The 144,179-nt window shown below is 44.1% G+C and overlaps 1 protein-coding gene and 2 long non-coding RNA genes across 3 annotated transcripts; all 3 read right to left on the reverse strand.

The window, feature by feature from the left end:
• Positions 1 to 697: 697 nt before the first annotated feature.
• LOC142770077 (uncharacterized) lies at positions 698 to 51,557 on the reverse strand. Its single transcript, XR_012885838.1, has 2 exons — positions 51,001 to 51,557; positions 698 to 960 (listed from the first exon to the last, which is right to left on the reverse strand). It is a non-coding gene; the product is annotated as an uncharacterized LOC142770077 (long non-coding RNA).
• Positions 37,344 to 38,887, reverse strand: LOC142770088 (uncharacterized). The gene is made up of 2 exons (XR_012885839.1): positions 38,763 to 38,887; positions 37,344 to 37,728 (listed from the first exon to the last, which is right to left on the reverse strand). It is a non-coding gene; the product is annotated as an uncharacterized LOC142770088 (long non-coding RNA).
• A 5,713-nt stretch (positions 51,558 to 57,270) lies between the features above and the next one.
• Positions 57,271 to 69,580, reverse strand: LOC119165442 (gonadotropin-releasing hormone receptor). Its single transcript, XM_037417623.2, has 2 exons — positions 68,613 to 69,580; positions 57,271 to 57,822 (listed from the first exon to the last, which is right to left on the reverse strand). Exons 1-2 carry the CDS (start codon positions 69,372 to 69,374, stop codon positions 57,433 to 57,435), a joined length of 1,152 nt encoding a protein of 383 aa, XP_037273520.2. The 5' UTR covers positions 69,375 to 69,580; the 3' UTR covers positions 57,271 to 57,432.
• Positions 69,581 to 144,179: the final 74,599 nt, after the last annotated feature.

Raw genomic sequence — 144,179 nt, forward strand, 5'->3', positions numbered from 1 at the left:
AAAGGAACAATCAGGCGTCACACAGTGCGAATTGCGTAACGAGTTGGTCGTCGAATGCTCCAATCCATTACAGAGGCTTCGGGCATAATTCTTCGTTCTTTTCAGCCACAGGATAGAATAAGTGCGCGAAACGCCTTGCAAGTGGGTAGTGAGAACCACGCTTCTCCAAAGAAAGCCGAAGGGTGGCATACAGAAGGCCTCTCTACTGCACAAAAAGTATGATGATTATAGGCTATAGTTGGTACCCTGCAAGTGTGCTTGTGCCACTCATCCAAAGAGTGTTCAAAAAAATGACTCCAAAGGTCGCTGTTCCAGTTTTTGCTGTGACTGAGCTGCGCGTTTTTTTGTTCAAGAATCGCAACAGCATGTGACGTCTAGTTCGCTTTCGTACAGAATCTTTCTACAGTTGTCTAGCCAAACAGCTCGTTTTAGTACAGCTTCGTGTTCTTTTTTTTTATCTAGATTACATTACGTAGATCTGCTGGTTTGTAGTTACGTTCGTGACATTTGACTTTTCGTTTACGAAATGCACTGTTATTTTAGGTTGTGAATCTTATTTATTATCCAAGCTTGACTTCCATCCCTATTCTAGACAACCTAGGTCAATTTTTACTGCAGATAACACATGGAAGAACACAAGCAAAAATCTGGGTAACGAAATGCGTGTTTTGGTTAGTCGGTAAAAAAAGTTGGCTAGTCTCTTTACATAACGTGTTTATTAAGCTGGCTGCACCAATATTCGATGCCAAATTGACCCGTACAGTGGCGATGAACTCATCACTTCACCTTATTTTTATTAACAATTTCTTGCCTTCCGTAATGCGTGGTGTCCACCCTGCCTCAATCCATGACGTCATCGCTATCATCTCTGTCGTCATCGTCGTAGTCGTCGTGTCAATTTGATTTCTTTCTTCTTCACATGTGGCGGCTGCTTATTGTAGGAGGTCGACTCCAGGAATTCTGCAGTTTGCACAGAACAAATACTCATATTCTCTCTATCTAATGTACAATTTACTTTTTTGTTTACAAGCTTACTGAATGAAGCATGGTCCGATAAATCGATAACTTCAGCGTAATATAGCCACAATATCTTTTTTAAAGGTTACCATTTCCACAATCCAGCTTTTGAAAGTAGGTGGCCTTTATTCTTTGCTGTTTCTTTGACAAGTATTTACGCTTCATAATTTATTGCAGTAACGAAAACAAAAACAAGCAGATCCTGATCACGGTGCCAAATACAATTACTTTTCCAAATATTGACATTCATTCGTCGTAATACAATCGCCGTGGTGGTCTAGTGGCTAATATACTGTGCAGCTAACCCGCAGGTCACGGGGTCAAATCGCAGCTGCTGTGGCTGCATTTTCGATGAAAGCGAAAATGCTGCAGGCCCGTGTGCTCAGATTTGGGTGCATGTTGAAGAGCCCAGTGGTCGAAATTTAAGGAGCTCTTCCCTATGGCGTCTTTCGTAATCTTATGGTAGTTTTGGGACATTAAACCTCACATATAAATCAATCAATTAATCAATGTGACCAGTGACAGCCATAAGTGCAGTCTCACTTTGTGTCCCCCTGGATAACTAAGGCATTTGCAAAGGTGGTGTTTATGGTTTTCCCAGTGCTGAATTAAAAAAAAAAACATAAAGCTTAACTTTAAACAGCCGGCGTAGATAAAAAGAAAAGTTACAAGACAATTTTCTCCTCTGTTTCTCTTCTCTTTCCACTCTCTCTCATCTTCATACTCCCCTATCCCATTCCCCCCGCTTAGGGTTGCAAACCGGCCATGTGCCTGGTTAACTTTTCTGCCTTCTCTCTTGTTGTTGTTTCTGCGTTCCTACCAGAGACGTTAAACTGGTTTGTTTCAGGTTGTTGGCAGGCTTCTCTGGGCATTGGAGATAACTGCTATACGTGAAAACAAACACATACGTAAGAGAAGATCGGAGTGGGTGACATACAGATGAAAGACGGCGAGAAAGAGTTCAACCGAATGTACGTAATTCCGTGCATGTTTGCTATGTGAAATATCACAAGGTTATTCAGAGAACTGCAGACGTATCAACAATACCAGAGAAAAATATTGACAAAATAAAATTTCGATCGAAACAAACATTGTAGAAACTTCGAACGTTCTCATAAAGGACCATTAGAACACTGTTGTTGCCTAAAATTGCTTAACAAGAGGTCATGACAATTCCATACGATTTTTCCACGTGACCAAATTTCTTGAAGCCAGCTACAGTAGCTGCCAGAACAGCGACAGAAAGCGAGAGCAGCAAGATCACGTTACTCGACACTAGTTCTACGCGCATATAGTGTTCCTCAGCTAGGACCTCTAATAGTAACCAAGTGCAAACAACTCTGGGCCCCTGAAAAGGCATATAACACGCGAACACTAACTATATTTGCACCAACAAATTGTTTGTGCAACTAACGAAACCATGCCAACAATACCTTTAAGTGACCCTCGCAGCTTACATGGGCAGTGTCCGAGCCATCAGATATTCCTGCCTGTTTTTAATCCTATGACACACTATATACCGAATAGTGCAATCTATTTGTGTTCCCTATTTTTATCGATTAGCTATTTGATCTGGTAATGAAGCACAAGATACATCGAGGTTCGGACGCGTCACATCAACATCTGATGTCTGGCTCTCGATATTTCCACCAGCTGCACGGTTTCAAAACTCAGTTCCAGAGACTCACAAAATCGATTTGGCTCACCCACGCAGTTTCTTTTTTTAGAACGAAGAAGTGGGAAGCACATTTTTTGGCAGCCGTGGCATACAATACGAACAGCACGCTCGATGTAAACAGTGCCGTGTGTCTCGAGGGAACAGATGCTCTAACAAATGCAGTGCGATGGTATTGATTTTTGTTAAACTCTTCCGTGCAGGTGACTAACTATTGCCGGAAACAAGTGAAATGTGCTTGTAAGTGTATTATTTGCATTAGGATTTGAATTGTAAAAAACCATGCTGTTAGACAGAATTCGGGTATTTGAAAAAAAAGTTGTGGGAAAGTACATACCGATGACCAAGTTGGTCAAAAGAGTTGCGATGTCGAAACAGCGCTCTTGTTATTTTTGCTTCGCGGCATTTCACCTTCTTACATGTACATATTCATCTTATTTTCTAGACAAAAATATAAAAACTTCAGAATGCTGCACTAAAACAAACATCGAGACCATTTCGATTTGACCAGTACATTATTATATTTAATGTGAGTGACAGTGTAATTATTGTGCTGACTATAATGACAAGTTATTCGGTTGAAAAAATCACATGTTTTGCAATTTATGGCTGTGGTGTAATCTTTACTTTTACGTTGTTTCCAGTCGATTGGGCTGAAAAGTTTGTCCGCACCCTCTTATTCTTTAACTAGATGTCACTTATGTGAGAAATGAATTCAACTACAAGGACAACAGCCATTACAAATACAATGATGGCGCAATAAGAAGCAAGAACAGCTGAAATTTCAACTGTGCAGATAGCTTTTCACAATGCTTACACTTGCACATTGAAAACCATGAATATAGCACCACCATGGTAGAAAGGTGGCACCTCCCCACCACGGCCTCTGTAGTTGTGGTGGTACTGTTATTTCATTCGTAAATACTTTCTACTGATCTAGTGCTCACGCTTTCGTTTCCAGAAATTATGTTATTTAATGCCACCCACAGCGGTGGTTTAGTGGTCGGGGTACTCAAATGCTGACCTGCAGGCCACGGGAACGAATCTCGATGACAGCGGCAACATTTAAATGTAAGTATGATGCTGAGGCCCATGTACTTCAATTAGGTGCATGGAAAAAAGCCCCAGGTGGAAGAAATTTCTTGAGGCCTTGAATTGAACGTGTCCCATAGTCACATCGTGGCTATGGGACGTAAAGCTGCAAATATTACTGTTATACTATCTAATCACTTTTGCTATCACGAGCGTTCTAAAATATCCAATATACTTGGAATGTGGCATGCACGCAACACTGCTTCCAAGTGCTTCACGTGTCATGTTGCTTCTACAGCCAATAAACATTTTCTGAACCCTACTGCGCATCTAAAAAAAGAGCATCACGATGTGCGCACGGCTTTCTTTTTTGTAAGCCTTTCACACTATTGAACCATCTGGTCATTCATTTTGTTGTGGCCTCACTGTGCCGACATTGTAGTTTTGTAGAACCTTTATCTCACTTTTCGATGTTCTTCATTATGCTTATGAATAGTTACATGTGCTAGAAACTGGCATGTTGTTAGGCTTGACTTTAGCACATTGTGCCAGCAAAAACCGTTTCTCCGACTGAACAATGCCTTTAAAATTGCATAGCCTTTTATTCTTGCCGCATGCTGTCATGAAAATTAGGGAAAATCATTTGTGCCAAGAATTATGTAAACAAATGTGATTAGATTGATTACAGACTGCCCTTTGACCAAGGGTTACAAGAGCAGCCTGGACCTTCGCGAACGATTTGATTCATATTGAAAAAATTATACCTGTTTTCACGGACATATTTCTTAGCCGAACTAAAATATCGAAGAATTCATGGTCTCTTAATGCTGCATGGACAATGAAAGGGGAACTGAACACAAATTTTAAGAAATTTAACCTGTACACTTATTCATTTTAGCACACTGCTTAGGATCGGCGACAACATCATCATTATTCAAAACTTCATGCCAGCCTTAATATTATGCTCGAAAGGGCATGACTTACGGACTAATAAGCTTTGATCTTTAATTGACAATATATGCTCAGGCTAAACGTTTTTAGAAGCTAGGCATTATATTCTGTTCAATATTGTTATTAATTTCGTGTTTAGGTTTATATTAAACATGGTGTTGCTACTGCAACAAAAGTCAGATCACTAAGGCAAGATATAGGCGGAAAACTGGTAAAAGTTGTTGCATCTATCAATGATTGTCAAGGACAATGGACATAGCACTCACGCAAAGTGTTTATTAGAGTAGTTGTCGGCACCCGCATACGATGGAACGGTAAGGCAATGACACTTATTTGGCGGTGCGAACACACGACGGCTTGCACTCGCGAAATTTTCTAGGAAATTACCTTTACAGAGGAAAGCATGCTACGCGTGCAGCCACAGTTGTTTGCAGCAAGATATCTTAGATGGGTTTCAGTGCGTCTAATGGGAGGCGCTTCTTCTGGTTCGTCGTTATTACCTACAGGAGCCCAGAGTTGAAGTCCCACCACCAGAATTAACACTTTCTATTTATGTTTATCCGAGGTATATATGAGCTTCAGCGACGTTCCTACTGGTTAGAAATACGGCTAAATCAAATATAGTAGCTTGAAAATTTATATGCGCGATCAAAACTTTTCTGGCATGCTGCAGTCTTTAGTCGCTAAAACACTTCAGACGTGGAGCAACGCCCCTCCCCTTCTATAAACATATACGTTTATGCTGCCTGTAAAGCGTGCAGCTCCTCATAAAGCTTCATTCTGCGGAGAAGCACTAGTATATATATATATATATATATATATATATATATATATATATATATATATATATATATATATATATATACACATTTGACTAAGGTTTGTTGTCGGGCTTGTTGATTAGGATTCATAATTTTTGGTTCTGAAGCTTCTTAGGGTATGGGTCGTTTCCTCGTAGTAGTAGTGTGACGTAGCAGTAGCCACTTCTAGTTTGTTTTAAGAATTGCTCACTAAACGGCATTGTGTGTATGAGTCCTACGAAATATCCCTAGATGGCTGTAGTTGTTTTATCGTATAGAAACTCAAAGCATCTCCATGGAGCGAATGACGATGAGTGGAGCAAAACCTCGAACCGTCCATCCATCTGTCCGCCACAGACAGACAGACAGACAGACAGACAGACAGACAGACAGACAGACAGACAGACAGACAGACAGACAGACAGACAGACAGACAGACAGACAGACAGACAGACAGACAGACAGACAGGCAGACGCTTCACCTATACTCCCAATCATTCACTCCGTGAATGTTCTGTGAATTTTCGAAATAGTATAGTTCACATCAACATGACAGAGAAGAAGGACGTAGATGCTGTGCGCGTGTGTGTTCTCTGTCACGGTCGTGATGTGATACGCCATGTAAAAACTTCATTTCAAGGGGACAACACATGCGTAAAAAAGCACTCGCTGAATGTAATTAAAGAAATGAATTGTTACAACCACATGCGCAGCCAAGGGAGGCGGATGCAAAAATGTTATATATTTTTCGTACATTCACGTGGTCCTCCAAACGCATGCACGAACATACATAAAGCATGTTCATGCGTATGATTTCTCGAGTATCTGCACACTCTCACGGGATTGGCAGTATAGCGACAATATTATTAGTACTTAGTGAGCTTTTTTCTGTTCGTGCAAAAATACTTGTGATTTCGTAGCTGAGGATAAGTAAGGATAACTTTAGGGGCGAAGGTGGGTTTGTTCATCCTACATTTGTGTATGTAGCGAGCAGTGGCTAATACCCACTCTAGAGCGGGTATGTGTCACAGGAGATGCGAGATGTGAGATGGCGGTACTTGGAGGGTTCACTAGATGGACGCATGGACAGACGGGCAGACAGGGGATGCGAGATGGGAGATGGTGGTACTTGGAGTGTTCACTTGATGGACGCACGGATGGACGGGCAGACAGACTAGAATGCGGACGGACACCGGACGTACAGAAGGATAGACGTGCGAATGGACGGACAGATGGACGGACAGACTCACGGACAGACACACGGACAGACACACGGACACACACACGGACGCTCGGACACACGGACGGACGGACGGACGCACGGACACACGGACGGACGGACGGACGCACGGACGGACGGACGGACGCACGGACGGGCGGACGCACGGACGGACGCATAGACGGACGCACGGACGGACGCACGGACGGACGCACGGACGGACGCATGGACGGACGGATGGACGGATGTACGGACGGACGCACGGACGGACGCACGGACGGACGCAAGCAAGAACGACCGGACGGAGGGAAGCACGCGCAGGCTGGCGGACGCTTCACCCCACTCATCATCATTCACTCTGTGAATATGCAGTAATTTTTTCGAATGGTGATCGAAGCAACTTTTTTTATTGACTGCATGATGCCAGGAAAACTGAGAGAAACTTTAGCAGCAACAATGTCAGCTAGCACTAAGACTTAAGTCATCGAAGAGTGAACCAGAGGTGAAGTTACTTAGTATTTCTCGAGCTCGGTAAGATACTGGACTGTACAGTGACATTTTCAGCTCCTGTGGAACATATGACTATTGCACGCCGAAAATACGTTTAACACGATCTAAGAGAGCGTGGGAACGTTTTAGAATTCCAGGATAGCATGTACTCAGGTTTTTAACTAAGAGTGGGAGTGGCCTTTTAGGAGGGTGATCATTCATTGAAAAAATATTCACCATCAAAGTCCGGAACTATGCACTTCTTAGAGCATGAGCTATCTGTTATTTCCTCACCTACGAGCGGCTTTCACTTGCCGTCTAATATTTAGGCAAATGAACTTATGCTAAGTTCAACTATACAAACAATTCAGTTAAGATACTTTAGGTGACGATATGTCATTAGAGTTATTTCAAATTATAAAAACCATAGTTTAGCTTGAAAAGACAACCTTCGTGTGTCAAACTACACTTGTAATTTTCAAAACAAAAGCATGGTTGATTCCTCCGTCTTAGGAATACATAAAACACGAGAAAAACGTGCCGCTACAGAAATAGTTGAACGTTTACTGTACATTGTTCCAAGAAAGCTTGCGCATTGTGTATTGGTGTTTGAGAAATACATCCCCACTTTACGTGTATGCATACACTTTGAAGCTTAGTCGTACATCTCTATCTTGACGACTTATGTCCATCATCAATGACTAAACAAATCTTCGTAGTCGTAGATGCTTGTGGTATAGCTGTAGTATTAGCGGAACCAGAGGGAGCGATGTGGCAGCCAGAAAAGCGTGACTGACTGGACGCTGGACTTGGGCTAAGGTCGCCTACTTGCTGCATGTTTGAGTTACTAACAACCGTGCACGATCAGAGGGAACCGCAACGCACGTACGTCGTGCTTTTTGTTTTTGGCCGGCCGTGAATATTCGTGGGGTGAGAGTAAGCGCTCATTCTCACAGCCGTCAAATCCCTCATCCCGTCACCATGACATCACCAGTTCTTGTCATGAGAGAGGATTTCCAGCCCCTTTTTTTTCTTCAAAAACGTGGTGACGGTGACGTAGAGTGATGCTCCAAGTTTCCGTCACCGGCGCGGGGACGGAGTCCCACTTGTCATTGTACCAGGGCCGGTTCTCCCTCGGCGCACCTCACGAACAGAAGTACTCGCGGAGAGCCCAAAAGAACGTGGGGATCGGACAACTGGGTGTTTGCATGTTCATGGAGAAAGCAATTATTGTGTACAAAAATGTGCTGCCGTTGGCCTTGTAACCACCATCGTCTGTCCGTACACAGCTCAGTCACATAATCTCTGCTTTTTTTTTTTTTGACGTCACATAACTCGACGGGTCATTTGACGGCTGTAAGAACGAGGCCTAAGTGCGGAACGCGGAATCACCGAAGTCGATGGACGTCACAGAACTATTTTTTGTATAGATGAATGTTGGATTGATATGTGGATTTTAACATCCCAAAACCACCCTATGATTATGAGAGACACCGTAGTGAAGGGCTCCAGAAATTTCGACCACCTGGGGTTTTTTGACGTGCACCTTATCTGAGCTCATGGGCGTACGACATTTCCGCCTCCATCAGAAATGCAGCCGCCGCAGCCGGGATTCGTTCCCGCGACCAGCGGGTCAGCTGTGGAGTACCTTAGCCACTAGACCACAGCGGCGGGGCGGTATAGATGTATGTTATGAGTGACGCCAACGCTTGGGGTGAAGTCGCTAACTAGAGATGTGTTAAGCATTTGACCAAATAGGACATTTTGGAAACCGCTGAATGAGACAGGAGCTTGAAGACGACGCGTTGAAGGTGCTAATCGAATATGTCGTGGTCATGATGCATTTTATCACTTTTTGAAGAACGCTGTGAGAGAGATGGAGAGAGAGAAGAAGAAACTTTAATAAAGAATGCCTGCTGGGGTCAAAAGTGACGGGGGGTCGGGAGACGGGCCCCTCTATAACCACCTTCCTCAGGCGGCAGCCAAGCCTTGAATCCTGGCGGCGCCTTCGGCCAGCCGGACAGCCCAGAGCTGGTCCTCCGGGCAGGACAGTCGTATTTTAAATGCGAAGCATTTCTTAGCCAACTTCGGCGATTTTGAGCGTATCTATCTCTCTATCCATCTATCCATCCATCCGTCCGTCCGTCTCTCTATCCATCCATCTATCCATCCGTCCGTCCGTCCATCCGTCCGTCTGTTTGTCTGTCTGTCTGTTTAGCCGCCTACGAATTTAAGCTCTCCTGGCCGTTTCGATAATGGTATCAATACCAAACTTGGTATGGCATATTATGACTGTATGAAAAACATATTTGACTAGGCATAACATGAAAATCATGACATGAATGTCACGATTAACATTTCATGGTCCTGCAGCTCATGCGATGGTTTTGTTCGCATGGCCTCTTCTTCGAAAACTGGAATGATATGACGTGAAGTGAGTGAGTATGAACTTTATTGAGGTCCTGAGAAGAAAGAAAGCGGTGCCGAAAGCCCCGCCATCAATCCGGCGGCTCCACCCAGGTCGGGACCGGTAGACAGAGTCTTTCGGCGACGGCCCGGGCCCTCTGGACAGCCTTGAGCTGAGCGATGAGCTCTGTGCTTCGAAGGGCGGAGTCCCAGGAGGACTGGTCAGAAAATTCTGTACCCACGTTGGCAGGGCACAACCAGAGCATGTGGTCGAAATTGTTATACTCGTTTCCACAGTGTGGACATGCAGTGGAAAAGTCCGGATTAATCCTGCTTAGTGTCGTTGGTGTGATGTATGTACGTGTCTGCAATTGTCTGTAAGTGATTGCTTGTGCTCTGTTCAGATCTCTGTGAGGAGGAGGAAAAGTTCGACGTTCTAATCTATGATGTGAGGTGAGTTCGTGATATGATACAAGTGGGTCTTTGTAGTCGAGGTTCCTGCAGGCTGCATTTAAGCGAGGGGGCGAACCACTGACGCGGAAAGTGAGCTCTCGCGCCAGTGTGTGTGCCCGCTCGTTTGGGTTGCCAGCAAAGCCGGAAATGTTTCCCATGTGGGCTGGGAACCATGCGATGTGTGAAGACCGAAAGTTTTCCTCCTTCGTCTCGTGGTTGAAAAGCCTGTTAACGACCGCAGCTGCCTTCGAAGAGACTAGGGCCGCCGAAAAAGTTCTTATAGCTGTTCTAGAGTCCGAGTAAATGACAGAGGCTTCAGTGCAGCTTCGAAGGGCTAGCGCAATGGCCATTTCCTCTGCTTCGTGGGTGAAATTGGTAACTACCGTGGCTGCGTTGACGAGCGAGCCATGGGCGTCCACCACAGAGACTGCATAGGCACCTCGATGCCAATATTTTGCGGCATCAACGAAGAGGACCTGCGTATCGTTGCACATGATCTTGGCGAGTATTGCCTTGGCTCTCGCTTTTCGTCGTCCTTCATTGTGGGTTGGGTGTATGTTTCTGGGAATCGGGTCAACTGTTATCGCTTTCCTGGCTTGTGTGCAAAGTTGGGACTTTTCTGGCGGCATGAAGAAAGGCTGAAGACCGGCTTCAAACAATATCTCGTTGCCCGCCTTTGAGAGTGAGAGCCGACTAATCTGTGCATGCCGCTGTGCCTCAAAGAGTTCGGTAGCTGTATTATGCAGGCCCAATTGTAAGAGTCGTTCCGTACTAGTGTTGCGAGGGAGGCTCAGGACCCTTTTCAATCCTGTTCGAATTAATGTATCAATTTTGTTGAGCTCTGTCTTCTTCCAGTTGAGGAAGGGGGCGGCGTAAGTCACGTGGCTGATGAGAAAGGCGTGAAATGCTTTCATGAGGTTGTCCTCTTTCAGACCAGCCCTTCTACTGTTGACCCTTGATAATACCCTGGTGAAGTTGAAGACACTTTTCTCTATACGTTTGAGGGCCTCCGCGTTGTCACCGCTGTAAGCACCAACTACCATGCCCAGGACCTTGATTGTGTTACATATTGGGATACTACCTCCGTCCTTGGTGTGTAAGTGAACGGGGAGGGAGCTAAGGAGCTGTCCCTTTCTGGGGCCGTGTTTACACAGAAGGAGCTCTGATTTGCTCGTAGATAGCTTCAGCCCCGTATTTTGTAGGAAAGCTTGTGTGGTGTCTAGGGCATGTTGTAGGTTCTGCTCCAGGGAGCCTAGTGGGCCACTTGTGGACCAGATGGTAATGTCATCTGCGTAAATCACGTGTCCTACCCCACGAACTTTCGAGAGTCGGTTCGCCAGATCGTGCATTGCGATGTTGAAAAGAAGTGGCGAAAGCACTGACCCTTGGGGGGTGCCGACGTTTCCCAGCTTGTGCTTACGGCTTCTGATTTGTCCGATGTTTATGGTAGCCTTACGGTCCGCCAAAAACGATCTGACATAGTTGTGAAATTTTTCTCCGAGATGTAAACTGGAGATTTCGTTGAGGATATGTTCGTGCCTGACCGTATCGAAGGCCTTCGTTATGTCGAGCGCCAGGATGCCCTTTACGTCCCGTGATTTATTGTCTATCACAGCACTCCTGATAAGGAGCATGGCATCTTGTGTTGATAGTGATTTTCGGAATCCTATGAGATTGTGGCGAAAAAGGCTGTTTGCTTCGATGTGCTCTGCAATTCTATTGTGAATGACATGTTCGGCGACCTTTCCGAGGCACGAAGTAAGGGATATTGGTCTCAAGTTCTCGGCATGGAGCGGTTTTCCGGGTTTGGGGATGAGAATTATATTGGCAGTTCGCCATTCATCCGGTACGCGGCCCGCCGTCCATACTTCGTTTATTTTCTTTGTAATGATTTGTATGGCTTGGTTATCTAAGTTTCTGAGAAGTTTGTTAGTTAATCCGTCTGGACCAGGGGCCGATCGGCCGTTAAGGCCATGAAGGGCGTGCACAATCTCTGAGACCTCGAATGGACGATCCAGTGAGCGTTGAGGTGTCCCCTTGTACTCGCATGCCGGGTCGTCCCAGGGGACTGATTTGCTTTCTGTCGGCAGGTATATGTCTGCCAGGGTGTTAGCAAAATCCTGAGGACTAGTGCCTTCAATCGTGTGCAGGTGGACGAGTCTGTCGAGCATTATTCGAGCATTGCTCTTGGTCGGTTTGTTGCTGTCGGCGAATAGGTTTTTTAGAAGGCTCCACTTGCTTCCCCGTCTCATTTTACCATCCGCCTCATTACAAACCTCATCCCATTGTTGCGCACTCAGCTCTCTGGAATGTTCTTCGATTTTTTTGTTTATTTCCCTTAGTTTAGATCGCAGCCTCCTGTTTAGCTTCTGCTTTTCCCATCGTCCTCTTAGCGCATTCTTCGCCTCCAGGAGGTGTGCGAGTCTGGAGTCCATGACTGGAACCTCCAGGTCCAAGGTTATTTCTTTAGTGGCTTTTGCCACCGTACTTTTCAGATTTTCCAGAAGCTCTTCAAAGGTTTCCCCTTGGCTGTCCTCGCTACCCCTTATTCTTCGGAAAAGGTCCCAGTCGACGTATCTGTACGTCTTAGGTGGAGCGGGTGTGATACGGACGTTGATTTCTAAGATGAAATGGTCGCTGCCAAGGTCCTCTTGCAGATTGTCCCACGACCCTTCCGCGTTTCCGAGGAACGTCAGGTCGGGGGTGGTGTCTCGCTGAACAGAATTGCCTCTGCGTGTCGGAAACCTTGAGTCCGTGATTAACTTCAAGTTGAGGTTGTTTGCACACTCCGCAAGGTTAAGACCTTTCCTGTCATTGGTACTGTAGCCCCAAACGTTGTTGTGCGCATTGAAGTCGCCGGCAACGATCAACGGCCGGTCCTTGGCTTGCGACACCGCCGATGATAGGAGTTTGGTAAAGTTCCTGAGTCGGTCGGTTGGAGAACTGTATACGTTCAGTATGTAAAGGTGGGCTTTAAGAGTTCGACTCGGAATGATTTCTGTTATCATGGATTCCAGGCCTTTCTTGTATGTCGGGGTGTCCCTGTCCATAAAGCTGATGTCCTTACGGATGAGGGTGGCAATGCCCCTGGCTTGTTTGAAGTCGGGGTCCAGGGTTGGCCTGGAAACCCTGTACCCCGAAAAGGACATGTTTTGAATGTACTTTTCCGCCCCGCACTCCTGTAAAATGATGACATGTGGTTTTTCTTTACATGATCGTACTAATTGCGTTAGGTTAGCTTTCTTTTTGTTGAATGAATTACAGTTCCATTGCCAGATCTTGAAAAATTGTGGTGTGCTATCCATGGTGCTGACTTGGCATGACCCCCTGTGTGTTCGCTTCACCTATTGGACCTGGTGGCTGAGGGGATGTCGGCAGCGCAGGTTGGGGTCCCTGGGAAGACATGGACCCCGGGTCCGGCGTGGGAATTCTTCTCGTGGCTCTGGGTTGAGCAATTGGTCTTTCCAGACGATCGAGTCTACCGCAAATTTGTATGAGTGCCTCTTTAATGTCGGCAATTGCTGATTGGAATTTACTGAACTTATTCTTCGTCTTGCGGTGCTTTTTGGCTTTGTTGTCACTAGCTAAGGCGTTAGAAGGAGCTTCGCTGACGTCGGACATAAAGTCGTCTACGTCTGATGTGTCGTCATCTGTCTCGGTGTTTACGGCTCTGCGTTTATTTGGGCTACATGACGCGACCACAGATCCTGATGATTGAGGGATGGGTGGCGGTGTGTCTTTTAGGATACGTCCTTCTAGCCTGGCGAGAGTTGCCTTCAGTTCAGCTAGTTCCTGTTTGAGTGCTTTGTTTTCCCGTTCTAGTGTGTGTATTCGTGGATCTGCCACATGCTCTGGCTGTACCTTACCTTGCTTTGAAGTTGTCGATGTTGTCGGTGCAGAGCCGCTGTCGCGAACCATGTCGGCCCAGGTCATTTTCTTGCCAGGACATCTCGACCAGGATCGGCCCCTGGAGCAAGAGCGCCCGCTGGATTGAGAGTGCGCTGTGGAACGGGAGCGCCGTCTGGAACGGGTGCGCCGTCTGGATCGGGAGCGTCCTCTGGAACGGGAGCGTCCTCTGGAACGGGAACGCCCTCTGGAGCTGGAGCGCCGCTTGGGAGTGGAACCATCTGCCATCTCCGGTTGCATGTCCGCGAGGTCGTTAACCTCGTCAGCGTTGGCTTCTTTCTCGGAGCGGTGGCGTCTTTGTCTTCGGCGTCGTCGCACGACATATGGGATGTGGTATCTTTTGCTGCAGCAACGGTCACCTGTTGGGTGATCACCTTCACAGAGCTTGCATTTCGGAGTGCAACGGTGGGCTTCTGCAGCATCGTTTGAGAGTGCGTCTCCGCAGTTGTGGCATTTACTTTTCTCTGCCTTGCTCTGGTGGCATACGTCGGCCCGGTGCCCGACTCGGCCGCAGGCGTGACAAACATCGACTTGGCGTTTGTAAAGGGAACACGGCACTAAGGCCGTTCCGCACATGACGTTTTTGGGAACGCGAAGCCCATCAAAGAGTATCACAACAACGTGCGTGTTTTTGATTCTCTTGACTTCAATGGCGGTCGGGTTTCGTTGGTTGACAATCATGCCTCTGAGGGTGTGCTCTTCTATCGAGGGGTCAACATTCCTGATGACGCCTTTACAAGTGTTTTCCGGGGCGGCTAAGTAGGCAGAAACATCAAATGCGCCGACTTTCGTGTGAATTTTCTGAATTCCAGCGTATGCGACTGCGTTGGATCTGACCGGAGTCGAAATAACAAGAATATTCTGTACCTTGTTGGGGCAGACTGTATCTTCCGATGCTTCTTGGTCAGTGAGCCCAGCTGCCATAGTCAGAGCTCTCGACAGCAGTACCATGTCCGTCTTCGAAACGTCAAGCCCTCCGCGGGGCCGTACAATGACCTTTATCTGGTCTCTCGGCAGCCGAGGGAGTCGCGAAGCGGCTACAACCTTCTGCACTGTTGAGAGGGAGCGAGCGTTGAAACCATGCTTCTTTGCTGTGTTTGCCGTAGACTTTGCAGCGGTAGCAGACGCTGCGTTCCTTGCCGGATCTCGTTTCCGCCGGGCGCCAAGGGCGGTGGTCCACCCCGCTCCGTCGAATTCTTCCGGAGTGATATCCATGCCTTCAACTGTCACCATCTCGGGCATCCTCGCTGCCTAGTCAGGTGCGGCAGGGGCCTGACGAGGCCCGGCGCTGCCTCGAAATGAACCCTAGCTCCGTACTCGTAGCCGAGGGGTTAGTCCTAGAGACGCGTCCCTCGCTTCGCACACTTGAAGTTAAATAACTCGCCGAAAAGTTCACTCACCCCAACGAGAACGATGTCGTGAGATAGCTTGCACAAAACTGGTTTAGGAAAGTCCAATGGATCGGTGGAGAACACAAGAAAGATGTCCGAAAACATTTAAAGAAGCGGGAGCAGACGCGTCCACGTCTGCACTCCCGGACGCCACCTAACGGACCTCGATATGACGTGAATGCATGGCGAACACAAGTGACAGACCCTAACATGAAAATCATGACATGCGTGTCATGCAACAACATGACATGCCACGTTCATCATGCGCTCGCGGCCGTTTCACTATGGTCACATATACCAAATTTGGTGATACGGAATGTGAATGAATGACGAAGGTATGATACTGGTGCAAACATGATAAACATGACATGCGTGTCATGTAACAACATGACTACATGCTAAGCTCATGATGCGCTCGCTGCCGTTTCACTAGTTTCACATGTACCAAACTCGGTTTTACAAAACGCGAATGAGTGACTTAGGTAAATTACTCATACAAACATGATAATCACGACATGCGTGTTATGTAACAACATGACTACATGCCCCACTCATGATGTGCTCGTGGTAGTTTCGCTCGCTTCACATATGCCAATTTCGGTATTACGTGACTCCAATGGATGACGAAGGCATGTGACTGGTACAAACATAATAATCATGAGATGTGTGTCATGTGAGAACACGGCTACATGCCACAGTTAAGGCGCCAATACATTTCGACATGACGCGGTGCGTGTGCTCGCTGGCGTTCATTTCGTTGCGTCACGCCGGCGTTACCACGCCAGACACCAGTCCTGCCATATACTCGCAGGCGCGCGCTGCGCAGCGTTGCTTTAGCGCACGCGCGTTTTAGCACGTACGGCGTCCCTCTGTCACGAAAAGAGGGAGACGCAGTGTTGTCTGGGTAACGAATCGGAATAGAGTAGTGTCACTCTATGGCATCGGCGCGAAATGCAGCATGTCGCGTTTCGCACCGGTTGCCGTCAGGCCACGTCGATGGACGCTGGTCGCGCCTGGCGTAAGACTATAGAGTGCTCGCGTTTTGCTAACGTATACTATAGCGTCACTGTGCCCAGACTTCGCGCGCGTACGCTACATTGGAGTATATCGAGCTTTTTATGATTCGCTTGCGGCCGTTTTGATGGCTCCACATACATCAAATTTGGTGTTACGCAACGTCAATCGATCATGAAATATATGACTGGTGCGAACATGATAATCCTGACACGTCTGCCATGTAAGAACATGACAACATACCACGCCCATAGCGTGCTCGCGGCTGTTTCGCTAGCTCCACATATACGAAATTTGGTATCGCGTGACGTGGTATCAAGCTTCTTAAAGGGGCACCCATTCGTTCCTCGTCGTAGTGCGTAACCAGTCTTACATTTTGACCTGCAAGGTGGCGCCGGTGGGAGCTTTCTCCTGTGCATTGTTGAACAATGAAAAATTCGCAGCGTGCGCGTTAACTAAATGCCGAATTCTCCTGTCTCTCATTCCCCAGCAGCAGCCATTGGCATGTACATTGAGGACTATCTGACAAGAAAGCGTTGCTACGTTATACTCGCTGGTTGTAACCTCGTTAGTTTTAGAATGGTTTAGCGAGCGTTGGGCTGCAGTGCCATGAATACAGTGAACTAATATATACCATGAGCTCGAGGGGGTTAAAGGTGGGAAGTAGACACGAAGCGCAAGCCGTAAGAAAGTGTGCGTGTGCCACCTCTCGTTTTGTCCTTGGAATGTCCGCTGGATGGCGGTGCTCCTATATGCGGACTGTATGATAAAAAGATGCGAGATGGTGGTACTTGGAGTGTTGACCAGATGGACGAACGGACACCCAGACAGATGCATGGATGGACGCATGAACGGACGCAGGCGCGGATGCATGGACGAACACAGGGACGCACGCGCGGACGGGAGGATGGACACATGGACGGTCATATGGACGGACGCATGGACAGACGGAAGCAAGATCGAATGAACGGACGGATGCTTTGCCCCACTCTCTATCATTCACCCCTTGGATATGCAGCCATTATTTTTATTTTAAACTTCGTGCAGAAGATAGTCGCGAAGCCTTCATTGTCCGCTTATTTAAAATAAATTGAGTCAAATAACAAGGCGACACTTTAAAATTTTGCGTTGTTTCTGGGAAAACTGTGCTGTGGAAAACTAAGAAGATTAAAAGTACTGTTAATAAAACGGGTTAGAAATATTCATGAGCTATTCTATTCTGCCAAGGTGGATGGCCTGTGAAGCTGTACGTTCAGCACACGGATCACAACCTCAAAGACTTCCGTCATTTTCCATCGTCTGTATGGTACAGTGCTTCTGTTGATATTTCGTGAGCTGTTGAGCTTAAGTCTCTGAATACTACACTTGCGCACGACATGCACACAGCAATAGAGTTGATTAAGTCGTTCGATAAGGTGTTCGAGCGAACGCGAACTGTTCAGACTTATTTCGGTAAACTACCCAGCTCGGTATGCATACAACCAACCTCGTGTACTTGTTCTCAAGTAGTTTTCGTTTCTCGCATGACTGCTGATTATCAGCAGGGTCATTTAAATGAGTTTTCTAGGATAGTGAGCCAGTCAGTCTTGCGTATTAGGCTTAATATTTCACAAGTGGCTGCCGATCATCTTGTTCTCTGTCTCCCTTTTCGCTATGATTAGCTCGTCTGCCTCGCAATGCATTATACTTAATTACGCAGTGTCCGATCCCCATTTCGAGTTGATCAATAGTTGTGGAGCGATAAAGCGTTGTCGAACGGAAAACTTTCTTGTAGACTCCTTTAACATATTTGAATGGTTATTAATGACGCTTTTCAAATTTTTTTTCAGGCTCACCTAAAAGCAAGCTTTCAGGAAGGTGCCGACCATACGCCAAACTTATTAACCTGAACAAGCCACCATTTTCTTTTCGAAAATCCTAACAACTGCCGTTTTTTTTCTTCAACAGAACACTGAGTCACCTGAAATTTTGCTAACGGATTTTATAACATTGGAGGTACTACTGTTGCTTGAATGGCTGTTAGAACACATCACAAAGCCGCTCTATCTCACTTTAATTGATTCTAATTTTCTGTGACCTGTTAGCTTGTTTAGTTTCTTATTTGTTAGTGAAATACATGATTGTGGTGATGTAAGAGACTGAAGCCGGCAAAATTATTGACTGAAATGCAGAGATGACGCTCTCTGACTATGCGATTGCAACATAATGTTGAAATAACAGCATAAAGTATACGCTTTTGTTTTGTTGACTTTCACAATTCTTTCAAAGAACGAGACTCAAAAGAGATTACATCTTGAGAGGAAGCAGATACTCCCCTGTTAGCTTTAGTAATAAATCTGTCACTCAAGAAAGTGTTTCTTGTTTCGCTCTAAGACACCAGCCGTTCTAATTTGACAAATTCCTTGTTTTTTTCTTAGATGTGCAAACCGTCGTTTTTCTTGCTAGTGCTAGTCACTTAACTGCACAAGTCTGCAAGACGGTGTTACGCAACTTTTTTTTGTCTTGTTTAGGAAGGAAGGCGTAGTTTGCGAAGAGTCTAACGTACTCGCGTCAGCTCACGTATTTTCTCAACTTTATCAGCATTTTACTCATCGAGTGTCGATGTTTACTTGTGCACACCTTTTCGAAGAAATCTTAAGGACCATGCGGATACAATCTTTTACCACAGTGAGTGATGTTTGATCCCTTTACGAACATCTGTGTGCCTTCGTCAGGCCTTGGTCTAGCTCAACTACGCCTATCAGCTGACCTCAGGGGCGGCTCGTCACCTCTCATCTGTTAACGTGACGAAGTATCACGTTGAGGGAGAAATATTTTTCCGGAAGAAGCCAGGGATGGCAAACTGCGGGTGCCAAAAGAGCTGGTGCCGAATTCCGGGCAGCTCACTCTAACGCAGCGGCAACGCTTTCGGAGTCTTGTAGCCAAAAGCCTAAAAGTGCAATGCTGAAGTCCAAGATTATCAAGGCAAGCCGCATGCTACTTCTTTGCAAAGAAGACACCGAAATCATCATTAGGCCAAGATGTGGGCTTAATATTTTCAAAATTGAAGCTGCTACCGTGGCTGAAGCCATACTTGCAGCCGCAGGTGTAGGCGAGGACAAGCGGTCACAAAACACTTTGTGCCCAAACATACAGCAAAACGTCATGATGGCCAGCACTCCTAGACGGGAAAAGGCCGATTGGTGCAGTAGCATTAAGCAAATCTGTATCTCGGGAGAGATCCACCAACTCTGCACCCTTGAGACTGCCACGTACTCGACGTGCAAGAGGGTCATAGGTAAAATACCGCTGCATGTCGACCCCACGACGCTTGATTGCTAGATCGTCAACAAGAACAATCCTCTTGCGCTGGCAGCTAAAAGAATAGCGCAGACCGAGACTCTCACCATCGCTTTTGAGGGACACCAGGTACCGAATTTTGTCAGGTACGAAACGCTTCTGTTGAAAGTTTCCCTGCATAGAAAGCAAGTGGACGTATGCCGCGCATATATGGAAGCCTAGGGCATCGGGCCAATGTCTGTCCATCACCACGCGACATCGTTTGTTGAGAATGCGACCTTACTAAACCCGATTTTGTGGCCTTCCGAACCTCAGGTACGATTATGATACATCTCGAATACTTATTTTCTATGTATTATGATTATGTACATGTTGAATACATATTTCCTACGTATTCAAGATGTATCATAATTAGCTGGCATAGAGATAAGTGTGGTCGCGCAATCATCGAGGCAAAGACCATAATCATCGAAGGAGAGAAATGAGTCAAGTCCCTGTCAGTGTTATCAGAGAAAGAATTGCCTTTTTTTTAATTCGTCAATGCCCTGCAATTGTCACGTGTCCAAGGATGTAAAGATGACAGGGGGATTTTCAATATAAAAACTAGTTGCTAGACTGGCGCGCTCTCCTGTCTCCTTTTTCTTCGAGCTGCACCACAAATAATATATTAGGCAATGTAGGATTGTTTCAGACGATCCATGTTACGCGCACAACCATTTATTTCTTCACGGCATGATTGAGGCGTTCTACGAGAACTGAATCAACGCTAGCGATTCTGAAGGTAGTGTGCACAGGGCCTAACTACGACATCGCGTTCTATTTTAGAAGGTGATGCTGGTGTGCGTCCTCCAAGTTTTTATGTCAAAGGTGAACTCTGAATAACCTTTTTAAAAGTACACATTCATTGCTCCGCACATGCATTCACACGGATATCGAGAAAATTATGCTATAGAACTCGAACCACTCTGAAAGCGACACAAGTACGTTGACTGCATACGTATGTCGGACCTAACAAGCCGAAATTAGCGGTGAAAGGCGTCACTGACGATACTGCCCATTCCCTAAAGTTACGATCGACAAGGCACACAGGAAAGCTAAAATAGCAGGACAATTTTTCTGAGATGGGGTGGGCAAATAATTGAGTAAATACTGCTGCATCGGGAAGAATACAATGGTGTTGTTGTCCATGTTTGCTTCGACACGCCAAATGGCATGTTGACAACCTATTAGCTCGATAGAAGTGCCGATGCTTCAAGTTTGTAGGAAAAGGATATACTTAGCAAGATTGGGACGATCACGCTATGTGTCGCTTGTGCTGCGTGACAAGCCTACATTTATCAATAGCCACTGGAAACTGAAAGCTTCTAGTCTTATCAATTCAGTTCTGACCGCTATGTCATTGAATCTTTCTTCCTTCCACGAAACTTTGTCAAGCGACGTTTTTTTCGTCAACATCCACCCTTTTTTTCACTATCTTTCGGTTCAGCAACGCTTCATGTCGGCTAGTACACAACCTATACATAGCGTTATCATTGCCCAACGAGATATTGATACAGCATACACACCCATTTTCCACAATCACGGCTTGGAACTTTCATGTTATTCTGCATACACTCTAAAAAAGAGCGAGTAAAAAGGGTGTCTTTTTGTCCCACAACAATAATCGTCGTCTACATTGTGTTTCATCCTTGCGCTATCGCCCCGCGCCCGGTACATTCCGGTCACGATCGACATGCCAATTATCAGCGTTACATTGCATTCTCGATAGGAAAGTGGCCAGCACCGAGTTTGCAAAAAAGGAAGCGCACATAAGCCTGATGACGATTATTGTTGTGGGACAAAAAGACACCCCTTTTACTCGATATTTTTTTAGAGTACCAAAATATAGATATGTGATATACTCTCTGGTTATACTTTTACGGCTCTCGTATGAGTTGTTCTTACAACAAGCACATCACATCCCTTTAGATTTCGTGGTGCATACAGAAAGTAGCTACAGGTGGCAGGATCGGGAAGTGCGTCACCTGGTTGCTTCTCCCAGCTCTTTAAATAAACTTGCTAGCCTTACTTCCCATGCCTGATTAGCGCTAAGCATTCGAGTTTTTTGTTGCTTATCTTTAATAAGTTCGCGAGCTCAATCCATCAGCTTAGTTAAGCCCTTCATTTCTACTTGCTGTCTCGGAAAGCTTTCCATTCGTGAGATAAACGAGCATGCACTCTTCCCCTCAGGGTTTTCGGGATGAAAGCACGCTAGTATGTGCCTTTGTGCCAGTTCAGTGAGGCATTTTTGCTTACCATTAGCCTGATTGCAAATGCATGTCATTATTTCTTTTCTAACACAACGTATGTGTGCTTGCTGCAACTTCTCGTGATTTGTGTATCGAGTCTCCCCCGGGCGCATCAGCTCGTGTGGGTGACGTTTAGATAAATGTGCTAGCGTCATGCTACGTTATAATTCACGAAGCACGAAAGCCAAGCCACCGCTAATTTGATGGAGTGTTTGAGCATCGGCTCGCCTAATGAGTTTCCTTGTTCCGCAAGAAACATAACGATAATTAACAAGTGCTCGGGCATTTTCTTTTTCGTTGTCGTACTTTTTTTAATTTTGTACACGAGCATTAACAAGAGTTTTTGGGTCATTTGAGTGGTTTGCAAAGTTACAGCTCGTGCGTTCGTCAAACGCATCAACAAGGAGGCATAAGCGAAGTTAAAAGGATGAATGTGCTCAGTATTCCTTCAGCGCACACCGTCGACGAATGCATGCTCACCGCCACCTAGCGTTCCAGAGGCCGCTTCAGAACGCGCTGCGCAGCCTCACGCCAAATTCCTTCCGTGACGGCAAGCCTTGTCCACACTTGTTAACTGTCAAGTGCGCTCACGGTGGGTTTAATACTGCTTCAATGGTGGCCTACTTTACCACCGTCAATGGTTAATCCACTATGACACTGTCTCCGGCTTAGGCATGCGCAGCGTTTCTCTTCAAGGGGGGCGGGGAGGTTCATTACATCCCCCTCCCTATTAAGTCAATGTATGGGGCAGACTTTGAGCTCCCCCCCCCTTCTCGTGCACTCGCCTATGGTCTCCTGGGATTGGTGCATATCCACATTTCATTCGTGACACACAGAGGGACATACACACAGTCTGACCAAATTTTTAGGCTGAATAACTAAATATAAAAATACGTTATGATTCGCAATGATCGGGATGATATAAGATTGCAAAATTTTCTGTGAACATTTCAATCCGATACCTTATCACCTCTGCTTCGAAGAAATTGGGTGCGTCATCAGGGTGTCATAACAATGCAGAAAATTAATGCAAAGCATATTCGTTGTCGCAACTGGACGTTCTCAACTTCTCCGTTTGTAGAATTTCCGAGTCATGAACGAAGCCGGCAAGTTACCCAAGCGTGTTGTCCAGGCCGTTCTGACCTCTAGCCTTCTCCGAAGCGTCAACAATATAGTAGCGTCACCGATATCGAATATGCAAACATGGCCTTGACGCAAGAATCAAATCGGCGAAAAAAAAATCGGTTATACCTCAAAAGTCTGACTCCCTCCACTCTCCTATCTTAGCCGCCAACTGAGTGCTGTCTCCGCTTCCCGTTTTCTGAGCACCAGGATGACGACAGATGCTGGAGCCTTATCCACGCGCATACGTAATTTCAGGCGCAAAAAATACGTTTTGCGTTTCGTCGTTCCACCGGTGCAACAGCGCGTCAGGTTTCCCCAAGTGTCGCGATTCGCTGCCGTATTGTATCGTATGCACGCGCCGCAATTTCAAGGGCCATTTTTTTGTTTGCTTTGCAGCGTCCTCTTGTATTGCGCTTGTCATATAACCGTGACTTTGCTCGCTCCACCGTCCAGAAGCATCGACATTTTATCGTATTTTATATCTTCAATCTTTTCCCCCGAAATTCTTCTTTTTGGCACTCGCGCAGCTTCTCTCGCCAACTCAAAGAAGGCAGCAACAGGAACAAAACAGGCTGTGCGAGCACTTTTTGTTTGATCAACGCTTCAAGTAGATATGTTGGGCGCCAGCTGGTGGCATTTGTTACCGCGTTTGCTACGTACGCAAACTGAACGGTTTTTTTAATGTCCTGTTTTGTTTAGACGGGATAGTTGAAGGGGACAGACACAGTCCTTCTTTTGTCCCAGGCAGCTTTATTGCTTCATATCTTTCACTTCTTTTTTATTGGTGATGCGCGCACAAAGGAACTATTCCGAACATTCTAGCTCACCCCAGCCCTGTGTTCCACATAGCAGTCAGCTGAAAGTAACACGCCACTACCATGGCTTCTTCTTCTTCTTCTTCTATCGGTGTTGCTGCTGTAGAGAGAATGGGACATGTAGGGTTTCAAATGCGATGCGGAGAAATGCCATTCGCGCGTGACAGTAGGAGCACTCGCGTGTCACATACTCTCCGTGGTACAGAACAGGCTGCGTAGGCAACGAAGCCCTAGAAAGAGACGGAAGTGGAACCGAGTTACGAGAGACACACGCAGAAATGTTTGTCGAATTAACGAAGGACTATAGTACAGTTTCCCTATTACGCAATTTTTCATAACTAGAAGTTGAATGTCTCTGCTGATGCAGTCTACAGTTTCTTTTATCAAGAGGAGGGTGCAAAATTTGCTTTGACAAGTGTAATAAAGTAGAGATCTTAACGTGCCAAAACCACGATTATTGTAATGCACGCCGTAGTAGGGGATTGTGTATTTACTTCTGACTAAACCGACATCCCGGTGATCTAAATGCCCGTAAATATAACTACGGACAGCGCTGTCTCCACTGTTTTATTTGGTTACTTCTGTGTGGCTTGGCGCTATCTTCTATTTGGAACAAAAAACAGTAGGAAAAGCCGAAGACGAGCAAGCAAACGACAGAGAGACAAACACAGGAGCTTGTTGTTTCTCGTTTATTAGCTGGTGATTTTGGATGATATGTGGGCTTCTACGTACCAAAACTACGACATGGTAATAAAAGATGTCGCAGTGGAGGGCTCCGGAAATTTCGACCATCTAGCGTTCTTTAACGTCGACTGACAACGCACAGCGCACGGACCTCTAGTATTTCCCGTATACATCGAAATGTGACCGCCACGACCGGGATCAAACCACTGACCTTCGGATAAGCAGCACACCACCGTAGCCGCTCATCAACCTTGGCGGACGGCTTCTTTTTTGACTCTGGCTGTCTGCAAGCAGCGTAGCGATTCCAGCGAGTTGGTCGAGCTTTATCACCGAAAATTTGGGAACCCTTAAGCTTCGCCTTTAAAAGTCAAACGCAATAGCGATAATTTGTCCCTAGTGGTTGCTTCAAACACTTACTGTATAAAATCTTTTCGAACTTGTTATGCACCCACTACGTGGCTTGAAGGGTGCAGTAGCGTGTGCGCCTTTTATAGTGGGTGACTAGCTTTAAACTATAAAGTCAGATAATTCAATGTTCGCACGCCTAATGGCGATGTATGCTTGTACCGCGCATTATTACGTCGGTATTTTACGCTGTATTGTGAAATATGTATAGGGCATGCGTGTTTGTAGAAAATGAAAGTTACTTTGAGTGCATTTCGAAGCAGGGGAAATTATTTTCTCCGCTTTGACAAGAAGAGGCGTTGCTGTGTGCAAGAACACCCCCTTGCCCCGCAAACGATAAGGATTGAAACCACACCCAGACCCACAATTTTTTTAAATGTATTTTATTTGCATCTTCCTTCATTTTTCGGTCACGCAAAGATGGCCGATTTTTCGCTCACGACCACCGAAATTGACGCCGGAAATGCAGCGAAATGATCTCTTTAATGCTATCGCGTTAATATCACAGGGCCCCTAATGCACTCACCTAAGACAGCTGAAACGCGAAATGTCATCTTTTTTCTTTCCGAAAGCTTTCTGCAGCAAACGCGGTTTTCCACGGCCTCCAGGATTGGTGGTACCCCACCTGGTATTGCGCAGCCTTCCCGATTGGCCCCCTTTAACCAGGCTACAATGTCACATGATCAAGTCATCCTGTGACGTCACTGCGACATCACTGTGACGTCACTGTGACATCACTTTGACGTCCTAATATTGTTATTTATGTTGGAATTTAGGTACCTCACAGCACGTTATTATGATTATTTTTTTCATCGTTTATTCCTCTTAATATAACTATCAGTTAAAGCGCACGAAAAACAGACATGAAGAGAGGACAAGCGCTTGAAGAATCGTGCTCTCCGAGAGGAACATTGACGCATCTTCCCGACTGACCGATATACACTTTACCACAGCTAAAAGGAGTCATGTAAACAACGCCCATTGCGCACTCCACGAACTTTTTGCTGTGTTTCATGCGACATTGCGGAAACTCTTTGCGCATGCGTGAACAAAGAGACTGCAGTTTGCCTTTGGCTGAGAAAAGCACATCGACTTTATATCTATTAGCTAATTGCTTAAGTTCGTGTGAAGTCTTATGAAGGTAAGGAACTGATATAACTGATAGTTATAACTGATAGTTATACGATGCATATCCAACTAGCCCAACTTTCAATTCTGTTGCAATTTATTCCTCCTACTTATCACTTTTGTGGACACAGGTAAGTACTGTCGTTTGGTTAGGCATCAAAGGCTTTTATTTGCCTTAAAACGGTGGTCAATTACAAAGAAGGCATGATGGGGCTATACGAAAAGTAGCTCATGTTCTGATGCAGAAAATGGGGGTGACGTAGAATACCTCTACAGTGGGTTTCTGTTGTGTCGTGTGGTCAGCGAAAATTCAGATCAATGAGCGAAAGCTTTTGTGGGCAAAAAGACTAGGCCCATGGCCGTCTAGGATCAACCTAGACCAGGCATTGAAAGTGCTCCTACATTTTTTGTAGGGACGCGAATATTCGTGGTGAATATCGTGTGGATTATATTGAGGGTGCGCACCACGACTGTATTTGTGCTTTGTTGAAACGAGAGTTTCTGGACTTATCTAATGAATGACTCTATATATGTATATGTGTATTTTTTTAGTTTTTATGTCTAACAACTAACTGGAAAGGGCAGCCGTCACAAAGCAATGAGGGTAACTGTTTCAGTTATTTTTTCATTACAATAAAAAAAACATTAGTTTTGATTACTAGGTAATTTTTATCGACATATTGCTGCAACTGCTGCAATGATACTCATTGCTAAAAGCCCATAAAAAACAAATAACTAGGACAAGTTCACACTCATGCGATCTTCGTATAATGACGCTATCGCGAATAAAAGCATTTGTTCCTTCAGGAAAGTCATCGTAATTGCGTAGTTATACCAGCAATGCAAGCAATGCAGCTTTATTTATTTATTTATTTATTTATTTATTTGTTTGTTTGTTCGTTTGCGTAGCATTGATATTTCTTTCTTTAGTTGACCAGCATATTCGAAAGGTAATTCGAAATGAACAAAAGCCGCCGAATTCACAGTGATTTGCTTTGTGGAAAACAAGGCAAAAAGCTTCATGATGTTTTTGAGCGCCTTATTTGTATTAGTGAAGCAAGGGTTTAGAAATATTTTTTATGATGCTGCAGTACTTCCAAAAGTGCTAGGAATCCTCGACATAGGATTTCTCGTGATGATATCGGGTTTCGTGAGTGGCAAGATGGTAATATGACGCAGAGCGAGTTATACGAATGAGACTTGATCTGAACACGGCTTTCTTCGAGAAACAAGATTAAACGATCGTATAGTTTGCCAACTATCGAAAAGTTGATCCTATGCCTCCTCTTGGGAACTCTGGGGACTGTTGTCTTAGAATGATAACGACGGAATAATGCACAGTCGGGTAGACGTCAAGATTTCGTCTTCGAGGCTTTCCGCCGAGTAATGCAATTTCAGACCTTAGAATCAGCTTTGTATTAGGCGCTGGTGGTCTTATGAAGCTATGAATGAGATGCTGTGTCATATGGATTCACAGAAGTCTGAACATGTTGGAATTCAATTTATACATACCTAGCGCGCAACAAAGGCAAGGCGGGATTCACAACAACAAATTCTGGTGCTGTCTTCGTCGTGCTATCTCTTTGATAGCTCAGTATGTTAGCTGATTGTAACTCACTCTTTGCAGCGTGTGTGCTAGCTGCTGACGTGTATATCGCGGGTTATTAGTTACGTGGAATGATAGGACCAACGGTGTAACAATGAAAGGGATGTCATTTTGTCATAAGCACTGAAGGAAAAGATGATTACGCACAAATTGCACATGGACGAGTGCACACTTTCAACCAACTTTATTTTTTTCCTTGCAGTCAATCTATATGCACATATGAAGCGCACGGGAACAACGGCAATCTTATTGTAATGCTCTACAGAGTACCACATGCCCCGCAAGAACCTCATTTCACAATTCAATAATAGCATTGAAGTTTGACTAACACAGGCGAGACTAGCACCCTTTTGGCGATATATGAAAGGCTTCCATGAGTTCCCGGGGAATGCTATTATGGCTTTCACCGGATATCTTGACGCTTTGCAAATTCAGAGCACACCTGCAATGCCGGACGTGCGCAGGCCCAAGCGCATTCTCTTTATTTAGTGAAGCCTTTTATAGATCGTCGAAAGGGGACGCCTAGATACATTGATCAAACTTCAGTTTCGTTTTTGGAGTGGGAAATGAGGTTCTTGCGTGCCAGGTTGTAATCTGCAGTGTGTACAATTGTTATTTGTTTGCCAGTTTGTTTCTATACGCGCACCATGATTGTGGTGCTCCCTAACGTTCCGCGTACGAACAATACGCTTCCTTCGCCCCGGTTCATGACAGAGGTAAGCAGTCACAACATTTATCACTTTTAAGGCCGATAGCAAAACGTGTTCATCTTAAAGCCATCACCATTGTTTCGGCCCTGTCGAGACAGCACAATCAGGCAAATGTGGTTGTTCAATACGCGGAACGTTCGGGAGCACTAGAATCATCGTGCGCACTGGCGCAAGCGGGCTTGTCACGTGGTATTTTTTTTTTTGGATTACGAGGGCATTTGCAGTTAGTAGTAAAATACTAAAAGTTAACAAGTACAAAGCTCGAAACCGTTTAATTAGACGCTTTGCAAACTGATGAGCAACTTTCTCATTGGAATATCCAGCCCAATTTCGTTGCTTAAAGAGTTAGTCGATAAAAGTGGCCTAACTAGGCAATTAATCAGAACTCAAATAATAGTCTGAGTCACTCCAGGCACCAGCCAGCAACATGCATTCCATCGCGTCGTCATTACGTGTGTCGGTATATCTTAAACTCTGGCTAAGTATAGCTGGGGCACCCTGTAGATTGACTGCGACAAAAAATGAAGTTACTTGAAAGTACGCGCTCGTGCATGTCTTCGGCGTACATGTGTAGTTTGTGCGCAACCATTTTTTTATAAGTATGAACCAACTCGCCCAGCATCAAGTTTCATAAAATTAATGAATCCATCTAAATACCGATAACCGTGCGCTCGCTCTCAGGGGTCCCCACTGCGCAAGAAATATTTACGGGCCTTATAAGGAGTTGGTTTACATACAATACAATACTCGACATTTCCCGTACGAGCACGAAGCTCTGTTGAGGAAATGCTGATGTCTGGTACTCTTCATGTCTAAAAACTATGGCCGTGGTTATAGGTAAGTTAACAGTGCCACGTGTGAATAAAAAAATAAGAAGTTTGTGTAGTTTGTCAACCAATTCGCTATAAGAAAAAGCTTCAGTGTATGTTTTAAAATATTGCTCTGCTTTTATAACCAAGTATTCATAAAATACGTTTTTTGAGAAATATTTGATGAACAAAACAAAGTGCTTGCACCCTGCAAATGTGAGCGTACAGCGAAGTTGTATCAAACAGCACACTTGCTAAAAGGGCAGGAGTTGATTTCGTATTGCTCAAGAGTAATGTCAGTGATAATTGCTGTGTAGCCAATATATGCTTGCCACCCCCAGGCTATGCCACTGTCGGAAACAGGTGATTCCACGAGATATCGACTGTAATCCTAAAAAAACAGTGATGTTTCATATTTTGTGTACATAGCACCCTGTAGTCCGAAAGGAAACTAAGTTTTTTTTTTTACTGCAGAATTTTCGGGACAAAAAATGAATATATTTAAACGTAGGCAATAATGTAACCACCAGTTATTCTCGAAAGTTTCATAATGATGTAACAGACAAATATTATCGTTACAAAGAAGACATCTTCTGTACAAAATGTATTCACAACACACTGCGAGGAAACATTTTTTTCAAACTTCTATAGCAAAGAAACTTATTTAAAAAAATGACTGAATATGAAAATTTCATTATAGTTGCTACAAAATATCTGCTACAAAGTTGATAAGACGTATGAATTTGGTTTTTAAAACAAGCATTGTTTCTTTCCCTTCGCAACAGCAGGTACGTTTTCGTTATTGAACTCCGGAATCAGCAAAGCCGTTCTTGAAGACACTCGCATATTTTCGCGGTAATCGTAGAGGCTAAAGTAATCGAGCAAGTATTATGCACAAATATTTGTTATTTGACTCAGCCACAATGCCTTTCCTCAGCGCGCCGTCAAAATAGGTCTTTTCTGCGTACGTTGCCCACGCATGCCAGTTGGCGTCGATGAAGAACGCGCAATAATTTCGGTGACCCAAACGAGATGACAGGAGTGAACCAAGGGACATCTAGTATCACAAACACGCAAGTGCCGCCCCCCCCCCCCTCAAAAATAAACAAAACAAAAATAGAAGTGCCAATGCTGGCCTCCGCGATTGTATACTGGCGCACGACGGGCTATTTACGAGGCGAAAGACCACCAGTTTTAATTTCTACAATCTCCACTGGAGGGGCTGTTGGGACCCGGAAAAGCAGATTACTGTAAATTTCTTGAGAGTTCAGTGATGATTTCTTTGTGGCTAGCGTGGATGATTGAATTCGATATTGTGTATAATGTCGCATTCAACTAACTGGCGACAGAGTCACAAGGCGTAACTCTAACAAGCAGCTTTAAGCCACTAAAGCATTGCTAAGCCTCGATATATTTATACGAATAATACTTGTCAAATGAGGACAACGAATATAATCCTTTTTTGGCTTAAAAAATTTATGCGAAACATAGGTTTGAAATATAAATAGTTATTGTGAGCTCCTGTACCAAAGACACATTGATTGGAAATTATGATTGTGTGGTAATGGCAGAGGTAACGTTCATTACTTCTTATCGATAACCGTAACAGTAACGCATTACGTTTTTTGTAGGTAACGTAGGGTGCTAACGCGTTCCTTTTTCATGGTGGAGTAACGAGTAACGTATTTCTTCACACCTTTTTTGGTAGCGGATACAGCACTGATTATACCACAGATACCTGCACCTATATCTTTGTCGACCTCTTCGTCTTAGCAATTAACGTGAGGAGTATCAATGCCGTGGTATGCCCTTCAAGCCATTATATCCTTCGTTTTACCACTCAATGTTGATCTTCTTCTTCTCGATGCTTCGTCGTATAGCTTGTCAGCATCGGTAACAGCTGCCACGAGAGCTCTTATGTCACACTTCCTTATGAGACTGCTTGAAATATGAACGCGCAACGTAGACAAGGGCTACCTAAGACACGGACCTTGTCTACGTTACACGCTCGTATATCAAGTAATCATGAGTGAGCAACTCACCGAATCAGTCATTTTGATTGTTAAGATAGCCATTCCGGATATTAATTAGATATTCATGCTGAAAACAACCTAATCAGTATCGCTAAACTCTCTCGTCTGACGAACTGTGACATGTTATGCGGCCCCTTTCCCTCTTTTTTCTCTCACTTCTAACTTTCAAACTATGGCTTCCCTCTCTCCTGTGTACAGGGTAGCGTACCGGTTGTTCGAAACTTGTTACCATCATTGGCGCGTATCCCTATCTCCTACAGTTCTCCCTTCATTTACCGTGGCAGGTTTCTTTCATAAGAAACTGATCACTCACAGCCTACATCGGGCTCTCTACGCGCGTTCACTTTCTTCTAACTATTCTGTTTTCTTTTTCATTTCCATTCTCCTTCAGTCATGGTTGTTTGCTTGTGCCTTCTCGTCCAAACACAATGATCACCGGCTCGTTTTATCAGGGCTAGACTCCTGTTGTTTTCCTTTAATCTTTTTCGCCACCATTGTACTCGTTTTGTTTCTTTTCTTCATTATTCTTTATTAGAGCGTCGCGTCTTGCTGTGTCATGACTTCCTGTGGCCCCAAGAGTTTTTCGAAGGCTCATCGCCTGACCCCTTGCCTTATCGACGCCCACCCTATCAAACTATGCGAAACTTCTGGAGGATATACAGCTTTTTTTCTCGCTTCCTGCGGCACGAGATAATTTGCCTCCTAATGAAGTTTGCTCTTCTTGATTTAAAATACGCAAAGATAAGTGCACTTGTGAGAAGGACAGAATTTTTTCTCGGTTGTGGTCAAAATTTCTCTGCTATACAGCCGGACACTTCTCTGTGACTGGCCATCCTGCAAAGATCGGAACTCGGTGCCTTTCCACGTTTAGGTAACAGCTGTTGACCGTGTGGTAGTTTGACGTGGTGATACAGCGACACCGAAATATATTGTAAGAAAAAAAAACTCAGAGTAAACGAACTAACAGAGAGCAGGCGCTGCGGTTAAACGAGCGGTTTCAGCCACCTAGCATTGTAAGAAATGAGAACAGCAACGGCCAGTGTGACGTGAAAAGAAGCTCTTTCCCTGACGGTTGAAAGCCAACGAGAAGCAAAGTACGCTGAGTGAATGGGGAAGCGTTCATCAGGACCCGGATAACACATTGCGTTCCACTCTTAAGAGTGAAGCTTAATGAAACCCTGCAATACTTTTTCAACTTGGTCCCAAAACGCTGCTGATTCGTAGCTGAGGCTCCCGAGGTAAATCTATTGGGCCTAGTTGGTACACAGTATTTCAAGCGAAAACTTCAGGTCAAGCCAAGACGAACCACAAAGAACACAAGATACAATCACTGGCGCTGACTAACACTCATTTGACTAACAAATAACGATGACTAATACTCGCTCAATGATGCCTATTATTCCGTGAGGCACTTATCTTTATAAGGTCACACATAAACTCGAGAGAGTTGCCAGGAGGCACAATGTCCTCGTGGTGTTATGCGTCAAACAAGCTTGCTAAAGCAAGGTGTGCGAGCAGGCTACTTGATATTCCATGTTTTCTACAGTGGAAGCGCATAAAGGTTTACAACAGACTAAGGTGAGAACGAGGATAGTGCTTGTCTATGTTGTCCCCTTTGTTCTATACCTTTTTGCGCTTCGGCTGTAAAAAGCTTGCTAACTGGGTTTTCGCACACGCGTCAGTAGGAATCATGGCTACCAAGCCAATCTCGATGTATATTATGTTATTTGCAGCACCTCCGCAGTGTAAATATATGCCATGTGGCATGACCTATCACTCTGTGCTGTGGCAAGACCTATATCGGGCAAACTGGGTGCTGCATAAATCATCCACCTATAGGGAACGTGCACAAAAGTAAATAACAATGCTGATAAAGGAGCACATCTTGTTGCTCGCCTAAACTCCTGCTGCAGCTGTGTTCCGCGATTTCGCGAGACTTTGATTACCGGCAGAAGCATGAATGAACATAACCTCGGAAGCGTAGAAACATCAAGCAAAAGGGAGCTGAGTGTATCAGAAATACGTCTATATCTTTGTACGGCTCTGAATATGAATTCAAATGCATGCACATATTCGTTAGAAATCTTATTACATGTGCAATGTGCAGTTCAAAACTACCGCCCCATATCACTAACCTCCTCTTGTTGTAAACTTTTAGAACACATTATTGCTAACGAAATCACTAGGTTTCTTGATGATCGAGCTATTTTAACTCCTATGCAGCATGGATTTAGGAAGGGCCTCTCCACTGTAACCCAATTAACTACTATAATTCACAGTCTCGCTAGCGTTGTCGACAAATCAGGACAAACTGACATCATATTTCTGGATTTCAGGAAGGCGTTTGATCTCGTGTCACACGCGAAACTAATCGAAAAACTTGTTCATCTGGACGTTCCCTCATACCTAGTAAATTGGATTTCTGCTTACCTCACTAACCGTAGGCAATTTGTTGCAATTGATAATTGCTGTTCGAGTGACCTTGCTGTTACTTCTGGAGTTCCCCAAGGAAGTGTTCTTGGACCTTTATTATTTAATATATACATTAATGACATAGTTGACTCTATTACTGAACCTGTACAGATAAAATTATTCGCTGATGACTGCTTACTCTTTAATGAAATTACCTGCCAGCAAGACCAAATCACCCTAAACTCAAACCTTCAAAAAATTTTAACATGGTGCGAACGCTGGGACATGCAGCTTAATATTGATAAAACAGTATTTATGAAAATCACCAAAAAAATTAATAAACTTTCGTTTACGTATAATCTTGCATCCATGCCTCTTACAGAGGTTGATGAATATAAGTACCTGGGTGTCATCATAACTAATAATCTCAGTTGGAACTCCCACATCTCTCACCTTTGCGACTCAGCCTTCAAAAAACTCTGCTACCTCAGACACAAATTAAAACATGCTCCTCCCGAGACCCGTCTAACCGCTTATACCTCTCTTGTCCGTCCTAAGCTTGAATATGCAGCTATCGTATGGGATCCTTACACTAAAACTAACATCGATGCGCTAGAAAGGATCCAACGTAAAGCAGTAAGATTCATCTTCTCCAAATATCGCACCAGTGACTCTCCAAGTGACCTAATGGCCCAACACAACATTCAGTCCTTGCAACTAAGAAGAAAAATTCACAGGCTTAAATTTCTATTCTTACTGTATAATAATAAATTGTCTCTTTCTCCTGAACCTCACATAAAGCCTCTCACTGCTCGCCGAACAAGACATCGCCACTCTGCCACATTAACGCCTTACAATACCAGAACCAACATCTTTAAGTATTCCTTTTTTCCTCGAACAGTAGCCGACTGGAACAGCCTACCTCTTAGTACACTCAGCAACACCGACTCTATCGCATCCATTTCATCTTAGATCTAGCCCTTCCTCTTTCAATACAGTGATCCAGTATTTTTTTCCCCTGTTTATTTTTTTTTACTAACTCCTTTGTACATTGATTAGATAGTTCTGTATTGTTTATCTTCTCATATTGTATATTATTTTTCTTTGTATCACATTTCTTTTAGTGCTCATTTACTTGTTAGTAGATTCACTTTGTTGTTGCTTTGTATAGATTCTACTTGTATATATTCTTGATATTTGCAGACTTTGTACTTTTGTTCGTACTTTTCCCCTCCTGCCTGGGCCTATTAAGGCCTGCAGTATTCCTAAATAAATAAATAAAATAAATAAATAAATAGGTGTGCGCTCAAGCTTTACCTTTACAGACGCTCCGGAGAATGCGCGAGCCAAACATTTAAGCACAACACGTGGCCTGTGATTTAAAAATTGTTCCCTATTGTTTCTACAAATGATTGTATACGTCCACATTCACAGCCATTTGGTTACTTGAGTATCGTGAGCTGCATAGTTACCATGGTCGTCGCAAGGGAACACCATGTGCCCGTGTATGTAGAGTGTCGCGCGCACCCTCGCGATCACACTGAAAGCAAACCACGCGAGCAAAGAAAAAGAAAAGAAAGAAGAGCACTCGAGGCCAATAAGCGCACGTGACATATTTTCTATCGCCCGTGCCATCCGCCCTGCTTAGCTTACAGCACACTCATCGAGACGAGACTGGAGAGAAAAAAAAAGTACGGCATGTGACAAACGTACCTGCGCTCATACTTCCCAAATTCTGAACTTTCGGTGGTTGATACGCAAACCAATAAACTCCTCCAACGAAGGCAATAGATGGTTGGGTAGAAAAGTGTAGCAGGGCCCCTCAAGTGTCCGTTAAAGGGCCAGTCAACAGGCTCTGGACGCGCTGGAAAAGCTCGCGCATCTTTCGTACGCCTGACCAACCTTCTTTCATACGCAGTGACGTCAACTCCACGATCGGCGACGTTGACTAATTTACTCTTTAGTGAAGCCTAGTTTAGACCAATCGACGAGCTGCGTGCTACGTCACGTCGCCGATCGCCGAGTTGACGTCACTACACGTCGAAGGAGGTTGGTCACGCACAGGAAAAATGCGCGAGCTTATCGTGCACGTTTCGGAGCCTGTTGACTGGCCCTTTAAGCTTTTACAGTGAAAGCTGTTATGAGATCACAACTCGGGTCACGCGCAGTTGCATGTTGTCTGCCGCTGCCGCCACCGCTGCTGTCCGTAACCACATCACGCGAAATCAGAAAAATAAAACGTTGCAATAATGACACCATGGGGCTTGAACACGAGTTCGCTGGGTGCCAGCCCAATATTTTACCACCGAGTTACGCTGGTGCTTGTAACTTGTCAAACTTGCCTTAGGCAGGAATAACCTAGCACCAATAACACAGTGGGCCTTGAACCATGGTCCACTGGGTGCCAGCTCAGTATTCTACCACTGAGCTACTCCGGTGCTTGTGACTTGTCAAACTTGCCCTAGGCAGGCTTGATGTCGGGTAGGGTGGCTAAAATCCACCCTAATGTCGGGAAAGCAATCGCGTTATTACGACTTATAAAGCTTTTTACATCAGCGAAAAAACGAGCAGTCGTCGCACAATGGGATTATCGTAACCAGTGGACCATCCAATGCTCCAACCCTTTACAAAAGCATGCTTTTGTTTTCCTATGGCGCATATCCACTTCAGCCATAATTCCTCACCGTCGTCAGCCATGCACGGACAATTGGCACAAAATTCTTAAGTGTTTAGCGGATACTACGCTTGTCAGCAGAATGAAGAAAAATAGCATAGCGTATGCTGGCCTACTACCGAAAAGTTTATTATTATTGCCCTAGTGGTTATCAAGCAAGTGTGCTTGCAGTAGTTAAACAATGAATGTTTTGAAAAGGCTCTGAAAGGCCGCTCTTATAGCTTTCGCTGACTGTGCTGCGCCTACCGCGCAAGCCTGGCATTTTTTTTCTTCTCTAGTTCAATTTCACGTTTATGTAGTGATAATATATTACGTAAGCATATCAACACGATTGACCTACCTTTCTATTACGCAATTTATTTCTTTAAAAGGGTACTGACACAAAACTTGACTGCTGAGATACATAGCTTGGAAGTTATCCTACATGAATTTAGAAGTTTGCGGGCGCGATCAACTAGCTCCCCCGAAAACTGAACCATGGTGACCCCCCCTCATTCTAAACCAATGAACAACGAAAATGCTCATATCACTTCATATTCTCCTGCGACTGCTACTATGCGAATACAAGAGAGATAGAGAGAATGAAATGAGGAAAAGGCAGGGAGGTTAACGAGGGCATGTGAATACAAATGTCACAATGGCCCTATATAGCTAAGGCTACATTTTCTCGAAAAATCTGCGAGTTTGACATGAGTCAAATAGTTTTGAGCTCCGATATATCTGGCGTCAGGGATGATTAACAATGCGTCAATGAGAAAGAATGTAGAGTGTCGGGCAATAAACGAGTTGCAAAAACTACTAAACAGCTTGTCTAAACAACAAAAGCACATGCGCTACTGTTGTCGTGAGGGGCGAAGCGCCCGTGCAAGCGAAAGTGAATCAGGCAGCGTCTCCACACATAGTCTGTAATCTTAGTCCCGTCTCCGAAGTATACAGGAGTGTGGAAAGAGAAACAGAAGAAAGTACATGACCCATGAGCGGCTACCGCTTTCATTCAAATGACGTAACAGTGGTAGCATTCCTTTCCCCTTAATATTTGTAGCACTCGAATGGTTTCTTTCTACAAGCAGAACGCCGAAGCTGGGGTGAGACTTCCGCGTTTTCGGACCTTGTAGTGGACTCCGGCGCCCTCTCCTCTGTGGGCCTTGAGTCATCTTGTGGTTCAGCGGACGAGGTCTCGGGCATGTCACGGGCATGTCGGTGCAACGCTTGCGTACTTGGTCGATGTGCCTGCGAACAACATTGTCTTTCGTGTGAACCGCAACTTGCCGAGCACCCGTTGTAGACTTGGCTTTACTAGGTGTCCACTTGTCTCCGATTTCGTAGTTCCGGAAGTAGACTGTATCACCTGGGGCGAAACTCCAGGTAGTGTCATCAGTGGATTTCGACCGATGGGCTGTCCGGTTTCTGGGTGGAAAACACACATCTAGTCTTGTCCTCAACTTGTACCCCAAAAGCAATTCTGATAGAGACAACCTAGAAGCCCGTGGCGTGTTACTGTCTTTGCACAAAATTCTAGCCAGGGCAATCCCGAGATCCACTGCAGTCAATTTCTTTAAACTGTCTTCTATCGTTCTAACAGTGCGCTCTGCCAATTCATTGCTCTGGGGAAGATAGGGCGGCGTGCGTTTGTGAGTGATTCCGTTTCGTATCACAAAACGGCCATTATCTGAGACAACAGTATGGCGCAGTCCGAACCCGCTTAACAAGGTTCTTGGATCATCCACAGTGTTATTAGAAGTAGCTTGGCGCATCGGTATTGCCTCTATCCATTTGCTAGGAGAGGCCACAAAAATTAGGAGAATAACGTTATTAACAGGTCCTGCGAATTCTATATGCAGCCGAGATGATTTGATATGTGGGGTTTAACGTCCCAAAACCACTATATGATTATGAGAGACGCCGTAGTGGAGGGCTCCGGAAATTTAGACCACCTGGGGTTCTTTAACGTGCACCCAAATCTGAGCACACGGGCCTACAACATTTCCGCCTCCATCGGAAATGCAGCCGCCGCAGCCGGGATTCGAACCCGCGCCCTGCGGGTCAGCAGCCGAGTGCCTTAGCCACTAGACCACCGCGGTGGGGCTATATGCAGCCGAGACCATTTCTCATTCGTACTGGGCCAGCTAACAGGCTCTCGTGTCGGTGGCTTGGGTAACGCTTGTACACAGATGCGACATTCACTCCCGACACGCTGAATAGCTCGGTCAAGACCTGGCCACCAGAAACTAGACCTCGCGACGGTTATCATGGTTGAAACTGCTTAGTGTGCCTCGTGTAATAACTGTAACAATCTCTCACGAGGACATTTGGGGATTACTACTCGATGGCCCTAGAACAGTAAATCACCTTCCACGGACAATTCAAATTACCGTTTGTAGTATTCGGACAGTGTTAAGTTTCCTACAGGACGCCGCGACAGCCAACATTCAATAACATACCGGCAGACCCTTGGTATCATATCGTCCCCTGCTGTCAGTGCTTTCAACTCCTGGCGTGACGCAGCGGGATGATCCCATTGGTCAATACCATGTCCCCGGATTCTTTCAAATTGATTCCCACGCCTGCAAAACATTGTGGCAAATGGCTCATTGCATCGGAGTTCAGCATCAGTTTACTGGGTTTAAACAGGAGTTTATACTTTTAAGCTCCCAGCAACAGAGCCCATCTTTGAATTTGGCAGCAGCCATAGCAGGGGTCTGGCGATCTGCCCCTAAAAGGCATAGCAACAGGCGATGAACCATAACGAGCCTGAATTCGCGCCATAGGAGATTATCCTGGAACCGAGTAACGCCAGACACGAGTGCTAGGGCCTCACGTTTAATCTGAGAGTGCTTCTTTTCTGGTACACAATCGATGGGCGAGATCTAAATCCACTCTGCCTGTTCTCGCCATTTATGCGATAGAAAAGCACCGCTACAACGCCATGAGGGGAAGCGTCACATTGCAAGAGTAGCTCCCATTTTGGATCAATATGGGTTAAGACTGGTGCAGCGCACGGAACGTCCCTGGCCTCTTCGAAAGCTCGTTCTTCTTGCTTGCCCCAAACGCATTTCGCTCCTTTTTCTAGAAGCCGATACAACGGCGCGGTCAACGTGGACAGATTTGGCAAGAACCTGTAAAATGTGATAATACGAAGAATTGATCGCAATTTTGTGACGTTGCGTGGGGCCGGAGATAGCCTTATCGCATCAAAGTTTTTTTTTTTCCAGCGCATGTAATCCCTTTGCGTAAGTACGGTAACCAAGATAGGTTACTAATGACTGCAAAAATCTACATTTGTTGGCGCGAAGTTTGATGCCACGCTCTTTGAAACGATGAAGCACCGCCTCAACGTTAGCATTTCGGTCCCCCGCGGTGTCTGCTATGAGCACATTATCAAGATACGCTTGGGTACCTGGCAAACCCTTTAGGACCTCCTCGATTTTGCGTTGAAATATGGTGGTTGCCGAGGCTATGCCGAAGGGTAAGCGGTTGTAGCAAAATAGCCTCTTGTGTGAGTTTATGACAACTAGATTTTTCGAGTCTTCGTCCAGGGGGATTTGATTGTAAGCGTCTCGTAGGTCTAGAATGCTAAACTTCCCTCCCCCGCAGAGATTGCTGAATATGTCATCTACGATAGGAAATAGGTATTGTTCTACTTCGCACACCGAATTCAAGGCGACTTTAAAGTCCTCACAAATTCACTCTGTACCGTCTTTTTTCAACACGGGTATATGGGCGTAGCCTAATCAGAATGAGGCATGGCCGAAATTATGCCTTCTGCGACTAGTTTGTCTAGTTCTTGAGTCACTATGGTCGCGAAGTACAAATGAAACCTTCCTTGCCTTGTAAAACGTCGGGTTGGCTCCGTATTACACGTGTAGTCGGGCAAGTGGTCCTTCAGCTGTTCGGTTCCGCCAGTGAACAGCTCAGCGTAGCGCTCCGGTAGTGACGTGGACGGTGACGTCAGTGTTCTGTCTTCTTTCACATGTAACACTGGGACGCCTTCTTCCCACAATTTCTGCAAAAGATACCGCCCGCCAAGGCTGGGGCCATCACAATTCAGAACAGTTAGACTACAGTATACTGTAGAAGATCAGAACGAAACGTTCCTCTTGAGCACTCCAAGCACTGGCAGCTTGCCGAGATAACATGACAGTTTTATCTGGGCTTCCTGCAGCTGCGGCCGCTGTCGACGGTACATTTCATAAAATTCCCCCTGGAATTACGCAGACTGGCGATCCTGTGTCAATATTGATGATTGAATTGATCCCACCCCATTTGAAACATTTCCTGATTGGCGGGACCATGGCTTGAGTGGTAGTAAACGACCAAATTTGCGATGAACTGCTGTCACCGACTTCAGCGTCGCCCTTCGCATTCGCAGTTACTGCTAGCGCTCTGTCGGTAGTGGTTTTGGGAGAGCACATTTCGGCTAAGTGACCCTGCCGCCTACACTTGAAACACCGCAGTTTCTTTAGCCTGAACGCAGACGCTTTCTGCCCATAACTGTCACAACATGTGCACAGTGATTGCGACGGTAATGTTTTCTTTTTCTTTGAGCCTAGTTCACTTCGCTGCCATAGTTGTCACACATTTGTCTGCTATTTATCGGCTGTAATGCCATTAGAATTAAACTATGCGGTTTCCGCGGCAAAAGCGAGAGCCTCAGCGTCAGCGAAAAACAAGTCTTTCTTCGTCAGAAGTTGTTTCTGCAACCTCTTGAACCTTACGCCACACACTATCCGGTCCCGTATCATGTCGTCCAACATTGATGCAAATTGTCAGTTACTCGCCATTGGTAGTATGGCTACAACGATCGATTGATTCATTGATTTATATGTGGGGTTTAACGCCGCAGAACCACCATACGGTTATGAGAGACGCCGTAGTGGAGGGCTCCGGAAATTTTGACCACCCGAGGTTCTTTATCGTGCACCCAAATATGAGCACACGGGCCTACAGCATTTTCGCCTCCATCGAAAATGCAGCCGCTGCAGCTGGGATTCGAACCCGCGACCTGCGGGTCAGCAGCCGAGTACCTTATTTACTAGACCACCACGGCGGGGCGAGTATCTTAGCCACTAGACCACCACGGCGGGGCACCCACAATGAATGCGTGCATAGGCTCTCCCTCTTGCTGACAGTGATGGACAGAACTTGAACCACTCGGTAATTTTATTCGGCTGTGGGTTATAATATCTGTTTAAGGTAGACGCAGCATCGTTGTAGGTCAAACTTCAACTGTCGAACTTTCGAGCGCGGAAACAAGCAAGGCTCTTTTCTTTGAATTTCCAGTGATACTGTTAGCTTCAAAGTACGCTTCGATTTTTACAAGATACGGTTGCTGCTTATCTCTTGTATCATCGAAGTCTGGTAGCCGATGTGGACCATGAATGACGTAAGTTCCGAGTTGTCTGATCCGGCTGGATCTTTCTCTGGTTTCAATCGTACTCGTCGCCACTGTTGCCGTGAGGGGCGAAGCACCCGTGCAACTTAAAGTGGATCAGACAGCATCTCCAGACATAGTCCGTAGTTTTATTCCCGTCTCGGAAACATATAGGAACGTGGGAGGAAGAACAGATGAAATAGTACATGACGCATGGGCGGCTAGCACATGCCATTCAAATGACGTAACAGTGCTAGCAGCTATAATTTCGCCTCTCTGTGCTTACTAGAATTGTGTCTTCAAGAGTGGAGAGGACTGGAGGCACCACCATTGTGCATGAATGCGCAACGAGGGGTAGGAAAAACAATGGCTATTTGGCTAATTGGCTAAATACTATTATAGTGAGGGTTGCATTGCAAGCACGAAAGTGCTGGAACTTTTTTTATTATTATGAGGGGCAGCAAGACGCTCATTTAGCCTGACCACGGTCAAACGTGGGAAGCGCTGCACTTCACGTAACAATTCTTGCGAGGTTAGAAAAACTCCACTATTGTGCAGCGTTTTTCTTGTGCAGGAACTTTGCCTTGGAGCTTTAGCAACTCGCCTATAGGTCTGGCCGTCGCACACACAAGAGTACCAAAGGGTTTTTTTTTTTAGTTCAGTAGTTAACCATCCCACTTCTACCCGGGCCACCTGATAATACGTGGTTCGTACCTGTAGCGTGGAAACTTGGGAGCTGCAAGCCCACCTGCCGAGCCATAGCAATGCTCAGATGGTTTATTTCCCAAGTTTTCCCCGCGAAATACAGGCTGTGCGGGAAGGGCGATGCGCGATAATGGAAAACAGAGAGAATAAGCAACAAAGCACACACCGCAGTGCTCGCAAGAAGGAGCAAACAATCGTAGTTTCGCCACCATGGCGCGTCCACGCAAATGCCATTGCAGCAAGCTGAGCAAACAGAAGCGCTACGCGGTATGAACAGTTTCCCAAGGGATCTGCTGTACGGGGAACATACCTTGAATGAGGTAGGAGTGGGAGTGACGCTGGTGATGATAAATTGGGGGTAACTCAATCACCGTCTCACTAACTTACACTTGCTGCACAGAACCCATCCATAAAAAGAAAAGAATATAGGTGTTTATGTACGCGTAATAGGATTATACTTAGTTCGCTCATACCTGGCGGCGACGATATTTGCTCTCTCTAGATAGGTTATTTCAAGCGTAACAGAAGAAAAAAATACGCCCCAATATTGCGTTTGCAATAGAGGAATGTAAGGCCCTGCTGCGAAAGCTTGTTCAAGCTCATTTTACTGTGCCGACATTCTGCTGAGTTACCAAACAAGTCGTGCGGCCTCTTCCCCGTCATCTGCTGAGTGGACCTACCACCGTCCTGTTGTGCTACAGACGGTTAGGCAAACGCGAGCTCACCACTGTAGGACGTTGCGTGATCCTTGAGCTTTTTCGTTTCAAGTGTAGCCCTGCTAGCAGTGCATTATTTCGGTACATCGATTAAGTTTAAAGCAAATTTCAAACAACAAAATTCAAACTCGAGATGTGGCGTTCATTTCATTGCTTAGTATGCATAAGCTTTTGTATAGCGAAGTGTGAATCGCGTCCATTACGTAGACGTTACTCTGTTTCCAGAGCAGCTCGGCTGCTGACCCGCAGGTCGCGGGATAGAATCCCAGCTGTGGTGGCTGCATTTTCGATGGAGGCGAAAATGTTGTATGCCCGTGTGCTCAGATTAGGGAGCACGTTAAGAAACCCCAGGTGGTTAAAATTTGCGGAGCTCTTCACTACGGCGCCTCTCATAATCATATGGTGCATTTGGGACGTTAAACGCCACATATCAATCAATATTTTCAGCGCAAAGAGCGTCCAAGGCCTATCGACGCGTTCCCGGCTATATGACATTGACAGTATTTTGACGTTCTCAACAAGCTCCTATAGGCCACGCCTCCAGCACCTAGTGACGATGAGCGAGCGGTGATGACGTCGACGATTTTAGTGTTGTCAGCAACCGCCGAGACTTGGATTGTTCTGCGACGTTCCCAATGCTTCGGGATTGACGTCTACCGGGTAATTGAGTGCTTTTCGTGAAAAAGATTGTGACAAAGAGGTTTCTGGCAGCGGCCCTCACACCTGGGTGTTCATGGGCTCTGGCGTATTCCTCTAGTTAACTTGGCGTCGCGCCACCTAAGTCTTGGATTTGTGGGGTTTAACGTCCCAAAACCACTTCTGATTATGAGAGACGCCGTAGTGGAGGGCTCCGGAAATTTTGACCACCTGGGGTTCTTTAACGTGCACCCCGCCACCTAAGTCTATCTCAGAAGCCACGTAGAGAGAAGCGGGTGGTTTTGATTTGCTCCACTAGGTGCCGAAACGATCGCTTTTGCTCACAAAAAGACGTCTGTTCTTTAGACAAATGAGTTTATTAGTTTTTTTCATAAATAATCCTCACAAGTAAGATGCTCTTATCTTAAACCAAACATGTATATATATATCAGATGTATCCAATCCAGCTCTTAACTTTAACCAGAATCGTCATTTTTGGACAAGTTTTGTTTTTTAGAAGCCTTTTTTTGTAAATATTTGCCACGACCGGAAACGCACCGAAGAATAAATAGTAAAGAGTGTCTCTGAGTGCTCACGCGAATAAAAAATTGAGTGACACCGAGGTCGTTTCTGCATGCCTTTAACTAAGTTTATTGCAACAGCGGTGTCTTTGTTCACGTTTATACTGGCTCTGTGAATGTTAAGCAGCCGGCCAGGGAGTGTTGACTTCGCTGTGCATATTTGCCATAAGTTGCTTTAGGTATAATTTATACAGCATTCTACGAGCTGCCAGCCGTTTCCTAATCGCGCAACTACAGTCATTCTGACATCTCGCATCTATTGTCTTATTGAATTCTGATAAATGTCGATATCACCAGTTTTTTTCGATGCGCTTCAGGCAGCTTTTGCCATGTCACTATCACGCAAGTACATTTTGCCCTAGCAAAAGTATCGTGCATGACTCTCGCCAGCGCCAGGTAGTTTTCTTTTAGTACATTCTTGATTCATCTTTAAATTCTGATTTCTACACTTCAAAACGTTCCGCAAAAAAGTCACATCTTTGTCGCAAAGGCGAAGCAATGAACGTGATAGCAACAAATTAGAAAGTCACGCGAAGAATGGCAAGCAGTTCGAAACGTGGACCCCGTTCTCACGCACAAATGACGCACAAAACGTACACACATTTGTAGATGAACGCGTGTGTCTCAGTTGTTACTTTGCTGTGTTTGAAAGGCGCGCCCTTTTCGCAAACGGAGATTGTGCAACGAGTGCAGTGACCATTGTGCACCTGGTAACTACAACAGTATCGTTCCAATGAAAGTCCGAGGTTTACGATTGTTCCCATGGCGAGATAAGCTAGCGCACGCGAAAGCGTCCCTCTTCCGTGGGGCAAAGGACGCATGGGAGATGAGTGCGCGCGCTGCCGCGTCGAGGCGATCTGGCGACACGCGCTCAATGTGCGATCTTGTTGGTAATACCGAAAACTTGACAGTAGTTCTCCCGAGATGCCTATCGCCGGCGGTAAGTGATAGATATAAATAGCTTGCCGTTTTAACGTTCAAAGAGGTGCTCCTACGTGGCTCAGAGGCTGACGCCTCACACTCACAATTCAGATGATGCAGTTTCGATTCCACGCATGAGAGACTTTCTCTGGATTATTTTTCTTACATTTTCATATATCTAAATAAATATAACTATATATATATATATATATATATATATATATATATATATATATATATATATATATATATATATACACGGTGAGTGACACGGCGACACCGACGTCAGTGGCAAAATCCAGCCGAGAGCGTCCATATAATTGCTATCACAAAAAAAACTTGTCTTTATCCCTGAACTCCTTTATCTGGCGTCCTCATATATGACTAACAACATCAGGCTATTTGATTCGTTCTTCTTTTTTCTCGCTTACTAAACGTTTCAGAAAACCTTCGCGTAAATTTAAGTAAATTCGTTTCTATTAAGCAAGATAAAAACAGCTGTACAAATATTTTCCTCGACGCGAACGAAGTTTCTTGTTCTCGCTCGGACAGACTCCTGCCTTGCTTTCAAAATTTAGAAAAATTCCCCGAAACAAGACACGCTACTGTAGGTGTTATAAACAAATGCTCCAGAAAAGTGTCGGTTGCTTTTTTTTGCCAAAAGTTAAATTACAGACAAATTACAGCCATGCAAGCAAAACGGCTGCATAAAATCTCACCTAAAAACTTACGACACGTGTGCGCACACAGTCGGGAATTTATCCAAGTTTACGGAACAAAAAATATATCATCGTGCTTCGCGCGATGTCTTTTCTATTGCAGATGCAGGTTACGAGATCGTAGTTTTAGTTGCTAGTACACACAATCAGAGCTCCTGCCTCAAAGAGCAGAGCGGCACGACAGTTTCCCATGAGGTGCACTCATTCAACGAAAAAGTGGGTGAGCTGTAGGTTTTTCTAAGGAGTGCAGATTTAACGATGCAAATTCCACAACGACGCAGTGCCAATATTGCCTGTAGCTAAAGCAGCCCCATCTGATGGTACCACACTTTTGTAAGTTAACTACAGAGCACGGTTTTAGAAGGATTTCTGTGTTGAGTGCGAGGTGGGGAAGAATGAAAGGGGGTGGAGGGGAATTGCGGTAGCGGCGAGGCTCTTGAGCGATTCGGGAATTCGCTTCCACGCAATTAGGGCAGCACTTGGCGCAACTGAGACGCTTCGACAACGTGAAATCTATAGTACATAAAGTATGCTGTACACTTTGCGTAGTTTACGTTCTGGCAGATAATCTTAGTCGAGAAATATAGATGCACGTGGCACGTGTTCTTGTTATTTTAGATCTCGCTTTGCTTCAAACGAAACAGCGACGTTTTTAAAGGTCTCACAAAAGATACGGTCGCTTGATATTTTTCCTGCGCGCTATTTATGCTTGCTTTTTTAGCGTGCCGTGAATCGTTACTTCGCATCTACCGATAGTGATGCAACACATGTAAACAGCTAGCTTAGTCGCAACATGAAGAACGAAGCATCATAAATAAAATACAGCTATTACTCATGGCGGAACCATGACGATGTGGTTAGATGTACAGCAAATACATTGAGAAGTTTGATCCATCTTTAATTTTGTGATTTTTTATTTATTCAATAATGCCAGCCACCCTTTGGCAGCCAATGCAGGAGTGGTACAGTGCAGAGTTTGAATACAAAGTTTAAACGCGACCAGTAACGTGGTCCGCGGTACACAGGGAAGCAATAACGCAGTAAGCTTACAGATTGTCACGACACACAAGCGCGCACAATCAGTAACACGGCCCACGATTCGCAAAGCAGCAGTAATTCTTGTTACAAATAGATGAATATACAATAAAACCGGCAAGCTAGTCTAATACAAAACACACAAAGCGCACTACGCGAATTGACCAGGAAGCGTGAAAAAAAGATGGCTAAAACTTTTGAATGTATTTAATTTTAGAGGCAAAGCTCCTTAAGGCGTGGGTCTGTAGATCCTACAATGTTTTACGTAGCCCCTGGTGGCACATACCCGCTCTAGAGTGGGTATGTGCCACAGGGGATGCAAGATGGTGGTACTTGAAGTGTTCATTAGATGGACGAACGGACCAACGCATGGACGGAGGGACAGACAGACTCACAGACGGATAGATAGATGGATAAATAGACGTGTGGAGCTGGTATCTGCCACAGGGAATGCGAGAGGCGAGATTGAGGTACTTGGAGTGGTCACTAGATGGAAGCACGGACGGACGCACAGACAGACTACAAGACGGACGGACGGATGGATGGATGCACGTGCGGACGTACGGACGGACAGACGAATAGAAGGACTCATGAACGGACGCGCGGACAGACGGATGGACGCATGAATTGACGCACGGATGGTTGCGCGGACGGACGGAAGCAAGAATGAACGGAGGGAAGCATGGACGGGCTGACGGACGCTTCACCCCACTTATCATTCACTCTGTAGATATGCTTTGATTTTTGTATTTGCAGGGTTATCTACGAATTGCCATGAAAGAAAGAAAGAAAAGAAAGAAAGAACGAAAGAAAGAAAGAAAGAAAGAAAGAAAGAAAGAAAGAAAGAAAGAAAGAAAGAAAGAAAGAAAGAAAGAAAAAGCAGGATGTAAATCTTCCACTTACAATAAAATTTTGGTGTTGCGATGGCAGCGAAGTGAAGGCGCCACTATATAGAACAGCATCAGCTGACAGCAAGGAACGACGCGAAGAGGCAGACGAGCCGAGTTGTGCGACTGTATATTTTGGCGTGTAGAATTCGTGAGAGGTGCATCTTATTGTCTTCAATAAGTATATAACAGAACAATGAACGCCATGTTCCGGGGTTCTGTGGCACCCTGTTTGTGTTAATGTTAAAGCTGCCGTAATATGTTCCAGAGCTACTGTAGAGGGTATAACTTTTATTATGCCCTACCCAAAGAATGTTGAGGGTCGCCGCCAGTGCGGTGGCTGAATTTCAGATGGAGGCGGAAATGTTGTAGGCCCGTGTGCTCAGATTTTGGTGCATGTTAAAGAGCCCCAGGTGGTGGAAATTTCCGGAGCCCTTCACTACGGCGTCTCTCAACCATATGGTGGTTTCGGTACGTTAAACCTTACATATAAATTAATCAAAACACCGTCAGTACAGTTAGACGTAAGTGCCACTATGAGTATGTACAAGTTGTTAATTTTGCGCTACGTTCATTATGTTATGCGTGCTTATTGATAGCCGGCAACAAACGAAGACAAAGCGTCTGCAGTTTTTCTTCCAGCCAGCCGGATACAGAGCTAGGGGTCCAAAGAAAAAATTTTCGTGTTACAAGGTTTTTATTGCGATAGCAATTATTTGAACAAGAGTGGTGCACGGACTAAGGGTAGCCAGAATTACTGAGCCCAGCACGGCTCAGTCCATTGTTTTTGCGCAATCGTGCAGCATTACCAATCTGACTACAGCCTTTTTTGAGGCCTATTTAAAGGCCTAAGTAAAACGGAGGGGTGGGTTTTACTCCACTCTTCACGAACACTATGATGCCCCCGGCAACACTTCAATCCCGCATTTTCCGGCAGTTGCTCAGTTTTCAGACTTCTACCACATAATGTGGGCTCTGCGACCCTGCTATCACCCTCATGTCCAACCCAATCAGAATGAAGCGGTAATTGACCCTGCTTGTCTGTTGTGATTTCACGCACTTTAGTAACTTCTGGGCTAGCTTGCACATGACTCTCTGCGAAAAAGCAGGCCATTTAAACCCTTGTAATTGGTTAGTACCAAACCAGATAGGGTCAAGTGTTTCCACGCAATTGCAGTGCAGTCGGGTGAGATAGCCGGACTCTCTAGTGTGCCTTGAGGAGACTGAATGATTGTCTTATTATGCTTCTGCGGCAAAAGAGCTTCTTTGCATGGTCTCACAGTGCATCAGCCCAGTAAGCCATACGAGCCCTTCTATAATTTTTGAAGGCAACATTACTGAGCGACCACCTGTGAACCCCTGCACTGTGTATGTTGTGTGCAATGTGCATCTCTCTATCTCTTATTTCCTTAGATTAGATTAGATTTGTGGGGTTTAACGTCCCAAAACCACCATATGATTATGAGAGACGCCGTAGTGGAGGGCTCCGGAAATTTCAACCACCTGGAGTTCTTTAACGTGCACCCAAATCTGAGTACACGGGCCTACAACATTTCCGCCTCCATCGGAAATGCAGCCGCCGGAGCCGGGATTTGAACCCGCAACCTGCGGGTCAGCAGCCGAGTACCTTAGCCACTAGACCACCGCGGCGGGGCCTGTTATTTCCTTATTCGCCTCTGCCCACGTGTGGGGTAGCAAACAGAACGTAGTGTATTTGACCTCCCTACCTTTCTTGTATTCTCTCTCTCTCTCTCTAGTACTGAAACTGCAGGGTAGCTTGTCTAGTTACGATTTGGTTAGCGCTGTTCGTAAGCAAGACACGGTGGTCAGATTGAGAAGCACAAGATAAAGTAAACGGAAAGTCCCACGCATCGAAACCCGCAGTCATGCCTTAAATTGATAAATTGTCCTGCGTGTTCATAAATGTGGGCAATCTTTTTGATGTGAAAGTGCTTTCATCAGCTCCAAATAAAGTTGAGAATGCATGTGGTAGAATATAGTTAAAGACAACAGCCAAATTCAAATTTCTTGAAAATAAGAGGTGTCAGATTAAACAAAGTTCAGCCTTTGTCCAATGTGCAGCATGCGTCATATACCTGATACCACTGTCATATGGCCATGTATACGTGGGACAAACTGGCCATTGTTTAAATATCAGTTTGCAGGAGCATAAAAGAGCGGTGGCGTCAAGGAAAGGTGCCCACTTGGCTCAGTATTGCACTACAGGAGGATGCTCACCCTTTTTTGTTTACACAGCCATTCAATCTAGACACCGAGATAAAACCACCCGCGATGGAGTCGGAGCTTTCTACTTCAATAAATGCGAGGAAAGATGTGTCCGCCAACCGTCTATAGAATATCATAGAAGCAGTACTCGCATATGGTGATCACACTGCACTAAACTTTGTGGTTTTATTTTTATTGTCTTATACTTGGTCGGTGCTTGAACAAGCGCCTGCATGATTGTTTGTGTAGCAGGGATAGTCTTTCCGTCTTTTTATGCTATAGAAATGGCACCATATGCTGATTTTGTAAGCAATATGTTACCCCTTCAATAAACTTCTAGTTACGAGTGTGGGCCCGTGTTGTCCTTCTCTTCTTTAGACAATGTTGCGTACTACGCCCCACGTTTTCTATTTATAATTACTCACTAGCCGATACGGTTGCTTTGCTACATTTCAAGAGCTGTTAACTGACATCTAATTTCTATCAGTGAACTTGACCACGTCATTTTTGTTCGCGCGTGATACACGGTTTCACAGCGGTCATTCGCTCTTTTTTGCGGCATGGCGCAGTACAGTTGTTCGACATCTCTGCTAAATACAAAGCACGTCTTTTGAATTATTGTGCTGAATTAACGTCACGACAGCCTCTGAATTGGGCGCAAAAAACGAATCTTCATAATCTAACCACGCAAGGTGCTTCCGAAGAAAAACTGAAACAATACACTGCTGTGTATCTCTCTCTGACACAATGCATATGAAAGGAAAGCCCAGCTTGTCAATTTTGTCACCAAGTAAAATATCTAGTTTAACAGAATTTGCACGCTCAACGGCCCAACTAAACGAAGACGGTCCTTTCGTGCAACGTAACGGTATTTGCTCTTACCTTTTCAGGGTTGCTGGTCGATGGTGTGAAGTTCTGCATTACGGCTTCTTGCTATCTATTTTGTTCCTGTAGAGAGCTTTAGACAATGCCACAAAATTTTCCTCCTTCTCTGCTTCCACCACCTTCGTTTCATTTTCCACAGGACTGTCAACTAGGGGGCGCGTGGCATCTGGTCGCATCCCGGAGCACCCCGTCTTCTCCAGAACGTCGACGCACTCCACAAAGCACCTTGATCGCTGGCCCTCATGAGCACACTTCACGATGAACCACGTTGCAGCAACTTCTTCCAAAGGAGACAGATGGGGTTCGCTCACGTATATCGGGCCCCTCTGAAGCACTGTTTTATGCTTTCATAGCAGTTGTATGTTAATAAAAACCGCGAATTTTTCTTCCTCTAGAGACTGCTTCTTCTTGCGTGGAAAAATGGGTGGACCACATTTGAAAGAAACCCGTCACGCCCCTAACGATAGTGGCGTGACGTATTGAAGAAATATAGTAAACGCTAAGACCTAGACAAAGATAATGAAAGCCGCATCATCCGCTGCCTTACGTCTACAAGACGGCATATAGCCTGGAAAATGTCCCTTCCAGGCATAATCTGTAAGTGGTTTTCACGGCTGCCTAGAAGCTGGACAGCATTTGCGCACGCGTAAAGCACACTGCAGAAGGCTACAACGAAAAAAAAAAAGTGACTGTAGTCTGAAACACAGGAGCACTTTCATTCTACGTGTTACAGATGCAGTGTACAGGATTCCTTTGCCATGCGACAATTGTTGTATTGGTCAGACTGGTGGATGCGCAGACATTAAATTATCGGAGCACCAGATAATATGCGAGAACAAATTACCGATTATCAACCTTTGTTGCATACTGCACACAGCATCAATGCAAGCGACAGCTAAACAAGACAAAAGTTATAGAGAGATGCAGTAGCATGAACAAAATAGTTATTCTAGAGATGTTTATTGATTGAAATGTGGAGATTAACGTTCCAAAACTACCACATGATTATGAGAGATGCCGTAGTGGGAGCTCCGGTAATTTCGACCTCGTGGAGTTCTTTAAAGTGTGCCCAAATCTGAGCACATGGGACAACAGCAATTTCGCCTGCATCAAAAAATGCAGCTGCCACTGCCAGAATTCAATCCCTCGATCTGAATTCCACAAAAGTACCGTACTTGCAAACATATAGAGCCGTGTATATCAGCCTACCTTCTATCACCCTAAGCGATAACGAAGTGGAGTTCCACACAGTCACGCACAGGCAGTAAACAGAATTGCGTACTTCCTTTTCCCGATATTTTTTACCCTTTTTCTTTGCCAAATACGTTTTTATTTGTGCTTGTGTACTTTGCAATAAACCTCAGTTGAGAGTCAGCACGTGTTTTGTCTTGTATCATCATCATCACCACCACCACCACCATCATCATCATCACTATCATGGCTACGTCCACTGCAGGACAAAGGCCTCTCCCATGTTCCGCCAGTTAACGCAGTCCTGTGCTTGCTGCTGCCAATTGATACCCGCAAACTTTTTAATCTCATCTGCCCACCTAACCTTCCGTCTGCCCATAACCCGCTTGCCTTCTCTGGGAATCCAGTTAGTTACCCTTAATGACCAGCGGTTATCATTTCGACGCGCTACGTGCCCGGCCCATGTCCTGTATAGCACTGAGCAATTCCCTACGTTGTGAAGGGGTTACATGCCGTTTATAGCGGTATTTGTTGATTACAAATAATTCAAAATTGATTATATTTTAAACTCGGTTTGAAGCAAAAGGGAATACTTTAATGTTAGTTCGAATATTCGAAATACTTGCATATTTGCACAAACCTAGAATCAACATGCCTCTTCGAAAAGTGTCGTATACTACATCGCAAGTCTACATTTCGCTTAAAGAGTTGCACATACTTTTTATTGAGTGTGACATAGACGGCATGGCACATAGATAATGACCACGATGCTGTAAATTATAACAATGTTCTTGACATCATGTAGTCCTATTTATACACTTCATCAGTCATCGTCTTTAGGCCATCTATGGTCGTTTACGTTGTTACTCGGCCCTATTGTAACAATGACGTTAACGTTTCAGTCACGAATTAAAAAAAACACATCACATAGGCGGACGTTCATATTTATTTCTGTGACGGTAGAGTTTGTACAAATATGACCCGTATATGTATGTGTTGTTCATGAGAGTAAGTAGACAGGGTTAAGAAAACGTACTTCGTCACATATTTTTCTCCTTGAAATATGGTACCGACAACACGTACACAAGGCACATTTAGCTATAGAACATGAGACAATGACACTTACATCCAATGTTTACACAGGAGCCGTCTACTTAAGAGCCTGTGTGGTGTGCGTTTGTTAGGTATATTGCACGATAGCTGTGTCGTTTTGGCATTGCTTTTCCAAGCTGCAAACTTATGTATGTATGTATGTATGTATGTATGTATGTATGTATGTATGTATGTATGTATGTATGTATGTATGTATGTATGTATGTATGTATGTATGTATGTATGTATGTATGTATGCATGCATGCATGCATGTATGTATGAATGTATGTATGTATGTATGTATGTATGTATGTATGTATGTATGTATGTATGCATGCATGTATGTATGTATGTATGTATGTATGTATGTATGTATGTATGTATGTATGTATGTATGTATGTATGTATGTATGTATGTATGTATGTATGTATGTATGTATGTATGTATGTATGTATGTATGTATGTACGAACGAACGCGCGTGTGTGTGTAGTTGTACGCAATTGCAGTTTATTACAATTATCATTTTAGCACCCAGAACCCGCTTCGAGTATTTAAAAATACTTCTTCCCGCATTTAGTTTTAGGGTATTATATCGTTCTTTAAGGGCTGGAAGTTAAACTTTGATGTCGAAATACCCCCACCAATAATTTTTGCGTTAAGAAAAGCTGGACAGTAAGGAAAGGGAGAAGTTGTTATTTTTCCGAGTGATCAAGCTATGGACGAATTGCAGTGGAGACGCAATGTAGAAGAACGTGCGATGTATATCACACACACAAATCTTTTTTTTTTCAAGAATATTTGATCGCAAAGAAATGAAAAATGCATGAGCGGTTTTGCGCCTGTAATAATGGCGTTTTAGAAAAATATTGTTTTCGGGGGAAACATAGGCAGCATTGTAGGTGGATAAGCAAGAGTGTGAATAGCACACGTCTTTCGTGAGAGAAACTGCGACTACTTATTCAGCACAGTAGTCTTGCGTCCTCGTGAATCACTCATCAATGCGACCATATGTCACTGTATACCTTTCAGGCGAGAAATAGCACGCAATCGACGTCTTAAAACGTGCAATAGTTAGAAAGTGTTTGTTCCTATTTTGTTTAGGCGAAAAGCAAGAGGCACACATGAACGTGGACGTTACTTTCTCCCCCCCCCTCTTTTTTTCTTTATTTTAGTCAATTTATACTTTCCCCCAAATGTAGGGTAGCAAACCGGACGCGCGTCTGGCTGACGTCCCGGCCTTTCGTTGCTCCTGTTCCTCCACCTACTACGGCTGTAAATGCTAAATCAGCATGTCCATTCACAGCGGTGCACCGCTCATGGAGCAGCGTGGTTTTATCTGCAGTTAGCTTCACTGAACGCTGTCACTACTATTCGAAGATGGCAGTTGCGCTTCACAAATCCACGGCTTTCGAATGATGAACGGCGATTCCTTCTTTCTCTTATTTAAAGACGATAGTCTTTCTTGTGGTGCTTCGACGCAAAAATTTTCATTTGTCTCTCTGTCTGTCTGTACATTTGTCTGTTTGTCCGCCGTACCAATACCCTCAACGGCACCAGACGATGCCTCAAACGTCCAACCCCATCCGCATCGCCCACCAATATTGCTCAAGTTTAAGCATTCATATTTCTGCGATTGTCAGTTAAAAAGCAATTATTGCCCATATCTGAGGCAGCATAACAACAATATTTTTATGTGTGCCTTTATACCAGAGAAGGCATACATAAGTAATTCTAAGGACCATAGCGCTTATCACGCTGCGCTGACAATGCAACGCGATGCTCAAAAAGGCAACTGTTTCGATTGCTTTGCTAAGACGACACGGTGGTGGCACCTGCCCGTCGCTTTGCGTTCTACACCATATCACTTCAAAGACGGGCTCCGTGCCCGTGTTCGTTCGTTTTTGAAGATAACTCCCAGATAGCGCTCATGTCTAACGTGCCTCGATGCGCTCGTTCGCCTTCGCTGCACTGGTCAAGACTCCCTAAGGAAGCAGCGCCTCCAGAGTACCATTCAGCAATTTTCTCGCGCAGAACATCAAATGAACGTTTTGTTCACTTTCTCCAGACGCAAGACTATAGTCTTTCGATGAAATTCACAGTAAAGCATGCAGATACTAAGCCAACTTTTTTACAGTGAAACTAATCAAACTAGCCGTAATTTTGACTGTGTAACAAGACCCTGCTACACCATCTCCATAGAAACCACAGACGCCACAGCTGGGAGAAAATCTAGCATAATCTCGCGACCATAGCTGTGACGTCAAACTGAAATCCATTAAGGATGCAGCCCGTACTTCACCACTGGGGATAACTACCTTTTCTGTTCACTGAAGAAGTTCGCAGTCATTCATGTGAAGTAATGAGGCCAACAGCACTCCGACGGTAGTTCTCCGCACAGCCCTACTAATTATTGAACAGGGGCCCCTCAAGTTTAGTGCTGCGCAAGAACAAATGTCTGAATCGGCGTGGGCACTACGTTTAAGGATTTTGTGAGGTGCAGCGCCCATCTGCGTAGATTGCACGAGTAGCCGGCTTTTTCCTGCGGGGCGGTAACTGTCAGTCATTACGGACTACACGTGGTCTGCCCAGCAGCACGCGCGGTTAACAAACATGCACATCTGCGCACGTTACTCTAAAACTGACATGGCGTTGGCGAGCAAGTCCGATTTGTGTGCCGTGCGCATTACACGAGGTCATCGTTCATCATGTCACCACATATCTCTGAACAGCGGCAAAGTGTGCAAAATTTTCTTTGGAAGAATCTGGAGCGTGTGATCAGTCCGAAAGCGCAATTTTTTTAATAGCCACTCTGAGACCGCATGCGCACTTAGGTAAACAAGGACGTTGTTCAGCGTTGCCACTTGATTGATTGATATGGGAGGCTTAACGTCCCAAAACCACCATATGATTATGAGAGACGCCGTAGTGGAGGACTCCGGAGATTCAGACCACCTGGGGTTCTTTAACGTGCACCCACATCTGAGCACACGGGCCTGCAACATTTCCACCTTCATCGGAAATGCAGCCGCCACAGTTAAGATTCGAACCAGCGACCTGCGGGTCACCAGCCGAGTACCTTAGCCACTAGACCACCGCGGCTGGGCTCAGCGTTGACACTTGTGCATAGCCAGTCTGCATGTCTAGTAGGCCACGCAATCTTTCGAGCAACCATACCGACGTCTGCGAATGCCAGAAAGTTTTGCCTACATGGCTGGATGTTCGCGCATTCTACACAAATGTAAAATGTGCTGTGTTTAGAAAAGTGCATATGTTTGTAAGTACCTATATGTACCTGATTTCGGCTAGTGAAAAAATAAAGGTAAACTCTGCCTGGCTCCCCATTTTTTTTAGACATGAATAATCTGTATCACAGGGGTTCGAGCCTGGAATGACGCGCAGCACCCCATAACTTGTCGACACCTATGAAGGCGTGAATCAAACAATAGGCCTTACAGAAAAAAATGCTGTTATAAGAATCTCTTAATTATTAGAGCAGGTGGTAGAAACTCCGGAATAACTTATGGGAAGATTTGAATTTGATTTTGTCAAAACTGGCAAGTTTTCACAAGCGTAATTTCGTATTACAAAAAATTTGAACTGCGACCTGAAAAACGCATTCAGCAAAAAAGAAATTACTTCATATTATGAATTTCTTCATAGAAGCCCTTGCGGCGAACGCAATTGAGAAGAACTTCGACAAAGATGTCTGCATGTGAGCGTTAGAACTGTGAATGCTCTGGTTATATTTTTTCCGGTTTGCTATTTTCTTTTTCTTTGCTTGTTCTTTTTTTGTTTCAGGTATGCTGCAAAACATCTAGAAATGTAGTAGCTATGGTGTCCACCTCCTCAACCTCTCCTCAACAGCAACCTCTCCGCAGCAATAAATCCGAAACCAAACCAAGCAAAACAGAGTTGTTAGCAACTACTTCAGTAGCAGGTATGCACAACACCTCCTTTAAGTGACGCCCACAACCACTCACCAACGTTCGCTTATCTTTAGAAAGGAATTCACTGAGCAGGTCACGTTGTTTCACAAAAATACCAGTGAACCGATACGACGTTTAAGACTACGTTGAGCAAGGCTCATCGTTACACGACGACGCAGCCAGCTGGCTTTACAAGTATAACCGCGGTTACGTGCTATCAGCAGTTAGTCTTCTCCGAGCATGAGCAAGATTCACAGTTCATGGTGGTCATGGTGCGCGAGTGTCTGCCTGAGTAGTGCACTGACAGCATGACCGTTTGTTGGCCACCCCTGTCGGTGCCACCTGGTCGACTCCCCATGCAGGGCAATCGTTTTAGCAGTCCGCCAAGGCCACTCCGACCACCACGGCACCGTCTCTTCTCGAAGTAAAGGAAGATGTAGGGATTGATGGCACTGTTAGAAGCGGAGATGACGCCAAACAGAGCGACCACGTTGGCGTCGAGAATTCCAGGGTTGCCAAAGGCCAAGATGACCTCCTGGACCATGTACGGTACATTGGTCACGAGGAACGCGCCGAACACCACCGCCGTCATTTTCAGCGTCTTTACCTGCGTAAAGAAAGGAAAGAACCCAAGCGGACGTTTTTCGTTCGTATAGAAACAGCTACGGAAAAAAAAGAAGACACACTTGATCCTTTCAATATAGCAAGTTGTTTAACACGAAGGTCCAACCTGTTTTTACAAGAGTACTTTATTGTTCATTATACATTGGCAAACGAGAGCGTGTACAATGTCTGTGTTTGGCGGCTATGGCACCCTCTGATGTAGACACATCTACGTTGATCTTACTGGCACATCTTAATCTTGACGAAGTAAACATGAACTCGAACACAGCGTATGGGGAATCGTGCGCAAAGAGGGAATCGATGAGCACACAGTAGACACCCTAGTACTCGATGTGCGCTCGTGAAGGGCCTCATCAATTGACGAAAGAAATGGCAATGTGTGTGCTCTCCAGAAATTCGATAACCTTATCTTCTGTAGATGTATCCACAAAGGAACGTACAAAAGAACATGAGAGGCAGAACTCATATCTCTATCCCTAAACGGCCGAAGTCGTTTCGCTTGCCACTGGCGTGTCTGTCCTTGCAGCAAAACCCTCACGCAAACTAGCGCAATTGACATGTATTAAAAGGGGGAAATTGGGGGGTGATCCTCAAGTGCGCTGAGACTACCAAAGCACGTTCACCCGGTGTTAATTAGTGGCACGATGCGTGCAGTACTTCAACTCTCCACGACGGCCACACGACGCCATAATATTACCCTCTAAAAAAGGTGTTGACCGTGCGAACCAAGTCAATACCCTCTACATGATGTTCACCATGGTGGCCGTAGCAAAGAGAAAGCGCGAAAGCTATACGGCGGCTTAGTTAGGGCTTGTGCATGCACGTCGGTATGCCAGTGGTTACTGCTGCGCTCAATTTTTGTTATCGCCGACCACCCTGCGGAGCGTATAGCCGTAACGTACAGAGAGAACGACCGTGTGTTTGACTCCCAAGCCATGTAAATGAATAGAATTTCGTCTTTTGCGTTTTATGTGTTCTCCACTCTTGTGCATTTCATACTGACGCTACTACATCCGGGACAGAAATGATGTCAGTGAAGCATTGGTTGACACTGGCAAGAATCCCTTTCGTGTTCGAATATTTAGGCGACCTTAATGTTCTATTTTATTTTTTTAATGACGCTCGCCCCAAGTGTTTGACGAAGGTTTGGTTAGTTTGGGTAGACTATAAGTGAAGATCGTCGTCGACTAGCACTGCTTCCGCGTACACACAATTGCTTTGAACCAGTTGTTCACCACCGTTCACTTCGTTCACTTCAATATGTAAACTAATGAGCGCAATAAAAGTGTTCTGTAGTATGTGTGTGCCTTTTTGACGACACCAGCTTATAGACACCAGTGTGCTGTTCAATGAATACTAAGTTATCCAACTCCAACACTTGCTTTGTCCATACGTGTACTAAAGTTGTGTACTGATATGCGTATTCTATTTAACTTTGCTCAAACCGGAACTCATGTTTCGGTTGGTTGGTTAGTTTGAGGGGGAGAGGGAAATTCATTATTGTGGGTTAGTTCAGAAATATTCTCTTCAGATAAGACAATCATAAAGCAGTCGCCTAATGAAATCTATAGCTGCGTATACGTGCATAAAACTCGTCGTTCCAACTCTAATCCCTTTCTTTTTTAACGGACACGTCGTCAAAACGTAATGCCTTCAAAAACCATCTAGCTGAACAGCTACTGAATGAAAGGAAAAGATGTTGAAATTTATTTGCTATTGCTAAGAACTTGTAGGTGTCATAATTTTAATATAAAAAGACGCACGGGAACAAAAGCACTCTCCTGTGTTTTCTTGGCTACCTATTCTCTGGGCTTCAAATAGTAATGTCTGACAAAAAGATAGATCCTCATGATTTTTACTTCCTGTTACTGTATCAGGGCAACGTCAGAAAAGTTACATTTTACTTTGCTTGTCGTTCCTTATCAAGTTTTCATTTTTTTTCGTTCAAGGCCTGAGGCTACCTGTATTAAGGAGTGCGCTCACCTTGGGTGCCAAAGCGCTTGTTCAAAATAAAAGATTATTCTGTATATCTCCTATTTCAAAAAATTAATAATAAACATATTTTTTGCTCGTGAGAAACCCATTTTAGTGAGATCTTCAGTTACGACACGTCCGTAAGCGATTCATTCTACTTTACAGACACACAAACGCCCCCGTACAGGTATGCGTTAACATGATGGATATCTACTCTCCTCCCAACAAAAGACAATTTGATTGATTTGGGGGGTTTAACGTACCAAAACCACCATATGATTATGAGAGACGCCGTAGTGGAGGGCTCCGGAAATTTGGACCACCTGGGGTTCTTTAACGTGCGCCCAAATCTGAGCACACGGGCCTACAACATTTCCGCCTCCATCGGAAATGCAGCCGCCGCAACCAGGAATCGAACCCGCGACCTGCGGGTCAGCAGCCGAGTACCTTAGCCACTAGACCACCGCGGCGGGGCAACAAAAGACAATTCACTTTCTTATTGTAATCTATAATTACATCACAATTTTACTTCTCGCTTTCTTTCAATTTGTTTATTTGCTCCTCGTGAAACGTGTTCTCATTAAGCGACATTCTCATTTACCGCTTATGTCAGTAGTTAACTCATTCTCGGTACCATGTTATCTTAGCCAACAGGAAGCTAATTATCAAACACGACTTCCGAGCGCACGTTAATGCAGACGCACGCTCGATTTCAAATGATTGAAAGCAAAAAGAAGCACACGAATACAAGTGCAGTATCGATTGATTGATATGTGGGATTTAACGTCCCAAAACCACCATATGATTATGAGAGACGCCGTAATGGAGGGCTCCAGAAATTTTGAGTACCTGGGGTTCTTTAACGTGCACCCAAATCTGAGCACACGGGCCTACAACATTTCCGCCTCCGTCGGAAATGCAGCCACCGCAGCCGGGATTCGATCCCGTGACCTGCGGGTCAGCCACCGAGTACCTTAGCTACTAGACCGCCGCGACGGGGCTATAAGTGCAGTATCAAGGCGTTTGTTTTTTTTATATGAATTGCTAGCAAGCCTACAGTTTAGTCATCTTGAGGAAAAAAAGAAACAAACATTTAGTGTAAGAGAACCGCTACTCCATGAGTAAGCCTTAAACCGAAATTATGGCTTGCTCGTCAGCGTTGTAGAAAGGGCGAGGGGAAGCTGCAAAAGGTGGTAGAGAAAGGGAGAGTAAGCGAGACAGAGTTGAACCTTTGTTTTTTTTTTTGCTACGTTTTTTTTTCTCGTTATTTAGGTTCCACATGGAAAGGAATTTTTTTTTTAGTTTTCTGCGATTCTCTCCAACTATACATGGTTACAACCTTATAACAGAATATCATCTCTAACTACAGCCATCTCGGACACTCCCACATAGAATTTGCATAAGCGTTCCATCCATCACACTGATTTCCATGATGTGGAACACTACTAAAGCGCTTCAGGCAGTTGGCGTTCACTAACAGGTCTGGGTCACTAGTTTTAGGTCCGAAACATCGAAAAACTGGTAGACTTCTTCCCCATATCTGATATCGCTGCTCAGCCAAACGTAATGTATTACGTAGTAACGATGAACAATTAACTCTTAGTATACGTAACAAGTTACATTTACCGAGAAAAAGTTCTTACTGCTTCAATGGACACCAGCCAGCACGTCGCGGATCATTGGGCGGAGCTTACATGTTTTCGATTGGTTGTAAATCCCTGAAAAGTTTTCATCTAACTCACTCAACTTGCAAACATGTGTTGTCACCTGGAGGCAAAGCAGTCCTGCTCTCTGTGAGATATTTGCGTGTCCTGGTTGTCTGGGAACTTGGCGTATCATTGCAGAAAGATGCGATTAAACTGCCTCCGTTTTGCATGCGTTTTGATGGTTCTCGCTGTTTACGCATCGAGCAATCACCTTCACTGAGAACGAAAGTAATTTTCTGGCGTGTTCGGGCGTTAATTAGGCTCATTTATCCTCCCACGTGTAAGTAAATGTTCACATGGCACCGGCTCTACTTTCATGCTCGTTACAGACAGTCGACCGCGCGGAACGGTGGCACGACACGAAAACATTGCTCGCGTGGTCTGGATCGCAAGACCTGTTCATGCGTAGGCGTCATCTGGTCCTCTCTTTCGGATGCCGAAGCGGCAATAGACGGGATTTGGTTTTCGGAGGCTACGCGTGGCGAGTGGCAAGGGCTTCAAAGCTCATTTACTCGCATCATGTTTGTGCGCTGCTGCAAAACATCGGCTTTCGGAGCTCGTAATGAACCGCAATTGAAAAAAAAAAAACATTCTTCGAGCGGTCACCTGAGGCACCACCATCACATTCGACCGAGAGTGGAAAGGAACGGGGGTTAATCCGTTATTCCTCCACCTCGCCCGGCAAAACTACCGTACTTGAAATAAAGTTTATTCATTCATTCATTCATTCATTCATTCATTCATTCATTCATTCATTCATTCATTCATTCATTCATTGTGGCATGACGCTCTTCATTGGGCGCACAACTTCCAGCGCCCAAGTAAGGTTCATTATGAAACCAGGTGAGGAGCACTTTATCAGCTAAAAAAATAATTGAAATGAAAAAAAAAGAATCATGCCCCATATGTTTAGTAAGCCAAGCACAAAATGAAAGGTCGAAATGCGCAGGTAAGGACTGAACAATATGATAACTCCTGTTCGGACCACCCGGTACAACGAAAAGCTCTAAGAGCTCCGCTCTTGAAAAGTCTACCCGTAGTGAGAAAGACCGCAAGTAACGCAGCATGTAATGACAAGTAGCCAGCTCCACATAGTATCAAAATACAACTAAAAAAAGAAGAGAAAAGAAAGAAGAGAAAAGAAAGAAAAAAAGAAAGAAAGAAGAAAAAAAGAAAGAAAGAAAGAAAGAGAGAGAGAAAGAAAGAAAGAATGAAAGAAAGAAAGAAAGAAAGAAAGAAAGGGCTAGCCCACTCTTATGTTGAATCGCAATGGCACATCGTGAGCACTCGGCCGGATTTCAAAGGGAGCGCGTAACTCCGAGCGAGATCATCCTCGCCAAATCTGCCATTGGAATGCATGCGAATCGATGGGAGCAGTGACTAAGCGCGAATGTAGCGAAGGCCGCCAGGCTAGAGAGGATCCACATGGTCCCAGCAATCTGTTTTGTTTCTGCAAACACTGTGGCCACTCCGCTGTGGCTGCTTCACGGGTACGCAGGGTCAACCACAAGTCTCGCAATGCGTGTCCCCGTACACGTCGCAATAGGAGAAAGTGTCTGCGGAAACATAGGAAAAGAGCATTTTGCCGGAAAGAAGTTCTCTCCCTCCAATCAACGCCAGAATCTAACCGTACCTTATGCTCTGAATATCACCGTACGACTTGGTTTACGTAGCGCATCATTTTGAAGCCTCCTGGTAGGCAGGTGGAAGATGACGTCAAAGGCCCGTTAGTACACAGCAGTCCCACACTCAACGCCTCACTCTGAAAAATCCTTGCTGTACTAAACACTTGTTGCGTCTATGTGTGATCTGCTACTCTCCAAGAGCAACAACACAAGCGCATGGTGCGAAGCGTTATTCTAGTTGCCAAGCGGCCCATGACAGCTAAACCACAGAGTTTCAAAAAAAAAAAAACTAGAGGAGACTCTGGCGCTACAGTCATTCAGCGACAATGAGAATGATGGGTAGTACATGAATTTGCCTAGTCTTCACGCTTGCGGGCTACGAACGTAAGTGTGGCTTCGTTTATGGAAGTGTCTTGTGGTTTTGCTTTTGTTTCGAATAAAAGAACAAATCGTTATGAACTTTGTCACCTGATTCGAATTGGTGAGGTTAATGTGGTTAGGTGGAACTACTGAACATTTGCGGATTGTAGTATGGAGACAAAGCAGCTCCAAGCCACGCGAAGCTACCTTGTTTGATATCGGCTACGACCGCTGCCATCACCCCCACTCACGCAGTATTGCCCGCGGACCGAACGTACGATGCGCTAGGGGACCTCATCAATTTGCACTTTATACGCGCCATGACGCTGACAGCGCTGGCAATGGTGATGGCGATGACGAAATCCCATCGAGACTGCCCATATAATTGCTATCGCTGTAATAGGAGAGACGCCAATGCCACGCTCGTCAGCTTGGCAGCCACCTACAGCGCGAGAAAAAGATGAAAAAATTAGAAGCAAAACAGAAAAAAAGAGAAAGAAAGAGGAAAGAAGGTGTATATCAGGGTAAATAATAATAATAATAATAATAATAATAATAATAATAATAATAATAATAATAATAATAATAATAATAATTCTTTCTTTATTCTGTAACATTACAGAAAGGTGGAAAAAGGCACCAAGGCCTGACTGAGGCTCCTGATCCGTTCACGAATTTGGCTGCAGTGAACAGATTATTTGTACGGTAAAGGCGTCTGGTACATTACCATCTCACAATACATCAAAATATAACAGCAAATCTCCCGAAGCAATAACATATAAGAAAAAGTTGAATGCATTGTCCGGTTCAAATACACATCACTAACATCAGTGGCACTCCAGTAAAGCGTACTTTGAGAATATTAGAGAAATTGGAAGGAAGTTGGCTATATTGAATTTTGTTTTCAAATAGCAATGATTTAAACAAACTCTTGGTAAATTAATCAATCTTGGTAAATTAATCACAAATTGTCATTTCATCATTTACGCCGATGATTGCACTGTCTTTTTTAAAGGCCAGGAATTATGTAGCATTCAAGCTGAAGCAAGTATGTTCTGTTCGAAGCTGAATGACTGGTGCAAGGCGAACAGCCTTGTATTGAATGAAGCCAAAACTAAGTGTGTTATATATCGTGCTCGCGGCGCGCTAGCTGTAGTACCTCAGGAGCTTGTCCTAGGTCCGTTCACTGTCCGCATTGAAAAATGCGTTAAGATACTTGGCATCATTTTCAACGAGCACATGTCATGGAATGACCAGGTAAACGCGGTTACGCTGAAATTGGCTAAGTCTGTAGGACTAATTAGCCGTCATCAACACATACTACCAGATAAAATAAAGAGATTACTTTACGATGTGCTTTTTAATTATCACCTATGCTACTGCTTCCTGGTATGGGGTAAAACTACAGCCCTTAATATGTCAAAACTGAGCGTGTTACAAAAGAATATGGTTCGACTTATTTCAAATGCTCCCTTTCTAGAACACACCGCCCCTCTTTTCAAACAGCATCAACATGTGGAAATATCAGATCTATATACTTACAAATTGCTTTGCTGCTACAAAAAGGCAGCACTCAGGAAATCGGACACACTTCTTAAACTCGCGAACCTTACACAAAAGGCAATTTCTTATCATGTCCGATATCAACCGCCTTGGCACGTTCCATTCTCACGCACACACTATGGAACACAACGCGCCCGACACGTCCTCCCAACAACATTAAACTATTTCGAAATGCAAGGAGCAGATGTTTTATTCCACACAAAAAAAATTAAAGTATGTTCACATAACAAACTTGCCTTTTCCAATATTGGAGTATACACGTGTTTCGCAAGTTATTGTGTTTTCCTTTTTCCTTCATTATTCATATATATATATATATATATATATATATATATATATATATATATGCGCATGCATATCAGTATATAACTGCGCATTGTACATTTTACTGTACTTGAAGTGCCTAATATATATCTTTCCATTCTTTTGTTTTTTCTTCTTCTCTGGCTTTGTTTTACTTTCTGTTTTGTTTTTTGTCCTTGTTTTTCTCTTCGTCTTTTTTCTTTTTTCCTCGTTACTTATCTTTAGCAAGTGTATAATTAGGTACATTTGACCTTGTTGTGCACCTGCGCCCGTAGTGAATGCACTATGATATCAATTTGAAACTGTTTAGCGACTATTATTATGCATTTTTCCCCACTTTTATCAGGTGCTGTACCCTGTCGTTTCGCCTCCGATGGGTGGCTGGGGCTTTGTCACGCTGTCATTGGACGGCTTTTTTCCCGGCCACCTTTTTTCACCGTAAATGTTTTTGTTTTTGGTGAAAATAAAGTTCTTTGATTGATTGATTGATTGATTGATTGAAAATCAATAAATTCTCAATGATTTAGCAATGCCGGAACTCGATAACTACTATGCTTTCTGCCATAATGGGTTCTTGTCCGTATTGTTCGAATAAGTGTCTTGCGAAGTGGATAACGAGCTTGCCCTTGTGGCTCATTTACGATGGGCAGTTTATTAGCTTTTATGTCTATTACACGCCTACAAGCGGTCACGCAAACCGTCGATATCATAAGCACCATGGCCCCGCCACGGTGGTCTAGTGGCTAAGGTACTGGGCTGCTGACCCGCAGGTCGCGGGATCAAATCCCGGCAGTGGCGGCTGCATTTTTGATGGAGGCGGAAATGTCTTAGGCCCGTGTGCTCAGATTTGGGTGCACGTTAAAGAACCCCAGGTGGTCGAAATTTCCGGAGCCTTCCACTACGGCATCTCTCATAATCATATGGCGGTTTTGGGACGTAAAACCCCACAAATCAATCATAAGCACCATGAACATCTGCATCCGTGGCTGGCCTGTGGCACGTGCAGCTACGAGCCAAGAATTTCCGCTTCCGCAAATGGTCTCTCGCCTCCAACGCAGTGAATGAATAACGTTGTCACGAGACATGGTTTATGATGGGGCTTCCGATTTCGACACTGGCGTTCTTTTTGTAAGGGCTGTGTGACTTCACGTGGGCATCCCACCTGATGCCACATCGAAAAAAATACGTGCTCGATCATGGAAACAATTTCACACTCGCCGACGCAGTAACAAAGTGATCTGGTGATTTGAAAAAAAAAGAAGCTAGAGACAGCGCATACGTTAAATTTCCTTCATAAATGCCAAAGCCAACCCAGCGTTCCTTTAGTTTCCTGGGCGTTCTCAAAGTCTGAAGGTAGTTGTGGGGCGTGCAGCCTCCTACATCGCGCCCAAAGAGCACTCCTGTGAGTATTCCTACCCTGTTACGTTATATGGCGGTGTCACAGTTTCAACGTTCTTTCACTTTCCGACCACGGGTCTACTCTACGCAAGCGCTAATAGTTTTTTCCGAAATTTCGCACATCTTTGCCCAAGTATGTGCGCTAAAGGTTGCGAAAGCTCGAATGCCCTCTAATGTTAATAGCGTTTTGCCTGAAACACCAAGTGCGTCTTCCTCGCATCTCCATGCAAGTAGGGTCACAAACATTAAGTAGGAGCTAATTACGTGTAATGTATTGTGCAATAGATTCACCAATTATGCGTGAGCTAGGAGAGAGGAAAACAGCATAGTTATCGGATCCGTCAACTCTAAGCAATGCGGAGCTTTTAAAAAAGACAGCCTTTGACAGCTGGCGAATCTATGGGGACCTGAGAAGTCAGCCCTTTTTTTTAACGTGCACAGAAGAACGTAGTTGGGTGGTACAAATCAGCCTCTTTGAGCTGGGTAGGTCGACGGAGTAATGAAACGGCGACTGCTGAACTTAGAATTTGGAATCTGTCAGCAGTGAAAGAGTATACATGCTTCACCAGCTCTTAACTACTTCATTGTGTGGTTTTTGCTTAGATAGTAACCATACAATAAAAAAGGTAACGAAGTTCACCAGGAAGAAAGTGTCCCGTTGACGATGTCATGCCAGCGCGATGAAAAAAGACAATACCGACCCTGTAAAACAGAGAGAGAGAGAAACAGAGAGAGGTGGTTAATAAAGGAAATGTTAGGTAGATTCGTATACACGTAGAAAACACGGGCCCAATTAAAAATACGTGTTTTTTTCTCTTTGGTAAATATATCTTGCCTTTGGCTAGCTGTACTCGCTAACGTTATTCCATTCAACATGATTGCGTGAAATTTTTCATTACGAACACTTCTTAAGTAAGTGCTTTCGTAAATACAGATCTGTACCAATTGCACTTGTAAGGAACACTATTTTCGCTGTGGCGATACCTCACAAAAGTTTACAAGGTCTCATTTCCTTCCTGCATTTCCTCTCCATTTCTCTCGTTCTCTCTCTAATCTTTATACTCTCCCTTTCTCAGTCTCCCCCATAGGGTAGCAAACCAGGCATGTGCCTTCTTAACCTCCCTGCCTTGCTGGTCTTCTTCTTCGTCCTCGAAGCCTTTTGTTCTCCCAAGTATAACTACCTATGTGTTAAAGAAAGCATTAAACTTCCTGCCTGAAATTTACCCGCTATGCAGATACCGCATGAAAATGAACTGTGTGAACGAGTAGTAGACTCGTTTAGGAACTGGCTTGCCAAAACTTTCTGACTCACAAGTTATCCACGAGTCGGTAACATTTCCATAAGGTAGAAAAACGAGTGCCTCACGGGCTATCGGATTGTCCAATAATGAAAAATAATAAATGTATTGCCATGTTACAAAATGGTTTTGTGCGGATCATGAATAGCCTCAGCACTACCGCCTTTACCAGCATTGCACGAAAGCGAAAACAGCGGAGTGAAGAAATATGCCATGATTGATATGTGGGGTTTTAACGTCCCAAAACCACCATATGATTATGAGAGATGCCGTAGTGGAGGGCTCCGGAAATTTAGACCACCTGGGGTTCTTTAACGTGCACCCAAATCTGAGCACACGGGCCTCCTTCATTTCCGCCTCCATCGGAAATGCAGCCGCCGCAGCCGGGATTCGAACCCGCGACCTGCGGGTCAGCAGCCGAGTACTTTAGCCACTAGACCACTGTGGCGGGGAAAGAAATATGCCAGTTTTTCAACAAGTTAGTAACGGGTAATGATTAAACTTATTTTACAAAGACATGTGGCGAAATCCTATGTACAAACCAACCTTTGCACGTGGCAGTGATGAGCTGGTCTGCTGTCCCATTTTGCCGCTTCTCGAACTGTGCTTCCAAATAGTCCACAGAATGCCCGTGTAGAATGTCACCAGCAGCATGAGTGGCGCCACAAACACCATGAAGAACACAAACCCCATGTAGATCTGGCGATGGTACAAAGGCGTGTCGCGGTCGTAGAAGATGGACGCGCAGAAGCATTTTCCGGGCGCGACTTCGACACTGTGAAACACGTACACGTTCGGCAACGATGGCATGCACGAAGCGAGCCACGTCACGACGGCCAATTTCCACGGGTCTGGGCTGGGTGTCAGTGGTTTGGCGATAGCGATGTGTCGGTCTACAGCAATGGTCACTAGCATGTAAGTGGACGAGACCAGCGCGAACGTCTGCAGAAACTTGAAGAAGCGGCAGAAGGCATCACCGGCTATCCACACGCGGCCCATCACTTCCCACACCACTTGTGACGTCATTGTGACGCAAGCCACCAGAAGATCCGCAATGGCCAGGTTAAGGAACAACACCCTCGCCTTAGAGACGCGCCTGTGGCGACGCTTGAAGACGAGCTTCCAGCAGACGATGGTGTTTCCGGCTACGGAAGCCACTATCATGACGATGATGATGACGATGCGAACTCTCTTGTGATACCGAGGACCGAGGATGTCTTCAGAGATAGTGGTAGTGACATCACTGCCATTTTCGAAATTGGCTCCATTTACTATGGCACAGGATATGTTCTCGAGTGCATCTTCCATTGCGTTCGAGTCAAGCGAAGGTGCTGTCAGATTAAAAGAATTTGGCTTTTCGAAAGACAAATCTTCGTATTCATCGCCCCAGCAATGTTGCAATCAAAATAAGAGAAGTTATTCACATAGACGACCTTTAGAGGCTGTTCTTTGTGAGAGAGGCATGAGGACAGGCCACTCCACGGAAACCGACTTGTCATCGTGATCGTCATCACTCTCCTCACATCTTGAGGTTCTGCAAATGAAATGAAACGAAGGAAATGATTTTTTTATGCAAAGAAAAGTGACCATGGCATACCCGCAGCTGCTTCTATGCACTGCCACAGAATTTTAGTCATGTGGTAATTCCCGTTTTCTGCCAGTATATTGCCTAAGACACCGTAATTATTGATCAGCTGATGGTCCAGTTTAAATATGTGAATAAAAGACAAGAAGAGCAGTAGATGTGAGAAAGTAAAGGAACATTTAAAGAAAGCCTCCACAAGCACAGCCATAAATGGCATTACTAAGGGTGCACTGACGTAAAAGCTGAGTTTAAAAAGCACGCATTGGTAAAACAAATGACCGTAGTGTTTGAAATTGTTCCTAAAATATGCATTCTATAACAGATAGTGTATCGCGAAAGAGGCTAGAGTGGCGAGTTGTAGAAAATGCAATTGTATGCGTCGGCTGCGCTTTACACTTCTCCATAAAAGAGAAAAAAAATCAGGAAGCTTTCGAAAGACATCTGTGACAGCTTCAGAATACATCTCCATTGAAGCAGTACGGCAAATAGGACATTTGGAACCACGCAAGTAAGAAATAAAATTCAGCACTGGCTTTATGAAGCAGTGGCTAAGCAAACAATAATAACTTGTGATAACAAAGGGCGAATCACTTTGACGTTTTCACGAATAAATGCGCGAAGACACGCTGGTTAGCTCTGTGTTGACAATAGATTTGTTCGCATAGTGCAATATTAAAAGACTGCACATTTGCTGAGATTCGCTCTTATAACTGCGTCACACTTGCGAATTATCACCGTCATGTCACTGCACGCAATCTGAACTCATTTTTTCGCAGTGCCGGTCGTATTCAGATGCGTACCAAAGCTTTTTCGAGAACCACTCGCAAAGTCGCATATATCATTACTGCACCGAACATGCCTCTATTACGTACCTTCGACGCAAAACGGTAGTTGTGACACCTCGCTTTCTCGTTTTCACTTAACACAATCGCGAGTACGTATGTAACAAACTCGTTATCTGTTCGACATCCTTGTTTATCACATCTTTTTTTTTACATTTACTCCGTATCTTGCGTATCTTGCTCGCGAAAAAACAGTTGGAACCCCGATATGCGGTGGGACAAAAGCTCAACTTTTGACGCAGAAATCGTGTTGATATTTCAAAACAAAGCTAGCAATATGGCCTCACGTTTGTGTGTCCTAAGAGTCACCAGCGTTAATCGTATAAACGTGGCCTGGAGAAACGCTAGGGGTGGCTGCTGCTTCACCTGTGCACCAGCTGCACCCAGCCTGCTGCACGCATATACTCCACGGGTCGCTCTTCTTGCCCTGCGTGCCACAGATGTTGAGCCAAAAACACGATGGAGCACACAATTCGTTCCTCCCCGCCTCTGGACGGTGTACAAGGCAATATGTTGCGCCGCTACACGCTGTTCGGATTTCCTGCGACAACTGTGGATGACTCCCTGTATCCTGCACGGTCCAGGATACCAGCCATGGGAGCCTTTCGAGAATTTGTGGCTCCTGCGGACCTCGACACCCTATAGACGAACCCCTCGACTTCAATACTCCCTGCCTGGACTGGAAAATACATCTACAAACCCCTTCTCTCTATCTGCTCTCTTTCTGTAAACATTACTTCCACCTTCCCCGTCTCTAAAGATGCCCAGCCATGGCCCCACGACTGAAGGAAGAAAATAGCGTTATATTATTTTCTTCTGTTTTATCTCGAATCACTCTCTCACTGTAGCAATGTAACGGCATTGCTTTATGCGCTCAAACAAATGAACGTAACGCTGTCCTTTCTCGGCTTACTTCGCACTTTTTTTAATATCATGCGCTACATTGCAGGTGTCTACATATAACGTGCAGCCCCACAAGTCACTGCATCTCCAAGTATGCCATATTCACTCGGACGATTGGAAGCGCATGCATATAATAATAAACCCCGTATTCAGAAACGCTGCAAGACTTGAACCTGACTTGCCACCGACTTCAATGCAGCACAAACGCATTTTGAACGCGCTGTCTTTAGCAGGTGTCAAGGCAGCATGAACGCACAGATGCGTAGCAAACGAGCTGCATCGAAGGTGGTTTCAAGTCAAGTTCGTGTCGAAGAGCGTTTCTGAATTCGAAGCTAAGTGAAGTGGTACACAGAGAGCCATGTTTGCAACACGCTGTACTCGGCCGCGTCTCTTTACGCTTGCGAATATCACCATTATTTTGCACCAACTATCCCGCCTATCTAGCCTACTGAGCTTCGAATGCGTTTAATAATAATAATAATAATAATAATAATAATAATAATAATAATAATAATAATAATAATAATAATAATAAGAAGAAGAAGAAGAAGAATGGTTTATTTCCACTGGTACACAGTTAATGGAGGGGGTGAGAATAAAAGCGACTATTCGCTCGACTTCGTTCTCTCCCTCCGCCCATATACATGGGGCAGTGGTAGTGGCGGCATCATAACACTACAGCTTACAAAAGTACACAACATTAACAAAATTAGGAAATATAAAGCTGTCAAACTCACTTTAGACGGTTTTGCTGACAGAATTAAAAATAACAAAAGCACACACACACACACTCACACACACACAGTGCAATAATGATATATAAAAATGTGGATCAAAAGTCGCAATATGTAGAGCACAAATGCACTAAACATATGATTCACGTGCAGTGGCGATTGCATTTTGCATCTCTTGTGTTTTTGTTTATTTCTTGATAGAACCCCGAGAGAAATTTTATGGTTGTCTCCACTAAAATAGCATGATAAGAATGACCGTAATCATATGACCCCAGCTCAATCTTTTTTTTTTTCGTTTCACTTGGCGATTCTGTAGGGTAGCAAACCGCATACTACACTTCATGTTGGTATCCATGTCTTTCACTCTTTTCATTATCTCTATATATCTACAGCGCACGCGACAAGATGCCGCATACGTTTCGTGAAAAGGTTCACGGCATAAACATTACTACGAAATGATAGGTTTTAGAAGTGTCGCTTTCAGTGGCTCTGTCATTACAATAGGACCTCCAGCTCGTGTTTCATTTGTGGTGTAGAAGTCACGTCATTTCGCCGCTGGCTTATACTGGGACGTTCACTGACACCACGAAAATTCATGGTTCTCTTCTACGCCCCTTGCAAAGACACGTCTTACTTCTATGGGTCCCCCGAGCAGCATTCTCCGATCAGGAACTTACGCTATCGAATAAAGTTTTCAAGTTTTCAAGTTTCAAGTTTATTCAACAACGATGTCAGTTTACAGAAAAGTGTGTACAGGATTGGTAATACACACAAGGAGCCCCAAAGTTGGAAACTGTCAGGGGGGCTCCCATACATGATGTTAACGGGAGAAGAAACAAAATATACAACATTTAGTTGTTACGGTATCTTCAGTAAGAGAAAAAAAAAGCACAGTGCGAAAAAACGAAAGTAGAAAATACATATATGTTTAGCAAGGCAAAAAAGAAAACTCTGAAGAACAAACAAGCGCAAGTTATAATACAAAACGTAAGGACAATATAACATGTAGCAATTGTTATCACTACATTAAAAAGCAGTTGCTAAGATGAAGACAACTGTTGCAAAAAATATTTCTTTACTTGGTTTTTGAATGCATGTTCTGTGGTTGATGATTTTATTACGTAAGGAAGGGAATTCCACAGCTTGATTCCCGTAAATGTGGTAGTGAACTTGCCGTAGTTTGTGCGAACTTTAGGCAGAAGGCGGTTATCAAGCTCAGAAAACCTAGTAATATTATTATTTACAAGGCCTTCCAAGACAATGCCATCTATATGCACATTACCGCGAAAAAGCCTATACATCACAACTGATAACTTCAGCTGAAAGAGGTGATAAAGAGGATGTATATTTAAATTCTGATAAAGTGGCGTTGCATTAGTTAAGAAATGGCTGAAAGTCATGAGTCGAAGTGCTTGATTCTGTAGGCGTTGTAGTTGGTTGAGGTGGGTCAAATATGTGTTACCCCAGGCTGATATGCAATAAGATAAATGGCTGTGAATATGTGCGTGATAAAGGGAGTGGATTATGTGTGGCTGAAAATATGAACGAGTTTTGATTATGGCGCGTATTCCAAAGGTTATCTTGCGAATGAGTGATTGCGCATGAAGATTGAATTTCATATGCCGGTCAAGAACTACACCGAGAAACGTTGTACTGTCGGTCATGGGAATTAAATTATCGTCCAGACGCACAGATATAGATTTTGAAAGTACAGTCGGGAAGGAATGAAAAACTATAAAAACGGTTTTTGATGGATTAATTCTTAACATGTTCATTCGACACCAGGAACTTATATTATGTAGATACACGTTAATGTTTCGTTGTAGCTCATCGACATTGTTAGCATAAGTAAAAATGGTCGTGTCATCTGCATATAAGATACAATCTGTAGCGGTCAAAACATTCGGTAGATCATTAATAAATAGCAAAAAGAGCAGCGGGCCAAGGATCGAGCCCTGAGGAACACCTTGATTTACTTTCTTAGCTGCTGAAACTTTACCGTCAATCTGAACAACTTGAGTGCGATTGCAGAGATAACTAGATATAAATTGAAGTGCAGGGCCAGTTATGCCATACGATTCAAGTTTATGTATAAGAATTTTGTGATTAATTGTGTCAAAAGCTTTCGTTAAATCTATGAATACGCCACCAACTACGAAGCCTTGGTCGATTGCCCCTTTTATTTTATCGGTGAGGGTTAGAAGCGCAAGCTCAGTGGAATAGCCAGGCCAAGTAATCGATAAAAGGCAGTATCTATTGATTTCTCGGTCGACAAGTTTCGTTAACTCTTGGCCCTGACCCACGATGATGAATATATGTGGGGTTTAACGTCCAAAAACCACCATATCATTATGAGAGACGTCGTAGTGGAGGGCTCCGGAAATTTCGACCACCTGGGGTTCTTTAACGTGTACCCTAATCTGAGCATACGGGCCTACAACATTTACGCCTCCATCGGTCCCTGACCAATGAGAACGCGGAAGAAAAAAGTGACAACCGAGGAATGTCGACTTTCGTGAGTAAGCCTTTTAGCCATGTGGTTGAATAGTCTTGACACTGCCGAGTTACTAAACAGGTAGCAACCACAAATTTTCAGATGAGCATGTGATTTAGCATTCAGTCCGCCTTGGTGGCCAGGGGGCTTGGCTGCTGACCCCAAGGTCGGGGGTTCGATTACCACGCCCTGGCAGTCGCATTTTGATGGAGGTAAAATTGTAGAGGCCCATGTACTGTGCGATCTCAATGCGTGGTAAAGAACATGAGACAGTCGAAGTTTCTGGAACCCTCCACAACAGCGTCTCTCATAATCATATAGTAATCTAGGGACACAAAACCCCAGATTATGAACTAGTAATGAGTAGTAGGTTCCATAATTTCTTTAAGGTCTGCAGCGTATCATAGAGTGAAACAGATATGTTTAGGTACCTCATTCTTACAAGCACATTTGGTTCCTGTAAACGTAACTTTTTGCTTTGCCTCACAGTTTGAAGTTTTAGCTGCAACGAAAAGCGTGAAGTTAACTTTCGCACAATATAAATAAACGTCCGAACAGTTAGAAGAGCCGTATTTTTATATCGGCTGTTAGTTGATTCGTCGAAGTGACGTTATCACCTCATTTTTGCAGGGAAGAACCAAAAACTTGGCAAAATGTTATATAGAAAACTGCGTGAGAACACTACCTGTAACGAGAGAATTACGACACAGTGTTATCGCCGGCCTACATCGACTTCGTCATTACCCTAAATAAATCTCTGCAACTTCGATTCAACTTCTGCTTAGCCCCGCCGCGGAGGTTTAGTAGCTAAGGTACTCGTCTGCTGAACCACAGGTCGCGGGATCGAATCGCGGCTGCGGCGGCTGCATTTCTGATGGAGGCGACAATGTTGTAGGCCCGTGTGCTCAGATTTGGGTGCACGTTAAAAAAACCCAGTTGGTCGAAATTTCCGGAGCCCTCCACTACGGTGTCTCTCATAATCATATGGTGGTTTGGGGACGTTAAACCCCACATATCAATCAATCATTCAACTCCTGCTTGTAAAATACCCCGTTTCAAGTCGTGGATGTGCGCCGTCCGCAATTTAGCCTTCATTATCGCCCCTTTACCGGCCTTGTTGCCGGCAGCTCTAATCTGCCAGTGCTAGCGCAAGCATGCGACACGCCTACCATGCTACAATATTTTGATCCGTCGGCTCCCACAGAGTATCACACGTACGCTTGTTGGCGACGGCGTTCTTCTGAAATTCCTTGTTTCTTTCAACATGCCGTTCAATATATCTTTCTTTGTTGTATTAATGAAAATCTAAACGGTAAATGTAACACTGGAACGTAACAATGTGGACGCCGACCTCTTTTTGCTATAACAATGCTGATACTGTAGCAGCCTATCAGCTGTTATTTTGAACTTATCTCTCGAACTCAATCTTGGTGCGCATAGCTGATAAGTGAGATCAGTTGCGTAAACAAAATAGCGCGGAAGGGCATCGCAGAGACAGGAAAAAAAGGCATGTGACCAATATATCCAGGTGATATTAAAATATTTTGTTGGCGATTCGAGCTACAGACTGAGGCTGTCTTCAAATTCTTAGACAGTACAACACTGTCTACTAGACTGCTTAGAAGTCAGCACCGAGCCCATGCTATTTGAAAATTAGAACACGTCTGGGCGGCTTTTACGTGACGATGCACCACCTTGCGTCGAGAAGAGAAAACTAAAATGAACAAACGTAACAGTTGCCTTTCTCGGCTTATTCTGCGTTGAAATAAAAAACAAACAAACGTTACTCACATTGAGCGTCTATAGGGAAGCGTCTGTTTGTGTGCAGTCGACCATTCCGGCGAGATCCGATCTATCTGAGCGATTCGCTGAGCCGCCATCTTGTTTAGACAGCAAAGTAGCCTGCATCGCATTTGTCTACGATTTGAAGCTGTCTATTTTGCCGGCTACGTGAGGATTAGAAGGACACTTCCAATGGCCACCGTCCACTTAGCTGTCTTTTTAGCCGTCTACGGCGAGTATTGGAACACACCAGTTGAGCGAACCTGAGTAGCATTCGTTTCTGTCCCATCGTTCCGCTCGATTGTGATTAGACGAGCACGCGTTAGAATGAGAACTGCGCATGCACAAGGTGGACTGGAATAGCGGCGACGAGTCAGTGCGTTCGGCACACAAGGTACGCGTTACTTTCATTGCCCAACGGTACGTTTATACCAGATGAGGTCACGACACGACATCATTGTCGCCCGAGATCATGGCTGTTTGGCACCATCGCATCCGAGGGAGATGTGAGGGGCACAGAATTGCTCTTTCACGGTTCGGGGCTCGTAATGCTTCGGGGACACGCATCGTCTCCACGCGCCCTATCAACGTCACCTGACAAAGAGGTTTCGTTATCCTAAGAAGCATTGGTGACCTGCCCCCGCGCTGCGTCATTGTGTCGCGGGTAGAAGCTTTCCTGACATGTATATGGAGCACTGTAGAAAGCAGGCAAAGGTATGACGCCATTCAGTTTTCATTCTTTTCTGCCGGTTTTCCTTCAGTGCTTTGAGCAGGGATGCTACAAACGTAGACATAGTAAAGTAGCTGTGCGGCTATACAGATTTACTATACAGCCAGAAATTCGTGGGTTAGACTATATATCCGTGGGATATATATATATATATATATATATATATATATATATATATATATGAAAAAAATGACCAGCCGTGAGCAGGAACCGTGAGCCGTGAGCAGGCCCGTTTATATATATATATATATATATATATATATATATATATATATATATATATATATATATATATATATATATATATATATATATATATATATATATAAACGGGCCTGCTCACGGCTCACGGTTCCTTCTCACGGCTGGTCATTTTTTTCATCCACTTTTCTTTCTTCTTATTTACATTCCATTGGTTCTAATAACTTCCTGTGCACATTCCTTGTCATTACTGTCTGTTAGATCTCATTAATATTGTGTTAAAACACGGAAAATGAGCCCTTAGGTATACACTTCTTTCCCATATCTATATATATATATATATATATATATATATATATATATATATATATATATAGAGAGAGAGAGAGAGAGAGAGAGAGAGAGCAAGCAAGAAAGAAACAAAGAGAACGATGTTAAGCCAACTCAAAGCACCCCATGTAATTTACGAAATCATGGCAGATATACCGGAGCACGAATACAGTTTTTCCTTCATCTTATAATTACTACACCTCAATTAAAAAGGCACAGTGCACCCTGTGATTTTGTCGGCTTTCTTAACAACGGTTTTGGTTTCTCATCACAAGAATGTGCCCCTTAAATCAATTTTTTCGTTGGTTGACAGGCGCAGTATTGTATTATGTGGTTCCAGGCTCGTCGGGCTTTTAACCTTAAGTCTTGGCCTCCCGCAGAGAAATTGTGCATTTTTTCCCCGAATAAAGTACTGTCACATACACTACAAGCACTTTCCTAATAAACCAAGAAGTTCTGATATTGAGTTCTCTGCGCATTAAAATATCTTCATTATTATAAATATTGATATCCTTTCTTTTATTGCTTTCTTCCTTTGAAGTCATGAATGTGGCATCAGCTCTGCCAGATACGCACACCAATCATAATGCGTACCTTTATAGCAGCGGATGCGTGGCTTGCAGAATCCCAGTAAAATAAAAAATATATTCTTATTAGACTCGTTTGAAAATGTGAAACTGCGTTTAATTGTTCTATGAAAAACGTTCTACACCAAGACTGCATTGCATTAGTTTTGCGTTTGTTGCAGCGTTTTTATAATATTATAATAAACAATTATTACTCTCTTGAGCCATGAAACATATTACGCGTTATTTTGTGTGTGTGAGAGAGAGAGAGAAAAAAAAGCGCCACTAAGGCACCTTTATTTCATTAAGCCACGGCGGAAATGCGCTTGCACTATTGAGTTCACGTCTTTATCTTTGTCTATAGAGTAGTGATTCTAAGCAATGCGCCCTCAGTGTGACAGAGAAATTGTGAATGCCCTTATTAGCGACATCCTTAAACGTTGCACGCACGCTTTGTCGATAGGCGCAGTCATAGCAATGATTGTGCGGAAGGTTTTGCAAATACGTTTCGGTTAGGCAAAGAACACTTAAGGGGGAAATTAAAACCTTTGGCACTGCAACTGGACTCACTAGGTTTCTCTGATTCCATTCCACAATCTGTATTCCTTGTAAAAGTACTTGTCCGTCTTGGTGGTGTAGCAGTTCTGGTGCTCCGCTTTTGACGCGCAGATCGTGGCTTTGATCCCGGCCCCGAAGGTCACATTTTAAAGGATGTGAAAGACTAAAGGAATCAGTACCATGCAACGTCGGCGCATGTTAAAAAACACCAGATGGTCGAAATTTCCGGAGCCCTCCACTACGGCTTGCCTCATAATCATATCGTGGTTTTGGGACTGTAAACGCCGAAAATTGTGGTTAATATTGTGCACTTCCGTTTTTTAACAACCTGTGAACATTTACAACTCCCACTCACCTCAGCTGATCTATTACCCATAGATATTATGCACAGCCCCGCCGCAGTGGTGCAGTGGCTAAGATACTCGGCTACTGACCGTAGGCTCGAAAATGCTGCAGGCCCATGTGCTCAGACTTGGGTGCATTTTAAAGAACCCCAGTTGGTCGAAACTTCTGGAGTCCTCCACTGCGGCGCCTCTCATAATCTTGCGGTGGTTTTGGGAAGTTAAATCCCACATATCATCATAGATTATTTGCACGAATGTTTCAGCAAATCACCTTTTTTCATTGCGGTAATTGCAAGCACTATTCGTGAGTTGGTGTTTTTGTACAGACATATGCTTGTGTCGCTAGCCGTAATTCGAAAGTTTTAAGGATGCAGATAAATTTCATCAAAGATTCTTCATGCATCATCATCATCGTCGTCATTCTTAGTCTGTACTTAATCCACTGCAGGATGAAGGCCAATCATCTCCAGTTTACCCTATTTTGTGGGAGTGGAGCCACACGTTTTGAGCTCTTCCGAGTACCTTGCCGACTTCTTAACGGCTGCAGAACCCCTTAACTCGGTATATGCAGTGTTCAGCTTTGCTATTAGCTTACGTTTCTAGCAGAACAAAAAGTCAGCTTTTCTGTACAGCTTTCGGAAACTGCTCTGAGACGAACGTATAGCGTACGCTTTGGACTCTGGGTTTATCACACTTTCACCTTTGAATTGAGTAGGCTGCGGTGAAATAATGACGTTCCATAAATAACTCTTGGTAACCCTATAGCGCCACCAAACCCATGCCACGGCTTGACGGAGAATCAGGCCTACCAAGCTCCGCCATGGAGAAGCGCACGAAGTACTAGCATAAAAAAATGACCATATAGAATTTACTGATGGTTTTGTATTCTACGGGGCTATACATACTTGGCAATCGTTACGAGATCACAACACGGTTCACGAGTGCGCTTTAGTTGTACACCGCCGCTGCCAGTGTCGGTAATCACTATCGTACGAAATAAGAAAAAAAACTTAGTTAACAAAAATACACTAAGGACACAACGAGTTTCGGACCCCGGTATACCCAGCATGCCAGCCCCGTATTCTACCACAACGTCATGCCGGTGCTTCGAACTCCTTTGTAAACTGGCATTGGGCAGGCTTGATGTCGGGAAAGGAATCGCGTTAATATCAGTAATAAAACGTTTCAGAACAGTAAAGAAACATCAGGCGTCACGTGATGCGAATCGTGCAGAGCGGGTCATCGAATGCCTTAACCATTTACAAAAGCTCAAGCTTGTTCACATATTAACAGTGGCGCATACCCACTGTGAGGATTTTGGGGAATGCATCCTTCTCATCTTTCTGCAACCTCTTTTCTCCCCTTTATCCCTTCCCCAGTGCAGGGTAGCAAACCGGGTGCGCGTCTGGTTAACCTCCCTGCCTTTCCTTGCATTTTTATCTCTCTCTCTTGGGAAATGCAAATGCTTCTGCCATAATTTTTCATCGTCGTCAAGCACAACACAAAAAAATAAAGTCAAACAAAGAGTAATAAAGTCAAAGTCACCGATCGCCGAGTTTACGTCACTGCACGTGGAATGAGGTTGGTTAGGCGTAAGAAAGATGCGCGAGCTTGTTTGGAGGGTGTAAAAAAAAAGTCTGAGCGTGTTGACTGGTGTTTGAAGGCTTGCCTATTACCCAATGAATTATTATGTAGTGGGTACCATGCAAGTGTGCGTGATAGTTACCTAAAGAGTGTTTAAAAAACTTCTCTGAAAGTCCACTCTTCTATATAGCTTGCACTGTGACGGTTCTCTGCGTTCCACGCAGCCACCGGCCGGGCGGTGTTCTTATCATTATTATTGACACGCTGCTTATATATATATATACATATATATATATATATATATATATATATATATATATATATATAATGGCTGTTTTTTGGGAGAATTTGTAGAAAAAGGGCGACTTTTGGCCTTTTGGCGACTTCTTGCTCGTCGTTTGGCGGCATTGAATTGAAAGACAGTGGCAACCATGAATTGGTCTACAGAACGGGTACTGGTAAATAATTTCATCCCTATTGCCATAAGGAAGAAGGTATTTTCCATGCCCCATATACAGTTCGTTTCCAAAGAGTATTTGACATCAGCTTTTGAAACCCATTGATAATGATATCCGCAATCAATATATGGATGGCTTTTCTCAAATAATGACTTCTTGTTCTTGTTCCGCGGTAATGTTAACAACTTATATTGACCACTTATGGCGCCCCCCCCCTCTCGCACTAAAATAATAACGTTTTATAGCAGTGTTGATCCGTCGCATTACATGAGCAAAAAATAATTATTTCCAATGCGCGAGAAAATAGTACGAAAACTTTGAAGTTAATCACAATACTTCATTCTATGTGAAGCCGTGGGTGAAAAGGGAATTTATATGCGCGGGCTCCACATTTTAGACCCCTGGTTTATAGAATACTTGCGACCTAATCACCGCTCAACCAGGGGTCATATTTAGTAGCTAGGAACTATGAACCTCTAGTTTTCGATATGGGCAGTATTTACATCATTAGCACAGGAAAAGTACTTACGATTCGTGAGGAAACTAGCCTGCACGAGTCTTTCACATGATCGACTGAGAGGATGAGACTGAGAGGCAAGCCACAGTTTTGCTGTAGGAACATGTATTTATTCTCAGAGTTGTGACGTTATGCAGGCTATAGTTAAACCTCACATATCAATCATTCATGATCGCACGCTGTTGGCATTGAATTGAACACCCGATTTGCTCACTACACAGAGGGCCCACGCCACGCGGGCGAGGTGTACATCATTTCCCGGACGTACACACGAAAACGAAATCGAAAGAGCACCACACCCAATTTGCGCCGCTTTCATGCGCGTGTTTTTCCACGCAGTCACGAGTGAATTGCGTTGCGATGGACCTGCTAACAGCGCTTATATTAAACGCGTTCAGCCAAGCCACGCATCACACGGCACCAGATGCAAATGTGATCAAATGCGTGGCGATTTGACAGACACCTGCCGAACATATAAATAGGCGACGTGATCTTTAACAGCCCTGAATACTCCAAGGCGCTGTTAGAATAGTGCAGGATCTCATATCACAGTGGCGTACGACCCAAGCACTTTGGATTCAGATATAGTCAGTCCCTGTAGCTGCAGCTGCTCTACAGATAACTTTGGCAGCGACGGCAAAAGCTGCAGGATAGTGACAATCAAGAGGACGGTGTCGCAAAGGTTTCCATCACCCACTAATACATAGCGATGTGTTCGCTCCTATTCAATTCTATCCGACCAAGCGCAAGTAATTGCGCAGCGATTCGCATTAACCACGGAGCGCAGCTGCACGCATGGGTCAACCACGGGTGTGGCTTGCCGAAAACGAATGGGCCCTCTGTGGCGAGTTAGTTCCGAGGTCTGAGCTTGCATTAACTTAATCAGTAGAGCGGCACCCAGCAGATGCCCCGAATGACGGTGCCAGTACTCTAGGCCAATTACGGAATGCAGCAGTTATTCTTCAAATTAACGCATATGGACTGATTACGTTCGAGTCCCAATAGCACGTTCAGGAGTTGGTATAAACTGTTACGTGGATCTTATGAAGGTGCTTTGCAAACTAATACCTTACTCGCAACTTGTATGCCGTTGATACATGCACTGCTTGGAAGTGGTCTGACCTAAGAGAGAACAGGTTTTTTTTTTTTTTTGCAACAATCACGTATTTGCATTGACTTCATGAGCTTTCCATGGTAGAATTTCTGACGTGGTTGGTAACATACATAAGGGTGACAAGTGAGCTAATACAAAGGCAAATTGGTTAATTTAAATGACAACCTCAGTATATATATATATATATATATATATATATATATATATATATATATACATACATTTTGGAGGGGGGTGATATAACAAACCGTGCCTTTAGGATACGACATTGCCTGCAGGTAAAAGGGTATCCCTGAGAAAAATTTCAGCGAGATTTGTTTCACTTTGTTCATCATTCCTACTTCCTGTGTGGGACTTAGAATGGACAAATGCTCTTTTTTTCTGTGTGTGGGAGGGCGAAAAGAGGAGGCGGAGGGCGGAGTGCGCACGTGGTTTGTCCTCAATTCATAAATGTTATCACAACGATAAAAGCAACCTGCGGAACGACACAGACACTGGCGCGGGATGTTAAGCGCATGAGGCGCGACGACACTACCTTTCTCCTGCCACTGTCGATTTTCTCCTATTCTTGTATTTCCTTATCCCATCCGCCGCAACACACCGTGCTGTGTCGCCCAAAAGGCACACACAAATTAGGTGCCTTCTTCCTTTCTTCAAGAACTACTACTACTACTATTACTACTACTACTACTACTACTACTACTACTACTACTACTACTACTACTACTGCTACTACTCACCCAATCGGCGACCGTAATCCGAAATGCGTGGCGCGCTCGGACCGACGAGCGCGTCTGAATGCGCAGCCGTGGGCACGCGCTCGATGGAGTTTCTTGATTCGCGCTGTCGAACGCAAGGCGTAGGTGACGCCACAAGCGGTGCTCCCTTCTCGCCCTCTTTCCAGTTCCCTCCCTCATTTCTCTTCCTCATCCTTGAAGCCTCAACACTTTTTTCTTACGCTTCCACAATCAGCAATCGTGACGGCGTGCATGGTCGAAGTTTGCTCACCGCGTTGAGAGGGTAACTACTGACGCCTCTTAATCACTCAACTAAAACAACTCCGAATTTACTGCTCCTACTCCTGCTCTTCCTGACGCTCTAGCCAGGTGTCGAAACTAAGGTTGAATGAAAGACGTTTTTTATCGCCGCTTACGAGTTGTTGTGCGATAGAAATGACTTCACGAACAGAGCTGTGATTACAAGAGATGATTTTCAATCACGCGCAAGGTTTAGTTGTTAGCGTCATTGTCGTTGTTCTTTTTTTTTGAGCTCACTGAAGATTCACCCAGACTAAATCTGACATTTTATTTTATTAAATGTATGTAAGGAGAGGTTGGTGCCAATTCGTGGCGCCGGCTACTCCTCTTCTCTTGCACAAAAATCAACATCGCACATTTAGTAGCAAACACAAGGCTATGCATATGTACAGAGCACAACACTTACACAATGAGTTCACGTCTTTCCACAATGAGTGTCCACACCACACAGAAATGAGTCCACACTGCGTAGAACTGTGTCCGCACCACACTGAGTTTGTAAAAAATAAAAGACATCCACACAAGTAATCACGCCAATTTATGTGTTCACACAAAAAACGTGAAAGTTCAATCAAACGTGTAAGGTGATCTTGTCGCTTAAATACCATTTTTATTTAATTGCGTTATGGCTGAAAAAATTTGACATTCTTCGTGAAAGTAGGTGCATCTGTGCGGTTGCCCTTTCCTCTACGCATTTATTACCTATAGTAATACTTGTTTTGTCCACAGTAGCCTTGCATAGCAGTTTTTGCTTTTGAGAATATTTTATGTTACATAAGAACTACTACTGTCTAGACAATGCTATTCTTTCGAGGCACTGATTACCACTAACACTTTCTTCGCAAGAACTCACGATAAGCCAAAAAGGTATATTAACCAGAGTGAAATCTGTTTTTAACTCGCCCCTCGAGTGCGTTAGCACTCCTTCTGAATATATCAGCAATACATTGCTGGAAGTTTTTAGCATGTATTTGATGTAACATCGAGTGATCCTGAGTAAGCCTGTATGCCTTTAAAATTAATAGTTGTTGTACGTTGAAGCATTGTTTTGTAGTGCGTCCTTCTCGTTAATGTCGTCGTCCTGCTTAACTCAGTACGATGACAGGTAAACGCAGTGCGTATCTTTAAGAACGGTGTTCTAGGTAATCAGTTTCTCTCTAATCACATGACAAATGATAGCATACTTTTCATCCATGCCTGCCGGCTGGAACGCAAACTGCTAGTTTTTAGTCCCTAAGTGATTTATTTGTATACTTGGTCTTCTACATGGCGAGTTACCCACACGGGGTCGGTGCTGGTTCAAATACCAAGTTTTTATTCATTCATTTCTTTCACCCTTTTCTTTCTTCTTTTCTCTGTCTCTCTTAGTCACTCGTTTGGTCCTGAATAGCCTGGATTTTCTTGTGCGTCCGCAGAATGTCAAGCAGTGTTTATTACACGGGACTACCGTAAATAGCGTTTGCTTACTTTGTTCGGGCATATGCACACACCTCTATTGTGAACAGTTAATATATGACTTGTTGTTGGACTAGTTTGTTCATACTGAAGAAATATTAAGGACGAAATTCACATAGACAGGAAACGAAAGATGACAGTACAGGGCGATAGGATAGGATGCTCTATCCTGTCTCCTTTCTTTTGTCTGTTTATGTGGGTTGCATCCTTAATATTTGCCAATAGTCAGTTCATAACAAGTGAGCGTCGTCTGGTGCGGTTGGCCAATAGAACTTATCTAGAATCACCACCCCCAGCTCTCCGTAATGATGGTTAGGCAGCGAAGCAGGAACGGCTGGCTCCTGTGTTCATTACCGTATGTTCTACGGTTCATTAGTCATTTTTCAATTAATGTTTATGGCTGTACAGAAATCTTCACACAGTTGCAAAACGCGATAGTGAACACTGTACCGCAGTTGGCACTGGTGCCATAGTTTCACCATTATGGAGTTTTTTTTTTGTAAACTGATTCAGGCACTGGCACAGCTCTATGGCAGAATACGCGACCACCACGCAGAATGCATGGGTTAATTCCGACTATACCAGCCACTTTCATTCTTTCTGTCCCTCTGATTTTTCTCTCTCTTACAAGGCTGCCGATGCATTCCCTGCATTTTTTTGCCACACAAACTTGTTATAGCGCAATCACGTAATTCCGTCGATGACGTTCCTAGTTTGTTACAAATTGTCTGTCACTTCCGGTTCAAACCAGCATTTCAAGGGTCATGATACGCGGGTGTGAGCCACATGTGACCGAAGCAAACGGTTTCATGATATACGCGTCAAGTATCTCCCGCTTCTGATGAAATGACCTAACCATCAGGATCATCATACAATAATGCTCTCCCAAGCAAATGTTGGTACCTGTCAAGTTACAGAAATAGATATATAGATAGATACATAGATAGATAGATGGATAGATGGATAGATAGATGGATAGATAGATGGATAGATAGATGGATAGATAGATGGATAGATATATGGATAGATAGATAGATAGATGGATGGATAGATAGATAGATAGATAGATAGATAGATAGATAGATAGATAGATAGATAGATAGATAGATAGATAGATAGATAGATAGATAGATAGATAGATAGATAGATAGATAGATAGATAGATAGATAGATAGATAAGTTCAAGTTCCACTGCTCGCCACCAGTCCACTTAAAATGGACAAGACAGCGGTCAGCCCAACAAACAACCGGCGACGTTAGTGAAGCTCAAACACCCTTTCCTACACGCCACTAGAATTCAAACCACACATGTACATAAGAAGCAGACGACTACTGCCCTTTTAAATTTTGTGAAGAATGAAACACCCTTGCCTACCAGCTTCACTTCTTCCTAGTTTTTCATGTTATAGATACTCTAGTTATTTGTTCGTTTTAAATGCAAAGCGTTTCTTAGCGAACTTCCGCGACATTGAGCGTATCTATCTATCTATCTATCTATCTATCTATCTATCTATCTATCTATCTATCTATCTATCTATCTATCTATCTATCTATCTATCTATCTATCTATCTATCTATCTATCTATCTATCTATCTATCTATCTATCTATCTATCTATCTATCTATCTTTGTAGCCACTTACGTTTGGGTGCTCTCGCGGTCACCCCCTTAGCTTGGCGTGAACCAAAATCAGCATGGGAGGGTGAGATGGTTTGACGAGTATGACGCGCTGATCAAGACATGAATAACGTCACGATCCCATCGCGTACGTCATCAAACACTTCCCGTCAGACAGTGGCACATACTCACGGGCGGGTATGTGCCGCTGGTAAGCGGGTGTGTGCCACAGGTGATTGACACTTAGTGTCTACTGAAACGACGAGAACACACATGGGTAATTTTGATGCGTGAGCGTTAAGCAATACCCGACATCGGTAGCGTCGACCCTGCGAAGGCATAGAATAAATTTCATAGGCAGCGTTGGCCACCCGATGAATGCAAATAATAAATTTCAGGATCCCAACAGGAATCAAACCCAAGCATTCTGCGTGACATTCAAGCATTTTACCACAGAGCTACGCCAGGTCTCGGAACTACTTTGCAAATAGACGCTAATATACGCGAAACGTCAATAGTGGTTGCAGAGCTGCTTATCCAATTTTATAAACATTATATATGTACTCCTTTTATACAGCCGTCACTTCGGGTTAACGTCCATTGCGGTGAGGTGCCATGTGCTGAAATTGATTTAAGTAGCAGTGTCAAGGGCCAGCATCTTCGCGAGCATCAGTGCTTCATATCAGCTTCTGTTGTTGCTAAAGCACATTTCAAGCTGACATCGTTGTGCAAGTGCAAAACTGTTTATATAAACATATGCAACTTTTCAGCATTTGTCTCTGCGTGCAACATTTGTAGATATATTTAGCGTCATTGCATGACGTGTCGCTCAAGAAGAAAATGCAACATAGTCACCTTCCCTCCGCGTGCTTCGTATAAGGTTGATTCCCAGGTACGTGAAATCTGCCGAATTTTTTTCTTGGCAGATTGCTCGCAATTATCACTGCCTGGAATCAAATTGACTTTCGGACCATATTTACTTTTCAGAGCTGTGTTGAAAGTCAAGTGGCCACCTCGTTTAAATAATAAGGCTTCCAAAGTACGTATACATATCATCTTTGTTCACTACAGTAGCGGAACTTGAAGCGAGTTTGGGTGAGCTCTGCAACCATTTAGAAGCTTGTATAGCGAAAAAAATACATAAAAATACCTCTTCTCGGAAAACCTAAAATCCTTTGGGTGGCTGTCAAGACTTAATTCAGAGACGTATACGCTTTCCGTCTTTGCACATAAAGGAAAGTCAAACAACGAAAAATAAATGCACCCACCCGACCCATTAGCGTCATCAAGCGAGAGACAGGAAGAGAAGCGACTGTTCATTGTGTTCTCAAAGTACCGCGAATGGGCGTCACCGGCAGCTGTGACTTTTAGATCGAATAGTACGTTTTGCAATTCCGATTGAGAAGATACAGTCACAGAGGAGGGAAGTTCCCAGTCCTGTTGTTCTTTCAACGAGTCGAAGTGCACCGTAGACGAAATTCGTGAATACACAATACGGAATTCATGCTTCTTCAACTTCTGTTTTTTTCTTCGATAATGTTCTGAAAAGTAGTGCACGACCTGTATTAATTCAAAAACAAAGCATAGAAAAGAACTCAAGAAGGAGCTGGAAACCCGATTTATCTACTTTATGCAGGTCCTTCTTGCGTAATGACACGAACTACGTTACTGACATTAGGTTTTGTGATAAAAAGTGTATGGCCAATGCCTTAAAGAAATGCCGTGCCTATATAAAAAAAAGAACATTTGAACCTCACCTTCAAGAGTGGGCCTCACACAGAAGAGGTCATGAAGGAACTGGAAACTTCATTTCGATTTCAGTCCTTCTTGCGAAATGCCGCCAACTACGTTACTGACATTACACATGGTAATAGAATATTTATGGTGATTATCTTCTTAATGACACGCCACACCTACGAAAAGAAAATTGAAGGTAGCTTCAGCTTCACCTTCAAGAGTAAGTCATGACAGCGTAATCGAGGTTGGAGAGCATTGCCTTCTGAACTGCCTCAGCCGCGCTATAAGGAAACGAACGTCTTCGCGCGTAACATTAACCGTTTCAAACTAACATTAAATGCTTATTGCTCGAACAGTGGTTCAGTGCTCCTTACACCATCACTATTTCTTTTCCGAATCGGCCAAGGACCCACTACGTATCCGTAGGGTAACACGCACATCTACGCTGCAGCTCACTTTTTTGATCGTTCCGCTGCTGATGATGAGTAAACGTGTCAGAGCACTTTGTGATGAGCTGGCCTTTAGAACAGCCACTCGTTGCTCAGTTCAGATATTTTGACGCCTGACGAGATTGTATACGTTTCTACCACGCAATATATTATGCGTTAAGGCACTCCTTCTTACACGTAAAAAAAAAAATAATCAGCATACAGGGGTTGCGTCAAGCCGATGTTTCGACAAGCAAATTTGTCTTCCTGAAGGCTAGAACATAACTGATTTCTCTTGCGCTAAGGTGTCTTCGCTTCGCACCCTCTCCTCTAATCTAAGAATGAAGGGGGAGAGGGCAACATTGGATACAGACGTGTGGGAGAGGGTAGGCGCTGTGACGAATTGTGTGAGTGAAGAGGGAACAGGGGTTCCGAGAATAAAAATAAAAGAAAGAAGTGGTGATGAGGTGAAGATGTGCACGTTACGCTGAGTCACAGTTGTCAAAAGTAAACCATTGTAAGTTCAAAATCAATAGAAAGAGGGCTTAACTCACATTGTTTTTTTATGAATGTAATGAATTCAACAGTCGCTTAAGAAATATTTATACTTGCCCTGTCGCGGTGGTCTAGTGGCTAAAGTACTCGGCTTCTTACGCGCAGGTCGCGTATCTGAATTCCTGCGGTGGCAGCTGCATTTTCAATGGAGGTGAAATGCTGACGCCCATGTGCTCAGATTTGGGTGCAGGTTACAGAACCCCAGGTAGTCGAAATTCCCAGAGCCCTCTACTACAGCGTCTTTCATAGTCATATGGTGGTTTTGGGACGTTAAACCTCACATATAAATCATCAATAAGAATTGTTTATGCCTGCTGACTAGATTGTATTCAACTTGTGAATAAGGTATGACTATATTTTCCGTCTCTTGCGGACCGGAGGTATGACTGAAGTATGTAAAGTTGGAGTGGAGATCGTCGAAGTTATGTCCCGCTACATTAAAATGCTGTGCCACTGCTTCGAGTAAGTTTTTTTTCCATGTCCGCGCAATGACCGATTAGACTAACATTAACAGGCTGTCCTGTTTTACCAGTGTATACAATATATATCGTTTATGATAATATGAACATTCGATCATGTTCCATTAGATGACATTCGTATAGGCTTTTTTTTCAATTTTTTTCAGGAAATATCGTGGCTCTGTAAGAAAAAAAAAGACAAATCCCATGGCTCTGTGGTGCAACGCCTGCTTGCCACGCACCTGGCTCTATAGCTCCAGCCTCACTCACACCCGAAAATTTTATTATTTATTTGATATACATACTTTTTTCATTTTTTCATCATGAACAAAATGCTGATTTTTCGCTCACATCCAACTATACCGAGGCTGGCGCCAGAATTTCTGCTAAAGATGCTCTCTAACGATATCGTGGTAAAAAGAACTATATGGTAATAATTTCTTTTAGGCTAGCCTTGATTCACTCGCGTTTATTCCCTGAAATAGCTGGGATTTTCACCTTGTCACAGTAGGTGATTGAACGAATGAGTAATTCGTGATACTTGTTTGCTTTTTAAGTCTTTCCTTTAGTTACGCCCTACCATTTCAAGTGTCTGAAGGCAATCTTTCGAATTTAAATTCGAAACGCTTGTATACAAGCTGCCAACATCGTAAATTACTAGTACATTCTTCATTACATCTAGTGACATCTGTAAACTCATTCAAAGTGGGTTGTAATGTCAAATTATAGTGCAAAGCAAAAGCTTTTCATTCGTATATTTTCATCGATCATGAAAGTAATCGAGACATGGCAGGTGGATTATCCTCACCGCTACCGGGACTCTGCCAGAGAGTCATGCTGCCAAGATGGTGACTTCACATCGCGAACCCTTGATAGACGCATCTGCACGAGCTACCCGAAATGGTTATACTCGTTCAAAGCGTTGTTCTTCCTGCAGATATTACGACCAGCTTACAGGGATTTGTCTCACGACTATACGCAGATGTTCAGAATGGTACTCGTTTCTCTCAAACTTCTCGTTGGGATTGTTTAGCTTAAGCTCGTTGTGTCTTGAAATCGTGATAACACGCCCAAGAAGCTTAACGTACTCGCATGACCCCCATCGCAAAAATATGTTCGCATATCCGTCCAACTATGACCCCCGCCATGAGCTGTCTACGCCACAAATCGAACACAATGGCTTCATGCCTCACCGCTGCATTTATCAATAGCTGCAAACACCCACCATGTCTGCGTTTTAAAATGTGTTACATGAATTGTTGTAAAGTATGGAAAGTCGGTATTCACACAACGTGTACTTAAAAAAATACATGAGTGTTTTCCTACGCAATAATTTAGTTATACAACAGTACACGAGCTTTAAGATGTCACGTTTACACATTGTTATAGGTTTACAGGTGGGTATACATAATAGCGTTATGGGAAAAATCTCCTGGAAAATGATCGTTAAGGACCAACTTCGTAAGTTCTTATTTGGCTAAATTCATCGCATTGGCTACGAAGTTGCTGGTAGGCCATATCTTTGTAGGTCGCCTAATTTTACGTGTACTACTAAATAGTAGCGCATAGGTCTTCATACATAGCCGTATCTTCTCCTTTTATCAATCATTCAGAAAGCCAGCAATCACTGCCCTCCCCATATTTTCGCTGGAGTATAACAAGATACCTCGTTTACATTTACACACGGACGACAATTGTCGAAAAGAGTCAGGGCAAGTGGAGCAGGACTTGAATAATGGTCGTCTCTACACACATGCATGCTGTATATACACTGCTGGCGATAGAATCCCAAGGAGTAGGTGTAACTGATTGGCGTTGCCCTATGTTATTATTGTGGTTGTTGGCCAACCTGGCGGTAAATGAGAACACCTCCACCATGTCTACGCTTGGTGCTGTCATAGCGGCAGTGTCACGGAAGGTCGCTGTGCACCATCCAAAAATAATTCTGATATATGTTCTAGGTGCCCCGACAGGAGACATTTGCCGAGCTTTCGGGTGCGTTGGTGTGCCGTGCGAAATTGAGGATAGTATTAGAAGAACACCAAGAAAAAAAGAGAGAAAATAAGTGCGAGAGGGAAATGTATGTAGCGCTTTACTTCCATTGATATTGTAAATATTGTATTGCATTGCGACTATTCTTTGGAGAAAAAAATAGCGAGAGAATGAAGGTGGTGAGGCACAAATAAAACAGAGAACAAGCTTGTTTGCGGTGCGTATTTTGTAAACGGGAAGACGGCTGAAAGGCAGGAGAAGAAAACAATAATTTATGGTCCTTTTTTTGGCGGAACAAACCATGGTTTGCGTAATACACACTATGCATAACAAAGCCAACAAGCTCATAGACAGCAGCTTTATGTTCTCGTCTTCGCTTTCCTTATGTTGCCAACTTCCGAATAAATATGTTTTTAGCATGATAGCGTTAAAAAGCTCGTTTCATGAAAATTTAGGCGTATATGCGTTGGTGTATGTCGTTGTATGTGAGCAAAAAATCATGATCTTGTCCGTGGCCGAAAAGTCAAGAAAGATTTTCTACCCGGCCATTTGCATGGCGAGCAAGTGTTCTACCTCACAGCCATGCGTCTGCTTGCAAAGAAAGCGAAAATAAGTTCCTGTGGTTGGAAATGCACTGAAAATAACAGTCTTGCTTTACAAACACATGTACGCCTAATAACGCAGTTATATTGCATTTTATAAGCATACATTGACTTCAGGCGTCGGAATATGTATATATCATAACGACTTCTAGATTTAAAGCCAGCCACCAACTACAATAAGCACAGACCTTACCCCGTGCATTTCCTTAAAACTGCGAAGTGGGCGCATAGCGAGCTCGAAAACATTTCACACGCATAATTTTATGTGGTTTAAACTATGCTACCCCATTTACAGAATGCATTTATATGCGAAGGCTTCACTGACAGAAGGCACTTTCAATTTTATAGCTTACATTGCAGTAATCCACAACTTAACCATCTCGAGTAACATCATACCAGAAAAGGTATGCTATAAGTGGTTGAGGTATGTCCTAGAGATAGCATATCGCTATCACATTCAAGTCCTAAAGGTAAAACTTAGGGATCCCCCCAATATTTATTTGTTTCGGTTTAAAAAAAAGTGCATAGTGATCATCATCATCATCATCATCATCATCATCACCATCAGTCTGACTACGCCGACTGCAGGACAAAGGCCTCTCCCATGTTGCGCCAGTCAACTTGGTCCCGTCAAAGGTTGTCGTAATTTTGATGTGGCCTGGGTCAGACAACTTGATGACATATTACATAAAGGATAGTTTCATGAGGCTGGGTAAAGGCAATAAGAGTAGTTATACGGATGGGTGATAACAGATGATTAGCGACGAATGAGCTGTAGATTAGCTGTAGCTCTCCGAGAGGCAAATTTCAAAGAGAAGACAAGTTAGTCAGAAGAAGACGCTCATGATCACGGTAGCCTGGCAACTGTCAAACGTAACAGTTTGCGAGGTGGCGTCTCTGTTCATGTCTGACCAAAAAGACACATTGAAAGGCTGCATTTCCATTCTTGTGCACGTGTTTTTACTCATCTCATTGTCCCTCTCTTTCTTTTCTTTACAACTTTTTGAGCGTAACTTTGTTGTGTGAAGGAAGAGGGGGGGCATGCCCATGTGTGTGCGTGCGTGGGTGGGCAACCTCTTCATTCCAGGAATTATTAAAGTGCGGCGAAATTTGTGCTGATGAAGAGAAATGATGCCTCAAGAGAGTTTACGAACTGAACTAAACATTAATCGCGCTCGTATTGCCAACCATTTCACGAACGACGCTCTATGGTTGCTGCCAATTGGTCAAGTGGTCGAATTTTACTAACCTGAGTGAATTACGATCGTAGGTTACCGAACTTCTCAGCATCCAGCCTTGTGAGTTGCAGCTGCACGGCATTACTCTGCAGTAGAGAACGCCAATTGTCGCCCTTACGTTTTCTCTCTCACATGAGCCGTTGAGAATATATGACTGTTTCACCCAATCTCACGCCGACACCCCATTTCGCTTGAACGAGAGTCTCGGCGGTTCCCAACAGAGGCGCTCCTGAATGTACTGTAGTTAGTTCTCGCTTTACTAAAAAGCGTGTTACATCAACAAGAGTGTCAAGCAGCGCCCACTTGTGTAGCACAAATTAAGAAGAAAAGGAGAACCAAGATGAATTATTTGTTGGCAACAGCTATTTCGCCTGCTATTTCTTCGTGCGAATTTATGAAGCACAGCTGTCAAATTTGTTCGGTTACCACCACTGAGCTCAGAGTCGAAAATGGAGGCAACTGACTCGCTTCTTAGCCGAGGAACTAAGCTAGATGAAAGTCCCCTAGGTGTTACACGCTGGTATGTCTTGGATGTTGGCTATCTTGGCTAAAAAAATGCTGGGAGTGACATCCACAATAACAATTATAAGCAGCATGAAGAGAATCGTAGAGGCGGCGACAGCTGTTTTAATCTCGAGTGATAGTATAGCACTTCTTTGTGCCATCAACCTGCTATTTTTTTTTTGCTCAGTGTCAATAAAAAAGGAGAATATTTCATTTCATTTCATTTCATTTATTTATACTGTTAGCCCAGAAGTGGGCCGTTACAGGGTGGAGGTACAAACAATTATTTGCGAAAAAGAAGTACCGTACAGGTCTCGAGATAAATTCTCGGTATTATTGTGAGCAGCAACTCGAAGTTATACATAACAAGAAATGGAACACACATGCAATGCAATACATACGCGCAGAACACCGCATGACGCATTTGAGGCGGCACTTTTGCACCGCGCTGAAGATTTGAAAGACAACTACTACAGTCTCATGCAACCAAAATGTACACACGCACACCACAGTTATTCAGAAAATAAACGTTTTAGATTCTGTTCAAATGATGTAAGCGAGGAACAACCAATTATAGACTCTGGCAGCATATTCCAATCTTCAATAGCACGTGGAAAGTAACTAAACTTAAAGCAATCGTTACGTGGGACTGGGGGTGGTATGTACATATTATGGCGATGTCTGGAGTGTTCTTGTGTGTTGACCTGGAAGTAATCTGAATAGATTAGTTTAAAGTGATTATGAATTAACTGGAAGAGAAATTTCAGACGCTCAATCCTCGTCCTAAGTTCAAGACTATCCAGTCCAGCTTTTTTACAAAGTTCAGTAGGTGAATGATGTCGGCGATATTTATTAAAAATAAATCTCGCACCAAGTCGCTGTATTTTTGCTATTTTCTTGCAGTTTGTCTTTGTGTAAGGGTCCCAGACAATTTTAGAATATTCGATAATAGGTCTGACAAGGGTTTTGTAAGCAAGACACTTTATATCAGATGGGGCGGTATAAAGATTACGTCTAAGGCTATGCAGTGTCTTGGTAGCCCTGGAGCATACATTATCAATATGAGTGTTCCACCGGAGGTCGGGCGTGAACCATAAACCAAGATATTTATAGTTTTGTACACGCTTAATGAAAGCATTGCCAATCTGGTAGTTGTAATCTAGAGGTGCTTTCTTTCTAGTTATAGTCATAAAGACGGTTTTTTCTGTGTTCAAACTCATTTGCCATTCTTCGCACCAATCCTTTATTCTTTGAAGATTGTTGTTTAGATTAACTTGGTCATGTTCAGTCTAGATTCTGCTATAAACAACACAGTCGTCGGCAAACAACCTTATCGGGACCGTAACCCGGTTTGGTAGGTCATTTATATATAACAAGAATAAAAGGGGACCCAGCACGCTCCCCTGGGGAACTCCGGAAATAACTGCAACTGCTCTAGACTGATTATTTTTTATTTGAACAAAGTGCTGACGGCAGCTGAGATAGGATGAAAACCATTTTGTCAAGTTGTTATTTTGAAACGTTTTGTCAATTTTAAACAGGAGCTTTGAGTGCGACACTTTATCAAATGCCTTTGCGAAATCCAAATATACCACATCAGTTTGACCACGCAAATTGATAGTTTTTGAAAGATCATGAACAAATTCGATTAACAGTGTAGTTGTAGATAAGCCTCGGCAGAAGCCATGCTGCTTAGAAAATAATAGATTGTGCATATCAAGATAGGACATCAGGTGTTTGTTAATAATGTGCTCGAGTATCTTTGAACATGTACTGATAAGCGAAATAGGACGGTAGTTGCGCTCGTCCCATGAGGAGCCACTTTTGTGAACAGGGGTAATTTTAGCCCGCTTCCACGCTAGTGGAAAAGAGCCACTGCGCAGGGACGACTGAAATATTTTTGTAAGGAAGCGAGCCGCTCATTCAGCGTATCTGTACAGAAATTCGTTAGGTATACCATCAGGGCCGGGGGTTTTTCTTGTATTTATATTAAGTAAAAGATTTAGGACACCCTCTTCGCTAATTACCACATTATCGATCGGCCGCTGCAATGATGACGTAGAAAACTCGGGCAAAATGCCATTATCATGAGTAAACACAGAAGCAAAAAAAAAGAATTGAAATCATCAACACGTTGTTGAGTAATTTCAGGTGGCCTCAGGGAGCTTGCTGGGGTAGTTATAAAGCGCCAAAACCTTGAGGGGGCTTCCTTCAAGTATTTCGTCAATGTCACATTGAAAAACCGATCCCTGGATTCTTTGATCAGACGTTTCAGTTCTTGTCTCATTGAAGAAATGCAAGCTGTTCCTTCAGGGGTACAATTTTTTGCACAAGATTTTTGTTTCCGTTTTAGTTTTATTTTTGCGTGAATGATTTCTCTGGTAATCCAGGGATTGGTTTTACAAATGCGTTTTCTAATCCTGGGTACATCGCTGTCTGTGCACTTCCCTACAACAATTGAAAAAAAATGACATAGCTTATCAGTGCTGCAGTCACTGCTGTAAAGGACCTGAAATTCATCAAAGGACCTTTCAAGATAGTCCAAAATAGACACATCATCAGCCGCCATAAAATTCAATACAGTACTAAGTGTGGGTTTACCCAAGGTGTCTGGGGACAAAGCTAGGTGCGTTACTACCATTCTGTGGTCGGACAGGCCTTCTACAACTTCACAACGGCTGAGTAACGGCAACAGCTTTGGGGACACAAAAACCAAATCAAGGATAGATGACCTAGTAGTCCCTATCCGAGTAAATTCAGTGACACTTTGCGTTAGCCCGTAGCAGAATGCCAACTCCAGTAGTTGCTCAGCATTTGCAACCTGTTCCGATCCAGGAGACTGGGATAGCCAATTAATATACGGAAGATTGAAGTCCCCTAATAATAATACGTTATCTTGGAGGCTAAAATTAGAATCCATAAAATTTCTTAGCTTTGCGATTATATCCAGGGAGGAATTCGGCGCTCTATAAATCCCTCCAATATACACAGTTCGCTCGCAGAACCCACACCTAATTTACAACATTTCTATGTCACAATCATCATCCAGCACTGAGAACCTAATGTTGTCTTTAATAAGAAACGCTACACCACCACCTCTTCCTTGCCGGTCTTTTCTAACAATTATGTAACCAGTAGGTGTTACTTCAAAATCTGCTACATCCGTATGTAACCAAGTCTCTGTTACGACCATTATATCCGGTTCATGCTCCAGGATTGCGGCTTCAACTGCAACATCTTTATTCAGCAAACTTCTGGCGTTTACATTAATAACCTTGACAGATGCTGTTGGTCTCGATTTGCGTCAGTCAGAGCTGGTGGGACCTGGGCTAGCATACCTGAATCGCTCTTTGGTAGCCTCATTCCACCCATAGAGAACATTGTTTACTTTCAGTTTATCGATGATTAGTTTGACCTTTGCTCCCTTTGCTCTTTCATCCGCTGATGAAATCCATAGTTGTTTTCTGATTTCAACTACTCGTTTAGAGTAATCTTCGCTGATACTGAAATGTGTCCCCTTGAGGTTGCGGCAGTTTTTCAGTATTTTGGTTTTGTCCCTGAAGTCTCCTACTTTCAAGATGACCGGACGGCTTCTTTCAGGTATTTTCTTTCCTAGACGGTGAATTCTCTCAATGGAGCTACACTTTGTGCCAAGTAATTTGTCAAAGATATTGTCATTCACCTTACTTAAGAGTACTGCCTCATCCTCAGATTCTTCTTCTTCCACTCCGCGTACAATAAGGTTGTTGCGTCTAGAACGATTATCTAAGTCATCGATCTGCCTGGCAAGAGCCATCAATTCACTGTCATGGCGACCAACACTTGATTCTATCATAGTAAGCCGGTTCTGTGTTTCACTCAACCCTTCAAGTTGTTTTTCAATAGTCTGGAGCCTAACATGGTAATAAGGGCTTCAGCGCGAGCACGAATGTGCTAGAAGAAACAGACAAAGTCGAGGTACGGAAGGCAAAAGAGGACAACACGAGCGCTGTTGTCCTCTTTTGCCTTCCGTACCTCGACTTTGTCTGTTTCTTCTAGCACATTCGTGCTCGCGCTGCAGCCCTTATTACTATGAATTCAAACCAACTAGCCCAAATCGCCATTCTTCTTCAATGCATTTCTAGCCTAACATGCATGTCGGAAATGCTGGCATCCGTGGATGACTGCTTGGTCTGAATTTCATTAACTTTAGCTAGTAGTTTACTCTGGTTACTTAATATTTCCTCCAGCATTTTTTCAACCTCGGGCCCAGGATTTTCCTCTACGTCACCGGACAACTTCAGTAACAGGCTTACAACTGAAACACAGTCGTTTAAGCAACCAAGAACAGTGTGTGGACTCGGCAGCACAATCAGGCAGGTACAGTTACTACGAAAACCATACTTTCGATCACCAACCTGCACAAGTAGAGGCACATAAGGCGACATCGTCACGGCTGTGCTGCCGTGTCCACTGAAGGTCAAGACCATGGCCCTTGCTTTTATATGCTCCGGGCAGCTTGCTATCGGGGAGGCGGAGGACGTCATCGTGCTCCACGGGGATGCGCAGTCGACGAAGTCCACGTGGCACAGCATCGTTGACGCCACTGGCGGTGATCTAGTTGCGCAGTGGTTGAGTTCCTTCGAGTGCTGGTGCGCATTCTTCATCGGGGTTCATTGGTAGTGTTGTCCAGCGATAACATGGGCTGCTGCTGCGTCTACGAAGAACCACGCCAAAACCTGCACAAGTAGAGGCACATAAGGCGACATCGTCACGGCTGTGCTACCGTGTCCACGGCTGTGCTGCCGTGTCCACAATATATGAGCTCTCTTTTGAATGCACGAAGCTTACGACATATATCACAGTCATTACAGTTTCTAGGATTCATTCACTGAAATGCCGAGGTAATAACCCGTTGAAATGTCCACGATGTGTCTCATTATTTTGGTTCTAGTATATGTTCTGCATAAAATCTATACATGCCGGAACAAAAGCACTCGGATGTAAGAGATTCTCACTTCTGTGTGGGAATAGAAAAGAGAAAAAAAGAAAAAAAGAAGAAATTAGGGAGAAAGAGAGAAAGAAATAGGGAAGGAAAGAAACAACGAAAAAAATTAGGGGACCCTACATATAGCTTCGCCTTTAAGAGTTGATCGCGAAAGCTATATATAGATAGCTATATCTTAGTGAGTACTTCAAACACTTAGTGCATAAAACCTTTTCTAACTTGCCATGTACCCACTACGTGACCCTCCTGAAACATGCGCAGTAGCGTGTGCGGCTTTGTAGTGGGTTACCGGCTTCAAATCACCAAGTCATTATGATAAACGCATGTTCTGGCGCTAGATTTCTACGGACGCTTGTACCACGCATTATTACTGCAATTTTTCATGTTGCATTCTGAAGAATGTATACAAAACGCGTGAATCAGAAGGTTGAAAGCTACTTTCAATGCATTTCCAAGCGTAGGAAGTTTTTTTTTTTCACTGTATCGACAAGCAGAGACAGGGCCATGTGGTTGAACGTGCACTTGCCACGCAATCGACCCGGGTTGAGTCCCCACTTGAACCCAAATGATCCTGGTTTAGTTCCTACTGTGAACCAGAATTTTTTATTTATTTTTTTACATTACACTCGATTTTTCGGTCACGAATCAGATAATTAATTTTCGCTCACAACCAACGAAAACGACTCTGAAATTTCTGCGAAACGAGCTCTTTAACGCTATCGAATTACAAGCAAGAAGGAGGCACTGGGGGCCCCACAGACAGATGTCAAGCTCTACAGCCGGTAATTAGCGAAAAAAAGGAAAAAAAACATAAAATACATTTGGGGTCAAAAAAAGGATCATGTTAAAGGGCTCAAGAGCGTTTCCCACGCGTGACGGGAAAACAACCAGCATTACGTTTTCCCCTTCGCTAGCAGAGAGGAATGCGGTTGATATTTCGCCAGACAGTGGACACACCGCAAACGTCAAGCGTCCGACAGCAGCGCGACTAAAAACTATCATTGCAAGGCAAGGTGTCATTTTTTCGATCGCCTTGCCGTACTATTTGTACACAGTGAAGTGTGTGACACCAAGCTTCCACTTCTGTACACAGGGCTTAGGTCAACATGTTCAGTGGCTACTTGGGCCATGGCTCGGGAGCTGATGTTTTGCCAGACAGTGGACATACCGCAAACATCACGCATCCGATACCAGCGTGACTAAAAGTACCATTAGAAAGCAGGGTGTTATTTTTTTCGACCGCCTTACCATACTGTTTGTACACAGCGAAGTGTGTGACTCCAAGCTTCAGCTTCTGTACACAGGGCTTAGGTCAACATGGTGGGTGACTGCTTGAGCTGGCTCGGAAATTCAGCCATCGAATTTCCCTTCATCTGGTTACGAAGGCATCTGTTTACACTGCAACACTCGTATGTCTCTTGAGCTTATCTGATGCTACTAACTTATTTTAAGCTTGATACGCAAGTATATACCGCTGTACGAGCTGTCTCAGAAGTCGTATTGCACGCTTTAGTGCAATTCCATCTGTCTCAAACGAGAATGTTGTGGAAACTTGATAAATTCCACTGCTAATCTCGTTCATACTGACACTGCAGTTATAAACATGAAATCAAACGTTTTTTTTTTTACCACCCATATTAGTAGCATGTTAACAGCTAAGCCACTGTGCAACAAAGTGCGAGGTCACACGTAGCGGGGCTGTAAAAGATAAGTTGATTCTATTTTACTTTATGTATGTGTATTATAAAGACCTTTTAAACCAAAAATTGTTATTTGGTAGCCTTGATGTTTGCTTCGGAGTATTAACATTTATGGTTAGATGTTGTACACGACACCTGTATAGTTTTTGCCAGCCCCCAATAACAACCATCTCGTTTCAGATATTCGTTCTCCTCCTTAGCCTATCTTGTCATTTAATAGCAGGTAAAATATCTCGCGGGACATTTAGGGAACACGTCTTTAATTACCAGATAACCGAACGCGAGAGAACGTTGGGCACGTCAAGCCGCTCATTCCGGCAAACGCGAAATTTCAGCAAGCTTGTTCCCGGAATGCGTTACATTGCAACAAGAGAAAGAACGGAATGAAAAGAGAGGCGCGCGAACGTTGCAAGAGGTCAATAAGGCCTATACTTCACTGACAAGTAATCACAGCATTTCTTCCCCATACAAGTTCAATTAGCCTTCAATTTATCGTTCGTGTTATCACTTTGTCATAAAATCGGTGTTGCGTTTCCATTTATCATCGAAATCGCCAGATGAGACAACTGTATTTCAGCATTGCACGCAAGTTTGAACCCGTCTACAGGTGCCATCAGTTGCAGCCTATACCCGCGGAATAGAATGCTCTTTATGCGTTTGCCCGCACGTGACTATGTCTGCCTGCAGCCCAAAGATATCAGTTGTGGCACTCTTTTGCCTGCACTAACTTCGAAACTGTGTGAAAGCGATAGTGATAATAAAGTATAGTGATGACCCTAGCAAAACAAATTTCGGGCCTGGTTGATAATAAAGTATAGTGATGACCCTTGCAAAACAAACTTCGGGCCTGGTACACGTTTGCACGTGTTTGTCTACAGCGTGAGAGCAATAGTTAGTGGACTTGATTGATTGATTGCTTTATTTGCTTCGTCACAGTACAGTGTAACAGGAGGCGGAGGGAAAAGCCGTAATGACGGCTTGAGGGATCCTCCGCCCCCTTTGTGAACAATGGCAGCAGATGAAGGACATCACAATATCATACACTTGCACATTGTTTTACGTAAAGATCATGCCACAAAGGAAGGAAACCTGAAAACGTAGTTGATACATAGCTTACACAACAAAGGAACTTGCAGCAATCTTCTGCACCTGAATAAATACATAGTTTATAGAACATATAACATAGTTTGCTACATAGTTTATAGAACAAAAAGAGCCGCTAATTCCGCGACACTTAAATGAGACACATCTATACCTTTGCTAATATAAGTATTCAGAATTCGCGGTAGAGTACATCGAAGCATCTGAAAACCATAATTAGTGCGAAAGTACGGAACGTTCCACATTTCTGTATTTCTTGTTTCATACGCCTTTTCCTTTAAGCAAAGATTCGCCATTTCCGTAAACAAAAAGTTTGCGCGTTTGCAGCTAAGGCAGTACTCTCGTAGTAGTCTATATTGATATAGGTCATTCACTTTGATTATCTTATATTTTTTAAACAGTGGGTCACTAGGTGCTAGAGCTGTAGCGTTTTCTATCAGCCTCAGTATTTTCTTCTGTATTCTCAGTAATTTTGTTAAGTTTGTTTCTGTAGTTGTTCCCCAAACCAAATAGCAATAGTTAAGATAAGAACTAAACAGCGATTTGTATATCAATAACTTCACCGAATTGGGGATGAGGTACCGGATACGGCTGAGTATTCCAGTTATCCGGCCTAATTTTATTTGAATATTATTTACGTGGTCATCCCATTGCAAAGAACTGGAGAAATGTACCCCAAGTACTTTCACTGACTTCACTATTTCTATATCTGAGCCTCTAAATACAATATTATTCTTCAAAGTCACTTGTTGACCTTTCGAATGAAAAACTACCGCTTTTGTTTTAGTTGCATTTATTTTTAACTTATTGTTACTTGTCCAGTTGTCTAACTTCTGTAAGACGTCATTTGCTTTATTAGAAAGAATAACATCTGATGATGAGGTGACAAATATACTCGTGTCATCTGCATAGATAATAAACTTAACTTCTGGGGAGATATGGACTATGTCATTAATATATAAAGTGAATAATAAAGGGCCAAGAATGCTCCCTTGTGGTACCCCTGAAATTATATTTTTCTTATCTGATACTAAATCATTTATCGAAACAAATTGACATCTATGCGCCAGATAGCTTTTAAGTAACATGAGTGGGAGCCCGCGAATGCCATAATGGTTTAATTTTTCAAATAAAATGCCGTGGTGAATGTAGTCAAATGCTTGTGTGAAATCCACAAAAATTCCGACCACTTTATTTTTTTGTTCAAATTGTTGTAGAATATATTCTTTTTGATCCAGTAGGGCGAGTTCTGTAGACTTATGTTTTTGGAAGCCATATTGTGATTTTGTCAGGACATATTTGGTGCAAAAACAGGATAAGCGACTAAAAATAATTTTTTCGAAACCTTTAGAAAATACGGGGAGAATAGATATCGGTCGATAATTTGCAACGTTATGCTTGTTCCCCTTTTTGTAGAGAGCTATTACGCGTGCCGTTTGCATTTTCGAAGGAAAAACCCCTGTCGAAATACAGAGATTGAATATGTGTGTTAGTGCTGGACTGATCTGATCGATAACATGTTTCACTGGTTTTATTTGTATGCCATCAGCGTCGCAGCTGCGACTGTTTTTTAAGCCGAGAAATACTGTGCGGACTTCTGGTTCGATAGTACCTGCTAAGAAAAACGTGTTTGCAATTTCTGGACCCAGAGTTCGGCAAGTAGCGGTTGATCTGTCGCTAAAGTCTCTGTAAACGAAGTAATCATTAAAAACATTGACCATAGCCTCTCCACTGACCAAGTTTCCGTCATGGAGTACCTCCTTAATTTCTTCTGTTTTCGAATTTCGGCCCATCAAAGAGTTTATTCTATTCCATAAAACATCTGCTCGTTTTGAACACACAGTAAATGCTTGTATATGATACAGCTCCTTTGATTTCTTCATTTCTTTACTTAAGGCATTTCGGAACTGCTTGAAAGCAATTAGGTCCGCCTCGTCGCGCGTACGTATGAATTTCCGGAATAATCTGTTTTTTCTGTCTATTTTACGTAAGAGTTCACGTGTCATCCAAGGCTTCCGACAACCTTTACGTTTTTTCCGCTGTTTATAAGGGAAGTGTTTTTTGTATATACAAATAAACGATTCTAAAAAAGCGTCATAGGCTGAGTTCGCATCATTTGAGTGAAAAACATTGTCCCAATGCAAAGTGCCAATCTCTAAACGGAAAGCATCTAAAGCAGCTGGCGAGACATGCTGATAACTATAAGGAATGTCATTCTGAATTAACGTAGGTGCAGCTGTTTTTACAGAACAACATATCGCCATGTGATCACTAATAGGATACGTAAGGACAGCACAGGTAACACACGACAGATCACAGTTTGTGATAAATAAGTCTATGGTGGTCTCCGAAGACAGACTAATTCTAGTGGATCTATTTATAATGTTTTCGCAACCGTTGCATGCAATAATAGTTTCAAAGTCACACTTTCTCGTGCTTTCATGCCCCATGTCAATATTGAAATCACCACCCAATATAACAGTGTATTGATGTTGATTTACAAATGTTAAGAAAACATCTAAAAATGCAAAAAAATCAGACAAGTCACCATCAGGTGGCCGGTAACACACAGCAACTATGACATCTTGAAACTGAACACATAACATTTCGTAATGAGCAGTAACTGAAGTAAACTTTTCGAGCAATACGGCTGGTAAAGAATTTTCAAGTAGCATAGTGACACCACCTCCTCGACGACTTGGCCGAAAAACGAAACTTCTCTCGTGGGTCTCTGTCAGCGTGTGCTGCTGCCAGGAATATTGACTCATCAATTAGCCTGCCGGTGGACGACGCGAGCTGCATATCGCCGAACTCCTGCATCGTTGCTGCAAGCTCGCACAAGCTGAGAAATGACTCTCTAGTTAGGTGCTATGGTTAAGTCTAACAGATATTGTTTACGGTACACTGAAGCATGGCTTCGAGAAGCGTGATAGCTCCTTTAGTACCTGCGGCTGCCATGGGAACATTGCTGCAAGCAAACGTGGTTAAATTTGAAGCAATTACTTTTAGGGGCGAAGCTCCTTAAAGCGGCACCCACTCGTCCCTTGTCGTAGTGCGTAACCAGTCTTACGTTTTGACCTGAAAGGTGGTGCCGGTGGAAGCTTTCTCCTGTGCGTTGTTGAACAATGAAAAGTTCGCAGCGTGCACGTTAACTAAAAGCCAAATTCTCCCGTCTCTCATTCGCCATTAGCAGCCATTGGTATGTACATTGAGCACTATCTGACAAGAATGCGTTACTACGATATACTCGCTGGGCGTAAGCTCCTTAGTTTTAGAAAGGTTTAGCGAGCGTTGGGCCGCAGTGCCATGAATACAGTGAACTAGTATATACCACGAACTCGAGGTGGTTAAAGGTGGGAAGTAGACACGAAGTGCAAGCCGTAAAAAAAGTGTGCGTGTGCCACCTCTCGTTTAGTCCTTGGAATGTCCGCTGGATAGAGGAGCTTCTATATGCGGAATAGATGATGAAAAGATTTGAGATGGTGGTACTCGGAGTGTTGAATAGGTGGACAAACGGACGCACAGACAGATGCATGGACGGACGCACGGATGGCTGCACGGATGGCTGCATGGACGGGTGGACGCATGGACGGACGCAGGAGCAGATGCATGGACGAAAGGAGGGACGGATGCACAAATGAAGGTGCGGAAGCACGAACAGACGCACGCACGGACGGGCGGATGGACGCACGGGCGGCCCCACAGACACACGCATGGATGGACGGAAGCAAGAACGAATGGACGGACGGATGCTTCGCCCCACTCTCCATCATTCACCCCGTGGATATGCTGCCATTTTTTTTAATCTTCATCTTGGATTTCTCGTGTGGAAGGCATTATTTTCCTTTATCTCAACGACATGGCACACCATGTAAGATATCTGGCACGCATGCCGGGTCTAAAAATGGCGCTTTCCCGAAGCACGAACTTTTTCGTCCTCGCGGTGAGTTAATTGAACTTTCCGCGCTCTTTTACTCAGTAAGCACGACAACACTGATGAATGGTCTCCAACTCGGTTGTAATCAATTTCAATGCAAAATTTTTGTTTTAAATTGCTGTTAACAGATGTCTGAAATTAATTAGATAATTCTTAATAATGTAATTTCTTCAGTAAAATAATTTGGTTTCGCTAGATTTTTTTACTGTTCATCTGAACTAAATTTGATTCAATTTTCTTCTATGGTCAAGAGCAAAATTAAGAATTTTGAAATAAGTTGACATGAAAATGCTCCCTTTCGTCTGAGGAGGATCATGGTGACAAAAAAGAAGCAAAGTTTGCGTCCATGAGTTTGCATGTACTCTCATACTTTTGCCTCCTCGATGTCGTGGTGGAAGTCTGTAAAATAAATCTCACCAGGTCCCTCGTGAATTTGCCTACGATGACTCTCAAGTGAAAACCATGGAGGGAGAAAAAGGAAGGAGGGAGCATAGCGTCACACCGTCAGCCTTTGCAAGCCCACCCGTTTTGAAGTGAGCAATGTCAGACCAACACGTGACCTTTCCCATCAAGGTGACGCGAACAACGCGACTTGCCGAGACTTCAAAGTGTGGCACCTGGTAGCTTTTATTCAAGCGCGCTTGTTCAGCGCAGACGAGCTGGCTCACGCAGTTGCTTCAAACACGGAACGCCACCGATTGATTTGATTGATTTGTGGGGTTTAACGTCCCAAAACCACTATTTGATTATGAGAGACGCCGTAGTGGAGGGCTCCAGAAATTTTGACCACCTGGGGTTCTTTAACGTGCACCCAAATCTGAGTACACGGGGCTACATTTCCGCCTCCATCGAAAATGCAGCCGCCACAGTCGGGATTTGACCCCGCGACCTGCGGGTCAGAAGCCGAGTACCTTAGCCACTAGACCTCCGTGGTGGTACCGGAACGCCACCGAGAGTCCTAAAATTCACCGCACACTCCGACATTTTTCATAACGTGCTGAGCTGACACGGTGAACTTCACCTGCTTTCACTCGTGTGATCTAATGTGCTCCTTACTTTTTTTTCTCCACGGAAAAGCCATCTTTATATTTAGTCGAAGTAGTCATCGTCCCCCGCCCAACTACGAAAGCGTTATGCACGTAACGAGGTTAAGCGCTGTTTCCATAATGAAAATCACTGTAAACCTTACGAACCTCCCATGTTTTTGCACTGCCTCCGCGGTCGGCCCAGGTTTAATCAATATGACGTCATCGTGTGACGTCAGATAGTATGACACCAGGATGTCGTCCTAGTGACGTCTTATTGACGTCACAGCTATTGATGGTCTGTGATGTCATGATTACAACACATGGTGACGCATAGAATGGTTTGTTTTTTGCATCACTCCTGTTAACGCCAGCGCCACATGACGCCGCGAACCAGTGATCACAAATAGACAAAAAAAGTATAACATATGTAGGGAGGTTAACTAGACTACGTTGAGTTTGTTACCTTACTCGCGGAGAGGGGTAACAAAGGAGTAAAAGAGAGAGAGAGAGAAGGAGATGCACATCGCACACCACACACACAGTACAGGTTTTCACACGTGGTCGCTCAGTGAGGCTGTCTTCAAGAATTGTAGAAGTGCTCGTGTTGGCCATTCCTTTCCTAAGTAGGGGACAATAGGCGCATGATTTGGGAGTACAAATAAGGCTTCCACCTTAGTTGTAGATGAAGATTAAGATGAAGGCATTGTGGTGTTTATGAACATGTTTCATGCCCTGTACATATGCACGACCTGCTTTTTCGGTTCATCAAGGCGGAGTCCAACATGCCGTTGACACCACGCAAATCCTTCGCGATCCCACATACGGTGAAATCAGTTGGTTCGTGCCTCATGCAGTGATGTCTGAAATTTCAGTTATTTTTAACCAATGAAGAAGTTGCACCGCGGTGCTCTTTTCTTGTCTCAACAAGTAGCAATAATTGGTAACTCGATCTGAAAAAAAAAAAAGGGTCCGACCATATGAAGGCCAAATTAACACATATGCGTGTTGGTTTTAGAGATGGCAAATACTGGATTCGACCTACTGCAGCGGTACAGCAAGCTAATATAATGCTATGCCGAGGTTATGCATTGAGAACTCCCCCTGCCCCCCCCCCCCCCTAACCCTGTCCTCTTCCCCGAAAAAAGAGTAATGTGGTCAGCTTACACCTATCAGTTCTTACATAATGCGTGTGTACCTCACATAGGTGTAAACAATTCGGCAGATCCGAAGTTTAGAGAATTGAACTCACATGAAGCCTCCATCAAGTGAGTCATTGTCCAGGTTACATTACATTCCTGGATTTGAGTCTAGTGTTATGAGTTTAATCTACACACAAAAAAAAGGAATTTTCAAGGCTGCTTTTCTTTTGAATTTATTTTGTGTTCTTCATTTTTATCGAGATATGTTAACGGATTTTTCTAAAAGTTATAGTTTTGTGCATATCGTGGGCTCATCGACTACATCGGCGTTTACAATGTAACCTATTATTTGACGTAACGTGAGCACTCATGTTAGAGTGTCGAGGTGAGTATCATCAAAACGTAGTGCACTTCATGACACCAGGATCTGAATATCATGCTTAACTTTCATTAGCGTATTCTTCTATGGTCGAGCAACGCCTAAATATAGCTTGCTGGATCATTAGCATCATAATCATGATCCTATTCACCAGCCTAAATACGTCCACTGCAGGCCAATGGGCTCTCCCTTCAATCCGGTCCTGGGTTTTCTGTTCCCACATTATACCTGCAAACCTCCTCATCTCTTCTTCATTTCGTAGCTTTCTGTCTCCCTCTCTCCCTCTCACCCAATTGCCTTCTCCTATAATTTGTGCAGTTACCCACAGTCACCAGCGGTTACCCGCCACGTGCCCAGCCCTTCCATTTCGTCTTCTTCATTTAAACTTTGATACCCTTAACCCCCGTGAGTTAAACCTCGGTGATATCTTTAGCGTCCATACTTTCTGAATCATAAGAATACAAATAAGTCTGCTTGTGAGACTGCTGTAAAAATGAAACCAACTCTTGAACACAACTGACGTTCAGCCGATACCACATTTGTAGCATAGCAGCTGATGCGTAATGTTGATTCTTTTGTTATAAATTTAGACAGCCAACAGTGCAGACACAGCTGAGGTTGCAGCGACATTACGCCTGAATCGGGGAATTTTCCAAAGCAGTTTCAAGAGCCGGAATGGCTCTGGTAGAATACCAAATGACCGCTCAGAATGTTCGGGTTTGATTCGTGCTGTTATTTTGATATTTATTCGTTGCATTCGTCACGCCATCACTGCCGATAATGTTTTGTTTTAATGCGAAGCGTTTCTTAGCAAACTGCGGCGACTTTGATTTTATCTATCTATCTATCTATTTATCTATCTATCTGGCCGCTTACGTTTGGGTGCTCTCGTGATCACCCCCTTAACTTGGCGTGAACCAAAATTAGCATGTGAGGGTAGGATGGTTTGACGAATATGACGCGCTGCTCAAGACATGCATAATGCCATATTCCCGTCGCGTACGTCTTCAAAAACTTCCCACTGGACAGTGGAACATACCCACGGGTAGGTATGTTCCACTGATAAGTGTGTCTGTGCCACTGGTGATTGACACTCAGTATCTACCGAGAAACGGCGGTAACACACATGGGAAGTTTTAACGCGTGAACGTTAAGAAATACCTGACATCCGTAGCATCGACAAATGGCTCGGTTCCAGCTGGAATCGAACCCAAGCATTCTGCGCGACAATGAAGCATTATACCACAGAGCTACACCAGGTGTTGTAACTGCTTCTCAAATAGACGCTAATATTCGTGAAACGTCAATAGGGATCGCACTGCTGCCTATCCACTTTTGTAAACATTACACATTTACTCCTTTGATACAGCCGTCACATCGGGTTAACGTTCATTGTGGTTAGGGGCCACGAGCTGAAGTTGATTTATGTAGCAGTGTCCAGGACCAGCATCCTCGTGAGCATCAGCGCTTCATATTAGCTTTCGGTGTTACTAATACGCATGTTTCTGTTGGCATTCTTGCACAAGTGCAAACAACTGAATGTATAAACATGTACAGATCTGAAACATATGTCTGTGCATGCGAAATTTCTACATACATTTAGCGTCAATTCATGATGGATCGCTCAATAAAATGAATTACGACACGCTCACCTTCACTGTGTATGCTTCGCATAACGTCGATTCCCAAGGTACGTGAGATCTGCCGAATTTTTTAAATACGAAGCATTTCTTGGCGACATTCACTGACTATAACTGTATTCAATAAAAATTCAGAAAAATTCAGCAAGTTTCACTGCTCGCCACCAACCCACTTAAAATGGGGAAGGCAACAGACAGCCCAACAAATAGCCGACGACGTTAGTGAAACTGACACACCCTTGCTTACACGCCATAGGAAACTTGAACCAGACATGTCGATAAGAAGAAGACCACATGCTTCACCCTTCCCCAGGTTTGGAATCAATCAGCCTTACGTTCTTTCAACCTCCAGTTACAGGTTATGCCACGTTATATAACGTGACATTTTCTTGTGGAGGTGCGGAGTAGCATTGTATGCACGGCGACCAATACGAAGATCATCCTGGGATAAGTAGCGACGACTTGGAAGAACCAGGTGACCTACGACGCAGTCGGTGGCAATTACGGCTGCCGCCTCCGTTCGGCACCCTTCAAGAATGCTCCAGAAACATGGCAAGTGCAACAATGGCGACCCAGACTCCACGGTCCCCGACACCACCTGCTCGATGGCCTTTCAACTCATTTCTAACCCAAAAGCTAATCCATGGCGACGCTGTCGAGGGCATTAAAGACTGGCTAGACCAGTACGAGCGAGTCGCCATCGCCAACGAATGGCACGGCCATTGGAAGCTCGGGTGCGTCTACTACTACCTCGAAGATGCGGTACGCATTTGGTACGAGAAGCATGAAGCTGCCTTGACAACCTGGCCGGAGTTCTGTACTCAGCTGCCGAACACGTATGAAAGTTCAAACCAAAAAGAACAAGCGGAGTGTGTCCCCGATTCCAGGAAACAAAGACCCAACAAAAGCGTTGTGATGTTCGTTGAGATGTCTTGGCTATTCCGGCGAGCTGACCACGCAATGGTGGAGGAGAAGAAGGCGCGCTTCTAGACGTGAGGCGTAAAATAATAGATTGTTGCATGACACGTGTGCACCCATTTGCTACCGTAGCGGAATTCCTCCGCAAGTTACAACGATGGAGCGTATTCTAAGGCCGCGGCAATGGTAGACTTTAAAGGGCTAAGCTGTGCCAATTGGCGTTACGCACCAAGGACTAAAAAAGCCTTACTTTTCTTTGAATCGTACCACTCAAAGCTTTTGAGGGAAGATATTGTTTTTGGGGATTTGTGAACACTATAAAAAGGGTTGTGTGCATTCATTGCACCTTAGTGTCCAGGAGCAAGTAGTCAGGCTAAGGTCTGCGGGCTAGGTAGAATTCTTGCTGATTTCTGTGGCAGAATCATCCTTCAAAATGCTGAAAGGAAGAAAGAAGAGTACAGACACCTCGGCAGACGACATATAAAAAAATGCGACATTGCCGTGGTGTCATACTGGCGTGGCATATCAGACAGCCTAAAGAGGGTGGAAACAAGGAATGGCGTCAGGCTCGTGTTGTCTGCGCCATGCAAGCACATGAGGCTCTGCAAGCGCCTAGCTATGCAAAAAAAAACTATTCGAGTAGCGTTCGCGGAAAGAAGCATACTAACGTGTTCAGGAAATCTGCTGTTTCGTTATTATACCGAATTCCCCTATCACGCAGCCATGTCTAAGGTGGCCAGATGGGCCGATCGATGCCTGATTGAGAGGCTACGTGAACATCGCCATCTACTCAACAGAGGCACTGGTGAAAACTTGCCTCTACATTTCAATAGCTGCGGCAGCACCCCAAATTTCAAATCAGCTATTGTAAATGGCAAAGGTAAAAACAAGATTGAACGTGAGATCTGTGAGGTTTTCGACATCAGGATGCAAGGCAAATTGTCATGCGTGTGCGAACTCTCAGTTTTCTTCGCATAAAAAAAATTGCGTTTCTATATAGCTGGTAAGCTGCGCGGTCAATCTCATCGTTGCTTCACACGTTGCATCTTCCCTAAGATTAGGTGCGCAAATTTTACATAACTCAGATGGCATTTTTACGCATGCGCTGCTGTTTCATGTGTTGGTGTGTGTGTGTGGGGGGGGGGGTGCATGAAATTTTCAATAAACAATCAATTGTAAGTACAGCACTTCTCCTGTGTGGTTGCTCCTCTTCGCTGTCTTTGTGTGGGCTTTCGCTGGGTTCTTCTTCTTGTCAATAAACCAAGCTCTTTAGCAAAGCTCATTCTGCCTCAATATTATACTTAGCGTCGAAATTGACTGGAATCTGCTCGTAACAGCCATTGGAACGTATAATCAAGCTTTTTTATATTTTCTAGATAGAGTCCTTGATCCATCGTAGATAATTTACGGTCTGCAGAAAGAACGGTTGAAGGATAATCGACCTTCATGGAAACCATTTAAAAGTGACAAAATGGGTGTATTTCAAACCTCAAGCTCTGCGGAAAGCCAGCGACGAAAAGTGAAAGTGATTATTGGGGAATCGACCCCATGCTCACAATGCGCCTGCACAATAGGAACGATAACTACAGGCTGTGGCAAGAACCCTACGTCGAGCTGTACCGCAAAGATAAGGCCTAGGGAAAAGAGATCAATTGAAGCTTCGTTGCAATATTTTATTTCATAATAATTATTTATAATATGGGAAAACATTTTTGAAAGAAAGCAAGCAGAATAATCTTTCACGTTGACCGAGGTTTTGAGAAGCATGTTTTTGGCAACAAAGAGTTCTTCTTGCAAGGAATACTCCTTGTTTTATTTTTCCGTGGGCAAGTATGAACTTATTATCGTAGCTTCACTTACAGTGCGGCCTCAGTGTTGAGTTTTTTTGGCATAGAAAAGCTCAAAAGAAATATTTCCTTTTTCTGGCTACGAAAAAAAAACTGCACCCGGGACTCATTTCATTCCACACGATAACCTAAAGTGAGAAGAGGTAGAGGTTAAAAAAAAATCAAAACGACTTTCAAAAACAAAGGGTACTTAAGGGAAGCGTATAAAGTTAAAACAAAGTGCTGACATCCAAGATAACTATGACTGGTATTGTCAACATGTGAACGGAACAAGCGAATGAAATAAAGAGAAAGACGGGATATGAAGATAGCCAGTGCGAGGCTTCCACACTTCTTACCCTTAAAGTACTTCTAGAGCCTGTAGTGCTGCAATGCTGGCCTGGACAGACGCCGTAAGAAGGAGCATTAAATGCACAGCTTTGCTTCTTAAAAACTACCAGCACAAGGGACCGACCGGGACCAAACGAAGTCTGCCGCATTTATATATGTTTTAGTTCAACCACGTAAGGCTGTAAACACGATGCCTCCTCAGGTCGGCATACCTAAACACATACAAGTAGCGCAAGGAGCGAAAGTAGCAAAGGCGAAAGAAGACAGGACCTTCGCTGTCATCGTGGCCACTCGTCAATGCTTTCAGCGGTGAAACAAATGGGTGATTCCCATGGCATACCTAGGTTGTCTTTCGTTACCTCTTGTTTCTCGTTTTTAGGGGCGAAGCTCCTTAGGGCGTGGGCTGTGCGTCTCCTGTAGCCTGTATGTAGCCACCTCTAGTTTAGTTCTTGCAGTATTCACTAGATGGCGGTACCGTCCCCTGTATGTAGCCACCTCTAGTTTAGTTCTTGCAGTGTTCACTAGATGGCGGTACCGTCTCCTGTATGTAGCCACCTCTCGTTTAGTTCTTGTAGTGTTTACTAGATGGTGGTACTTGTAGCTGATGATGAAAAGATGCAAGATGTTATAAACTAGAAAGCGGTACTTGTAGTTGATGAAAGACGCGAGATCTTATAAAATAGGAATGATGTCATATATGGCGCGTGTCATTGGTTGAAGGCAATCGTTCGATTTAGTGCGGCGACGTACGCTAGGGGGAGCGGTGTAATAAAATTGAGTGGGCAAAATGTACAGAGGATTCATGGTTTACCAGGTTTACCTCCGGAGCTTCGCCCACTCATCATCATTCACTTCGTGGATATGGCGGAATTTTTTTTAAAGAAGCTATATCAGGCCTCCCGAGCACATGACCAGAATTTAGGATCATGTCCACTAACGCCATTTTTTATCGGCGACAGAGGTGGCCGGCCGTAACTGAATGGAAAATAGGCGAAAATTTATAGCGGACGAAGAGAGCTAGTTACGAAAGACGTCTTCCGGTTACATAAAGCCGAAGATTTATGTAACCGGAAGCTTGCCGTTTGAATGGTGAAGGACGTGCTCCTCGATGGCTCAGTGGTTAACGCCTCGCACTCACGATTCAGAGGATGCAAGGTCTTATCACAAACCACGTGACTTCCTATAGTTCTTAATATTTTACAGTGACGCCCCTGCATTTGCAATGATGGTGTTCAATTGTCTTGGGAATCTACACGTTGTATAGTGTGATATTGCGATTATATCGGAATATTTCTGCAGGTGTCTGCTGCATATAACCAGGAGTTGTTTTTGGATAAACAAATGTTTAGTGACAGATGCTTTTTCCCTACTATAGCTTCAGTGATAAAAGCACGTCGTTGCTGCTGTCGAGAGATAGCGCCACGTGCATAGGTCCTTAAATTAGGGGAACAAAAAAGTCACAGCTTTGCTGCAATGGCGAAGTAATGAACGTTAGCAACAAATTGAAAGGTCGTGCGCAGAATGAAAAGCAGATCGAAAAGCGTCCCGCGTTTCTCCCGCACAAATGGCTCACGAAACGTGCTCACAGGTATAGATGCACGCAAATAAACGTCTCAGTTGTTACTTTGCTGTGTCTGAAAACCACGTGCTTTTTGCAAACGGAAACTGCAATGATTGGAGCGACCTTCGTGCGCCCGGTAACTACAACAGAATTGTTCCAGGTAAAACCCGAGGTCAGCAAAGACTTTCGATCCTCCCCTACTCCCCACCGCGAGATAAGGACGCTCCCCTCTTCTAAGCGGGGCAAAGTACGCGTTGGAGAATAGTGCGCGATGTGGTGACGCGCGCTCATCGCGCCATCTTGCTGGCATGCTGAAAACACGAAAACTTTCCCCGAGATGCCCATCACCAGCGGTAAGTGGTAGATATAAATAGCTTGCCGTTTGAATGGTGAAGGACGTGTTCCTCGATGGCTCAGTGGTTAACGTCTCGCACTCACGATTGAGAGGATGCATGTTCGATTCCGCGCACCAGTCTATTTCTGAATTTTTCTTACTGTTTATTGCATATATATATATATATATATATATATATATATATATATATATATATACACGGTCAGTGACGGCGACGCCGAAGCCGGCGGCAAAATCCAGCCGAGTGTGTCCATATAATTGCTATCGTAACAATGAATCCCGCCAGTACTCGCTAACTGTATCCACGAACTCGGGCAACCTTTGCCTTTGCGCGACAATAGCACGACACTAGTGCTTCTCCTCAGAAAGAGGAAGTACGCGAAGGTGCACTCTTTACAGGCGCAAAAAAAGTTCGGAATAATATTATTTTGCGATGCGTTAATTATTGCGACCGATGCGAGAAATTCTCTACACCACAAAACCATGCTATAAACCAAAAAATAAAATCATGTACTATTACCACAATCAAACATTGCGGCTAATTTTAGAGTCAGGATTAGGCTCAGACTGGTTGGCAACTACAACACATGCGCCTTACACCTGTAGTTCTGCTCAAATAAGAGGAGGAGTTTTGGTGCTGGCAATTGAGATGTTCCTTCTTTTTCATATTTTGTATTGCTCTTTTATTGTATCTATTTTTACTGTTGTGTTAGAATTGACTTTCTTATGTGAGGACTGAACCGTAGTCACTAGTTAAATTAAACTATACTTTCGATGAGAGGTTATACGTCAAGTTCTGTTCGATTACGTAGAGGACCACGCGTGAACACCTGTTGCGATAAGCTATGAGAAGGCAGAGTTTCTGGAACAGTAATTTTTTTTGTCCTCAGTGTGAAATGCCAGCAATGAAAAGAAGTTATCAATCCATTTATCACTTTCGCACCTGTTTTTTAAGGATCTCTATTACTGTACTCTACCTTTTCAGCCTCGTTCAACGTACACTTACAAAAACCGGGTAAATGGTGAAAGAAAACATTTACTTATATTTATACAGTAATGCTATCTGCTAGCAGAGGCTGCAAGTATGAAGGGGAATACAAAGCAAAAATGAACGGAAGAAATAAAGGTAGTCCAAATGTGTCAGAAGGACAAAAAAAAAGCAAAGAACATTTCAGGAGAGCAAAATACAAACTGCACGGGCAACTTTTTAAGCCCTGGTATGCGCAGGGTGATTGCTGATTGATAAGAGAGTACTTCTCCCGTAAAAAAAAATAAAGTAAGGTGCTCTGAAAAAAGGAGAGAAGTTAGTTTGAGGCACATCGACTGAGTTCGAAACTACAATTGCCGCAGATGATTGTGAAAACTGTTGCAGCAGTAGAGTTTGTACAAAAGAGTCAGCATTCGGACATTCCACAACATTGTCAGGGAGTTGATGCCACCAGGGGGCAGGAACTTCCTATACCTCTTATGTATTCGCTCACGGCAGTGGCAGCGCCACCTTTACCACTGGCGGTTACCGGGCATCCTACTAAGAGTAAACCACGAACAAAAAACTCCTTTCATGACGTCCCTAGTGGGGTACCCGAACCGAGGGAAAGAACAAGATATCGAGACAAGGAGGGTTGCCGCTGAAGCCCTCCTTTATCATTTTGTATGCAAGCGGAGTGCGCTCACGCCTTCTTCCACGTCCGCTGGCCGCTTGGACAATGCAGCCCTAAATATTTGTTAACCTTTTTTTTTTAATTTGTTACTGTTTTCTGAATAGGCGAAAGGTAAGCTGACTGATTTCTCAGTACGGCGAATTTCGATCAGCTTAAATAAAATCAGCTTATTTATTGCGCCTTTTGTGTAAAAAAAAAACAGGCAAGCAGTGGGAAAGTGTTAATTTCTAAAAGCAGCCTTAACTTACAACTGATATACTGACATAACGAGTAAACGTTGAACCCACAATATACAAACCAATGCAAAAATTCTCACCAATCGCGAGTAGGACATGTCGTATCTGACTCAATCACGTTTGTTCTCATGACGCGCAGTTTTCTTAAAGAGCTTCAGTACCAAATGAGACTGAAGTTCAGAGGCACGGGGAGGCTTGAAGTGATCAGAAGTTTTAAATGCGAAGCATTTCTTAGCGAACTTCGGCGACATTTAGCACATCTATCTATCTATCTATCTATCTATCTATCTATCTATCTATCTATCTATCTATCTATCTATCTATCTATCTATCTATCTATCTATCTATCTATCTATCTATCTATCTATCTATCTATCTATCTATCTATCTATCTATCTAGCCGCCTACGACTTTTAGCTCTCCTGGCCATTTCAATAATGTTATCAATACCAAGCTTGGCATGGCATAACATGACTGTATGAAGAACATAATTGGCTAGTCATGACATGAAAATCATGACATGTATGTCATAAATGTCATAATTTACATTTCATGGTCCAGAAGCTCTTGCAGTGGTTTTGTTCACATGACATGTTGCAAAACTATCCCGGCTGCGGCGGCTGCATTTTCGATGGAGGCGGAAATGTTGTAGGCCCGTGTGCTCAGATTTGGGTGCACGTTAACGAACCCCAGGTGGTCGAAATTTCCGCAGCCCTCCATTGCGGCGTCTCTCATAATCATATGATGGCTTTTGGACGTTAAACCCCACATATCAATCAATCATCAAGGTTGCAAAACTGGTGTGATATGACATGATTGCATGTCGAACTCAAGCTACAGACCCTAACATTAAAATCATGACATGGGTGCCATGTAACAACATGACTACATACCAAGATCATGATGCGCTGGCGGCCGTTTCGCTAGCTTAACTTATACCAAGTTTGGTATTACGGCACGTGAATGGATGACGAAGGTATGATACTCGTGCAAACATGATAAACAGGAGATTCGTGACATGTAACATCATCACTACGTACTACGCTCATCATGCGCTCGCGGCCGTTTCGCTAGTTTCACATTTGCCAAATTTGGTATTACGTGACGTCAATGGATGACGAAAGTATGTGACTGATGCAAACATGATAATCGTGATATGCGTGTCATGTGAGAACATGACTACATGTCACAGTCAAGGCGCAAATACATTTCGACGTGAGACGGTGCGCGTGCTCGTCGTGGTCCATTTCGTCGCGTCACGCCGGTGTTGCGACGCCAGGCGCCGGTTTCTCGCAGGCATGCGCCGGGCTGCGTTTTTTTTTTTTTGACGCTTGCGCGTTTCAGTGCGCCCGGCGTCCCTCCGTCACGAAAAGAGGGACACGCAGTGTCGTCTGGGTAACGCATCGGCGTGAATTTCGTGCTGGTTGCCGTCGGACTGTGCCGACGGACGCTGGTCGTGCCCGTCGCGCCTGGCGTCAGACTATGGAGTTCTCGCATTTTGCTAACGCAGCGTCGTTGTGCCCAGTGTACGCGTGCGTATACGCTACATTGAAGTGTAATGGGCTCTTCATGATGCGCTCGCGGCTGTTTTGCTAGCTCCACTCATACCAAATTGGCTGTTACGTGACGTCAACGGATGACGAACTATATGACTGGTGCAAACATGATAATCTAGACACGCGTGTCATGTGAGAACATGACAACATGCCACGCTCATAGCGTGCTCGCGGCCGTTTCGCTAGCTCCACAAACACTAAATTTGGTATCACGTGACGTGAATAGATGACGGAGGTAAACGACACATCCAAACATGACAATCACGACACGGAAGTCATGTACGGCGTCATTTACCTCTAGCTCATAATGTTGTGCTGATTTTAAAGAGACATATCAATCTTTCTCATTCGTGCTTCGCATATCATAGATTCCCCCTGTACGTGGAGTCTGTGAATTTTTCGAGATAGAACGTCACTGGAAACAGTGTTTGCGCAAGTTTTTCGTAAGGACGTCAGCGTTGCTTTGACGAAGGGAAGTTCACTTGTGAAGACGTTGGCTTCATCAATATTCTTTGTTACAATTTTTAGAAGCATTTAGCCCGTCACGTGTATCTTAGTGGCCCTATTACAAGTAATGACTCACAATATTTGAAACCACGCCTATAAAAATTACATGAGCAGGAAGCAGCCTATATTTACTTGACATAATTTTAACTACACGGCAAAAATAAAGAAATGAAGCTATGTAGCCGAGCCAAGCCGAATTAAATCCTTTCAATAAACGCATTTTCTCGACAGGAGCTTGGCTGCCGTCTTCACCAATTATTCTAGTGGCACTGCACTTTTGTCAGTCAAGTCATACTTCCAGAGAACTGGGTTTACTCATATGTACTCGCGCAATATTATTACCTGCTCAAATAATGGGTCCAAATGATTGTGCTCACCAGTTGCCTTTAGGAAACGCCGAAAAAACTTCGCGGAACAAGGAATCTTTGAATTAGCACACTGCAGAGCGGCGGAAAACATGTGTCACCCGATTGAGTCATCTTTGACGAATGCATGATTCACTTTTTCGGCGTAGCTCACTGCGGATTCAATTCTCTGCCCGCCACGACTTGCTGTCTTTATTTTCCCTGTACTTGACACGTCAACCGAGCGAGATAACTGAGCGTATCAGAACTTCTAATATCGATGAGCGTGGGGCGAAAAGGAGCGGGGGCAAGCGCTGCGAACTCGAGTCAATCACTTCCCGCGCTTCGCCCGATTTAAAATTCACAAAATAAGGAGTAAAATATATATATACATATATATATATATATATATATATATATATATATATATATATATATATATATATATATATATATATATATATGCAAAAGAGAAGGTTTTTTATTGGGGTATCAATTTTTTTGATTCGTAAAAATCAACTTCACTCCGTTCAACCGGATTTTAAGATGCCTGGCCACCGCTACGAGCGTGCATGTTCTTTGAAAGCGTAATTTAGCGTTGAGTTCCCGGGGCAAAATTCTACTTTAGAATTGTCTTCGGAAAAAAAATAGGCAGCATATCCACGGAGTAAATGATGGAGAGTGGGGCGAAGTATTAGTCCGTTCATTCGTTTTTGCTTCCGTCCGTCCATGCGTCCGTCTGTGTGACCGTCCATGCGTCCATCCGCCCGTCCGTGCGTGCGTCTGTTCGTGCGTCCGTCCCTGCGTTCGTCCATGCATCCGCCCATGCGTGCGTTCATGCGACCATCCATGCATCTGTCTGCGCGTCCATTCGTCCACCTATTCAACACTCCAAGTACTACCATCTCGCATCTTTTCATCATATATTCCCCATATAGAAGCACCGTCATCCAGCGGACATTCCAAGGGCTAAACGAGAGGTGGCACGCGCACACTTCTTTACGGCTTGCGCTTCGTGTCTACTTCGCACCTTTAACCACCTCGAGTTCATGGTATATACTAGTTCACTGTATTCATGGCACTGCGGCTCAACGCTCACTAAACCTTTCTAAAAATAAGGAGGTTACAACCGGCGAGTATAACGTAGCAACCCTTTCTTGTCAAATAGTGCTCAATGTACATGTCAATGTCTGCTAATGGGGAATAAGCGACAGGAACATTCGGCTTTTAGTTAACGCGCACGCCGCGAACTTTTTATTGTTCAACAAAGCACAGGAGAAATCTTCCACCGGCACCACGTTGCAGGTCAAACTTTGACACTTGTTAAACACTACGACTACGAGAACGAACGGGTGCCGCTTTAAAGAGCTTCGCCCCTAAAACAGTTTGCAAAAAGTTTCAGCGCACTGAAATTACTACTGTATTATAATATACGAAGCATCTTTTGGTGGGGCCCTTGCCTCGCGGCGTCGGCAGCGTCCGCGCTCACAAAACGCATGCGCAACACTGCTCCTCCTCTATCTCCAGCAGCTGCGCGTTTCTCTCTCTGCTTTTCTGTAGGCATCCCTCAGCAGCGTTTACGCCTTAATTGCGCATGCGTGTACTCTCCCCACCTGCTTTCTCTCCTCTCCTACGCTCCTCCGTCCCTCGCCTCGCAACGCAGACAACAAGTCGCGTCAATCCAGCAACAAGTCAAGGCAACAAGGCAACACGTCACGTCAATCCAGTAGACGCAGCCAGCGTCTGCTGGATCGACGTGACGAGTTTCTTAAATTCAAAAGCATACTGCTCGCGCTGCACAAACGATCACTGGCAACCCCTTATAAATAGGCACTGAATCGGTACCTCGAAGGTAGTACCGGTAAGTGATTTTTCCTGTACGTTGTTGAACAGTAAATAATCGCCATGTGCACATAAGTAAACTGCAGGTCTCTCTGCTCAAACGGAGTGTTCTGTCTCTCACTGTCCATTAGTAGCATTTGCCATGTTTCAGTAGGAAACAATGGTCAATCTCTACGTGCTTTGCGCCTCCCCAGTTTTCTCTCCTCGTCAGTGCCGTGATGAGCGCAAGGGTCAACGTCAATGCCCGCTGCTTCGCATCCACACATTGCTCTTTTTAACAGAAGATGGCGTAATTTTCTTATTATGGTGGGACCAGGCGGCTCACTTGGGCGCTAGTTTTATGTAAATTTGTTTGTGTACACCCAGTTATATCACGGAATAGCAGGTGCATGAATTTTATTCGATGACGTTGCCTTCTCTTTTGAAAACATTCTAGACGTGCTTTTTTTTTTACTAAGACAATAGCTAAAGTACGCCAACAATAAGAACGATACAAACACCTAACCACATTTTTTCGGATAGATTTTACTATTTTATTGTCTTGGGTATATGGGTTCCAAACGCAAATTGAATGACTTAATATGCTGCGGCCAAAAATGAATCTTAGTGCAATAAATGCCACTTGTTCAATCACTGCTGCGTGTGTGACCGATGGCGAGTTTCAAGCAGCTTCTTGTGAAACAGTAAAAAAAATGCCTTCACTGCACTGTTTGTTGCTTTGATGACGCCTTGATGTAATACGCTAAACTCTTGTAACATTTCGCTGCACGCGCACCTGACACACTGCTCCAGCTGCATCATAAAGTCAGCTCAGTAGCAAAACAACGCATGTTGCACGTTAACAAGGTGCTTAATTAGGTACAACATGGTAAAACTTATTTAATTAAATTGTACGAAAACTTCGGTGACTCCTTCCCTGGGGCACCTCGTTCTTGGCTGAACTTCTATGAAATCATGGTATGAATACCTGCAGTTTACCTTACGAGAATCACATAAAGCCTGGACTCCACGTGTTGATTTACTACTGAAACGAAGTTCTTCTCTGACGTTGTCGTCGGTCTTCAAATGGTGTAAGAAAAGGTAAAGTCATCTAATACGCATTTCGCCTGCAAAATTCATGCAAGGGGATAAATGCCGGCACATCCCACGCTCTCTGAGAATCGGTTCTATGCCAATCACTTATTAAGAAGTAGCCTATACGCAGCATTTTTTTGTTTTTTTTCATTGAGCCAGGCATTACTAGCTGGATTGATGTGTCATGTTTGCATAAATGGAGTAGTCGTGTACCCATCCTGGGCTCACCAGGCGCGTCTACTACTCTGGCGTTTAGAGGGTATCTCATGACCCGAGATATCGTCGTCACTCAGTTTAGAACACTTATGTCCGTTACGTAAAAACGAATTGCGTGGGACGATGTAACGATCTGCATGCGACAAGCAGCGTTCGACAGCGTATTTCTTCGCGTTCGAGGAAAGCGGGAATATCACTTGCCGAGAAATAAAATCAAAAGTATTCAATGAAGTATCCAATGTTTCTTACGTTTTCATACAGGGGGATAGCCAACACAGCGAAACCACAATTTACGTTTTCTCGACATGCAACCTACATAGAGATTTTTTCCAAGGAAGTTTCAACGTCTGCCGAGGCTTAGTGGTAGAGTATATGAATTGAACGCAGAATTCATGGGGTCGATTCTGGATGAAAGCCCGAATATTATTCCGGATAAAAGCTCGAGAATTTTTGCTTGGCAGAATTCGCAAACTGAAACAGTCCTTAGGGATGTCTTGAGGTTGAGTCACGAGTCGAGGAGCGTTTGTGAATACGAGCCTTTGTACCCTTCGGGTTTTTACAGTGGCAACAATGCCACTGACGTTTGAAATCGGCTTTTCTGCAAGACGGTCTCCCAAAGCTCTTGCGTTGAAATTTCTCTCTCTTCTTGTTATTCCTGCTGTGATATACACCTTTATCTACCTGCAGTTCATACCCGCATGCAATGATCTGTGGTATGCGGGCATGTGCCACACATGACTGGGAGAAAGGGTTTCAAGACGTGTGCAAAACATTTTTTTTAATTTTCCTTATAATAACGTAATGGCCTAGCATTCGTATTTACAAACACTCACGCCCTTATGCGAAGAAAAAGAAGCGGCCACGAGAGCACCAAGATGTAGCCGCATAGATAGATAGATAGATAGATAGATAGATAGATAGATAGATAGATAGATAGATAGATAGATAGATAGATAGATAGATAGATAGATAGATAGATAGATAGATAGATAGATAGATAGATAGATAGATAGATAGATAGATAGATAGATAGATAGATAGATAGATAGATAGATAGATAGACAGACAGACAGACAGACAGACAGACAGACAGACAGACAGACAGACAGATAGATAGATAGATAGATAGATAGATAGATAGATAGATAGATAGATAGATAGATAGATAGATAGATAGATAGATAGATAGATAGATAGATAGATAGATAGATAGATAGATAGATAGATAGATAGATAGATAGACTACAATACTATAGAAGCAGGAGAAATGGCAAACAAGGTGAGTGAAGAGAGACATTAAAAAGAAAAAGAAAAATGGACATCACAATCCATGTTGCAGAAAGTTCACTAATTTTCAAGGCTTGCGGGGGTCGTCAAGTACCTTCTACGAACAGATTTCGGTGACCTCTTAAAAAGACGATTGTTGAACTTTTTCATATATTTTGCCGGCTAGGCATCAGCGGAGAAATACGATCGCTATATACAGTCGGATAAACGGGTTTTAGGCACCTGAACACGAACGTTAGAAAACGCTTGTTTTGAATTGGTGAATTCACTTGGAATCAATTTCATATCACTTTTCTGCTAGCTGGAAAATAGTGTTTCTGCAACAAAACTCTTTGTGGCCTAGGGCCCAACAGTTGCTTTAAGCTGAGTGGTATGGGGTCCACTGTCGTTTGAGTTTATTAAAGGGAGCGTTTAGCTGTGTTCAGTCACTAAGTAGTAAATTCTTTTTTTTTTCTGTCACGATCTACCCATGCTGCAATAGGAGTAAAAGGACCATATTCATGTTTACAGTGAGAGCTTTACATTGTCAGACAGATCAGCCAGGACGGTAAGCCTTCTCCGCAAAAGGCAAAGCTTTTCAAGTTAAAACGTCTCACAGGACTACGGGGACTGCCACTAAGCTTGCGGTGCTCCGCAGTGCACTTTGCTGGATTCAACAAGAACCGCCACTAAGATGGGGCGTATTTACGTACTCCCCAAAACTGTGTGTAATCAGCTCCGCACTGTGGGTCATACGACTAACCTGTACGAGAAATAAAACAGCTCTATCGTCAGTTGAAAAAAAAGGGATTCCAAAGCACTTCTGTGGCTTCCAGCACACTGTGACATTAACGGCAACGAGCATGCAAATAATGCTTCTTTGAATAACCACGCATCCGACAAAAAAGCGAAGATTTGTTCACTCGCGCGTGCGTGGGCACGCGCATGTGTGTGCATAGGTGTGTGTGTGGGTTTGTGTGTGTGTGTGTGTGTGTTTGTGAGCGTGTTTGTGACCATCGCAACGTGAACAATAACAAAAAAACGCAACATGCTGAATGTAACTTGAATACAGTACACGCCTTAAGGGCTTCAGCCTTCGCATAGTTTGCGCTACGACACATTCACCGAGCACACTGGCCGTACCCATTGACGTAGAGCTTAGAACATACGCAGAACTTGAGTGGCATCTTCTAAATGATCCGATTTCCGAGGCACAGTCAGCGTGCAACAATCGCAGCTTCACGAAAGGTAATTGGACATCTGACGACCTCACCGGCTATTTTCACATTATCTTTGTCACACAGCTCACAAGCGTGACAACCGGCGCACATGCGACACCCAATTAGCGCGGGTAACTCATTCTATGTAACGAAGCACGCAAAGAAAAAAAAAATGATCGAATTCATATAATTGGCAAACATTAATGTAAGGTAACCTAACCAAGAGAGAAAAAAAGACTTCAATATTGGCACATTTGGGCTGAAAAGTAGTCTCCAGAGAGTTATAGCTCTACTCAGAACGTAAAGTACCGTACCTGGAATTTACGTTTACACCGTAATTTCAGGTGGAGATGAGTGCCATTTCTGGCTTCTGCACATGGATAATTCTTGTGGAAAATGCTTTTCTTAACCTTGCATTGCCTTTAAAAAGTCCATAAAGAGGCGTTGTGTGCTCGAGTTTATTAGTTTCGCTGAATGGACTTGTCTAATTCAATGCTAGAACTGATTACGTTAGCGCTAACCTGTATATGCTTTGTACCCTTTCCTTCCGTCTAAACAAATAAGGGGAGAGGGCAACAGTGGATATTGGCAGTGGAAGAAGAGCGTCGCGGCTGAATGCTTGGGCGAAAGGAAAGAGGCATTACTTGAATAAAAAGAAAAAGAAAAATAGGCGGAAGGAGGTTACTGAGGCGGAGAGGGGAGCCATTTCTCTGAATCAGGGCTATTAAAAGGATTTCAAACCTACCACTTTACATTGGTAGGTTTGAAATTGCTGGAACAAGCTTTAACTCTCACTGGTTTTCGTATTCTATGTACTATACTAAATTTATAGGCGAACATGTTTGACAGAGATCTGTCTGACTTGGTAACAATTTATACCAATAAATTAAATTATCCACACACATTTAGTTCATTATTACTAATGTTAAAATTAAAAACTACAAATGATCCGACATTTCAGGACCATTTCGGTCCCCTCTTCAGGGGGGACGGTTTGGCCGGCTCCGAAGATATAGCAATGTTTCCTACTGATGTTCTCCTTTTAAATCGTCGTTCTTCCCACCCTTCTTGTTGCTGCGGTGTTTTCTCCACCACTTGGGCTGACCATGCACATATACACTAGGCAATGTCCGTGCTGAGTGGTTAATGTTTCCAGAAGCTGTTTGCATATGCCAGGACTGCCTTGTTGTGCGGCTATACCTTCCGTGTCATTGGCCTTGGTGGCGTTGAAGTTGATGGCATGGTCCATCATTTCGCTGTGTTCTGCGGAAGCATTTTGTGTAGCAGTTAAAATATGATTGTTGTTTTAGTGTTGCCGTATTCTTTTTGGAACGCTTAGGGGCGAAGATCCTTGCGCCTCGTGTCGTCCCATGTTGTTGTGGCAGCCAGTTTTCAAGGTTATAAAATTGCATTGCATGTTAATAAAGATGATGTCACAGCATTTCCAGGGTGTGAATGGTGATGAGTGGGGCGAAGCGTCCGTCAGTCTGTCTGTGCATGCATCTGTCCGCCCATCCGTACTTCCGTCTATGCTTCACCCCGCTCGTCGTCATTCACCTAGTGAATATGCTGTGATTTTTGTTTGTCCCACCGATGTAAGTGGTGTGACAATCAGTGCATGCAACATTGTAGGCTAGTCCGAGGAAGATTCTCCGGGCTAGTGTACGAGGTTCTATGCACCTATTGTCACGCCTCGCAGACTCGTAGAGTATGACCACGTAAACTAGGCCCGTAGACTAACCTCGTCAACAAAAGAGAAAGATAATTTATTACAAGGTCAGCCTAAGCTATAGTGCGCTCTAGCCTGCTGCTTTACACAGGAGGTAAAGAACGGGGAAAAGAAAGACGAATAATGATGGGAACAGGTATGGGTGGTGCTTATGTACAGCAGTCTTTTAATACAGTACCCACAGCAGTATACAGTCCAGTGCTTTTGATAAGCTCTAAAACCACCCTTGTATAAGTTTCTGATACAGTTTGGTCGCACATCGCTGACAAAATGTAACTTTCACTGAGTGGTGCTCGTACGATGCATGCCAAGGTTCAAGTTAGCATCTTGCTTTATGTCACGTGTAATGGGCAGTCACAAAATATATGGGCTAAAGTATCGAGCACTTGGCAGCACTCACAATTCGAGCTGTACGAACGGCTGATTAGATGGGCGTATTCTCGAGTAAAGTAAACACCCACGCAAACCCGGTGCAGCATACTAACATTTCTTTGACTGGTTTTAGCCGGAAAGCGAAGAGTCGTATTGGGATCCGTTTCCTGCAGACGCTTGTTTTTATGGTCTGGTTGCGGCCAGTAAGTGGCAGAGCATTTGCGCAGGAGCGATCTCAACAAGTCCCGTCACGGTGGTCTAGTGGCTAAGGTGCTCGGCTGTTGACCCGCCGGTCGTTGGATTGAATCCAGGCTGTGGCAGCTGCATTTTCAATGGGGGCGGAAACGCTATAGGCCTGTGAAACTCACGACGTGCTAAATTTCACACGAAGAAAAGACACACGGAGCCACATGTAGGACACACACGAGTGCGATCTTCAGAAAGCTGCATCTAAACATCCGTTGTCGAAAGTCAGACAACTGTCATAGCAGAAGTGCGCACACGCTCTCCTGAGACAATCGCTATATTGTTTCTAAAAAAGGGCTACCAAGAGCGGTTCCAGTACGTTGAGAATATGCACTGCTGTCTTCACACCTGGCGTCGTCTGTAGCTCGTTGAGAATTGCACGAATAGGCTTTAGTAAATGCTTCAGCATAATATGGGTCTTCTCGAAGTCTTGCCTGTCACTTTCCACCATCGTTGAAGTTGCCGCCCATGATGTGGTCTTTTTCCTGTCTTCGAATGGTATCGAAGGACACTCAGCATGTGAGGCATCGGAGTACAACGCAGGCGCTGGCACACATACTGCATCCCTGGGACGTGGTGCGTACATGAATATAGCAGCCTCATGATGCGCACGCGTCTGTTTATCTGCTGCTGAGGGGGACGTATCAATCCTATGCGCGCTATGGTTCCACTGGCCCCTACGTTTTGAACGACGTCTATGCTGGTGAATAAACATGACAGCATCTCTGTGTGTCGAGTTGTCTTTGAACATCTTCTGCAGGACGCGAATTTCTTCTTTTATCTTCGGGCACTCCTTCGATGTCGCTTCGTGTGCACCAGAGAAGTTCGGACATTTCAAAATAGCAGTATAGTATCGCAGTTTTCAACCTTGTGAGGTCCGCCACATCACTGGCTAGTTGTCTCACGTTTGCATACTGTGGTTACGTGTCCCAGCTTGCAGCACTGGTGACACTGCCAAGGCCGTTGCACGTAGGAGGGCACACGATGTCTCGCGTATATCCAACCTTCACGCTAAGAGACAGAGTGTCAAAATCAAATACTACCTTGATTCAGCGAGACTGAAGCTGCGTGTGTTGATGATTTTGACTGTCGACGTCACAGGATTCTGGAGGTCTGCGTCCGTGATATCAATGTCAACGTCATTTGAGACGCCAGTCACTGTTTATTTCTCATGAGTGAGGAACGCACGAACGGAGATACTTCCGAGCTGCGTGATGACCTTCTTTCTGTCAAGAATGGTCTTGTTCGTCACAGCAACTCACAATATGCTTTTTTTTTTCAATTTCACTCAATTGACCAGGTTCAACTCGCTGAGAATATTCAGTCAATGACTGCCTGTAGAGCGATTTCAGCTTGTCCGATGTAGAGATAGGTACATACGAGATGGTGAAACACCATGCACCTCCTTTGTTCAGCGCCGGTTGCGACTCGCAGTTCATGACGTCCTGCGCAGCTTTCTATTCAAACGGCGGGTTGTAAAGTTGCCTTCCCATTCCATCTCTTCTACTGATTGTCTCTCGGTGGAATCATCACAGGGAGTGGATGCGACAACGCGGTCACCCACCTTTGGTCCATCATTAGGCAAACAGCTGAGGCCCGCGGTCTTGTTGGGTGAATGGTTCCCCATGCCGGAAGACGACATTATCCGTTATGCCTCTTCAGGGAAAGGCAGACAGTCTGACAGTTTAGGAAGAAAAAGATAGCTGTAAAAGGCAGAAGTAGCACGGGGAAGATTCCCCGGCGTAGTTCGTGAAGGGTACATATGGATACCAATGATTAGCTGACAGCACATCACTACCCTGGTAAAAAAAAAAACACTCTGTTCTTAGCGAAACTTGTTACTGTGATAACTTGAAATTATTTCGAAAAAAAATTAAAAAACAAACTAAGCATCACCAGCACACAGAAACAAGAAAAGAGCGTTGTTCAAGCGTCCACAGTAGGCTGTCATTAGAAAACGTCAGTCGAAACTATTTTCCTTGTCACGTTAGTTGCAGAAATTCGTATAACCAAGAAGCTAGCTAAGAGGGCCTCACGCTCCTCTCGGCAATTACCATCCCTAACCTTTAGCTCCCAACAGCTACCTCAAGGCCAAAATGTTTCTTCTATCCACCTTTAAACTGTGCTGCACTGTAAAATATTCCACGCTGAGATTTTTCTCCTTCAAAGCAGTACATGATCTCTTTACCTACATTGCTTTCATTCTCTTAATGTCCATGCTTTTCTTGCCTTGCCATCATTGTTGTCATCATTCACAATTTCGCAAAGGGATATTGACTTTCTAGATAGAGGCTTACGCGCGGAATTTTCTCGGAACACCAATATCCCCGTCATGGCAATGAGCTAATCAATTTTCTCCTACCGTCGAAGCTTCTTTCGGCTAAATGACCTTCTAGATGCCGAATATCGGCATTGAGCATTCCGACTTTAAGAAAAAAAAAGAAAGGAAGACAAAGTCATCGGTCGCTGGTAGCGCAAGAACAATTTGGCGATTCAAGAATATTGAGTTTTGCGCACGGTCTTTTTACAGTGACCAAAAGAACACCAAAGCTCAATCTGGAGGCACTCACTTCGCAAGGCCGTGATTGCGAGCGTTTCATTTCGACTGTAGAAAATCGCGTAGATTGTTAGCGCCAACAGCACATTCGACTGCTGTTACAGCGCTAACTTCCACGATCTACACATGCCATTAAGTACAACGAAATGACCTTTAACAGAAGCTTGAAGGTGTTAAAAGCCCGTAATTCACGTCTAACAATTCTTTTTGCCACTCTTTCAGTCTCAACACGTGTGTCATATTACTGTTTACGCTGATAGTTTTGTGTCGGAAAGTCAAGCGATACATTGGAAATATTCATTCCTGTACACCATGAGTAAAAAGCGCAGAAAGCTGTCCACTTTGACGCGTATACAACAACCGAATTCCACTCAATACTTTCAATCTCCCACTTCATATGCCGACAGTAAAGTCTTCTTCGCGGGGTAGCTCAGATCATCTGGCAAGCCTTAGTTTAGTACAAACAAACAACACAATAACCTACAAAGAACAGGAGACATACGTCATAGCGAAGTACTTCTATCATTACGTGGATCCAAGTTATGTAACTGTGAATGCCGCTGCCAACCACGCGGAACATATTGCTCAAGAATAGGACAAATTATCGCTGCTACCTTTCACAATGAATGATGTGCGATGTTTATAAAACAAACTACACGCTTGAAATTTCAAGGATGCTTGGTTCATAAATGACGCAGGAAACTCGCAGGTATATCACGCGGATCCTGGCGTGAAAGTCGATTTAATGGCTATAACCAGCCTGTAAGGTGAGACGGCGATGCAAAGGCCTCTGCTAAGTCTATACAAAAAGCTTCCTGCGTAACAAAGTAGTAACTGACCCTGTAACAGGATAATCTGTTAAGGTTCCTGAAAATACAGAGCACCTTCTTCAAGCCTGCAAAAAGCACGCCGCTTCTCAAACGAGACTTTCATAAATTCTATGTTCGGGCAATCACGCGAAAGAACCGCAAATGGGGAATATATGCTGCTCATGCACCGAATAAACGTTTTGAACTTTTGAATTTTTTATTATAACGAAACTTTTACTCTTTTCATTGGTTAAAACTTCTTGTATGTTGACCTAATTTATCATCCAGTGAAGTCTACCGCTGTCAGATTAATTTTTCAATTAAAACACAGTCTCGTTTCAGTGACAGTGAAGTGGAAACACGGTCTTTATTAAAAGCCTGCTTAATCCTCAGTCGTGCGGGTCGCATGAGTTGCATGGACAATGCCGGGAACTCGTATACCATGGCATCACAGCGAAGACAAACGGGACAAAACATCTGCTATGTAGCAAGACGAGTATTTATTTGCCCGTGCCGCACATATCGTGGTAACATCTGCACGAAAGTTGCTCGAACAGCTTTGAACAACCTTTAGAGCACAGTTTTACGTCAATTTCATGAAGCGCCTAATACCGTGTTAGTTTAGAGCCGTTTGGATCATACCAGCTGCAAGAAATATAAAATGAAATATCAGGCTCTTTTTACGTTCGCGCAGTCATTTGCTGTCTCTTTTCAGGCTTTCCGAAGTCTCTAACAACTTTTACCTATAGTGATAAACGTCATCTCCTTCAGCGTCATGATGTCGTAGTCGCACTACTTCCCAACATTGACTTGTGTATCCTACTTCATGTGACTTGGTTTTTGTTTCATGATAACAAAAATGTTTCGTTTCTGGGAGCACCGACTATGTTAGCGCTCATGTCCACATTATAGCAACAGTTCAAAAACCCGCCGTGAAACGTGTGTTTAGACGCACTTCTACCATTTCGTCTTGCCGGGAGACTAACTTAGAGCATTCATGGCTGGTATTTTAACGAAATGGCGTTTAAAAAAAGCAAGGAGAAAAAAGAAATAACGGAATCAAAGACCATTTATGGCGGTAACATTTAGTGACGCTTGAGCTGTAAAGTTTAGCGAAATAAGAACGTCCCTCCCACCTTTTCCAGCCTCCTCACGTTTCAGAAACACACCATTTCGTTCGGCTACCGATACACGGGAATATCACGCGGAGAATGGCGAACCCCGCTTCTTTCGAAAGAACGGGGCACTCTGCTTCAAGGAGCGGCATATACTTTGACGTGACAAACGGCGCCTCGGAACTGCGGCACTCCACCACTCTCCATGCAAGACCCAAGCCAGGGCTGTGCAGGGGGTGAGCGAATCGCTTGCTGCATTCAAACACAAAAGTTTTACGAGCCGCAGGGTTTCGGAATTTCGCAGAGATGTGTATAAGACGAGAACAATAGCCAGCACTGTTACCGCAGGCACGAAGAAGGCTCACTTTCTCGAAGCAGTTTCCGACACACAGGTGGTTATATCACACTTCTCGTTGAGGCCGTACAGAATCTCAAGCAGCACGTAAGGCTCGGGAAATGGAGAGGAGTCGAAGGGGGGGGGGGGTGCTTTCTTTCGTCGGTATTGGTGGCGAGGAATGTGGCCGAACAAACCCCGCGCAGCAAACGTGCTTCCTGCCCGACGGTGCTTCGGGGTAACAGTCCGTGTAATCATTGCTAGCCGTGCAAGCGGCCGTCCTGGCAGTAGAGATCGCAACAGTGAGAAGATATTGCCAGTATATTTTCGGGGTGGCATGTTTACCGCTTTTATGTGGTTGCCTTTCACTGAAAGTTTTACGCTTCTACCTCGACACAGACGTAAGCAATATCTTTCTGTGTGGTAAGCGAAGGAACGATACCGAACAGTGGTGGGTTGGATTCTATTTTTGTGCCTGTTTGAAAGGTTAGCTTTGACAACGTCACAGCCGACCATAGCAAGAACGCAATACCGGAGGTGTAAATGCCTGACAGTGTATCTAGATAAGGAATTACGCATAACCAACCGAATGTTCAGAGCTTCTACACGAGTTTGCCATATGTTATGGTATCACCGGTGAAATACTAAACTAGAAGTAATAAAACATTGTCAGTACAAAATCAGATATAAGAAAACATCCTGTGTGAAAAAGGGGCAAGGTTTGTGTGTGTTTAGAAAAAATGTTTATTGATTTCGAGTACTTGGAACTTAACTATGGGAGAGCATACAGCCGTCCCAATAACTGAGGAAAACGGCTGTCACCGTTCCGAAACGCTGCACTGCAGACGATCAATCGACGGGAATCAGCTCGATAGTGACATCGCAAAGCTGTAAGATGAGTAGGGTAGTAAACTGACTAGTACTAAAGCAACCACGTAGCTTTCACTAGTAACAGAGAAACAAAAAATGGCAAACCCACGTATTTCGGCAATCGACGTTATGGCAAGCCTGCGTGGGGAAGGTGGTCGTGTTCTATTTTTTTTTTAATTTAGTGACACGTGATGAAAGAATGCTAAGAACCTGTGCAAATTTCGCATGCACCGACATATTGTAACAGCGAGCTGTGATAAGATGGTTTTATTTACAGGAGGTGAACGATGGTCGTTTGCGGCAGCACACTACGGTCGTGCCAAGACTCTTCGTCTTCCTCTGCTTCTCTTCTCTACCTTTTTCTAGTATGTTACATTCCCCCGCAAGCAGACGAAGCCCGTAGGGCGAGTTATGATGCACAAAGAGGGTAGAAAGGTTTCAGGCGAGCAACGTGAGTGAGCTGCGTTCTGCTCGATCGTCGACCATTGGTCAAAAGACGAGCTATTACATAAGTGAGCTGGCTTAGACGCTCCAAAACTACAAATGGGCCTGAATATCGTGACAGAAGCTTTTGCCACAATCCACGCTTGCGTTGCGGTGTCCAAAGTAACACCAAGTCACCTTTTTTGAATAAAACCGGTTCGTGACAGTCATCGTATTGTTCCTTCGAACGACGTTGAGAGGCCAGAGTACGAAGACGAGCGATTCGACGGGCTTCTTCCGCGAGGCACAGGGTGTTTGATACAGAGTCGTCATTGTGTAGAATGAAGGGTAAGAAAGTGTCTGCAGGGCTTAGTGGCAACCTGGCGTACAACACATAAAATGGGCTGAAGTTCGTTGTTTCATGTTGTGTCGTGTTGTACGCGTACGTGATAAAAGGCAGCACTTCATCCCAGTTCTTGTGATTGGAAGAAACGTACATGGCAAGCATGTTGATCAGCGTTCTGTTTGTCCGTTCAACGAGGCCATTCGTCTGCGGGTGATACGGTGTGGAATGACGGAACTGTGTTGTGCACATGCATAGTAATTCTTCAACGGCATCGGCAGTGAACTGGCGGCCACGGTCGCTGATAATAACACGCGGTGGGCCATGGCGAAGGACCACGGAGTGAAGCAAGAAGTCCGCCACGGATGCAGCGGTAGAAGAGGGAATGGCTGCGGTTTCGGCATACCGCGTAAGATGATCTACGCAGACGATTATCCAACGCTTCTTATTGTTAGATAACAGAAATAGACCCACAATGTCGATTCCTACTTGTTCAAAAGGTGTGCTGGGTGGTGTTAACGGCTGAAGGGGACCTGGTGTAGCGGTGGCCGGGCGCTTGTGACGTTGGCACGTCTCGCAGCTAGCGACGTAACGCTTCGTCTTTTCGTACATCTTGGGCCAGTAAAAGCGTTCCTGCGTGCGGTTCAGCGTTCGTATGAAGCCGAAGTGACCGGACGTCGCATTGTCATGCATGGCACGTAGAACATCGGAGCGAATGCTCTCGGAGACAACTAGAAGAAAACGTGCTCCAGGTCTGGAGTAGTTAGTTTTATAGAGCAACTTGTCGCGGATAGTAAAGCGACCGCTGTGTTGGGGGGCACGTGTGGCGGCAAAAATAGGATCCAAGTGGAGATCGTTGCGTTGTTCTCTCTGGAAATCAGCCGCGTTGGGGAACGTGCTTGTAACAGCAGCAAGGCAGTCGTCAAAATTCTCAGCATCGCAGTCAGTAGTCGCAAGAGGAATCCGGGAGAGGCAGCCTGCGTCAGCGTGACGACGGCCACTCTTGTACGACACCGTAAAGTCGTATTCCTGAAGTCGCAGCGCCCAACGTGCGAGGCGGCCAGAGGGGTCACGCAAACCGACCAGCCAGCATAACGAATGGTGATCGGTAATTATCTTAAATGGCCTCCCGTAAAGATAACAACGAAACTTCTGTACGGCGAAAACAGCTGCCAGACATTCCTGTTTCGTAACTGTGTAATTGCATTCTGATTTGCTCAGGCAACGGCTGGCATATGCCACGACATGCTCTGCGCCATTGTGACGTTGTACAAGCACCGCACCTACACCGATACCACTAGCGTCCGCGTGGACCTCAGTCGGGCAAGATGGATCGAAGTGACGCAAAAGTGGTGCTGACGTTAGTGCAAACTTAAGTTGTGAGAATGCGGCATCACACTCTGGTGTCCAGTTGAAGGTTGCATCCTGTCGCAAGACGTTTGTCAGCGGATACACGATCTCCGCAAATCGTGGAACAAAACGACGAAAATATGAGCATAGGCCGACAAATGAGCGAAGTTCTCGTGCGGACTGCGGTGATTTAAAAGAGCTCACTCCTTCTATCTTGCGAGGATCGGGTCTGACGCCATCCTTGTCGACCAAGTGACCCAGCACGAGAGTTTGACGTTCGGCAAAGCGACATTTTTTTAGAATTCAGAACCAGCCCGGCTTTTTTGATGCAGTCGAAAACAAGACTGAGACGGTTGTTATGTTCCTCAAACGTACGACCAAAGATCACAACATCGTCAAGGTAGCACATGCATATCTCCCAATTTAGACCACGTAATACTGTGTCCATAAATCTTTCAAAGGTGGCTAGAGCATTACAAAGGCCAAAAGGCATGACATTAAATTTAAATAAGCCATCCGGAGTTACGAAAGCAGTCTTTCCTTTGTCGCCGGGTTCCATAGGTGTTTGCCAATAACCTGACCGCAAATCAAGCGTTGAAAAATAAGAAGCGGCGTGCAAGCAATCTATGACGTCATCAATCCGCGGTAAGGGATATACATCTTTCTTCGTCACAGTGTTTAGACGCCTGTAATCTACGCAGAATCTCCAGGAACCATCATTTTTCCTGAGAAGAATGACAGGGGCTGCCCACGGGCTGGACGACTCTTGCACGACCCCTTTGTTCAGCATGTCCTTTACTTGTTCGGCGATAACTTTGCGCTCAGACGATGACACTCGGTAGGGCTTTTGGCGGATGGGGTGTGCAGAGCCAGTGTCTATTCTGTGATGAGCGCGGGACGAGGGTAACTGAAGGGGTGCATCTCTATGTTTGAAGTCGAAAGCAGCAACATGCCGGGAAAGGACCTGCACCAGCACTTGCCGTTCCGTCGTACAGAGAGTCTTGCTGATCATAGCGAGCATTAGATCTTCATTATGGTGAATATCACAAGCAGAAGAAGAGGTGGGGAGGTCCGTAGCTATTGCTGCTATCGAGTTGCATGAGGCTTCATCAAAGAGAGCTATCTTCATCCCGCGAGGAAGCACAACCGGCGTGGCAGAACAGTTCAGCGCCCACAATGTTGCTACTCCTTTTGTCATGCACACAACAGAACAAGGCACAAGTATGTCCTTCTTAAAACAGTTCCTGCGTAGAGGCCCCACTACGAGGTCAACACAAGCATCATCAACCGCTGTAGAAGAGACTCGAATAGATGTCAGGCACTAAGATGGTGCTATCACTTCATCAATCACACTAAGTGTGTTCCTGTCTTCGCCACGGTAGTCTTCTTCGGAAAGCGACGGTATAAACAAATTGTTTAGTGATATTTCCCCACTACCACAGTCAACGGAAGCACCGCATTGCTCCAGGAAATCGATACCAAGAATGACATCGTGCGAACAACGAGATAGAACCAGAAATTCCGATACAAATACTTTTCCAGCCAATGAAACACTGACAACACATACACCAAGAGGATTAAGCCACTCACCTCCTACACCACGAAAGGTGATTGTATCGTCCCATGAAAACATAACTTTGCAACCTAAGTGGTTTCTGAAGGCGAGGCTCATCACAGACACAGTCGCCCTAGTGTCAACTAACGCCATCGTCGGTATTCCATCAATCAACACATTCACTTTGTTTTTGATCATAACAATAGGCAGAGGTATATCTCGAAAAGACCGTCCGGCGACCTCACCTCCATTGACAGCGGATGCTAGTTTCCCGGCGGCGGAGAAGAACGACGCACAGGAGACGGCGAGCGACGAGAACGGTTGGATGGTGGTGTCAAACTCCGCTCGGATGCTGGCGAATCACTGCGTCTGGTCTCGCGCGAAAAACGGTCCCTTGGAAACAAGTCGGTTGTCCGCAGGTCACATGAAGCACCGGGTCTTGGTGGCGAAGACATGGCTGGTGTCCTTCGTGATTGGCGGCGTTGTTGGCGGCAATACCAAGCGATATGCCCAGTGAAACCACAGTTGTAGCACACGGGAGGGTCACGGTTTATACTATAGTCAATGGAACGAATCCTGGGCCGCTGCTGTTGGCGAGGAAGTTCGTTATCACGCGAAGAACAGGTTTCTGCCACTCTCTGGAATTCATTGTATTCGTCGTAAGTTACATCTTGGTAGTAGGGTTGGTACTGTCCTTGCCGCAGCGGGACGTAGTCTGGCTGAGAGCCCTGAGTATAAGAATGTGGCTGTGCTCATCGTGATCGTGCGTCATAGGCAGGGCCTCTATCGTATAGACGTGGCTGATACTGAGGTGTGGAATCAGAATTCTCAAAGCCCTCCGCCACTCGGTGCGAGGAGAATGAAGCAACGTTTCGCTCGAACTCTGGTTGCTGATAGGGGGGATGAGTGCTTGGGCGGTTTGCCACTTGTGCGTACAGGTCGTGTTCTTCACGTACTATCTGCCGGATTGTTGTTGCAAGATCAAGCGCCTTGTAGCTGTCTATGCTCGCGATGGTCGTCACATTGGGTAGCCTGCCGAACTTCGGCGTGATGCGTCTCGTCTTTAGTTGTTCAAAAGTGCGGCAATGACGAATGACATTGGTGACAGATGTCAAGGTGTCTTTCGCGATGAGGAAACTGTAAACATCCTCGGCGATTCCTTTTAGAATGTGCCCGACTTTGTCTTCCTCAGACATTCCGGAGTCAATGGTCCTACATAGCTTTATGACTTCCTCAATGTAGGTCGTGCAAGTTTCACCTGGCACTTGAGCGCGTTGCATTAGCGTCTGTTCTCCTCTTTTCTTTATCGTTGTTGGGTCGCTGAAGCGCTCTTTGATTTCAGAAACAAATCTGTCCCACGTCGTTAGCGTTTTCTCCCGATTCTCGTACCACATTATTGCAGTATCCATCAGAAAGAACATGACGTACAAAAGCTGAGAAGTGGCATCCCATTTCTTAGCAGCACTCACCTGTTTGTAATGGATGAGCCAAGCCTCGACGTCTTCATCTGGTCTGCCGGCAAAGGGACGAGCATCTCTCAGTTGTGGAGCCGAACTGGTCGGCGCAGAAGTCGAGAGGGGTCGGTGTTCATTTGCGTTGTGGGACATGTCCAGACCAGATGGATTCGGTGGAAGTCCAGCAATGCGACGGCTCCGTCGAAGAACTTGCGGTTCACCTTCCGTCTTCGGGTGTCGATTACCCAGCATCTCCACCACAACTGTAACAGCGAGCTGTGATAAGATGGTTTTATTTACAGGAGGTGAACGATGGTCGTTTGCGGCAGCACACTGCGGTCGTGCCAAGACTCTTCGTCTTCCTCTGCTTCTCTTCTCTACATTTTTCTAGTATGTTACAATATGTTGAACAGTTGCAGATGTTAGTATAAATGTGTTTGAACTTGCGCAACAATGCCAACAGCAACATGGATATACCTACCGCAGAAGCGGTAAGCTGATATGAAGCACTGGTGCTCGCGAGGATATTATAGCCCTAGACACTGCTACATAAATCAATTTCAGCAGTTGGCGCTTAACTACATTTGACGTCAATCCAATACGACGCCTGTATCATGTGGGCACATATGTAATATTTATAAAATTTGATAGGCAGTACTGCAGTCACAATTGACGCTTCACGAACATTAGGGTCTGTTTGAAAATTACTTCAGAGACCTGGTGTAGCTCTGTGGTGAAATGCTTCATTGCCACGCATAGCGCTTGGGTTTGATTCCTGCTGGCACCCTGACATTTATTATGTGCATTTGACGGGTAAACGCGGCCGATGTCAGGTTTCTGTTATCGCTTACGCGTTAAAATTTCCCACGTGTTAAAATTTCCCAAGTGTGTTCCCGTCGTTTATGGGTAGATATCAAGTGTCAATCACCTGTGGCTCATACCTATATACCATGAGGCACATATCACCCTCGGGTGCATGCCAATGTCCGGTGGTAAGTGTTTTAGGACGTACGCGATGGCATTGTGACAATATTCATGTCTTCACTAGCGCGTCACAATCGTCGAACCATCTTGCCCTCCCATACTAATTTTGGTTCATGCCAAGTTAAAAGCGTCATCACGAAAGGACGCACACGTAAGCGGCTACATAGTTAGATAAAGAGATACGCAGACAGACACCATAAGTGCTTGTAGTGTGCAAAGAAACGCGACCCATTTTATAATACACATAAATTGCATGTGCTACAACAACAGACGATATGTTCAGAAGGCGTTTGTAAGAAACGTCATGATTATACGCCCCAAAGTAAGAAGTAATGAAAATGTTCCGATGAAAGATAAAGCGAATACTGTACTAAATAGGATTACCACCCTTTAGGCCTTATGACTGAAGAATTTTAGAGTACAGTAGAGTAAGAAAGAAAGAGACAGCGAAGCAAATGTTTTATGGGCGAAGCTCCTTAAAACGGCATCCGTTCGTTTCTCGTCGTAGTGCGTAATCAGTCTTACGCTTTGACCTGCAAGGTGGTGCCGGTGGGTGATTTCTCTTGTGCGTTGTTGAACAATAGAAAAATTCGCAGTGTGCGCGCTAACTAAAAGCCAAATTCTTCTGTCTCTCATTCCCCATTAGCAGCAGTTAATTTCCTCCTCCTTGACAAGCTTATACACTAGCCAAGGAGGGAAGCTGTTTGAGGTTCGGGAAGGGTCCCCTCGATGACTCGAGTGCACGGGGGCAGCGCGAAGGAAGAGCCGTAGTCCGGTGAAGAGACGCTTTATTGCAGCCTCAGGCTACTGCCCTTGTCCAAGCGCGAACATCCGCTCTTTATTTCCGATTCAAACATCCTCTTTTCAAGCCTCGGTTGAACAAAGAGTCTTCACACAAGCAATCACATGTTGCGACTCGCATCATCACAACCAATCGCACAAACACTTTCATAACAGGCACTACATTGGTAAAAACCAAATACAACATGCAAGGGGATAGGTTTTCCGGGAGTGACAATCTTTCCCATGCCAGGCCATGCTACCTCCGTCGGCCGACTTCCATCGGCAGCCGTTCTCACGCTCGAGTCCCGTCAGCTTTCTCATTAAATGTTGCTTCGTAGAAGCCTCCTTAAGAGAGGTGGGTAAACCGTTGGGCTCTGTGCGGTTACCAGGTGTGCATGCGACAGCGAGGCGCCCCGACATCCTAACAGCACTCGGTAAAGACGTACAGCGGGAGAGGATATGCTCGTCTCCCTGTCGCCGCTATTCTCTCTCTCTCTTTTCTCTCTCTTTATTTCCAGAATAAAACGAAAACATTACATTCTGGATGGTCTCCTGGGCTAAAAGCTGTAATGAAACAGCTTGACTAGGGCCCAGAAGACCAATGACATGGCAACAAGTGACCGGTAAAAATATTTGCACCAAATTACAAGATATATCACACATTGTTCAAAAATATTTGCAAAAACAAAGCATATAACAATATCTGTGTAAGCGTAACAGGGAATGATTTTTTGACTAAAAACACATCTCTAACAACGAACAAGACCAACAGAATACCAAAATTTATTTACAGAAAAGAAATTTTAATACTACAAGTACAAGGAACACAGTCAATAGTACACCTTAATAGTACAAGCAATAGTACACCTGTAATTCTGGCAGTAAACTACACGAAACACTAATATCAACACAATATAATAATAGAAAAGCATGATAGCTAATCATATACAACAATATACAGTGAAATGTAGTACAACATTAACAAATAATTGAAATACATTAGTAATTCAGAAATATTTCACGTAATGTATTTAGCGCAGGTTTATGTAAATGATTATGCTTTTTAAGAATGCATGGGAGGTTATATTTCAATGACTGCAGTTTATAGTCAGTGCGAAAGCGCGGTATGAGCCATCCTCCTACATTACGAGTATTGATAGCATGACTGTTGCGTTGCAGTGCAGCAGTTAACTCGATAAATTGTTTAAATGAAGAAGAACATATGTAAAATGATCGTAGGATGCGGAACTCGTACATATATTGGATTTTAATTATATTGTACTTGCGAAAATATGTCGATGTCGGTGATAAATAACCAGTGTTGGCAATGTGACGGACAGCTTTCTTCTGCAAAACCAATATTCTGTTGATGTTGCGTTGAGTTGTAGTAAGCCAAACCAGACTGCAGTAACTTATATGTGATTGAAACAGTGCTTGATATATGCTGACTTTTATTTGTGTAGGGAGAATTTCTCGACAACGCGACAGAGCTCCCGCTGTAAAAGAAAGTTTCTTGCATAAATGACTTACGTGAGAGTCCCAACTTAGATGAGATGAAAATGTTACACCGAGAATTTTATGTTCTTCTACAATATCTATTTTTTGGTCTGCACAAATAATATCTTGTTTAACGTTCAGAAATTTATTTCTAGCTCTAAATATTATAACCTTCGTTTTCTTAGGGTTAATTTTAAGTTTATTTGATAGTGACCATGATGTAATATTGCAAAAGAAACGATTACAACTTTCTATCAACCTATCTGTATCTGCGCCGGAAAACAAGACCGTGGCATCATCAGCATATATTATAAATTTTACCGACTTGTTGATATTAACAATATCATTTATAAAAACATTGAAAAGAAGGGGCCCTAATACACTTCCTTGCGGGACACCTCTACTGACAGGCAATGAAGATGAGTGATGGTTACCTAAACACACACATTGTGATCGTTCTGCTAAATATGATTTTATTAAAGCCAGGGGAGTGCCTCGAACACCATAGATTTCTAACTTAAGAAGTAGCGTGCTATGGTCAATGGAATCGAAAGCCTTGGTGAAATCAATGAACAAACCTAATGTAAATAGCCTGTTTTCGATGTTCTCTAAAATAATTTCTTTTAGCCTTAACAAAGCTAACTCCGTAGACCTTCCTTTACGGAAACCAAACTGAGCGTCGCTTATAATGTCACTTCTAGTGAAAAAGTTGGATAATCTGGAATGTAGCATTTTTTCGAAACCCTTAGCAAACACCGGAATAATCGATATTGGGCGATAATTTCCCAGCAAGTTTTTGTCGCCACCTTTAAACAGAACAGACACACGAGAGCGCTTCATTTCACGGGGAAATTCCCCGGACTCTACTGCTAAATTAAATATGTACACAAGTACAGGGGCTAAATGCTCTAAAACAAATTTTATGGGACCGATCTGAAGATTGTCAATATCTAATGCACTGCTATTCTTAAGACTCATAAATGTTCTGAATACTTCTGGTTCGTCTGCCGGGTTGAGAAATATGCTTTCAGCATTTCTAATAATTGAGCTAGTCATTTGCAGGGTATTCTTAACTGGCGGTATACCAGAAGTGAAATATTTATTGAAAGAATCGGCAAGTAGTGCACCAGTTAGTACACGATTATTTAACGTAATTTCACGTGGCATGAAGTCTGCCTTGTGGCGTCCTAAAACACTGTTTATTGCTTTCCAAGCTGCATCAGGGTACCTTGTACAGATACCAGAAAACAACTTTTCATAATACGCTATCTTCGCCTTTCGAAGAGCGCTGTTTAGTTTATTTCTGAAAGCTTTATACTGCTGTAGTAATTCTTCCTCTCGCGATTTCAAGAATGCATGGAAAAGCTTATTTTTTCGGTTTATCAAACGCCTAATAGCAAATGTGACCCAAGGTTTCCTTATTTTCTTTGACGGTTTAAACGTTTTAAAAGGAAAATGAGTGAGGTAGATATTTGTAAAAGATTCTATAAATTTTAAGTACGCTTCATGAACATCTCTAATCATATAAACGAAAGACCAGTCATGCATGCTAACAGCACGCTTGAAAGCCTGCAGTGACCCATCAGTGATATTTTGTACTTGTACAGTCTGATGTTGACGCCTCTTTTCTGTTTTTGAGGAACTGTATTGCATGAACACTGGACAGTGGTCACTTATGTCTGATGAAATAGTACCGGCGTTAGAAACAAGTGTGTCAGCATTCGTAATCATCATGTCTAGCAGTGATGAACTGGTTACTGTGATACGAGTTGGCGTTGATATTAGATTTGTAAATCCAGATGAGTGAAGGCACGATATGAACTCGCACGTGCTTTGAGTGTCTTCCAAAAGGTTTATATTAAAATCACCACCGCACACAAACCGATATTTGTTTGAGTTGATATATTCTAAGAAAGACTCAAAAAAATTAAGAAAATTCACGATGTTACCATTTGGGGGACGGTAAATAGCAGCAACAATTTCTGAGTCAGTTTTAAGTGTTAAAAATTCAAAGTCATCCGTAATCACAGAAAAATCGGAAACAAGTTCATGGGTCCGATAAGCGTCAACAAAGATGCAAACGCCCCCTCCTCGGCGATTCGGACGATTAATAAAAAAGCGCGAGTAACCGTCCAGACGAAGCATATCACAGCCATCGTAGTACCATGTCTCAGTCATCATGATTATGTCAAACTTAAACGAGAACTGGTTGATAAAGCAAGTGATGTCATCTTTTTTCCCAACTGCGGAACGTGCATTCAGATGTAAAGTGGTTTTCTGCAATCGACAATGTAGCGAGATATTTTGTGGTAGAGCAAGGTTATGGTAGTTCATTTCGATCTTTTTTTTTTTTTTTCTTTTGTAACTGTACAGGACGTGATACTTCTACTAGTTTATTTTTTCAAGATCAGCTTCGCGAGATATCTGTATGGCATCTGAATCATCAGACTTCCGCGCAAAAATTTTACCACTGAAACACCAAA

The sequence above is a fragment of the Rhipicephalus microplus genome, chromosome 1, assembly GCF_043290135.1.
Source record: "Rhipicephalus microplus isolate Deutch F79 chromosome 1, USDA_Rmic, whole genome shotgun sequence".
Classification (NCBI taxonomy): domain Eukaryota; kingdom Metazoa; phylum Arthropoda; class Arachnida; order Ixodida; family Ixodidae; genus Rhipicephalus; species Rhipicephalus microplus.

Bases quoted from the DNA above. Each gene is read 5' to 3' on its own strand.
- LOC119165442 (XM_037417623.2), bottom strand. From the start codon at position 69,374: ATGGAAGATGCACTCGAGAACATATCCTGTGCCATAGTAAATGGAGCC. The intron at 57,823-68,612 runs GTTGGTTTGTAC...TTCTTTACGCAG, and splicing joins CATCACTGCCACGTGCAAAG to GTAAAGACGCTGAAAATGAC.